This window comes from Netta rufina (genome assembly GCF_964035555.1).
Source record: "Netta rufina genome assembly, chromosome: 9".
Taxonomy (NCBI): Eukaryota; Metazoa; Chordata; class Aves; order Anseriformes; family Anatidae; genus Netta; species Netta rufina.
In genome coordinates, this window is record NC_140132.1 from 14,747,718 (window position 1) to 14,869,613 (window position 121,896).

General features: G+C 44.7%; 1 protein-coding gene across 1 annotated transcript; it reads left to right on the forward strand.

Moving 5' to 3' along the window:
* Positions 1-44,101: 44,101 nt before the first annotated feature.
* Positions 44,102-97,769, forward strand: MB21D2 (Mab-21 domain containing 2; the record flags this gene model as incomplete). Its single annotated transcript, XM_084291760.1, has 2 exons — positions 44,102-44,312; positions 96,505-97,769. The coding sequence occupies 2 exons, from the start codon at positions 44,102-44,104 to the stop codon at positions 97,767-97,769; spliced, it is 1,476 nt and encodes a 491-aa protein (XP_084147886.1).
* Between the last annotated feature and the right edge of the window lie 24,127 nt (positions 97,770-121,896).

The window sequence follows — 121,896 nt, forward strand, 5'->3', positions numbered from 1 at the left end:
AACTAGGGAGCTTAGGACTAAATATCACACAAACAATAGCTAGTTCATCAATGAAATCCACCAAGCAATTAGAAAACAGATTGAGATAAAGCTCAATAAGGAAAGAAGTGTGAAAAGAGATAAAGTAGGATTTTTTTCTCTGTTTTCCTTCTTGGATTTCCTCCTCCATAAGAAAGGGAAAGCTGTGACAAGTTGCCATTTAGTCTCCATCCAGTTCTATTTAAACTGTTACACATCAGGCAAGTCCTAAGGCAAAGGCTACTGTAGATAAACTTTTAGAGTCAAACATTTGATAACTACTGCAGATATTTTGTCAAGATCTCTCCTCTTCAGATGTGCCATTAGAAATTTGTGTTACAAATTTCTCTCAGATAGCAGCCAGTGCAGAATTAGGAAAAAAAAATATCAATTATTTCCTCTTTTTAAAAATTATACAGTTTAAAATTGTACATTCCATGTTTAAAAGGTGAAGAAAGGATATTTATCATTAACAGTAGCTAGATATTTATCATTAACAGTAGCTAAGCTTCCTGAGCTAAGGTGCATTCAGCATTGTGCTACTTACCCTGTGGTATTCAGCACTGAAAGACAAAATAAAATTAGAGTGCATTGTAAGTGCCAGAGGGTCCCCATACTAGAAGACAGAGTTAAGTCTTCTGTGTGGTACAGTCTACATAATAATCCACCAGCTGTCCTCAGAAAGAGGGAAATGAGGACGACCAACCGTGAAACGGAAGAATATATTGACCACAGGGCGGAGGTGACTGTAAAATTCTGACCAATCCTGTATCATCTGGGCTCCCCAGGTTATCTTCCTCAAGGAAAGCACATATTAATGGAAAGCTCCTATTCTGTGTGAGTTGTTTTGACACCCTTCGTTGCCTATTGGAGAAACTGATTTGATTCTGGAATATTTTATTGCTGCTTTTGTATATTTAAAACTTTAAAATTAACTTTAAAGGTTGTATTTTTATACTTTTGTTTATATATATATATATATATTGATAGCAAGACAACTTTCTTAATTTTAAAACTTCTGCCCAGCTTTTATTGCTAGTGTAAGCAGGGTTTCTTGTATTCACTGTATTTTCTCCCTCTCTGAAGCTAACATACAGCGCAGCAGACCACAAGCTTTTAATTTACTCAGAACAGTCAGATTGTCATTGGCAAAATTCATGAAATTGCTGAAATATTATTGCCAGCATATTGCCCTGCTGAAAAATGAAAGATAATTTTCTGAGCTTTGTGAATAAAATCTCTGTTAGTTGGAGGCAGAGAAAAAGCAGTTTGATCATTCCCTCTGCCACTTGGGCCTTCACTGCTCTTCATCCCGTGCATTCAAGTCTGTAAAGAAATAGCTTGAAGGAAGCTACATTTTCTATGTCACCTAGATTTTATTAGTGATGAGAATCAAAGGAAAATCAGATCATATACAATGTTACTTTGCATTGCCTGGAAAACCCAGACCACAGCTTTTTGTTGTTAGTATTATTATTTTTATCTAAAGGTAGGTGGCTCTGGCAGTAGGGATTTCTGGAAGAGTGGCTTCTTAGCTATAACCACTTTTCATTTGTGATTGTAAATCTTGGGATTGAAGTCATTAAGGTTTCACTATTTAAATGTCTGGGATTTCTTCAACTCCCTTTCCCCTTACTCAGCACAAAATATTTTCACTTGTCATTAAGGAATAACTGAGGAGGCTGTTTACAGAAACAGGAGAAAAAGGAAGAAACAGAGGAGGCTGAGCAGGAACATAAATATATTTGAAGTTAATTTCCCTTTCCTGGGGCTGTATTCTGGCACAAGCTCATGCCCCACACAAGCTCCTCAAAAACTCAGCTGATAGGTGCAGCTGATGTTTGCTTAACTGGTAAGCCTCCCTTTCCAATGAAAATCATTTCCTTAGAAAATATGTGCATTTTCGCCAATCAGTACATAAGGAACTGCACTTCTGTCATTTAGAGACAGAGGAGACTTATTCCCTGCATAAAACCATTGGCCACAATTTTCCAGTTCAGTTGAGAAGACCTCAGTGCAAGGAGTGAAATATAAGTGACCTTCAGATAAAATTTGCATTGAACACACTGCATTAGCAGCAGGGCTGCTGAGATGTTTGTCCAGCAAGTGGTAACTGGGCAATGGGTGTCCATAGCATATAATGAGTAGCAGGGACCCTCCATGTATGCTGATGCTTTCCTTCTGCAGATGGTTTACAAATTCCTCATTCATGAATCTGATGCTGCTGTGCATGATTCCAACATGATGTGAGTCCATCTGCAAGCAGACACACAAGTCTTCCATGGACAGGAGATACTGCCCACTTTGGAAAGAAATCATCATCTTGTAAATCCTTACACCTCAATGATACAATGTTTTTGAGCCCTCCTCACCCACTGCAAATGTGGGGCACTGCAGTACCATGAACACTGCTGTCAAAACAGGCTGCTCCCAGCCATGGTGCGTGGCCTTTTCCATCACCTTGCCACTTCCGTCTGATGCCAGCTTAGGTACTCTGTGAATGACAAACTGGAGTACTGATGGCTTTTCAGGGAGGGACAAATATTAATATCCACTTTTACACATGGAGAATATGAAAAGGAAAGGACTTGCCATTTGATTCCATTGGGCTGTGATAGTATTTTGCAGTCCTGAGAGCTAAGCTGATCACCTTGTAGGCCTGATGTCTCTCTTCTCCATCGGCATGCTTTGTATCCCTGAAAAGAATCTGGGAGATGCAACCATTTATACAAAAAATACTGGTCTGGACTGCACAGCAACCTGAAGAAGAACAGCAGTTCTTTGTTTCTAATACAGTGAAGCTAAAATTCTTTCCAAGGCATGGCATTTGCAGAAAATCTTACAAAGAAGTTGTATTTTAATTCTGCCTTAAATCAAGGATGCAATTGACACATACCTAGCAGCTAATCCCTATGACTGGCTTCCTAATGCTCTATACTGCTATATTTCTTTTTGAAACCAAACACCAAATTTCTCCCAAATTTCCAGCCCACATTAAAAATTTCCCTCCATTCTGTCTGTTGACAGGCACATCTTTAGGTGACACAAACAGATTTCCAACACAAAATCTGCAGAAGATGCAAGTAGTAGGGCTTTTCAATGAACAGTATGAGCTGCAATATCCCCAAAAAGACAAAAATATACTGAAATATAACGCATAAAACTTTATTTCTAGCTGGTGGTCAGAAAGGGACTCTTTAAGAGTGTGTCTTTTAATGTTTGCAGAACGAAGCTACATTCCAGAGGAGACAGAAACAGCTTGATACTCCAGCAAAGTAACAGCACAATAAAGACAAAAAAATATATATATATGTCCCAAGCAAGAAAAATCAAACAGTAAAAATGTTAAAAAAAACTCAACAGTTGATTAATTCTAAGGCTGTCTAGTTCAGCTTTTGCTGCATATTTATTCCAGCATACCTACTGTCCACAGATATCTAAACCTGGTTATTCCATTTTATTTTTCTTGAGTCCTGATGTTCTCTGATGAATAGCAATTGCATTTTACTGTGTTGTTTATGTTCAGCCTGGGATGTTGAACACTAAAGTGTTCATCCTCATTCGAAAATTACACAAAATCTCTTTCCCCTAAGCTAACAAGTTTAGGCTAGTTGACCCTCATAGTGACAAGGAGACTGCTACATAGTACAAAGCAGAGATGTTACTTTCTGATATGAAGTCCTAGTTATCCCATTGAAATGCACTTGCAGTACAGGCATATTCTAGGGTCTACTCTTTCTGAGGCTATAGTTAGAAGAAATTTTAATTAGATTAACAAAATTGTGGGTTTCAAATAGCAGAACCCTGCACAGATTCTCTTAATTTGGAATATATATGGCTCAGTAAACTTGTGCATATAAATTAAACATCTTTATCTGATTTTCAGGCAATAGAAATGTATCTCATTGGGCTTTGTACAAATTTAACTGCATTGGGTCTCTGCATCAATTTTAGTTAAATCAATATAATTTGTGTGAGTAAAAGGATGTTCCTATAACTTCATGTTTTATTTCTATTCAGGCAATAAGTAAGTTCCTCCTCTCTCCTAACAAAAGAGTGAATCAGTTTCTGCAGCATGCAAGACCTCTGTCACAGTTTCTGGAACTCCCAGTGCCCTCTGGGCTCTGCTTTGCTTTTATTGACGTTGTGTCTGAGAAGGCATTGACAGACCTCTGGTTTTCTGTCTTGGACTCTGGTTGGAGCTACCCCCAAGTCAGCACTTTGGTAAACCCCCACTAGGGAGTTACGAAACAAACAATCAAGACCCATAAAGCCATAATCAGGGAAACTTAGATTACACATCAGTGCAATTAATCCCACCTTTGCTCTATTGAGCAACAACTTTTGATAGGCTGAGAAGGAAGTACATACAAAAAAAAATCTGTTGCTAGAAAATAAATGGATGTTTCTTCGATGACTAAAGTGTACTTCTGTTCTGTAGAGAAAAAAATGAAGTTGTTTTTCTAATTGCTGGCTTTCCAGTCAGAAGCTTAGTTTAGAAATTTAAACTCACTTCTTGATCTGATAGTTGCTATGACACTGAAATTGAATATCATTATGCCCATTATTAGAGCATAGATGCACTTTTAATAATTAAAATTTCATTCTCTTTTTTACATTTTTGAACAGTGTAGAGCTACCAGAAATAAAAGGTAACAGCTTTTTGTCAATATTCTCAGCTGTCAATTGCCTCTGAACAGAACTCCTGTGTGCAAACAGTACTCATACACTGTAACCTAACAGAAATACATTTTTAAGGTAATAATCATGAGCTTAGTAGGTACTTACAAATGTGTACCATATGGAAAATGTATTACGTAAGTTATAACTTTTAAGGCCTTTCTTATATTTGAATTGAAATACACTCACAATGTATTTAATTTCCAGCATACCAAGGAGGAGAATTTAACGTTTTTCCTCTTAACATGAGACAGTGTTTTTGCTGGCATTCCAATGGGTATTTGTCTAAAGTAAAGACCATCATATGCAAAACTAGTTTATTTCTAATTTTAGGGTGCTACACTTGCAATTATGAGATTAGTAAATCAGTTTATAAAAATCCAGAAGTTTTCCCAAGTCTGTTGATTAATATATATTGAAGAGATATAAAGGATACCTTTGAACATACGTTTTCGGAGCAGATCTCTAGCAAAAGGAAACTGTTCTCTTAACACTGCCTTCTTTGTGTAGGGATTTTTTTTTAATGTTTTATTATTCAGTGATAATCCAATCTGCTCTCCCCGGCTTGCTGAAGTTAAGTGACCTCACAACTATATATCATTTGATGTATTGTATATTTATTGATTTGGATCTAATAATATGTAACAAACGTGGAGAGTTCAAAGACCAGTCTCTAACAGTAGTTTCTTTCAGAGGTAGAGGAGTGCATTCTATTTGAATCATATCATTTGTGAAATTAACTTACCTACGGAGAAAAAGAGTTTAGAGTACTGCAAAGGTCTGATTCTGCTTTTGCACTGTTCCACTTCCAATGTTCTACTATAAGTTGGTGATGGGCCTAATTCATTCTAGTGTAAATTAAAGGGACTCCTGTCTCCTTTTCTATAAGGAAATTGGTACTACAGATGCAGCTGTGTCTAAATTCAGAAATCTCAGGTTGCCTTAATGAATGCTGAAGTTTGTTTGAATTTTCTGCTCACTGTAGTGAGCTCCTCTGAAGCTGACAAAGCCTGCATTGTTCCTCCAATTCTCAGAACTCCAGTGTTAGCAAGCCTTACTTGAACTCAATTTTAAGCAGCTGTTTGTCCTTGGTTGATTTTTCATATATATCACAAAAAGGAATTGGTGCAGCTCTGTGCTTTCCATCTCCTTCCTTGTGTCCTGAGTAATCCTGCAAACCTCTTACCTCTTCCTAGTCAGTTTGAGAAAGGTGACTTCTTCCATCTGTTATTCCTGGATAGGGCTTTTCTTCTTCTGAAGGTATAGTCCTAAGGTAGGGGCACTTCTTACAGTATGAGAGCTCTCTGAATATCCAATGGCTCCTGCAATTAAGCTATTAAAACTAGTTACTGCAGTTGCTTCACAAAAAATCCAAGTACAATTTCCTTTTTATTTAAATAAAGAGAGACATGCAGTTATAAATTATGTAAAAATGAAGAAATTTGTCAATATTTTTTCATATAGCCTTTTCTGATCTAAATCTTACTTTTCCCACGACTACTGGAACCACTACTGCTTACCACTAACTAGATCACATCCCTACAGGAAAACCAAACAAGAGGTGATTGAATTGATCTAAAAAATAAATAAATAAATAAAACCCCAGATTGGCAATTCCTACTGCTTTTATAAGTGGAGAGAGAGACGGAAGTTAACCTGTTGCTCAGTCCATTCCCAGATCACAAAGTAAGACTCTAGCAAGACATGAAGCTTGTGAAATGCACTGCTATTTGTATTTTGTTCTGCAAGCTCTACATCTGAAATGAACTAAACTGAAAGGAGATCACCTGTGTCATCAACAGAGTGGAGCGAGAGATCAGCATTCTACTGTTTGCTTTAGAGTTGACTGTACTTATAAAAGAGTATTTGAGTTTGGAGCTATACAGGAAAACAAGGCTTGTCTCAGCAAGTAAGCAAAGCATTTCAGATTCTAGCTCACATACAAGTGTGTTTGCATATGTATATATGCAATATATATGTATATATATACACACATAGTTTTGTGAAAAAAGTTTAGCAAGTAAAGCTAACCACATATGATGATGATGATTTTATCTTATGCATTGTATTTCCTTCTCCAGAGACTAAAGACAGTTGGATAGCATTTTCTACCAGACTGAGTAAGCTCAAAATGTGACAATGTAGAAAACATAATTGTATTTTGAACATGCTAAAATAATTTGGTTTGGGTTCTTCTGATCAAAATTTAAACAACATATTTCAGACCTCCAAGCTTCCATCTTTGCCACTGAGTCTGAAAATAATTGGATAATTAAAGTCAAACAAATACAGAAAAAAGATAAAGAATACCAATTACCATACTGCTATGAAGTAAATGTTGGTTATCAAACAGAACATATGCATATATATTGCTTTTATGATCAGAGAGAGAGACAAACAGAGAGTTCTTTTAACTTTTAAACATGATATAATCTGTTGAGAAAGAGTACTGACAACTGGCTATGTTACTTTAGAGTTCAGCAGGTAGAGGGAGGGGGAGAGGGCAATGTTGCTTCTCGGTGTTGAAAGACAGATTACGAGTGAAGTATGCAGCCTGGGAATGAAGCAAATAGCAAAGACATCTGGTTCTTGCTGAGCATCATTGATTTGTATTATCTCTATAAGAGTTACAAGATGAATGGCTATTGACATGATCAGAAGGATATATTGCCATTATACTAAAAACTTGCATGAACCCAGAAATTTAGATGTTTCTGTAGAAATTATCAACCTTTCTGTAGTCAAAAATACAAAGCTGGAAAATACTTTCGTTGTACCCCTGCAGTTATTCCTTGTGCAAAATAAATATATCTGCCACATACAATCTTAATTCTTCCTTCTTTTCTTGTGCATAGAGAATATAAACAATACTACTATAGTTTCCAAAGCAAATCAATAATATCACAATATACTACCTTTATTTCAGGATAGTATGCCCATGTGTGTAATGGTATGTGTAAAAATGTGGCAATGTTTTGATTCAGCTAGAATTACATCAGCCAACATTCTCCAGCTGAATAATCCCATGCCAATGCATGGAAATTGCAGAATCATACAATCATAATTTAAGAAGGAAGGGAACTCTGAAAGTCACCAGGTTTACTCCCTGCTTAAAGACCAGGCAACTTCAAAATTATGTCAAGTGAGACTGGGCCTTGTCCAATCATGATGGAAATACGATGGGGCCTTTCTGAGCCCCTCTCTGATTTCCGTGTTTGACCATACCCATTCTGAAAACTGTTTTATATATAGTTGGTAATGTATATCCATCACACAATGAGGAGCATGAGAAAAGATTTACAAAAATATATATACTAACTAGTTTCAAATTTATTATGGAAAAGAGCTTTCATTTTATCCCATAGCCTTTTTATTCCCTTGCGTTAACATGTAAATACAGAAAAGAAATAAAGTGAAGAAAATAATACAAGAATACTTAGAAAAATCTTCTAAGCAACTAGAGGCACTAACGCATTCCTCTGGGCTCTCTTTGCATTAAGACAGCAAGGAGCAGAAGTTTCTAGATTGCTGACCCTAAAAGGCCAAGTATAATAAATTACTCTAGTTACATTCACCACATGGGCTTGCTCCTTATTTCTTAAAAAGCTTTGCACAGACCAATTTTCAGAGCTATTGATTTATTCCCATTTGCCAGGACGGAACAGCATGAGATTACAGGATTTGGCAGAGGTCACAGTGGAAAGGAAGCCAGGTTTTCATATCAAACATCTGCTCAGTGGAGTGAGCTCATCTACCTTGGTTTCCCACAGAAGTCGGTCTGTCTTTCTGGCCCAAAAGGTATTTTATTTTTCACGGAAGATGAGCAGGCCCACAGAAGAAAAATGTCAGTGAAATTACCAGGCTAGTTCACAGCACTCACATGAGTTTTAAGACACCAAAATGAAACAGCAGCAGTGATACCAGCTGTGAGTACCTCAGCAAAGAAGCAATGTTTGAGATTTGAAGGTAATCTAATTTAATTGCTCCAACTGTCTAGGTAAGAAAACTCCAAGAACTGCAAAGTGCAGAGAATGGTGAGGCTTCTTTCTGGAAGGCTGGTAGTTGAGACACTACCAGACAGCTTGGCTTTTCTAAGCATAAAATTGTTGAGGTGAGGATAAATCACTTCTGGGATTCACGGTGGTAAACCGTTAGGAGAGCCAGCCTAGCTAAGGATATGCTCCCCTGTGCCCATCAGGGGGCTGAGAGGTGTCACAGAGATGGGGATAACAAAAGTGGGTGGTAAGAGAGGTTTTGGTACTTAAAGTCTGAAATAAAACAAGATGATCAGTATTGGGGATGACAAGAGCACTTACGCACCCTGACTAGCCTCACCTGAGGTCTCCACCCAAAAGCCCTGCCCGCAGCCCCCTGCCAGCCCAGCCTGTGGCCATACTCTGGGTTTATCACATCCCTACTCTGCCCAGCCATGTGCCCTGTGGGCTGTCAGCCACCCCATCCTACTCCATCCCATGTCGTAGCTGTGTCTGACCCTGCTTCCCCTCACTGGGCCTCATCCTGCCCTGTTTCTGCTGTTTCCCCAACTCAGCTGGGGGTGTCAGGAACTGTGATGGGCCCATTAGAAACAGCTCAGGGGTGGGAACGTGACTGGCCCCAGCTGCAGCGGGTGGTGCAGTGCCCTCGCTGACAAGAGTTGCTCGGTGTGGGCTGTGCCACAGTCCAGGCAAGCGGATAGGAAGGGAAGATAAGAGCGGTACGTCAGGGTGGAGAAAAGAAACCATAGCACGCAGCACCCCACCTTCCTCATGGCAGGAGATGGCCAGGTAGAGCATAACATGCAGTGGGAGCCAGGGATGCTGAGATGGTGGAGGTAGAAGAAGATGTTTGTGAACTGAGCATGCGGAAGGGAGAGGAAAGGTGCCTGCTTAAGCATTTGATTATTTATGTTCTCTTTTTTGCAGTTCCTGAATTGGTGATTAGAAGTTTGTTATTTGGCAATGAATTAAATGAAGCAAAAAATCTTCCGGATTGAGGTTGTTTTACCTATTACATAATTCCCTCTGGGGCTTGCGTGTTTAGTAGATCTTACTGTAATGCGATAGCAATTTTCTGTTCGTGCTGGAGTAGCTATGTAGTTTTGTTTTCAGCGTCTGGTCTGACTTTGATCTATTGTGTTAGTTCAGCTTGTTGGGGGATCAGTTCCTGAGCGAGCACTGTGGCAGGAATTTCTTCCTCAAGTCCAAGTTCCATTGTCACCACACCTGGCATTTGAGGTGGTGAGGTGTGATACATGTCATTAGAACAGCAGGGCCCAGTGGTTAGCTTGCTGCAATCAGGATCATCTGGTTCCTGTCACTCACCCAGTAAATGATTTCTTTATCACAAGTCACCACATATGATATGTGCAAATCAATTGACTGCTTTGGTACTGCAGATAAAATGAGTAAAACAAGATTTATTGTTTCTGTTATCCTGTTAGATTTTAATGTCTGAACTTTTTTCACATAAGCCTGAAAAGCATGAGCAGTTTTCAAAGACTGAGACAGACAGATGTTATGGCCTTTGCCTTTTGATTTCTTTTCCAGGACATACTGTTTAAGATTGTCTCCAATCGTTTGCCATTCAGACCTGCTTCAGTGAGACATTTAAGAGTGTTTTCTGTTGGGTCTATGTTTAGTCCTGTTGTTCTGAGTGAGCCTATGCAAGGCTTCAAATGGCTTTGAGGTCTCTTGAGCATTTTGTTGATTCTAGTCCTGGAAGGCTATGAAACTGAGAACAATCTTATATTACATTTGGCAAACATTTTTGTTTCCTCATTAATATCTTTAGGCACAGTCCTCTCTTTTCTCTCCAAAATTTAAGACTGAATTTCACAAGTAATTTTCTTTAACAGACTGAAGCCAAATCCATGGAGTCAAGCACTGTCATCAGGACTGCAGCCAGGAGCTGAGGAAAGACACTGGTTTCACTAGTCCACTTGTTTGATGCTATTCCTGCTAATTTTTGTCACCTCTGCTGTCTCCGGACACCACCAGACACTGAACTGAAGAGGCCACCTAAAACAAAGGTAAGAACACAGGGAGGAGGACATCCAGTAGAGCCAGTCTGCACTAATGCCTAGATAATTCCAGCGCTGCAAATGGTAGCCATGCAACCCCAGAAGGTAGCTAAAAACAAGGGATTGTCACAGTGTGGGTGTGTTTCCATTAAGTAGTTTAGACTTAGTTCTTGGGCGTACAGTCCTTAATATTCTCAGCAATGATTTGCAGTACACAATAAAATTGAGACTGATGAGGTGTTGAGGTGACACAGATTTATGGCAATGTTAGATAAGGATGATGATGCACGAATATCTGCAGTGCATATTTACTTAAGTCAAATACACAGTCATACTTCTGTTACCAAAATACAGTCTATACTTACAGGATAATGATAGGGCAAAGGAAGGTTTCTGAAAGACTGGGTATTCACACTGTACAGTCAGCAGAATTCAATACCATAAAGGGAAGGTTTAATATGATTTTGGGGGGAAAGCTGAGGTGCATGGGAGTAGTAGTCTGCTAAGCTGTTTTGCTCAGTTCAAGTATGTTATTTTAGTCTGGAGCCAAAATTTAAAGAAAGCTGCTGAAAATATGGATAGAAGACAACAGGTATAAGTTTAGAGTATTCGAAAACATTATATTGTTGGATAAATAATATGTGATAATGCAATTAAATATCAATGTGCATGGAAAATGAGGCCAAACTACAGTAGAAAAGGTAGTTTTAAATTCCATCATAATCAAAGGACAAACTTTTGGATTCTATAAATTGTATGAGAGCATGAATTTAATTCTTTTGGGGAACTTTTGTTTTTGCTTTTTTAACAAAGTTATGCATATAGTTGAGACTTGCTTGTCATATTTTCCTCTTCTGTTAGAGCACACTAAAAACAGAAGTACTTCCTCAGATTTTCCTGTAATGATACCTTAAAGTTACTGGTGAGGTGGGACTGGTGAGCATTGATGTACTACAGCATTACTGGTGGCATTTGTTAGTCTCTCACCCATGAGCTGGTCTATTTACTCTGCCATTGCTTTTGCTGATGTTTGCTGGGAGCAGACCTTGGGCAGTACAGTGTCCTTTTTTTCACCTATGTGCCTGAGCCATGTTCTGCCCTTCCTCTCACCCTGCCTCAGGTTGCTATTTAATGTCCTTACCTCATGCCAGTCCAAGACTGCTTTCCAAGATCTGTCTCCACTTCTACCCCAATATACATTTTTCATGCTTTTTCCATGGGATGCCCCATGCCTCTGCCCTTGCTATTTCTGTACAATTGTATTTCCAACTCCTGCTGTTAGTTTCGTTTTCTTTCCAGCTGCTGCACTGGTCTCTGTTCCAATACGTCTTCCATGTGGCTCTATGCCCAGATCTGAACTAGACACTCTCTTTCTCCTGGTAAACAGGAGGCAGGATGCCAGCAGTGATTCCTCATAACTTACCTGTTTGTTCCCTAACAGTGTCTTTGGTGCTGGGCAAATGAGACTTTGCCTATATGCAGTTGGGTTGGTGCTTGCTGAATGTACTTAATGTAGCCAAAATAGGGAACTCAGTTACAGGGATCTGGCCAAAATATATTCTGGCTGGAAGCCTGATTCTTCGTGAAATCGGACAGATGTGGTGTCAAAAAGCATAGTTCTGATAAGTACACATCCCTCCCAACCAAATTATAAGCCTCTTTTTGAAAGGTGAAAATAGAATTAGCCTCTAATGAGGAAAGGGTCACTAGAATTTTAAAAATACAGGCCAAACTCCCCGTCTCATTTTCTGGGAGTTTCTTTCAACTAACCATTGTTTTGGCTGGAGTTTGCCAAACCTGAAGAACCAAACCTGGGGCTTGAAATCCTATGGAAAATGTTGGCCCAAACTGTTCAGGTTGGTTATATCATTAGTAACTGAAGACAGCAGCAGAGAGTTTCACTCAAAAGTAAGTAGTTGTTCTAGCTATTTCCTTTTCAAGATGTTCAGGTGCTGAGCTCCTGCTGGTTTCTGAAAAAGTAGCTTCAAGGTAATTTCTAGCTAGTCAGAAAAAGTGAAGTGTTCTGATCACCTGGCACTTCAAAATGGAAGGTTTTCAATTTCTGCCAGGTATCTGTTGGTCTTTTAGTCTGCCTTTGACTAGGAATAAGAAAAGGATGCCATTTAAAATATTTGTCCACGTATAACAGTATTTAACTCTGTAGCTTATTAACATTTTCTCTGATGCTTTCAAAGAACTACAAGACCCAGACTACAGAAGCAGAGGTCTCAGTCTGGAAACTGTTCCTAATTTCTCTCTCTCTCTCTCTCTTTTTTTTTTTTTTTTTCTCTCTCATTGAGGGAACTTCCTGTATGCGGTGAATCAATGGTAGACTGAAAATCTCTGCATTGCATAGATGTGCCCTGAGTCATATTCTCCAATTGCCTCAGATTGCAGCTGAAAGTACAAAGATGAAAGCAGTCTTCTACAGTAGCGTGACTATCTTAAATGCTGCCCTTTGACTTTGCATGACTTAGAGCATAATGTAAAGTGAAAACTCAAAAATAATGGTAACCTTATTGTTAGAGAATGAAAACTTAGCAGTTACCTGGTTGCCAGGTTAATGAAGTAGAGCAGAGGTATAACAGAGGCAGTGTAGTCATTCAATATTGAAAGTGATGGATGGTGCAGGTTAGGCAGCTTAAATATTTTTCATCATTTCCTGGTATGTCATGGTAGGGTTCTTAACATGGCACCATTGCAGCTCAATAGCACTTCCTGAAACCTATGGGTAAAAACTAGTCTCAATATAGAGACATACTACAGACATAATCTGAGATGTATAGAGATGAAATACATTGTATAAAAGATTCTTTAGTAAGCTTTACAGTAATTTATAAAGGATTAGTAATTATAGTAATTTATAAAAGATCATGTTTTACATGCCACATAAAAGATCATCTAAGAAACTTCAACAAATTGCTGAAAGGGTTTTAAACTTCCAGGATAAATAAGCTTTTTTACCCAAGACTGTTTCCTTGTCTCTTTTTATCAAGATTCTTTGAGTGACGTACATGGTGATGGATGATGCTGAGCAATAAAATGTATTCATGTTATCTAATTTTCCTACAGTGGTTGCTAAATAAGCATCACAGTTTTATAGACCAGCTATTGCCAACAGGAAAGTTCAACATCCTTCAGACTAAAATGAGTTGGTGGTGAAATGATTGCAACCGGGTATTCTCCTCCATCAGCTCCTCAACCATGGAACACACTCCTCTTCTCTGGGCCCAACTTGAAAGTTTACCTTCAGGTAGATACTGGACAGAAGACCCAGGGTTAAATCCTAATTCTTGCAACCTACTCACATAGTGATGGGTGGATGTTCTAGTATACATCCAGATGTTGACTTGGTCTTGTTAACTCGGATGCAAAGAAATTAAAAGAAAGAGATCTAGCCATACTGAGATAGGACGGATCTGGTAAGTCAAGATAAGAGGTGTGCTAGTTCAAGAAAATGTTGTAGGGTGCTGTTCTTGCCTGTCCAAATGGCGATTTTAACACTGAGTGTTATCAGCTGGTTTGGGGTCCTGAGCTGCAGTGTACAGTCTGGAGGTACGTCTGCTCCATCATCTGTCCTTAGTATAGAGACAAATCCTTTCATTCTCTCAGCTGTGTATTAGGACCACAAGGTCTTTTGGGTACTGCCTTTCTGCCAAAGTGCTTTTGTACTACACCTTGTCTTATGTGAAGCCTGATCTCAGCAGAGTCACACTGTCTGTGGGTGGCAATAAATCCTTGTCTGATTAACGCAGTTTTGCTGCAGTCTATCATTACTCCATAAAATGCACTGGTTTCCAGTTTGCTAGGCGGTGCAGCTTGTTCACTGCCTTTGACCTAGGAAACCATCAGGACTTGATCTATTCTTCCTTACCAAGCCCATTCCTGCCAATGTATCACCACAGCAGTGGTCAAGCAGAGCGTCTCCACTAAATCTGTACACAGGGGAACCAAAAGAATTACTGAGAGCCCTGCCTTTGCCTATCAAACCCTCCCTCAATCTAACAAAACTGCATAGATTGACAGGACAATAAAAATGAGCTATGTTTTGGGTGAGGCTTCTGCCTGGAGGGGTGGGGAAGAACACAGGTCACTGAGTGTGAAGAACTTATTTTTGTAGTCAAATAAATGTTAATATTTAAGATGGGTTTGTCTTCTTCCATAAATATGAAGGTATACAAGCCACACAACAACTCAACAAACAAGCTGTCACTGTCTATCAATAAATGATGACAACAGGGAAGAAGGAGATAAACTCATCCCCAAAACATGAGGAAAATATTTAGTGCTTGAAGGTGAAGGCGCTGCCAGCTCCTACAAACCTGTGTCTGCCTCGGAGATGACCTAAACCAGAGAGCAGGACTGCACAGCAGAAAAAGAACCAGCTAGAGGCAGGCAGGAACTGGTTGCTACTATGGAGCAGAGAGCTGCAGCTCGTGGGGTTATTTCCATCTGACAGCAGCATGTGTGGTATGGTAGCGCTCAGCCACCTGTCTCTTTGCTGTAAGGATTCTTCATGGATTTCCCATGTGACAACTTCTGAAAAAGAAAAAAAATCTGCTATCTATTCATGAAATACAAATCGTGCCATATGGCTGCTATGCAATAAATCAAGGCACACATAGATTTTTTTTTTCTCTTGTCTGATGCTCACCACCCCACCTAAGTTTTGCTTCATCCACAACATAACAAGAAGATCCAAAAGCTTTACATCTTTAGGCTTCATTACATTGGTCTCTGTTCAGACAGACTGGACAGAAGATGTATGCTAAACAAATCAGGAGGAATGTCTGAGTGCACCCAATTGAAACAGATTTGTTTTCCGAATATATAAAAGCTTTTTTATCACTCCTGGCACATACATTTCAAAAGTGTTATACTGCAGGAACTCTTATTCTAAGACTTCTGTGTAGCAGCGGTTGAAAGATTAAGGGTTGCTTGTTAGAATATATTGTTCTCTCAAGGAAACTTGTAGTCATAAGAAAGGGCTGGCTGTATAAGCCTTTCGAAAAGGATGGACGTAGGTAATCAGAAAATCTATATCTTGGTTCCCTAGTGGGAGGCATCAGCTCTCAAATAACCCCCGCTCTACAGCCTTCCAATTACAGACTCTTGAATAACAATGAGATGGCAAAAGAAAGCTACTAGTTAAATATAGCATGTGATTGTCCCAACCTCAGCAAGGCCTGCTGATGCTGCAGTGCAGGTGTGTGGTGGTGCGCAGTTTCCTCTGTATCACTGTCGATGGTAAAAGGGCAGAGGGATTCATTCACAGCAGAAAATGGACTGAACCAGCCAACTCCTCTGCAACAGTAGGTGAAGTCTCATAGTAACCAACGGGTGAAAGGAATTCATGAACTCAGCACAGAATCGCAAAAGAAAGGAGTCCGAACTGTTGCTAGTCTGTAGCAGACCGGCACATTTTCCAACAGCTCAAGCCTGCATGAATGCTCAGGAACCTTTTGTAGGAGACCATTCACCAGATGAATGGAGCCCTCATTTCTGCTTGCCTCAGAATGCAACAAAATACATTAATTGTTCTGAAAGGTCTCTTGCCATTTCTACTTCTGAACATAAATTAGAGACAAAAACGAGATTTATTCTTCCCATCAGTGCTCATTTAGCCTTGCTGTTTTCACTGTTCTAGTGCAGACTTGTTTGCCTCTGCCATCTAGGATTTTAATTTAAGAAGGACTGGCGAGGTCTTTTCCAACAGATCTTCCACTAGCAACCAAACCACTGCTCTTGCTGGGTTGCACCGTGAGGTGGCAGTGCAAACTGGGCTGACACTAGCCAAATGTCAAGCAGTAGGTGCTGTGGGACTGCCATGAGCCAGCCCTGGTATTCATATACTTTGAAAGGCCACTCCCGAACAGCAACAAAACCTCAAACAATGCTGTTGGGTTTTATCATATCTCATTTCTTTCTGGTCCATAGGATGCGGAGGGCAACAATATTTTTTCTCTAGACACAAGCCTGTGCTGTGTTTCTGGATGTTGCTACTGAAAGTCTAGCAGCGGTATTTGATAGGCAGGCTTTCTGGTTGATTTCTGCTGGGAGAGCTGCATGTTTCTATGCAGGCTAAGATCCCACCTGTAACCATTTCTTCTGGTTTCACACATTTCCACATCTGTGGTTTTAGCAGTCTGATCAGTTCTTAGTTCCTCCACACATTTCCAGATTTATGATTTTACTTGTCTGAATTAGTTCTTGATACTGTAGTCTCATAGTAAAATATACCCTGCTTTGTCTGAAGTACTATCGTTACTACTGCCTGCCACACATCAGCATTTGTGTTGTAAAAGGAACTTATCTTTGATGGAGTTTGTGATCTTTTGGGAGCTAATCTGGAAATGCCAGGAGCAGATCATCAGTTGGAGACAAGGTGAACAGATTCAGTGGAGCAGGCTTTCTGTTTCTCATCCCTCTTCACCAGCCCTTCCCTCTAATGTTTCCCAGTTAGCTGTGAATGTTAGCACTGTCTAATACTTGAGTACTTGACCTGTGACTGAGTACAGTCAAGTCTTATAAGCTTGTAAATCATAGTTCTGTTTACCTAGAAGCAAGGAGTTATTACTAAGCTTCATCTATGTACCTGCAATACTAGACAGTAACATTTCTCCCAGTTATAAAGATGGTCTTTTAAACCACAGCTAAATTTAATTTTAAATGATAAAAAGTGAAAAATCATGAAAAAAAGGACCTGTTATTAGAGCAAAACATATCTGATCCCAGCCCAATGATCAAAAGGTGATCATTGATCATTTTAGAGGTGTTTTCTAAATCATGGGTTCCAAGACACAGCTTCCAGTCCACCACCTTGGGAATTCACACTGACTACTCTGGTGCATTCATGAGAAACAGAGCACAGAAAATCTGAATACAGATCAGACAGAGAGCAAACTGAATGTCGTTGTGGTTCATGCAAGGCAGAGTATTTGTAGAATGCTGTCAGGAATTCAGGAGTAGGTTTTAGACACCTACTGCTACAATGCAGGAAGTCTGGGCTGTCTCCCAAATCTTTTTATTTCTCAGTAACAGAGAACAGGATTGCAGGAAAGGAAGCTGCAAAAATGACAAAACCCACTCCTGCAACCACAGCAACTAGGAGATCATTGAGATATGCATTCTGTGAGTCCTTCTCTATTAGGAAGCAGGAGAGACCTGGAATATCTCTTTCATCATGTGGAAACTTCACTCAGCCAAGTCTTTCTTCTCTGACTTGGGTAATGGCTGGGCTGTTACGGAATGCCATGGCCCTATGTTGCTTACTCTTTTCATTGGTACTGATTAGGCGGGAGGAGACAGAAACAACTGGGGAGGGCTTATTCCTTGGTGGGGGGAAGGCCAAATGCCCACAAGTATTTTCTGTGCCTCATAAAAAAGTACTCTTTTTCTTCATTGGAATTCCATAAGCAAAGCCCAGCATTTTCTTCTTTGGCAATGGCAAGTTTCCCTTGCTTAGGGGTAAGGAGAGAGCTCATCGCAGTTTTTCTGAGGAAAGGAAGAACCTTATTCATGGGAAGTTCTGAAAGGAAGAGAACACTCAATTCACTGATGATGTAGCCCCAAATAGCAGAAATTAAGGATTCAAAAATACATTTGTCAGTATCAGTATAACTAAATAATAGGGAAGAATGCTGTTCTGCATTCTATCTCTCCTTGCTCCAACCCCCTGGCAGGAGGCTGGCCAGGTTAATGGGATTTGAGTATGACCTGCCAGCCAGAGCCTCTGCTGCTGTGTTTGGCTGCACAATGTGAGTGTGTCAGGATGAGTTCACTGCAAGGGAAACTCTGCTGAAGTCGAGAGTTGTACTAAGAACAAATCCAGCCCATCGTTAGCCTTTCTTCAGGGTGAATTAAGAGCTGATGCAAGCAGGCACAGGTCCCACAAGGTTGGCAGGAATCTCCTAAGAGACACAGGCCTGTTTATGTGGCAGTGCACTGCTCTATGACCTGGTGAATAGTCCAGTGCTTCTTGACACACAGCAATCCTCTGCAGGTGGAGATATCACTCAGAACAAATATCACAAGTGCTTATAGCTATGGAAAAAAACTTAAGAAATATAATCAGAAAATATGTCACTGATAAACTACTACTTAACATGAGACTGCAAACAACATGGAAATCTAATTTTGAGAGATCCACATGCAGTCATCACAAGTGAATTACTACTGTTATTACCATAGCAGTGCATTTGTCAGTTCCATTTTGTCACTGATCATATTACAGAAGCATCCAGCTAATTTACTTAGCTCATCATCCCAAATTACCATCTATGCCCGTCTGGCCAGCACTCATTCACTCATTGCCTTCCCTTCCCACTGTTCTCACCGTCTCTGTTTGGGACAGCTTCTGCATACCCGTGCTGAGCTATCAACAGGGAGATCAGAACACATGAAGCTGAATATGTGAGACAGCCTAGTGATTTAAACTTGATTTAAAATAAAAAACTTGTAAGTAGCATAGAGGCTGCTCCAAACATTGCATCATTTGTGGCAACCATTAACAGGGGAGAAAACACCAGTTTTTGAATGTATCTGCCACAAAGTTTTAGGCCTGCTGCATTGATCAGATGTAGAAATGAGAGGGCCTGGCTGCAAAATGGAGGCTCAAAATGTTCCACGAGGTCTTCAGCAGTATCCGAGGGTTTTGAAGTCTGTCTTCCAGGATTCTTTTCTAAGATTTTACCCTCACTTTCTTCTTTTTTGCAAAACACTCTTTGGGGCCAAGTGTTCAAAAGAACCAACTTTGCAACAGGATCTCTGTCACCTAACATACAGTAGCACAACTACTTAATCTCCCCCAAAGGCAACAGAAATTAGCTTCAGACAAAGGTCTGGGCAGGCATGGTAAAAACCGAGACATCAGTGAATTAACATTTTTCCAGATTCCAGCAATAAATCAGGTATTAGTGTTTTTAGTGGTGGTGGCCATTATATTTTGCTGAAGATCTGTAACGCAACAGGGAGCTTCTGTCTTTTAGTAATAACAAGCCTGAAATATGGGTCACAAAACACATTAAAAGGTCCTTCTGTTACCTGCTTTGCAAAACCTTGTGGACTTTTCATGCAAACACTGGCTTGAAACCATGCCCAGGGACTGTACAAGCTTCTTCTTTACTGACAAATTCACCCTTTGCAGGTAGTATTTCTTGGATACAGCTCCTGTAGATGTATTGGGCTGTCACTGCAGTGTCACTACACTAAGGTTTTTTTAGGTTTTGGTTTTACAGGGCAGAAATACATGTAGTATTCATTTGTAAACAGTGTGTCATATTCAGTCATTCAGTGAATGGCTGAGGTTGTACGTGCTGATGTGCAGTCTCTGGCATTTGGGATTTCTGAGAGAATGTTGTAAAAAAAAAAAGGATCTGATTATTCAAACCAACTGTTTCTTCAGAGAGCAGGGCAGGAAAGGGTGGGACTGTTCTCTGAAACACTCTGAAATTGAGATGGCAAGTAACATGCGATGGAGAGACCACCAGTGGAACCCAGCCAGGTTTTGATTATGTTGGTTCAGATCAACACAAAAGAGTCAGTGACCTGCTGGATTTAAACGGTCAGCTTTACTGGCCCGATTCTACCTTTTATGTTAAAATTCATCAATGGTTCTTTTAAGCTATTTTGGAAGCCCTTTGCCTGATGGAGGCTATAGAGAATGAGCTAAGTGCTCACTGTGGTTCAGGAGACAGCAGTGCTGAAGTCAAGGAAGCCCTGTCCATTCCTCCAATTGTAGGATTTGACCCTGGATGCCCTCATCTGTGGGACAATACTGGAAGGTGGCAGCTTTCCAAAATGTACTGAGTCACGTGTAAGCATTTCATACCCATCTGCAGCTGTGCCCAGCTGTTGTGCTGGGAGTCCAAGATATGTTTCAGTGGGAAGCAGAAGAAATAAACAACAGAAATACATTTACTTGTACATGTGAATGCACAGTGACCAGAACAGGTGAAGTGTGTGCAGCTTTATCTGCAGGGACTGCTAGGACAGGCTTAGGAGACACTGAGGTCTGTTCTGCATTGTCACAGATGTGTTTGTCTGTGATCTAATTGTAGGAAATTAGGTCTAGAAGCACACTTGGAATAAACTGAGTACAACTATGTGGTAGACCATGCAGCATCAACTTCACAATGACTCTAACTCAATTTTCAGGTCAGAATACCAGGGTGCTCAGCTGCTGGTAACATAGCCATCACTCCATCCATTTCTCTTGCCATGGGCTGTGCATGAATAGGGGATATGGAGTTTATGTTACACCCTGTCTTCTATTTTATTTTATTGATTTACATGGCACTCTTTGCCATGTTTCTACATATGTTGATGTAAATGAAGGAGAACAAGAAGTCTAGTAGGATAAAACAGTCATTTAAAAGGACTGTGCATTTAAATAGAATGTCTTGGGTTGGAAGAGACCTTAAACATCATCTAGTTCCAGTCCCCTGCCAAATAAAGACAAGACAGCTGATCTCAGTGCCAGAGAAACAAGCCTGAGGCTCAAGAGACTTAGGCTGAGTTCCTAATTCTGCTAGACCCCACAGAGAGGCTGAATTTAAACATTTTTCCTCTTAGCTGTTTGGCTTTGAACAAGACAGCATTTCTGAGTCTGCTTTTATAAAATGAGGTAGATGTATTCATTCATCTGCTTTACTAAGTTTGGGCTGACTAAAGTCTTCTCTAAAACCATGGGCCCAATTCTCCTCTTCCACAAATTGCAATCAGCACTAGCACTGATAAACTTCAGTTCAAGTGAAAATAAAGCAGATCTTTTCTTGGTGTCCATAAAGTAGGATTCGTCTGTCATTTCTCTTGGTGCTCATTCCCTGGTAGCAGGAGGTATTTTACTCTACAGCAATTTTCAAGTTTTGTTACATCATGCTTTGCCAAAAAGCAATTAAACCACAACATTTAATGATGTATACTAAAACCTTTCTAATACTAACACATCTTCTGCAGCATTTAATATGTGCATCCATTTATTTAATTTTAGAGTTGCCAACTGCTTAGCCACCTAGTCTCAAGTATGATTTACATCACAATTCCCAATGAAATAGGGAAAATAAGTTAGGTTTAAGTTGTATTGTCAGCTAAGAAGGCTAGAGTAGTGTGAAGGTATGTGCAGATTTGTACGTATGCATAAATGCAGTCTTATACAACTTCTGCTCGCAGCACAGAAGGGAAGAACGTGGCATATGTGTATTTCCACAAATAAGGATGAAGATATATATTTTTTTTAAGCTTTCCATAAATAAACTACAACTGGGAGCAAAGAAAGAAGCAGAATTTCATTATGAAAGGGATTAATTGTCTAAATCTCTGAGGAGAATAAACAGAGTTGTTCAAGACCTGGAAATGATTTTTTTTTTTTTACTATTATACTTGCTATATTAAATGTAGTTGGATTGATATGATAGGCTGGCACGTAAATACGTGCAGTTCTTGACTATGCTTCTCTACAGTTAGTTATTTTGTGTTGTGTTGTGTTTTGAATGCAAATATGTGGCCAGATTTGTAGCTAATGGTGTTTAGTGATTGGTCTAGAAAGCAATAAGAAACTGTCTCCTGTGTATCTGAGTTATCGCTGAATAGGTGAGCAACATCCCCGGTTTCTGAATGTCCCCTGAGCCCAGCAGGTCTCCCAGCAGCCTTGCTGTTCATGAAATCTATCTTTGTCACAAATAGCAAATCATAGGCTACGGAATATCACAATCTCATTATGGGATGTCATCCTGCAGCACAAATACATTATTCTCAGTGGATTTACAGACAGCCTAGCCAACGTTGCCACCAGGACATGACAGATGTACTGGGTCCAGACTTACACTGAAACATGATTTACACTTGTCAGGACAGTGGCAAGAACAGACTACAGAGAAGACTAGAAATACTGTCGAGAGAGTTTCTCCTTCATGGTTCCTTAGACACCATAATCCCTGTCCTAAAGCATGAGGAGGGGGAGGGAGCAGCTCTCCCTGGCTCTTGTAGTTACAGCAAGATGTAGGGAGTAATATTCTGCTCAGAATTTCTGTCAGTGGGGCATGAACAATACATTGCCTCATGGGAACAAAGCATGTTACCCCCTACCAGTAAATCAGCCTTGTAACATCCTTGTCAGCCCAGTTTGCAGATCCTAGAGATGTATTACAGAGGTGGAGGAATAATGTCCATGTCTGTCCAAGTTATATTATCTTCAGTGCAAATTGAGTAAGGAGTGAGGCTGCACCCTCAGGTGGCTCTGTAGCAGCCCTGGAAGCACTTTTATGTCTCCCATTTGCTCTGCCATTCCTTGTACATGGATCCAGTGAACCGAGGCCATGCACAGGGAGCAGAGAGAGGAGGAGGAGCGGGGCCAGCTGATTGCCTGCCACAAGGCAGTTCCACCTTCACCAGCACATGCCCTTCTCTAACACTTTGCAGCAGTACACAGTTGTTATTCCCAAATGCCACCAGCAGCAGAACGCTTCCAGTGCCACGCAGAGAATGGCAGGCCTTTAGGACAATGGGCTGAAAGCTGAGCTCTCCAACTGATGAACCCTTTTTGCTTCTGCTCCTATGGCCACTAAAGACCAGTCTGGAAATTTACTAAACTAATTGCTATGTTGGGTCATCAGAAGAACAAGGTTAGGCAGGAGACCATGAGTTTTTTTTTCCCCTCGGGAGGCCTCTGGTTGTATTCTGTGTGCAATGTGCTGTAGTCCTGCCCTGCAGTCTCCCAAGAACCCACCGCAGCAGCTCCCCAGGCACTCCCTGCGTGCTGGGGCAAGCATCTCTTGGCCTGTCAGCTCCCTGCTTGAAAGCAGAGCTGTTGGCTTTTGTGTACACTTGAAATCTATCCTTCAGCTCAAGCTCTGTAGGAGCCTACAAGCCTTTTGTAAGCTACAGAGGGAGTTGTGCTCACTGCACATAGGTCAGGGTACCCTGACTGAAGCCAGTCGTCAGTTTACTGGTGGAGGCAGTCTATCCAGCATCCCAGTGAGTGAGGAGTGGGGAAAAGATTACACCACTAATAACAGCTTGGTTTCATTTAATCCAAAAACTGGTCTCCCTAACAAGGGAAAACATGAATTGTCTGGGAATAAAGTTACATCAAAAGGAAACAATGAAATCAGCTTTGTGAAAGACTACAATAAATGGGAGCAGACCTCCAGGCTGCTGTGAGATGAGACAAATGAGAGAGGAAATGATCCACTTAGAGCTAGAAGAGTCCAGTTATCATACTACATTGAGGGGACAGCAGGAAAACCCTTAGGAAATGTTTGCAGAACAAGAGAAAGAAATGTCACCCAGAGAGCCTGCAGGACTGCTGGTACTCAGTATCACTCCACAGGACAGTGTGGAGTTGGTGTTCCTGGGACATGGGGAGGAGACCTGCACTGTGTCTTAATGAGGGAGGCATTCAGAAAATCCTTGCACATGCATGTGGGGCATGAGTGTGGGATGCTGCAGGGGAGAGGACACACTGCTTTCTGGAAGTAGAAGCAATGAAGGGTTCCCTGAGGGAGCAGGGAAGGAAAGGAGGTTGGCTGAGATGTAAGCAGAATTTGGAGAGAGGAATGTGAGTTGTAGAGTTCACCCTGTCATCTCAAATGGGATCTGATTGCCAAAAAAGGGGTATACTTCACCCTTGCCTGAGGTTTGAACTGCTGTGCAAAGCACGGTGCCCTTTCACCTGAAGCAGCAGGCCTTCTGCAGGCAAGTGCTGAAGTGAGCTCTCGATCCAAATTCAAGGCCACCCTGGTTCAATGATCCTCTAGCCCAGCAAAATGGAAGCAAAACAGAAAATAGCTGGCATATCTCCATCCAGCAACTAACAACCTAATTTCCATTTCTCAACTACAGGCATTTAAAGCCCAAAGCCTTTCTGAGTAAAGTGTCTGAAAACCAGGGCTTTTCCAATCCAGAGGGATTGTTTATAGCTCAGGTCTGCATAAGTCTAGTGTTTAAATCTCCCATCTGTGAAATTTTAATGGGCAAGCCTTAGAAATAAGAGAGTTTTACATGGTTTTACAGTCAAATCCAAGACTCACAGATTTATGTTATAAATATGAGATATCCACTGTCACAGTCAAGTGCAAGGTGAGTAAATGAAAAAAAAAAAAAGTAAAAAGCAAATGAAAATTAAATAAAAAAAAATGTATCTGCATGAAAGTGAAAATCTGTTGACAGATTACCCTTGTTCTTGTGGTCACTGGTGCAAATAGTCTGGCTCTTAAGCAAAATGACCAATTGTTTCTGCGTTTCTACTGGGGATACTTTCTTTTTGCAATGTTAATACTAGTATTGATTCACTCTGGGCTTTAAGTATTAAGAAAAATGGAAGGAATTTATGAAATGCTGAAGAAAAAAATCATGCAGAAGAGAAATTGATAGTATTGCCTATGCAATGGCAATATGGTGTCCATTTACAAATGATGCGTATCAGACACTACCTCTCCCTAAAACACAGCAGGCTTGAATTCACTGTATAATCACATTGTTTCCTAACCCAGAGAGATAGAAAACCACATGCCCACCTGGGAAATGAGCATCTCTAATGACAAGGTAGCTGCAGAAGCAGCATGCAAACATTGCTGTATCTCATTAGGTCAGACTTCTGGGAGAAAATCCCCCAAATTAAGCTTCTACAGCCAGCACTGCAGCATGATTGGTATGGGCCCTGGTGAAAGGAACAAAGTGGGGCTCTTGTCCAGGCCATTCCTTGTTCTCACCTCCCCATTTTCCATCTGCTTAGGCCAGCACCCAGTGTTGCTGTGCTAGGGATCTCGTTGCTGTATGCTTCTTGGCTGCATCTTTCCACACATCTTTGAACTTTAGCTCTGAGCCCATTTCTCTTGACAGATGAATAACGTTGCTTCTGGATTCGATGATACAGGAGATCTAACTGTGATTAAGAGCCACCCTCAAACCCAGTATTTTACCTCATTGCCTGGTTGGTTGGAAAGAGAAGCAGGAGCCTTCTTGATGCTTGGAGGACTTAAATATTAATGCTTGTGTGCTGGATCCACACTTCACCATAGATTATCTCTAAGTTTAGGCATTTCTGCTCAGCCAAGACTTCCAAAAAGAGTGTACGGTTATTTACCTTCTTAAATACATTACTCTTTGGCTGTCTGTGGAAGCAGCACCTCTTGAAATTCAGGTGATTTAAGTAGGCTGTAGGAAATGGCTGCTGTGTTGCTCCAGGCCATTGGTTAGAGCCCAGTTCTCAGTTTCCAATTCCAAACAGTCTCACTAAGATCCTGCCTGCAGTGCTTTGCCAGGAGCCTAATGTATCCCCTTTTATTATACTTTCTCCATCGTGCTGACACTTACTTCATCCTGGGTTCTGCCTCATGGGAACTCACCCACAGCAGAGTGAAGTCCTCAGATTTTCCTCAAGGTCTTCAATGATGGTTAGATCAGCTCCAAAATTACTGGTGGGTCTTCCTAAATGATGTGTGTCTTAATTCTTCCAGGAAACCTTTCCAAAGGTGCTTAAATTTAGTCTTCTAAATCCTGCTTTTGGCATCTGGCTGAAGCACCAGAGCCTTCTAAGAGCTTTAACTGGCTGGTGTTAGTGACTCTGCAGCCATATCAGCAAGGTGTCAATAGAGTTTTGCTGTGAAGTTAGTTCCCTGTAGTACAAGGAAAAGTTATATTTTATGTATGGGTGATAGGCCTGTGAACAAATACACTTATTAGTACTGATAATCCCAACACTTACTGCTGCTCTACAATAAACACGAATCATTTCATGGCAGTTAGAAATATGGCAAAGCAAATATTGGCCTTTTGAGACTCTGGAAATCTTCCTAGGTCTGTCATTCTGTATACAAGTCTGTGTTTTTATTGGCCATGTCAGTAAAGCATTGCCAAAGCCTGTCTCTGTTTCTGTAGCTTTCAGTACTTGGCTTTAAGAAAAGAGGAGGAGGAGTCATCCAGGTTGGTCAAAGGTGATCAGACGGTGAGACTGCAGGAGGATGCCTACCTTATGTCCTGAGTCTCACAAAAAATATTTAGATCTGTTGAAAGGTCTGCTAAGACCATTCATCTGCCAGTCAGCCTGTGACAGATGACAGAAACCTGAGATTTCTGAGTCTTCCACATTACTGGAGAAAAATAAAATAAATTTGTGATTTTCACTTCTTTAGAAGTCTTCTTTCCTGCAGCACCAATGGGAAAGTGGTGCTGGGTGAATGTGGGTACAGGACTCTCCATCTGTCATGCTGGCCCATATTGCCTTATTTCTTTGTTTCTTCACAAACTCTTGCCTTATGCTTGTGTTAGAGCTCTCTGAAGCAGAGATCTTCCTTTCAATTTTTTAATTTATTTATTTTTTGTACAGCATTATATACAGTGGGGTTTGAATTTATGCATTTGACTCCTGTGTGGAAGCATGAAACACTTCCAAGAAGCACTGTTTAAGGACTGATCAGGTTTTTAAAACTGCACATCTTCCTTGTGCTAGGCTTTTGTGTATAGGTAAATTCAGTCTTTTGAGATCTTGTCAAGGGTAAGGGTTTTCTGTCCTGAAGATGTGGCAAAGGCAAAAATTTAGGGAATTGCCATGCCTACCTCTCATCCTGCTCTAGGGCACCTACCCGCTTGGTTGCATCAGTGCAACTGTTTGTGAGGCCCATGCTAAGAATAGGGAACTGATCTGGCTGTAGGAAGAAGAAAATGGCTAAAGAGTGAAGCTGTATATTCATAGCTGGGCCACAAAGCAGATTCTCAGGCTGTAGTACAACTCAAGGGCTTCACTGCAGCAAGGAAGTGGGAATCATCAGTAGGGCTGGGGCGAGTGCAGGTTGCTGTTCAACGCTTGCTGTGCTGAAACACAGCTTGGAAGTGATGCTCTGAAGACTTGTCTTCCAGTTTCTCTTTCACCCCAATGTAATAATAAAATTTTCTACCCACTTATTAAGAGCCAGACATCTCTGCTGTAGGGGAAGAAGCTGGCTGGGGGGAGCAGGAGCAGTGTGCTTTAAGCACATGACCTGAACTGATGGAGATGCCAGTCTGGGCCAACAGGGACTGGCCAGGCCAGGCCAGGAGTGTTGTGAGACTGTTTCAGTTAGCTGCTGCGCTCCACAAGCACTGATCTGCTTGCTTTTTCTTTCATCTCATGCAGAACACATAGTGCAAAGGGACAGGCGCTCTGACTCCTGTGATGAGCTGAAGTTGATGACTCCTAGTTTGCTCATCTCTGCAGCAGGGAAATCAGACAATTGAGGTAACACGCTGATGTGCATTTTGCCCCAAAGCCTCTCCAGCTACAGCAGTGAAAAGGGCTTTTGTTCTGCCACAATGGAGAGGAAAATTTTCATGTATTATTTTAAACAGCATGCTGGAAGCAAGGACTGATCTTCCTTGCTAAACCCAGAGAAATTCTGTTGAACTCAATTAAAAATGCATCTGAAACCTTCTGATATCTCTGAGTGATATCAGAATCAGGTCTTGCAAGGTGTATGTTATGCCTACAGGGTTAACTGCCATTAGCAAATTAATTTTCATTTGATTCTGTCTAAATGAGCCACAAGAATCCAGCCATCATTACAAATTAGCATAGTAACACTGGTAGCATTGTCCTTTCCTGTCTGCTGCTTCTCCCCTGTCCTGAGTTGATTTGGACACAAGTGACAGGAGTGAGAGATACTCACTTCTGCAGACAGGGTACGTGGATGAGGCAGAGAAGCAAAATTGCACGAAGACCTTGCATAAGTCTGCTTACCTCATGCTCTTACCTCATATATAACTACAGAACATCTGATGGCCCCAGGGTGTGAATGAAATTCACAGGTTGTCATTGTTTGCCTCATAATTATAACTATTTTTCCATCCTGTCCTTAATTTTGGAAAATGAGCAGGTACAAATTATTGTATATGCATTGATTTGCACACACAAAACTGTATTTTAAATTCAGGGGTGTTTTTCACCCTCTGGTTTCAGTGCAGAGTACGTTGTTGCTGACTGTTCCCCTCTGAACTTAGGGACCCTCATGTAGACTGGTAACAGCTTTGAAACTTTTTTTCCTCTAGCAGGCTCACACAGTTCTGCTGGAGGATGCCAGGCTTTAGTGGGGCATCCCAACACTGCATAGGCTTGTTAGAGAAGGGAAGCTAGTGCTGTTAGAGAAGCATGCCAGCAAGAAAGTGAGGTCTACCTTACCCCTGACATCTTCATTGTATGGGGCTGTATGGGGAGATGGGCAGACAACTGAGGGGCTGATCTATCTTTTGGCTATAACACACAGTTGTCAGTGTCCACTCCCCAACACACTGCAAGGCACAGTTTCTATTACAGCTTTCCTGCTGGAAACTGAGTAAATATACTTAAAACAAAACAAACTAAAAAGTCACACTCCATTAACAATAACTGAGCAGAACTGAGAAAGTAAGAACAAGATAGCTCTAGGAGTCGGGAGCTAAATTACCTGTGGAGAGCATAGATAACAGATCAGCAGTACCACTGTGTGTTATAGCCAAGATGTCGGTCAGCCAGTCTTCTATCCATCTCTGTAACAACCTTGTGTTATGGACCTGCCTGCTTCTGCTTTCCTGTGCAACACAATGCAGCAGTTGTCAATGACTTAATAACTTCCACTTGTAATATCCCTGGGTTGCCCTGTCTGAAGGCATGATTTATTGGAGCTTTATCCATAGCATTCTGCAACCAAGTCCTGTGTCTGCTTTACTCTTCCATGAGCAGCTGATACAGTCTTTCTTCTGTGTGCTCAAAGTCTTCATTTTCTTCTCCTCTAGGAATGTTGGTAGCTTGCCCTGAGCGGAGTCATCAAAGGAAGTTGAGAGATAGTCAGTTCATTCAGTTTGGTTTTCTGAAGAAGGGAAGGCTCTTTCCTTAAACCTTGGGGTAGCATTATACAAGCTCCCTTTGCCCTCAGAATTAAGAAACCAGTTCTGCCCAGCTCAAGACACTGTTTAAAATGAGATTGTATTTGTCTATACATCAGTGGGAAAAGTAAACATCTGCACTGAATTGCTATCACGCTGGGCTCACAGCCACTGTCTAGTTTCATCCACCTGCTGCATCTACTTTAGTTCAGAGCTCTATATATGAGGAAATCCTTTTATTACCTGTTTACATAGGGCCTAGCTGACATACAGATGTCTAATACAAGCCATAAAAAGTAAAATTTACAACTGAACTGCTGAGATTTCTAAAGCTGTTCCAGTGGATTTTCTGATGCCGAAGCTGATGTTTAAGCAGAGCTTTTGTTACTGCGGTCAGGATACTGAAAATACAAAATAACTGTGTAAAAGTATCTTTACGCTACAACAAAGACAGTTCTGAGACTGTTTCCTTGCCGTGCCCTTGCTTCTGGGTATAACCAGTTGAAAAGTACATGGTGGGATGAGAGAATGTGTTGGTGACATCAGGTGACACAATATAGTGCCCACATTAGGACATGCCATGGTGCACATCCAATTAATGGAGACAGGGAAGCTGATCATGCTTAACCAAATATGCATGCTATTGTTTTAGTTACAGGTGGGCCAAGAGGAAATCATGGTGACTTTCCAAGGTCCTTTGTAAGCAGAAGTATTCATCACTAGCAAACAGATTGGGAAGCAGTCCTGTGGACATCTTTCCTTATTACTTATCAGCTTTGTGATGTCCTGTATCTATTTAGTCATGTTTATTTTCTATCACCTAGTCTGTGTGCAGGACATGAACAGCTCAGTGAGCCTGTTTCTCATGGCTTTCTCCTCCTCTGACCATGCAATGCAAAACAAGTCTTCAGAAATGCCTCCTCCATAGGCACTTCTCCCCTCCCCATCTGCAACACAAATGCCTTCCTGAGCTTCTCAGCTCTAGAGCAGAGCACAGCTGGGTAGAAGGGCACACAGAAGTACTGGTAAACATCTCCCTTTCTTCTCACACCCCTATGCAGGCAGGTGCATGGACAAGGTATTAGCTTTGGTATCCTGCATGAATGGCATAGGCAATTTCCTTCTGCTTGCCAGGTATTACTGTGCTTCACTAGTGGACCAGGTTATCCCTTTACTTTCCCTCCAACACACATCAGGAGAGGTGACAGGCTCCCTCTGGGGACTTCCTGATTATCTTCACTGCTTTCACAGGAGCTATGGAAATAAATGAGAACATCAGACACTTGTCAGAGGCGTGGGGGCCTGTCTGGGAGGGAGCTCCTGCTTGTCAGCATTGCCTGCTGGGGCTGGATGTGACCTGAACTGCCCCTGGAGGAGGACAGGCATGGGCTAACCCACTGCAGACCTGCAAAGGAAGGCTTTCCCATGCCCAGTGTCTTCAGCTGATGACTTCATCTAACCAGGGATTCATTTATGTTCTAGTACTTACAAGTAATGTAGGAAAACACAATTAAAAGGACTTCTCTGAGATTCATTGTGCAAGCCAACATGCAGAGGACAACACTGTAATCTTTTTTTGGTGTTATTGTAACGGACTGCCCATAAGGAATAACACATATCAGCTTCAAATTAACTGCAATACATACACTGAAAGCTAAGTGGAGTGAATGGGAAGAGACCGGAGATAAAACAGGCTGCTTTCCAGATATTATTCTGAACATTAAAGTGAGTGGATGGAAGATATACATCACAACAATAATCTATTACACTCCGTGTACTAGAGCAGAACTTTCACCCTTTTAAACTCTCATTAAAATGCAGCCATTTTTGTTTCAAACGATTAATATGTTGGCTCTAAAGAGAGAGGAAAAATGTGATTCATGGTGTGCTTGGAATTAGATATTGTTAATTGAAAATAACTCTAGGCGCTTACACAGTGCTTTTCAGCTCAAAATCTCAAAACTTTTTTTTTTTTTTTTAATGAAATTCATTCATGTAAAGTAACTGCTGAAGGAGCTGCGTGCAGCAAAAGTCACACAAAAAATACTACGAAAGCTCTCGTGTACCTACACAGTGCACTAAGGCAAACATCAGCTCTGGGCAGTAGGTACTGGAAACTGTGGGGTCTCACTGTCACATAGAAACAAAATACCTGCCTATAAAAATAACAGGGAATGATTTGTGAAGGTTTTGCTACAGCTGAATGAATGTTTATAAAGCTAGCTAAAACAAGCCCAATGGAAACTCTGGAAAAAAAAAAAAAAAACAAAACAAAACAAAAAAAAAAAAAAACAAAAACAAAAAAACAACAACAACAACACTGGTGCAGTCTGAATTCTGTCACTCTAAACATGAGAAAAAAAAATCATTGTGAAATGAGGACTTTATAGCCATTTGCAAGCTCCTAATCAAAGTTAATGGAGAGAACAAATGTTCTTGTGACGACAGTGTGCTTAAAGATGCACTGAATCCTTCGGTTTACCAGGGGAAGAGGTAGGGAACAGGAGGCGGGGAGGATTTGGAGCATCATAATGTCTACTGTGGTCAACAGCCACAGAGCAAAGTTCCCAAAAGACTTCAACAAGAGCTCCAAGGTAGGCAGACTGTTAAGGACTTTACTGAATTAGGGTCAGCAGCACTAAATTTGCCTGCAGAGCAAATAATGCCTGTGTTTGGCAGATGGGGAAGCTGAGGCACTCACAGTGTGGTGGCTTGCCTAAGATCACAGAAGAATTTAGTCTGGAGTAAAACAGAAAACCCTTGAGTCCTTTCCCTACCCACTTACTCTCCCAGTGACAAATGAAGAAGGAGCACTGTTCACGAGTTATGGTAATTTCATAAAGCGCAGAGCAAAAGCCTTTAAAATTAATAAAAGCAGAAAGAGCTCATTCAGAAAGTGCTCTGTTCTTCCTTGGTCTCTGGAGTATTACAATGACATTCTGTAGTGGTGCTGCGAGGATTTACGGTTTACTTGCTTATACAGTGCTGCCATTGACATGTTGAAGATTTAGCTTTGTAAGCTATTTGTTTCCCAAGTCATTGTGACCTACTTAAGTTTGTTGTTAAGTGGTTGGGATTTAGAGTGGCTGGGACACTGATGTAATCAAAGCCGCAATTTGGTGCGTGGAGGCAAGACAGGTCACTGATATCAGTGATAGGCCAGGAATTGTGCAGTGCACCACCTGAAACAATAAACGACTGTGGGATAAAGATGAGGAGGGCCCAATGCACTGAGAAGAAGGATTTGCTTGAAGTGGAGAGCATGATGTTTTTCTCGTGGCTAACTGATGCGGTAACTCCAGCAGGAAGTCTTGTGGCTGATGAGTGTATCCAACGCTTCCAAAGCCCTCCTGGAAGCAGAGGTGATGATCATCTCTGATAAGATATTTCTGCAGGCTTCTGTTCTTCATTAAGGCCAGGGATGGCTTCTCACAACCCTTCTAGCTTCTAATGACTTTCTTGTTTTATTAGCCCATCTCCTGGATATAGGAATAACTTCCTTTTACTGTGTGTCTGGGAGGCAGACAATTAGATAGGGAACAATACAGATCCAAGAATCAGAAAAGATGACTAAAGCTAAAGTGATGTATTCTCTACCCAGCTTCATCTCTGGCTTTTCACACGAAGATCTAGCTATAGGCTGCATGTAAAGAAGTGAGTGATGTTAAAACACTTGGCTTTGAAAAAAACACAGGACTGAGAAAAAAAGAAGCCATAATTGTAATTTTACTGTGAGCAGCTTCCTGTTAACCTCAAAGAGTGGTGGGATGGAGAAGGCTGGAGGAAAAACCATAAGGATGTGCAGAGGGCACTACCTGGAGGGGGCTCATGGTAGGTCTGTGGACAAACCCCTCAGACCCAGGGAAGTCAGTGAACAACCTCTTGCTGTTGTCAGAAAGGTCAGGATTTCACAGAGGTCTGACTGTCTTCATGTAGTCCAAAATACAGGTCACAACCTCACAAGGGGAGCTCCCACAAAGCAAGACACACAAGTGATCTTTGTCTTTAAGGTCTTTCATGTGTCACCATGGCTTTTATGACCCTGTCTTCTCTCATATGTGTGACCTTTTCTCAAGGCTCTGCAGCGAGTTCCCTGCAGAGGTCATTAGTGCTTCTTGTGAGGCAGCAAACATAGAGAAAAGGGACAAAGAAAGGTTTGGGTTTCTCAGGAGCTCAACACAATGTTGTAGAGACATCATCTCTGCTTCCTGGACAAGACACAGGTAGGCACAAAGCAAAGTTGCTCCTCAAAAGGTCTTTCAATCACATGATTGGAAAAAACAGTAGCAGTGTTTCAATTAACACTCTGTGGGTGTCCAGACATACCATGGACCTCGGAACTCAGGGTTTCTGCAGTACTGAGCCTGCATGTGTTAATGGAGTGGGACCTGCTGCTGTGTGTAATGTCTCCACAAAGCACACGCTCCCTGCCAGCCCAGAGGAAAGAAGTGGCAAAATCACTGTGGTTGTTTGGGTCAAGCAGGAGGTGGAGTTTGATGTCCAGCTGTAAAAATCACAAAGAGTAGAATTAGTCCTTGGCCCTCACTGCCTCCCAAAATTAAGCAAATTTCCCACGGAAATGAAAGGAAATTTTATCTGAATAAATGTCCAGAATTTACTGGCCTTACATTGCTTAAGTAACCAAGGAGAATTTAAACTGATCACTTATTTTCCCATGGAAAATTCCCATGAACAGTAATAGAGGACACCCTGAAAGGCTTTTATCTCAATTACTACAGAAAATTACAGAGAATTAGATCCTTTCTAATGGTTTTCTGAATCATCCTTTGGGATTTGATAGCAGGAATGTAATTTGCTATTGAATCGTATAGACTAATGGAAAAACAATGCCTATAGAAAAGTGTTCACTATCTATTAATGTCTATAGGGCTTCCCTATAAAAGGTTTCTAAGAGCCTTTTATTTACAAATACTTCCAGGGGGGTCTATTTATGCTGTACACCTCTGTTTATAATGCACACTCATTAGAGTAAGAAAGGCAAAAATAGACAGCAGAGACCAGTGATCTTGTTTCTGAGAAAGAAAGACAGCATGAAATCATAGGAAAGCATCCTCACAACCCCATGAAAATGCATTGCACATAGCAAAAATGGCAGAAAAACTCTGAGATTTTGATCGTGCAGAGTTCCTCCTGGCATACCCTTGACCCTACCTAAACTCTCTAGCTGTAGGGAGGTGCAAAGAGCTTGCTTTACTTATGGTTACATGATTACACAGACTAACAGTGTAAGTTGCTAATGGTGTTTGTACCCTGGAAGCTTGCATGCAAGAAACCATGACTGCATGTGTCGTACAGCAACAACTGATCTATTCCTTGCTTGCTTCCTTTAGCTGAGCAGCCTGGTCCCTTAGCTGCAACTACAGACCCCTCCTGGGTAGACTTTGCTGTCCACAGCTTGTTTCTTTCCCCCCTAGTACTCATCACCCTAACAGAATTGGGCTCCCTGAACCCTGCTCTGCTCCCTCACTCCCACCTCGCATACATCAATGGCACCATGGAACTGTGAAGTTTCCTGGGCCTCCATGGTGTAGTTTGCTGCAAGTTCAGTCAACATCAAGATTATCTCTAATGGTGTCAACTGGAACACTTATGGCTGTCCAGTCTGTGATGGAAACTCTTGTATTCCCTTCTGGCTCTGGGGAGTTTTCTTTATAGCCATCACTTTTCCTACTTGTTGAGGGTGCTTAGGGCACTCAGGCCTCCAGGTCATATCCTACTGCTCCAGCCTCCCTAATGACACTGGTGCTGCAGGGGATGGGGCTTATGATGAGGAGATGTCATTTCTTCAGCAAACAAGTGACAGTGACAGGAATGCTGTACCCAGAACTGAGTCCTGGAGCAAAGCTATCTCCAGTGGCATCTGCCTTGCTTAAGCTGCTGCTTTTTTATCATTTTTTTTTTTCTTTTCTATTTTCTTTCTTCCTTCCTTCCCCCCCCCCCCTTTTTTTTTTTTTCCTGATTCTTGGATTCAGAGCATGGTAGACTGCTATCATGGACTTGGTATATTTTAGGAGTGGTGCTGAGCTCCTCTTCCAAACTCACTAGTCAAGAGAATTAGTGTAGTGGCTACACAATATATGTTTAGAGACTTTTCCATTTCTAATGAGCATTTCTGTTCCCTTTTCTGCTTATGCTAACTGCTTTTGCTCTGTTGTTATTAATACAATCCCTGAAGGAAAACTCCTTGCTGACTGTAGTTATAGGCTTTTCAGCAGATTTGTTATTCTACCACCTGATGGGAGGGAGACATGCTGAACAGCGCCTGACACTAGCACTACGCCGCAGTTCCCCTGAGTTGAAGCAGTGCAGCTGAGGCTGTCAGATGCAAGTGTCTGCTGGGCTGGGAACAACAAAAGTCAGCGCAAATGTCCAGGCATCCATCCTCATTCATCTCTTGTACATTCGTAGCAGGGGATAAGAAAGAAAGGGGACAGCAGCAACATCAGGATTTGCCAGTGTCTGCAAAGTAGCTGGGGAGGGAAAAAGAAACATGGTGATTTACTTGATTTTCTTCTCAGGTGACAACATGCCAGACTGTCAGAACAGGAGCCACAGAAGAATTCTAGAACAAAGGATATGGTTTTGTTTGGTTTTGTTTTATTTTTGTTTGGATAATTCAATTAGGAAAATGTTTCAAAGGTGTCACTGTGGCAGGTATCCCAACACTGCACATCTGTTCATTGAGAGTCCATGGGAAAAAAGATGATTGGTAATCTTGAACCAAAGAATGATTTTCATTTCCAAGGGATCCATGTGTATTTTAGGTATTTGTATGGCCAGCTGCTAGCATGAAACAACAGGAAATGCAGATCATTCCAGCAAGCAGGAAACAGCATGCCCTACTGGGGCATGCTCAAAGTAGAAAAAATATTTTAGTTATTTGATTTATAAGCTGAATTAAAACTAGAAAATCCCATTCATGTCCGGGTCCTGGCTCAATAATAACTTTCTGAAGTAAAAAGCACAATACCCTTGATTTTCCATATCTTTGCTTTTTTCCACCCATTTTTTCTTTATTTTTCATTTTCAAGTGTCTGTCTTGGCAGACAGACAAGTCCTGTGTTCAGGACATGAACGCCTACTCCTTATTAGAGGCCACTAAAATGTTTTATCTGACACATTGGCAGGCTGCAACAACCATTACAGGAGATTTTTTTTTATTATAGGTTTTTGTTGTCTTTTTTTTCTCTTCATCTCAGGTCTTCCCTTCTTCTGTCTGATATGAATCTCTCTATCAGCCAGAGTATTGCTGAATGCTGCTTCTCAGCAACATGGCAAAACAAAACAAAACAAAAAAAAACTCTTAACAATGTGTCTGCAGTGGCCAGGTTTTGTCATCAGATGTGGAAAGGTAGAAGTAGAAGATGTGTGAAGTAGAGCAGTTAAATACACTACAGAGCTCAAGTCTCCTGGATTTCATTTATGTTAATGTATTTTTATTGAGAAATCTCTTAGCTCCTCATGCTAAGGAATGGGAAACTGATAGAGAAATCAGTGGCTTGACAATCAGTTACAGATTAGGATATTCTAACGGGGAGCACAATGTGGGGAAAGGCAGAGGAAAGGGAATATAGGTTTTCAACATGTGACCAAAGGACTGCATTTTCTTGTTGTGTGGATGCTGTTACAGGGAATTGTAGCATTTCCTGCAAGCCTCCTGTTTTCCTACTGCTTTCTGCCAACTTGTAAGTAGTGCATTCTCCAGGGACACAGGAAAGTGGCTGGGAAAACTTGGAAACCTGGAAAAAATGCCCATCTTTTACAGCTACCACCACTATCCCACAGTCTGGGATTGCTCTTAATGAGGCTCCAAAGAAGTAGCAGGTATGTCTATACCACAAAGACAGTTGCTATTTGACAGTCTGCATGCAGGGTGCCATGTTGAAACCTGCTCAAGAGCTGCAGAGTTCGACGTGGGGCTTAAACTGCTGCTGGCAGCCACCCTGTGAGCAGCGGGGTGATGCAGGAGAAATGGTATAATTGTTTTTTCTCACCCTGGATCTATCCATCACTGCAGGCACAGACTCACTGGTATTTTTTCTAAGCTCCAGGAGTAGGAAGAGAGTTGTTGAGATCTCTGAGTATATACAGTGAAATGAAACAGGAGTGCTAATGACCAGTTCTTCATTATGTTTATGTCTCATTTCCAGTACAATGGGACCCTGATTCTCATTTGTGGCTTTTGATATTATTGTAATACAAGTAATTAACGAACATCAGTGAGTGTAGTCAAGCCATACATAATGCACGGAGATGTGTAAGGGAATGTGTCTTTCTGTTTGTATTCTCCAATCTGCCCAACCAGAATTTATTTATTCTATATGGAACAAAAAGCAAACACCAAATCTGTATCCTCTTTGTGTAGGGGCAAATATGCACATGGATTCATGCTCTGGACATATCCCTGTACCAGAGCTTTAGCTCCAGTGCAGCACTACAGCTCCCAACACTGCTCAGATCTGAATCCAAATTTTACTATTTGAGATAATCCCAATTTATAAATAAAACTAATGACAGAAAATTGACATAAACCATGGAAATGAGCAGCAGAAATATTTCCAAACATTGCTTACAGAGGCCCTGAGCCAACCCACTTAGAGTCAATTAAGTTTATCATATCAACTTCAAAGGTGCCATAGTACAATCAAGTTAAGTTAAACAACGAGATAAACAGATGACCAATATATATATAAATATATACATATATCATAATATATATAACACATATATATAATTATATATATTATATATGTATTATATATAACATATATATAATTATATATATTATAATATATATATTTAAAGGACACTAAGAACAGTAAATGATTTGTCTGAGGTCTTTAAATATTTAGTGTCTGAATATAGTTGAGAATCAGGAGTCTGCTTCTCAGAACCCTGCTTCTTTTAAAAGCCTTGGTAGATATATGAGCTGCAATGATAGATTTCTTGCTTTAAGCATCTGCTATTCTTTTAGAAAATGTTATAAGTATCCTGAGTATGGATACTTTGTGGTTGGCTATGACAGATGCAATGCTATTGTTTCAAAATGTTTTAATGAGCACAGCTCCAGTGCCATGTGGATGGCTCGATGCTGTGTTCTGCTGACAGGATGTACATCACAACTCTTCATGGAAGGGACTTTTTTTTTTTTTTTTATTCTGGAGGAAAAGTTTAAGTCTGTCAAGGAGGCGACACATCCCTTTTTAAAACAGTCTCAAGACCGCGGTACGTGCTGGATGCTATTGATCTATTACGATCCTCTGCATACAGCAATTGTACCTGCAATCACCCAGATTTTTACTTACAGACACTGAGAAGTAGTCTCTGGTGTCTGGAGAGAGAACAAGGGCAGGGGAAGCATCTCACGGTCTCTGGGAAATATCTTGGGCACCAGGTGTTTGGAGAGGGACAGAGCTGAGCAGAATCCATGCTGCTTTGGCTGGCAAACTTTCACAGCTGGTACCACACATGTCGCCACAAGGAGACAGTTCCAGGTGGTAAAATGAATGGGGCCCACGGGCCAAAATGACACTGACTTTCCTCTGTAAATTGGAAAAGATGGAGAGGAGCCCTGAGGGTACATGGTGGAAGCCCATTTACTTGACTGATCCAGATCTCCCAAGTCTGAGTGTGCTCTGGTGGGGCTGCATGAATTTATGTTCAGTAAAGTTCCCTCAAGTCTTGCCAGACTTCATCTGAAAATCTCTTTTTGCCCTGAGTCTGCACTAAACCTGGTCTTTTTTGATCCCAGCCTTGGGGAGCCTAAAGCCTGCTAGCTGTGTCTTCCATTTTGAAGACATTTTTAGAGTGTTCTGACACCAGAATGAGGAAGTAAGTCCTGTTGTAGAGAAGCACAGGGAATGCTTTGATGAGGTCCTGCCTCGTAACCCTGAAAGGCCCCACTCCAGAGACAACCTAGGGGCTGCTAGTGGAGGGAAAGATCTAAAGATCAGGAAAGTGGCAGATGTACACGAGGTATTACCAGGGCAGGATAATGGAAGTGAGCTCCCAATAAACCTGAAACCAGCTTTGGTTTCAGCTGCTCTGGCTCCCTACTCCTGGGACTGTCACAGGTCTGGGAATTAAGGCCACGCAGAAGTGAGCAGGGAGGAAAAAAGAGGAGTGTGGGAATGTGCTGGGAAATTAGGGAAAATTCATACTGGGCTCAGCTATCTGTTGGAGGAGCAGAGCCAGTGGAGAGGGAGGGGGATGGCACAGCAGGATCCAGGCTGCCACTGAGCATCTCCCTGCCTGTGCACGGCTCACTTCCCTGCTCTGTGTCACTCTTCTAATCTGTGCAGACAACCTCTTCTACAGGCCAGGACCAGGTTTCTGCAACACAAGGAAAAAAGGGCCCTTGAACAGCTTAGGATGTATCACAACAACATGAGGCACCAATTGCAGCCACCAGGCAGGAAAAATAGAGCATTTCCAGTCAGTAATTTTGTTCCCGGTGAAGCCCCTTGCCACATGAGGCTTTGAGCTACAGCTGTTTCAGTGCTAAGGACAGAAAGGAAAGATGCTCCTCAAGTAGACTTGCAGCCTCAGAAAATCTGTGTACAGTTCCTATGAAGTGAGGGATGAAACTAGCTCATTCTGTGTCATACCATGATTTCAATTGCAGTGAAATAGCCTAAGATGATTTATCTGAGGCTCCATGCTATTTCTGTGTCTTGCTCCAATTAATTTCTTCTACCAGTTTTCAGCACCTCAGTGAGATGCACCAAGGGTCAGGCCCTGGCTGTCTGCTCTTTCTCCCTGGGTATCTTGGGCCAGTTGCTCTTCATAGCTACTGCAGACCTGTTTCCTCAGTCTTAGGATGGTGGTATTAATACTCACTTGCTATCCAGCAGTTTTTTGAGAAAGCCTATTCAAGTGTGAAAAGCATTTCAAGGTCTCAGGTCATGCAACAGAAGTGAGAACAGTTATTTCTTCTCTTTCGATTCATTTCTCTGTGGCCTATTCTGTTGCTAAGTGCTGGAAGTGGCACTGAGCAGAAAAGAGGGTATCTGTTCTGCTGGAGAAAAAGATGGGGAAATCTGTTTTGCAGGAGCAAAAGAGGAAGACACTGAAGGAAAGAGAAAACCTAGGAGAAAGGAGGGGTACATGTGAGAGGGAGGGCACAGCTTCCAGTGGAGGCAAGGAACAGCTTAGTAGTCAGGGTGTTCAATCCCTATCCTAAATAGGTGAGTATCCTCACTGGTAAGTCTTGGACACACTATTGAGAGGCCATAGGTTCTTCCTAGGCCCCAGATAATGCCCACAGAAAGAGCTATGGGGATGCTGCAGTGTTTCCACAAAAAGTTCTGTTTCAGAAAGAAAAAAGATTTGGTAGAAAAACCCCTGGCCAACCGTACTTGCAATCTCATTCTCATTTATTTGCTCAAATAATCCCCAGTGCTTGATTTACGTAAGACTTGAATTAACTGTGTATTTATTCAGAGATCTTAAATTGCACTGATGTGATGAGGGAAAATTGCAAAGTGATGCAGTTTCAAGGGTATTAACAAGCATGTGACAGTGCAGCAGATCCCACTTGCCACTGAGGGACCCAAGCCCATTCAGAGATTTCCAAAGACAGTAAGGAGGCTCCTTGTTTTGCAAGTACAATGCTTTTCTTGAAGGTGAATTTCTGATAGCACTGGGGTGGGGACAGAGAGGTTCAGTACCTGTCAGACTCCCGAAGAAAATGCAAACTGACTGCTCAATGCTCTTGGTGAGCAGTGTTGGTTTGAGCTCAGACACTAAATGAACACATGCTTTGAGTCTGAGAAATGTCTGAATAATGCATGGTACCAGAAACAAAACAAATTCCAGATGAGCAAGAAACATGGAGCAGTTGACAACTTTGTCTAATGGAAACCTTCTGGAAATATGAAAATGACTGTAACTTCAGGCAGGGGTACCATTAAAAAAGACGGTGAAACTGAGATCTCCATTGCTTCTGGCATTTGTTGTCTCTGAAGCACTTTCTGTTTCCCATAGGCATTTAGGGAATTCAGGCAGTCAAAGCTAGCTGTAAAACTTACAGAATGGGCTTTAAACATTTTGAACAGAGGGAAAAAAAGAGAATGGAAGTATGTCTGACACTGATGTGGGTGGAGAGTCGGTCCGGCCATTTGGAAACCCACTGAAAAACAGGATCTGAGACAAGACAAAACACTAATGAAGAAACTACTGGAAGTTCCAGTACAGAGATATAATGCAGCAACCAAGATACAGGTAGAGGAGAAAGCCCCAAAGTCCATGAAGCCTGTGGAGAACATCAGACATAAAGGGATGAAGCAGGAGAGTTGGGGATGAAACGCGTAGCTCCTATCTAAAGGTCCTGCTACTTTGCCAAGTGGTGCCAGCGACGTGTGCATCATAGCAGCTGGCAGTTTGCACTACACAGAAGTGGAACAAGGTCCCCACACAACTAGGAGTGCTTATAGCAGGTGTATGAGACCTAGAGATGTTCAAAGATGGATAGAGCAAAACAGAAGGTCTTGGCATGGTTTGGGGTTCAGGAGTTAATGTGACTTCTGTGGATGCTGATGATGGGGAGCAGTGTTATCACAAGAGGGAGCTGTCTGCCTGCATGAGATTGACACCCCAGACAAAAACACTGCAGAGAAATAGCAACAGGACTCTTAAAACCTGAGGGGCAGGAAGCAAGAGGTCCTAAGCGCTCAGACAGACTTCAGTAGGGTAGCATGGGAGGTCACGGTCTGCACCAGGTTAGCGGCACCACTCTGGGAGGCCACCACCACAGAACACCTCTAATTGCTCCTCTGCAATTCAGGTCCCACAGTGTGTTAACGCCAGCAGTAAGTGGTTTTTATTTGTAGGCTTTGCTGGGGAGGGAGAGGAAAGAAAGGTGTTTGGTCAAAGTCAAACAGGGCTAAGTCAAACTGATCCATGTGACAGTGCAGCTGGTCGCCAAAGGCTCAGACAGAGAATGAAGTCCACGTGTGTCAGAGCTGGCCGAGCGTGGCGTCTGTGCACAGTAAGGCCTGTGCACCCAGCAGAGGGCATGTGGATGCACACACAGGCACTACTACCTTTGCCTTTGGGACATCATTTTGTAGATAATGAGATATCAGTGACCTCAGAATCTGTGTAAGGCAATACAGAACAAAGCCACAGGCCGTGTCTGTTCTCCTTTGAATAGGCTGTGGTTTCTGCCACAGGGGCCAAATCTACCCTTGTAGATTTCTTGTTTCAGATAAGGTCCCACTGCCAGGGGTGCTGAGCTCCCATTTCTGACCAAAGTTAGTGGTCCTGTGAAACCAGGCCACATCCCTGAGCACAGGTCTAAACACTAGTGTCTGCATTTACCATGCATCAGGGAAACCAGCCTGTGAACGCTTAGTTCCACCTTCCTGGTTTTTCTCTGAATGCATCACTCCAAAATTTGGTACAGAGATTTTACCTTTGTCTGGGACTGAGACGAAAGCTTTATTTTCTGCCAAGCTTCAGGGGATAATACTTTTTGATGCAGTTTGCATCAGTGCCATAGCACTGAAGTGCCCCACAGAAGCTAACAACGTACTTGTGTGCTCCCTGGGCAGGAAAATGGACAGATGCAGCCAGGTAGCTCATGCTATATATGCTCCATGATGGGACCAGGCTCAGAATATCAGGCTAAGGGGAGAAAACCACTTCAGGTTGAAAAGTCAGTAGGCATTAAAACATGTACTAAAGGAAAGCATGCTGCCTTGACAATGCGGGAATGGATGGAGATCGGAGGTTTGGATCCTTGGCACAAGCTGCTGGACTTTCAAGTCTTCTGACAACCCACTTCCCCCTACCCTTTGTCTGTGGAGCTCAGGGTGTTGGTGCAGCAGTGAGGATACTTTGTCTTGGTCTTTGCTTCACAAAGATACAATAAAATGACTTCATGTATGCATGTGCATGTATATATACACACAAAACCTACGGGATGCCTTATGGAGCCAGAAAGGAATAAACACAGAATGCCTCTGGGAACATGTGGGAAGAGCAGAGTTCCAAGCCGATTATTAACCCACTTGCAGGACAAAGCTTTTACTGAAGTTTACAATACAATTTAAATTAAAACAAATAAATAAATAACATAAAGAAAGGCATCTCATTCGGAGCCAGAGCTCCGACCCCAGCCTCCGCACCACCCCCCCCCCCCCAAAACCCAACGCCCCCCGGCAGCGGGCGGCCCCCGCGCCGCTCCGGCACGGCTCAGCCCGGCTCGGCACGGCTCGGAACAGCTCAGCCCAGCTCGGCACGGCTCAGCCCAGCCCGGCACGGCTCAGCCCGGCCCCCAGCCCGGCAGCGAGCGGCTCGGCGGGGCCGCGGGCGGGCGGGGGCAGCGCGGCCGCTTGTTGAGCGCCGTGCCCGGCCCCGCTCCGCACCTCCCCGCGCACGCAGCCCCCGCGCCCGGGCTGCCCGCCCGCCTTCTTCCATTGCACCATTGCAAACCCCTCCCGTGTGCGTGTGTGTGTGTTTTTTTTTTTTTTTTTCGTCTCCCCCCCCCTTCCCTTTCTTTCCTTTTTTTTTTTTTTTTTTTTTTTTTGCATGAAGATGGCGGCGCCTCTCGCCAGCAAGGCAGGGTCCGCCGGCACTACCAGCAAGCCTCCCTTCCCGGAGCTGGATTTCCGATCGGGAGCCAGGGTGGAGGAATTGAATAAACTCATCCAGGAATTCACCAAGCACGACCAGAGGGAGTACGACGACCAGAGAGCCCTGGAGATCCACACGGCGAAGGACTTCATCTTCTCCATGCTGGGTAGGGCAGGGACCGGGGGCGGCGGCGGTGCCGCTCGGGGACCTCGGGGACCTTGGGGACCTCGGGGACCTCGGGGCAGGGCTCCCGGCCGTGCAGCACCGGCAGAGCCTTCCCCTGCTGCGGGCTCTCCGGCCGCGGGGCCGCTCTCACCGCCAGCAAACTGTTTTTTTCTGGCCCTTCCACCTCCCCTTCGGCGGTGCTGTGTGTGTACAAGCAGAGAGGAAAAGCAGGGTGGCAGAGCTGGCCGGTGCTGGAGGAGCACGCCGAGCCAGCAGGGCTGCAGGCGAGGCGAGCCCGAGCCTGTATTGTTTCCCCCCCCCCAGCTATCCAAGCTGTAGGAAACACACATTTTTCTTTTTATTTTATTTATTATTTTTTTCCACGCATTTTGGTTATTAGACCGGCTGATGCTCGAGCAGGAGCATCCTCTGAGCTGCGGTTCTTGCGTGGGTTGCAAAACTTGCTGCGAGTGGAGCAAGTCAGATTGTGGCGGGGGAGTCCTCCTTTGCGCGAAACTTTGAGTTGCGGGCAGGGATACTGAAACCGGGGTGAGACGCGTTGGCCCCTGCAGAAATCACCTGGGCTCTGGCATGACTAAGGTTTATTAAGATTAGCAGCAGAATGACGAACAACTCCGGTTCTATAGGCGTTGATTTCCCGATAAATATTTACCTAATTTTGACTAAGAGATAACTCATAAGAATGAGAGCCCTCGAGATACAAAAGGATGCTCTTTACTTGCAGGGTAGAGTTTAAATCAGTCTTTGGATTTAAGTTGATATCCCAGCCATTTCTGTGTGTAAAGAACAGGTGTAATCAGCAGGTGTGGCCAGGGAAGGGCTCTTTGTGGCTCGGAGGTGCACGTAGACCCTTGAAGCATATGTGGCACAAGCCAAATGTGTGGTCTGTGTGTGCACAGTGAATAACCTCCATCACTTTTCTCATTCAGCAGCACAGAGCTATCCCATTGTGATCATAATTGTTTTCTGTATTGCGGGGTATCCTACCCCAGAAATAGACCACTTTCTCTGTAGCCATGAACATACCTACGCTCACCGAATGACCGTTTACCTGTTCAGCTGGGTATCTTATAGAGTAGCCGGATAAGTATAATCATCTGCTTTGGGATTTGCACAGACTATTTTGTGTATTGCTTTTTCACCAAGGGCTGGACAGGATATAACAGACTAAATTTAGCTTGAGAACAAGGACAACAAGTTGAAAAGTCAGTAGCATGTATATTTATAGTTGCTGTTATAAATGTTTTTCCCTTCCTGTTTAAAAAAAAAAAAAAAGTTACATGGTGAAGCTCTGGTTGCAACAAAGTCTGTAGGATTTTTGTTATTGAAAACCTGATCCCATGGAAGTCATCCACTATTATGATGTGAAACATTTTTCAATATGGGCTTTAAATAACTGGCTGAGGAAGCAGGGCTTGACGAGATGAAGCAGAGAGGACAGAAAACAGTGAGAACAGCAGTTCTCTGTGTGTGGCTGCTAGGTAGAGAAAGCTTGTGTTAAAGCATTGCTTTCCTTTGCAGGGGACAGGGATCACGGCATTTTTTCCTGTCTCACTGGCAGGAATAGGCAATAGAAGAAAGAATAGGTTGTGGTGTACCTTGTATTTCTGCGGGTGCACCCTAAGGGCTTGCTGTTAATGAAAACAGCCTTGGGTTGTTTAGAAATAGCATAGATTAACGTGGCTGTCTGTTAATGTAACTGGTGGGAGATAAGCATTCTTCAATTTTCACTGTATAGACTAAAAATGGGTTTAAACAAAAGCTATATTTCTATTGAAGTTACATCTCACAGTTAGCAATGAGACTTGTTTCTGTAAAAAGACAAGACCTCAGGACCAAGCCCAGGACAGAAATAGAGACAGGGTATCTGAGTCGTCTGCCTTAGACCCAGAAGTTACATTTGTAGATCAGACCTTTCTTAGCCAGACAGGCTCTTAAATCTAAAATGATTTAACTTATTAATAAATAGCTCTTTCCCCTGTGCCTGATCCCGCCCATACGTACTGCTCTTATCTCATCGGGTGATGATAGGAAAATTAAACGTAGCTTTTCTGATTTAATTACATTGGTCCGTAATTCATGGATGACTGATAGGCGAGCAGACTTTGCACAGATTCTCAGATGTTTGTGCTCCGTGTGGCTTGCCCTCTCGCTCAGATCTTTGCTTTCTGTTTATATTAACTCATTTTCTTCTGTGTGCTGTCTTGCACTGCTATTTGTGACTGAACTATGGGAGATCTCAAGAGCTGTGCTATGGTATAGGGAGAGGTGCTGCTTGTCATGCCTTTATCCAAAATGTTGTGCCCCAAGCATTAGAATAGGGCTGTAAATGACCTGGCTATTGGTTGGGGGAATTATTTTCTGCATGTAGACAATTCATGGGCATCCCATACTTAATCACCAGGACCAACCATAGGGTCCTGCCAGCACCCTGCCTTGAAACAACAGGTGGCTTTTGGTGCCTGTGCTGGGTAACCTCCCATACTCATGCTGAGCTGTGCCTGATAATTACTTGTCTCCAACACAGGTATAACTGAGCCTCAAGGGAGGGGAGGCTGCATTAATCAAGAAAAGGAGTGGAGGAAAGAGTCTTGTGTTGTAGATGATGGGCTGGCTGGGATTGACTGGGAGACCAAGTCTCTGTCTGCCAGTCGCAAAAAGAAGCGATTACTTATTCTGTCCGTGACTCTGGTGGTTTTTTGTGCTTAAGGAGTGATAAAGGGTTATTTTTATTGAGTGATAATGTTACAGATGATGCTATTTTGATTTTTAAAGCACTTGCTGCAATTGTGATGAGAGCACTGCATTAATATTGCAAAATCTTTTAGGGGTACCTGACCTTGAGAGTATTGTTCCTGCAGTACAAGTACTTCCTGGAAACTTATTTAATAAAGACTACCTGTCTCTTTCTGTTCAGCACTAAATAAAAAAGTGTTGTAAAGCACAGATGTGCTAGGCTTAAAAAAAAAAAAAAAAAAAAAAAAGAGAGAGAGAGAAAACATATATTATGCTCCTGGGAACTAGAACATTGCATATTAAACGGCCTCTTGAAATTTCCAGTGCTGTTGCTGTCTCACAGCAGCTCATGCTCTTAGGGATACTGACTCTCACGTTTTACTTCTTAACAAGAAGAGAAAAAAATAATAGAGCAAGGAGTTATGAACAGATACAGACCATTCCTCCACTCTAGGCACACACTAGCATTGGGTTGTCTAGAGCAGTTCTTGAGCTCTTCAGGCTGGTATTTGGTTTCTCTTCCCTATCATGAGACCTTTTCTGCTCTGTAGAGTCAGAATGGGGATGCTCAGGGCATTTTAAGCCCTTCCCTTTGCTCTCCTTGTGCTCTCCCCCCTAGTTAGGGAAAGGACTGGTTCCAACTGGTGCCAGAGCAGCCTTTCCTTTTGAAGGCCCCTAGTGTATCTTTTGGTGCTCCGGTGGCTGCACCTCACTTGTGTGGGACAGGACGGGAGCTGCACATCCCAGTGCCGACCCTGTGCTGCCAACAGGCTGCACACTGGGGACTGGCAGCCAGCTGCCACTCCGAGCTGCTGACAAGACCTCGAGAGAGCTTGTATCAGCACCTGATACGGGAGAGGTGGGGAGCCTATGCTGGGAGCGTTTCCTGGCACTGAGGTTTGATGATTCCTCTTTTCTAGGGTGTTTTCCTAGTGCTGAGCTGGGTGTGCCAGCAAGTGTTTGAGATGGAGGCAAGTTGTGGCAGAGGCAGAGCTGGTGCCAGCAAAAGCCTTCTGCTGCTAGTACCCGCTTCCCACATGGAGCGAGCTACCCTGCTGGCCCCTGCGTCTGCAGCAGGGCTACCAGCTGCTTCTTGGACCGAGGGGCCTCTAAAACATGTGGTGGAGGTGCAGATTGCTGTGCTAAGGACACAGGTGTCCTGACAACAGCTTGTTTTTATTAGCATCTCCTACAAGAGAGGCATTTTGTGGCCCCCCTTGCAGTGGAGGTCTGTATATTAGGACAGCGTTGGTAGTGTAACTCTGTAGGTTTGTGTGGCGTTTTTTCCTGTTCCCTACCTGGTATAACTTGCTGATGAAACCTTCCATTATAGTCTAGATTTCAGGCATTGTTGGAACTGTTGCCTGTTCGTCTATGATAAATCACAGAAATTCTCTGGTTTCTGTTGTGGCGTCGAGCTGATGAAATAGCAACAGGATTGGTGTGATCTCTGTGGGGTTAAGTCTTTTGTATATGTGCACCTTTCCTCAAGAGAGGCCAATCATGACAGGAGCACACTGTATACTCGGAGGCCTATGTTAATAAAGGCTCCCTGCTGGCATTCCCTGTGCTGCTGAATGCATAATGCACAGCTGCTAAAACCAGCCTTACTGTACTGCAGATTTCATTTCTGGCTTCTGGTGGGTCCCCACTCCCTGCAGACCACAGGTTTCTCTGCTTGCATATGAGGTCATGTTTTCTTTATTATTTTTTGTTTTTTAAGGGGCAGGGTGCTACGCTGTCAGTATAACCGTAGCAAGGCATCGAAAGCTTCCAGTTGGCTGCAGCTATCAGAAGCCAACCAATTTTACCTCCCCTGGGGATTCTGTCTCTGTCACCAGCTAAAAAGGACTGCTAGCCTCCTCCATCTCTTTGTTCAAAGGGGTCCCTCCCCATGTGCAGTGAAAATAGCTTGAACGTTTTCTCTCAATTTATTTTAAGCCACTGGTACTTCACTTGCTCAACTACTGTTTTGAAACATTAGGCTGTGATGCAAAGTATTTAGTGTAATAGCTAGGAACATGTCCTAAGGGCACAAATTCGCATGGCAGGCTTGTCAGGCTGCCCACCGCCTGTTCCTTCAGTCTGGGGAAATATTTGTAAAAGATTTGGGTGAATACTTGCCAAGCCCAATTATGTAATTATGTTTTAAGGGCAATTTTATAATTATAGTGGAGGATGGTAACCAGGATACACGAGTTGTTGGGTTTTTGACTTTTCCTTTTTTCTTCTACATGACTTTGCACAAATGCAGGAACATTTGGAGCAGCTCAAGTCAGAAACCAGTTGTTCAACTTTCTTTTCGGCAGCTGATTGTAGGTGAAGCTAAATAAAGGCACGTACAGCACTGCTCAGGAAGGCTGGAGGGCATGTTTTTCTGTAGCTTTGGTGATTTATAAGACCGATGTGTAGTCAGAGAGGTAGAACAGCTTGCAGGCAGAATCCAGCCTGAAGGAGGCTATGTGGTCATCCTGCCCGGTCTTCTCAAAGGGAGCCCCTAAACCGTGTAAGTTTTTTGGATAGTGCGGATTGTCTTTCTTCATTTTGATTTGTCAAAAGCCACGTTACTGCTGACTTTAACAGTGTCTTGTACAGACAAAACTTTTGCATCTTTTCTCAGGCCTTGTCCTATACAGTCTTGCCCCTGTGCAGGTCCCAATCCTTTTGCTGCAAAGACAGTTTTCCCAGGCACATCTCCAAAACCCATCCCTGTTCTCTTTTCTCTGTCCACATGGACCCTCGATGTCCGTGCTCTGCAAAGTAAGTTAGATGGGAACGGTCTAGAAAGAAATGTGGTTCAAATCAAGAGATTAGCTTCACTTCCAATCAAAGGGGCTTCAGTTGGCGGGGTTACCTCAGCACAGTGCTCTGAACGGTGACTGAGGTGACAGTGGAGCTCCAGGCACGTTTTTGTGAGACCCTGTGGTGGCAGCTGCAAGTAGAGGTCCTGGCATGGACCTATCAGTTCTCTTGGAGTCTAAGAAAAATGGTCTGCCACTGAATCCATTACTTATGTCTAGGTGATGCTAGCGTATGAACCTGATTGTTGGACTATGTAGGTGCTAACTTGGAAAGTAAGAGCTGTAGCTTATTTGCTATGAAAAGTGAGCTTTAAGAATTGAATGCATTATGCAGGGTGACATTCCTCCTGAGCTGGGTTTTCCCTTAGCAGCTGAGAGCTGGGCTGGGTTAAGTTCCATAATCAAAAGTAAAACCATCAATTCTGTCCATTAATATCTCGGTGAGATAGTCTCTGAAAGAGGAGTTAAAACTTCCTGAGACCAGCAGTCCATTCATCGCAGGATATCATACATGTATTACATGCAGAGTTTCTCTAATTTGCCTGTCTGTAGGGCATGACGCAAGCACTAGAGTAGATGGAGCTGTGGTTAAGGAAAGGGTATCTCCCCTGGTTTTCTTAGCAAACGCAGACAACCTACCACAGGACATAAAGCAGAAGGCTGCTTTGGATGCTGCGCTTGCAGAACTTCCCTTACTGAGAAAAGAGAAGTGTTCATGCATGGGAGCAAGGGTGAGAGAGCTGAAAAATGACCTTTAGATAAATATCTCAAGTTCTTTGCCCAAGTCTTGTTCAGATCACTAGTAATGTGGTGTGAGTTCATCAGACTGAAGTGAAACTGTATTGGAAGCTGCAGCTATACTTCATAGGTTCCCCATCCTACCTATGGATTTTATATCTGGCGAAGTTTTATGACTTCTGTTAGCACAATCCTGTCTTCCTGTCTAACTATGAAAAATATGGGATTTGGCTTCTTTCTTTTGTTAATGCAACTGGAAGGCAGATTACGAGGCATTCAGAATAAATCTTTCAGCAGCAGCTGACGTTCCAATTGACAGATGCTGCTATGGATTTTCCTTTCTTTTTATTGCGGAGAACTCTGCTGTCTGCTTTCATTTCTACCATTCTGCTGTATTCCCTTTTATTGCAAATAGGAATTGTCCTGGACTGAGTGGATTAGTAGTACTTCAGCCAACCTGGCAGGTTCCTGAATCATGTAAACCCTCATCAGATAGACTTCCTTTAGTTCTTTCAAAGCACTGTTTCAGTGACTTTCTGGAATTAACATCTGCTGTAGTATTCAGTTTTAGGAAGATTAGTTCCCTCCCCCCCAGCATATTTGACTTTTGAGCTTTTAATAAACACTTGATGCTAAGGAAGTTATTACAATCCTGTTAATGCATTATATTTAATCTGTCAGACAGTGTAATTTTAATCTAATTGAAAGTATTTAATTAGAAGGTGGTTAATGCATCTTGTTGTGAGCATGCTGTTGTAAAAAGTACAATTTGCACAGCACTGAATGGGGGGGAGTTCATTCCTTTAAGGTTCCTAACATCCTTGCCTTTGAAACAGCAGTGGCAGCTACTCACACCCACTCATGGGTAGGGCTCTGGGCAGAAGTTTGCACAGCCCTGGCTGGTTTCATTTCGTAGAACAGGAGGTGGATGGAATCCACTTCATCCAAAGAAAATCACTCTTGAACACTGAGTCTGGACACCCTAGACCTGTGTTCCATCTTTGGCTGTCCCCCAGTTCACACAGCAACTTTCTGAGGCTAATAATGTGGGACCTCAGTGCTACTACAAGGCTTCCCCATCTCTGTGCTTCAGCAGCTGGTGAAAGGCAGGGAACGCTGTGGTGTTGCTGTTCTTCATCTTAGAGTACTTCAACTGTGCAGCCCTCTGAGACTACAGCTGGAAATGAAGCCTGCTTTTGAGAGCTTCAGGAAGTCTTCCAATAGTGACAACAGGTAGTTGCTCTGTCATCAAGTGTTGATCTAGTGGTGGCTTTGAGATCAAGTACAGCTCAGCTTCTGGGAGAAACATTACAACCTGACTGGGTTAGGCAGTTGTAGCAAGTAATCTCGTTTTATACTGAAGGGATCCCAAAGCTGTGAGAAATTAAAGAGTACAACCTGGGTACAAGCTGTATGGTGATGTAATTTGGCAGAGTTTGGCAATGCCAAGCAAGGGGAAAATGCCAGACAGAGCTGAAGCTAAAAATGCAGCTGAGGTAGCTGTAAGAAACTGGGACAGAATCATTTATTTTGTCCTATGACACCTTTCTAAGGTCATGATTTAGATGAAAAGTATAGTTTTATGTGTGGGATGTTGTTGGTCTTCTTAGATCTTCTCTACTGTGGCTTTCAGTCAGACCATGTGGAATTTCCTCCGCCCACTGATGGAGTGAGGGTTCATAAATGATTTGGTCCTGAATTGCTGAGTAGCTAGGGAACACTTCTCAGCAGCTGCATCCAGAAGTAGGTACGTTGGTTTTCGCTCTGTTGCAAAAGCAGTTAGGCCATGTGATTTTTCTGTTCTACAATTACTTATTTCAGCTCTCCTGCTCATGTTGTAGGGTCTTTTGATGCTGTTCCACACCTCTCTCAAGAAAGGATGTTTTTATTCACTGGTGCATATATGACCTGGTTTAGAAAATCAGATGCTGAGGCTGTGAGGAAGGGATTGTATTACAGAACTCTCAAAAATATTAAGGCAAACAATGCAATCAACTTCTGTGTTTTTTCCCTTCAGGCTTCTACATTTACATTTTAATGGCTCTCTTGGTGATGCTTTGGGTGATCCTGGGACCCAATGGAACCTCTTCTTGGAAAGGAATCCTGTGCTAATAGCTCTGGCTGGGCCTGATCCACAGGGCAGGTGCTTGGAGATACTTCATGTTTGTTTTATACCTCACTAATTAATGTATAACTTAGTGGTGTAACAGCAGGAAAGCTACGTCTGCTGACACCTCATGATATAATGATTTAATCCTTTGTGACACAGTCCTGCTGAGTGTCAAAGCTGATGACTCTAATCTCTGTCCCTAGCCCAGTGTGACAGGAACCTGCTCTAGAGGACATTCTGCAGGAGCTTGTGAGCTCTTGTAGGTACTTTGTGACTGATTCGTGTGAACTCTTTTTGTACATTGCCACTCTTGAATGTGATTGTCCAGCACTGCCTGGTGCACTGAGGAATCTGGAGTTGAGTGCAAGCAGAGGAGCTAAGCAATTTCATTCAGATGAAATAAGGCTTGTCTTGGGAGAAGGGAGGAGATAGATATCCTAATCTGCTTCCAAATACGCTTCTTCCTTTGCCAGCATTCAGAGTGGTGTGGTTTTATTGATTCAGAAGTGCCTTAGCTCACTGTTCTCTTCTATATAATTCTGAAGCCTGGGTATGGATGCAGATCCGTACACAGGGATGGCTGTACAGCTATTCTCCGGTGGTCAGTCCCTGCCATACAACCAGCACAGCTTGCTTCTGTTCCAGCATGGACAGTGAATTACTGTTTATTTTAATCTTTGGGTTGAATGGTATTCATAAAACAATTTTCAGCTCTGCAAATAGAGGAGGGAATGTTGCTGTAACAACTCTTCAGGGGCTCTGTTGCTTTCTGCCTCTGCAATTTGCCTTTTGGAAGTTGCATGAAGTGTGGTGAATGGCAGATCAGGTATTGATATTGGCCCCTTGATATTCAGCCGTCCAAGCTTAAGTTGCTGAAATGTCTGTATATCATAGACAGTAGGGCAACCAAGTAAGCAATCACTAGCTTAAGGAAAATGTAACTCTCTGCAAATGCAGCATCTCTGAACAAGCTGCACTGTTAGAATTAAATGTCTGATGTGTGTGTGTGTTGTTTTTTGTTTTTTTTTTCCTGTGTGCAATCTGTAATGCACATCTAAGTGCAGTATTGAGAAAAAGGAGCTGTTAGAATTTGCCTGAGCATCTGTCAGGGAGGTTTGTTTTATGTGCTAACTTGTCTTTAAAAGCTTGACCCTGTACTCTCAGGTTTCCCCAACACCCTCTGAACTTTGTGAATGTGTAAAGCATGCAGGTGAGGCAGACGTGTTATCTGAAAACAGCCACTTTGGCAGAGTTGCGATACCAAAGAATGACAATGTATCTGCAGTTATTTTAATTATCTTGGGGGAAGGGGGGGTCGTATGTGCTATTTAAGCACAGCATTCTTTGAGTCAGAGCTGGAGACATTAAAGCTACAAGTTAGTCTGGAAAATTAAAGAGAAAAAAAGTGATTTTGATCTTCTTAAACATAAATCCTGGCTCTGGAAACATAGAGCAATCCTGAGTTGCTTTAAAAGCCAGACAGTCCCTCTTACTCCCTCACCAAAGCTGCAGACAGGAGGTTTAAAATCATCTTTGTATCTAAGCTGCTTCTTAACAATGCAGGTAAAGAAATTGATGTCTAAAAATTTGCTCTTATGCTGAGACCTGTCTTGTCAGACATCACTTGTGTGTGTGAATCACCTCACTCTAATGTGCCAGTACGTGTCACTCGGAGCTCTCAGCTCTTTGTGACTAACCCTTTCGTTACCCTGGGAATGTGTACGTGTCTTTATGTGTGTATGTATGCACTCCTTACTTTGCCAAATCAAATAATTTAGGTGACAACATTCTGGTAATCAAGGGCATTGATGACAGTGCTTCAGAGCGTAGGAGAGGGTGTTGAGAGGTGGTGTCACTGAGGTTTGCGGGTGGAGGGCTCGTCCCGTCTCGGCAGAGCTGTTCCACTGTGGCACACAGCCCTGCTTGGCGAGGCTTGCAGGAGTCCTATAGAAGAGGCTTCTATAGGAATGGGGAGAGACAAATGAACAAAATCCCCAGACCCACAGCGTGTCCATAGACCTCCTGTTGTTCTTAATTTGCGTCTGTAAATGGCACTGCTTTCCGCTGTTGTGCACCAAGACAATAATAAATAACAATCCTTAGCATTTATATACTACTTCACAATTTTCAGTGTTCAACACACATTAACTAATTCAGCTGAGATGCAAATATTCTCTGAGCAAAGCCACTTTTCTTGCTACCAGGGGGACCTTTCATTACAGCTGGGACAAGGCTTTTCTTTTTCCCCTTAACTGAAGCTGATGACAGGAATGCTCTATACAGGGACTGTGTCTTTCTTCCTGACGTTTCTAAGCATTAGCATATATCCCCGTTTGCCCAGGAATTGGCCTACTCCCAAGTCATATGTGGCACTATTAAGAAAATTATGCAGCAGGCTCGCCTGAAAGTTCTGTGCTACAAATATGCAGGCCCACAGTTAATGGATTTGAGGTTTCAGATGCTATTGAGTTAGCAGAGATGTTGATCCATTAAGTGCATCTCTGTGCTTGCATAAGGCCTTGGGGGAACACCAGCTCTGGTGGACCTCAAGGCTGCCTGTGCCAATGGTCTCGCAGCAGCACAGGAGGGGAATAACCATCCATCAGTTCTGACTATGCTGGATCATCAGAGCATGTGCTAACAGGAATTTAGGATGCTTTGTGGATGGCGTTGGTCCATGTTTCTCTAGATCCAGCAGCTGCTAGCGTACTGATTTCTTTTGGGGGAGGAGAAAGCCCAACAGAAGGCCTATTGCATGGTAAAGCATTTGGGGGGAGATTAGAGACCTCGTGTCCATTGTTCACAATGCTGAATTCCAAACATGGGGCAATATTTGCATTAGCATGAATCTAATCTTGCTGGCTTTCAGCTTACTTTCAGTCTTGACATTTTGTCTCTGTGTCTAGTTCTGGTGATGGGGAGTTTGATGCATCTTTGAGCTGGGCAGGACTGGCTCCACTTTTTATTTGGGAGAAAGGCATCTCTTTTTAGCATCCCATTAAAGGTCTAGGATATAAGCGTCTTTCCTTATCTGGTTACGTAATAACCTGCTTTTAGGGATTTATTTTGGAAACAAATATTTGGAGGTCTGTAAAATGATGCCCAGTGCTGTAGAGCTGCTGCGTGCTTTGTATTAATAAAATCTTCCTAATTCTTGCAGTTTAGCCATAACTAGGTGGCACTTCTGGATTGCCTCTTTGTCTAACCTTGTGGTAACTTTCTTTTTAAGGAGTGATGGCTGCAAGTCTGACCTCTGAAACTGGTTCTGAAAGAACAGCATAGATTGTAATTTTCACCTAAATGGCTATATGTGCAGGAACACCATTAGCCTCCTTGTGACCTAATTACACTGGGAGGTAGCAGCACATTTTGAGATCAAAACTCTCCTCTTGCTGCAGCTTTTCCTTCAGCTAGCAGTGCATGGGAGACGAGCAGCATGTTTCTTTCAGGTGTTGATTTCTCTTTCAGTGGCTTTGATATCCTCATTTTCTCTTTGAAGTTAATGTGCAGATTGCTAGGTAGCATCACTCAAAGTGACTGACTGAGCTTTTGTTGACTGTGAAGATATCTCCAAGACAACCCATTTCCTGGTCAAACAGCACATTGGCTTCTTCCACAAGACGTTTTAAGGGAGTTGGTCAGCTGAATGAGCAAGATATTTTAACAGTTTATTATTAGCACTGTAGCTGCCAAATACAGCTCAGAGTCTATGGCTGAAAATGTTCCTGTTAAACACTGCATATGAATAGCTTAAAAACAAGGATTGTGCAATTTGATTAGCAAGCTGATTTGTCAGGGAACTTCTACCAAATAATAGAAATTAAATCTCTACGTTTGCAGTTCATTTTCTTCACTTGCTGTTTGTGTTCCTCTGCTGGAAGCATGGGGAATTTAAGGACCTTTGTTCACTCATATCTTATTATTTTAAAGCCAGGCTTCCCTGCTACATTTCAGCTCTGTTTTTTCCAGTGTTAGTGTGCCATATTTTTTCTTAAATGTGCCCAGAAATTAAATGTTTATTCCCATTTCTCTTCTCTAAAACTCTGAAGGTTTTAGTGACTCCTTCCTATTCTGAAGTTAGGATAAAATAAGCTTAAAGCACTGGATTTTGTTTTCTGCTTTGTCCCTTTCTCCCACTCCTCTTTCTCTCTAGAGGAGCAGTGTTACCAGACAGGTGTAGAGCACTTTCAAGTATTTTTTGTCTGCGTTTCCAATTTTTGTCTGTGCTTCTTTCCATAAAATACTCCCCTACACATTCCATTTGAAGGGACGAGGTCCAAACCAAAATTTTAAAATGCCCACATGTTTCCTGCCTTCCTTGCAGGCCTTGGCTGTATTGCCTAACTGAACAAACCCCACCTTTGTCTTTGCTTTGGAATGAGAAACAAGCGGGCTTGTTGATTCCTGCTGCATTAACACGATCCTCCTCCCTCATGCTGATGTAGTGGTTGTGGGGGGGGGAGTAGGGTGGAAGCTGCTTGCTGCTGTTTTCATGAGACCTCCCAGGAGGCTGCTGCAATCCGGATCTCCTGCACTTTGGCCCCAGAGACCTTACAGCACTTGCTCAGGCTGTAAGGGCTGGAGGAATGCAAGCAGAAACCGTTTTGTGCAATAGTGGGTGGGGAAAGGACACTGAGGATGCCAGGCCGGGAATACTCCAAGACTTCCAAAAGCAAGCCCTGGAGGGACAATGAGCCTTGACCTCTGTCCCATGGCACATCTGAACCTGAACTCTCAGCTAATAACCCCTGAGCCACTGAGCAGCCTTCTCTGAGCATGCCTGCCCGTGACGGGGAATTTTAGGAATGTGGACTTCAGCACGGTGTGGGGCTGCCGCTGCTCGCCCTCTGTTCAACCAAGAGCTTTAGAAACTGCAGTAGGGTTTGTATCGCCACGAAAAAGCCCCATTGTGGTTGTTTGCAGCCTTCTTTAATTAAAGATTTATTTTCCTGGGTAAGGTTCCATTAGAACAGCAGGAGCCTACATCAAAACACTGCAGAGAGGCCTCTTCTCTTCCCTGGCATAGCACAGCTTCACACCACTCCCTTCGCCAGCCCCCTCCCAATCTCTTTGTTTTTAAGGCATTAAAACTTTAGTGACTGGGATATTAAAGAGGCCGTAGTTAGTGGTGTACTGCCCTAAATTACAGGGGCAATTGACCTGAGGAGGTAAGAGGAGAAAGTACGTGTGTAGGATGGAGGGAGGTGGTATTATTTTTGAAAACCTCTTTTTGATGTCCCCTCCATGCTAAAGCAGTCCCATCTTTAGCATCCAGCCACTTGAATCCTTCCTGCTGAAGGATGTGAAAAGGTCAGGAGCTAAGCTGGTCACACAAACCCCACCGTTTGCTTGTCTGTGTCCACAGCTCTGTGTTGCGTGTGTCTGCTGTGTCGGTGCCTCACACAGCAAGGCAGCATGAACCTGTGGTTTTGTTTTCCAGCTACAGGTATGGCAGGGGGTGAAGGAACATGTCCCTGTCTGCGTATCTGTTGGATAGGTGAGAGGTTCCTCCTCCTCCTGTTAGCTTTGGAAACCTGCTGACACAGGAAGGCAAAACAGTTTGTGTCCTCAGTGCAGAGGATAACCATGTGGCCAGCATCCCCCAGCAGTGAGCTGGGAGTGCCACCCAAACTGTGAGCATGCAGTGCCTGTACACGCAGGCGTTATATACCCTGCTTGGTAACCTGGCAGTGATTCCAGCTGTCTGAGATGCTCAGAACAGTGTGAGAAGTAGACTGGACCCAAATGAGACCCCTGAAGTAAAATGTAAGGTTGTTTTTAGGGTTGTTTCTATTCTGTTCTGCACCAAGGAGGACGGTGCTTCAGTTTTCCATTACGGTTCAGGATTGGTCTGCCTGATTGCTCATTTCTTGTCAGTACCTGATCTAAATGACAAATACTGGCTGCTTGAGTACCTCCTTTCTTCATCTTGTGTCTTAGCATTAAAAGTGCTGGAGAAGGCTGTGGTTTGAGACAATCCAAGGTTTGTGTTCTCTGTAAAATACTTTTGTTCTTGAAGTTACTCTTGATTGCCTTGCAGCAAAGCTATTTCTGTCCTACCGGTGGCCTGGCTTGCAAGCTGAAATTGTAAGGATAGGATTTATTATGCTCTGACCATTAAATTTTAAACTGCTTTTAATGGTAGATGTTAAATCACTGCTGTCCCAGTTCCAGGCTCTGTGCAAAACTCCCGAGTTCCTAGGAAGGCATTTCCCCTGCCAGGAGCCTGTGACAGCTCTTGGTTTCTGAGGACAGCATGGAGTTACAGGGCTGTTTGTGGAACAAGCAGGTTTGGTGGGGGACCTGTGTGCTATCTGGTGGCTAGGCCAGTGTCTGTGTGTGGTGTGGTTTGCTTTCTTTATCCCAAGGCTGGGCATCATACGAAGTCATCATTCAGCATTAGCCTAGTGGGAAATGCTTGAGGACAGCTTCCAAACAAGGCTGCTGAACTTTACTGCATGCTGTGGCAGAGTTCTCCCGAGCCAGTGCTTGACTGAAGCAAGATATCCCCAGTCCTCAACGATCTGTATAAAACCACTAGCAGTGTTTGCAGTGCTGGCAGCTGGAAGTAAAACTCTGGGCCAGAGTAGCCAGAAGCTTAAAGCCATCTTGTATTTGATAATTTTCCTCTTACAGAAGATCAGTGCTCTCTAACTGTAGGGTTATTTTACTTTGCTTGCAGTGGGAGAGGCAGGCGATGATAGAGAATGGTGGTGCTGAACCAGGGGTTAAAGGAAAACCACTTTCAGCAAGAATGCTTTCCCTGAGTGGGTCTGCCCATCTTGAGAGAAATGGAGACTGTCTTTTTCTCTGCTTGTTCTCACACCTGTAAAGTTTGAACAGACCATTTTAACAGTGCTGCCGTATGGCTCCTTCCCCTATTAGAAAGGAAGGTGCTGCACACAGACATCCCGGTGTGCATGCGTCTGTCTGTCTGGACCTGTCCCATCAATTAAACAGGAGCTGACGTCATATTTGAAGGTCAGCTGTTTTATAACCTAATATTACCATTTTGTTTCCTCTGGGCTTATTATCTCCCTCCAACCTGCAGCTCGGCACCATCTGGTGCAGCCACACAAGGGAGAAAGATTAGAGGAAAGTAAAGCAGCTTTGTTCGCTTCCCCCATTGCTTCCGATGTACAGAGGAGTCGGCAGTCTCTGACAGTATTGAATTTTAAGTGGTGGGAAGGGCTGGATCCTGTTAGCTGTCTAAAGGAGGGTGAAATAGTCTGTGCTCACCAGCAATCCGTCAGGAAGTGTCTCGTAATTCCTAAGTGACTTACTGTGGCCACAGAGTGCATTTCATTGCATTTTATTTTATATTTAAATAGTATTGTTTATTTATGAGCTGCTTTTGCCAGCACCCATATTTTCCTCACCTGCAAATTGCAAAAAGCACTCGTAAATGTTGTGTACACACAGGGCTCACCCTGACTACAGTCTGACGATACTGAAGTGCTGTGGACACCTGAAGTGCACTTACATCTGACAGCCACCAGACTGACACAGCACAAGCATGTTCTGCCACACAGGGAGAGCTTCATCTACCCCGGTGGCATCTGTTTGCACAGACCAAGAAAATGTGTGTTCACTTGTCCATCCTCAGCCTCCCGCTGAAAAGGCTGTTTGCAAACAGCACAAGTTATTTCCATCTCATAAACAAGAGGGGTTGTGTCTTCACCCTGTCTCCCACCCTCTTTCTCTCCATCCATCTGGAGGTATGATCGCTGTCTGTCCAAACTACATGCTCACTGTTTCCTGTAAAAGCAAATTTATTTTCTTTCCAATAATAAAAAGATAATAATTCAGGAATTCTGATCTCCTAGGCCAGCAGGATTACTTGCAAACTAGTATCTTATTGTTTAGCCTCAATGCTGCAAATTTTGCATTGGGCTATTTTGAAACAAAATGTCTCTAGCCATAAATAACTATTATGTGTTTAGCTGTTTGGAAAGGAGAGCTAATTGATGTGCTTTGGTTGGATACGAATACACGAGCCAAGTAATGAAGGCATTTGGCGGACTGTGATTCATGGCATGTACATGGCACTGTATCATAAAGCATATAATGTGCAAACAGACTTTTTGTCGTCTGCCATTTCTTTGCTGCTATGTAGCATTCTTCCAAACTGCTGTTTTGGCAGGTCAAGAATACTTTGTACAAATTCCTAATTCCTGGAAAGAGGGTAATTCAGCTTGGAGGCTTTGGGGAGGTTCATTATTTCTCATACATTTAAGAAAAATTAAAATGAATTTCCAGCCCCTCCTGTTATGTAGAGAATCTTGAACTAACAGCAGTAGATCTACAGAAAAGTGAGATCTATCTTGGAACAGATAAGAGTTTTTCAGTGTTTTAGGTTGGCAATTCTAAGTGTGTCCTTCAGATTGGTTGTGCTGTTTAACTGGGAAAGTTACGTAGGAGCAACCATGTCCAGTGCATTATGCAGAGATGGACTGAGAAGGACTTACTGTCCTTAGAACTGGGCTGGGCTTTTCAAGGATTCCTGGTTGTTGCTTCTGTAAGGGAAACAAATCTGTCTTGTAAAGCAATATGGGGAAGCTCCAGTTTGTAACTGAAATGCATTTGTATCCTTTCACAGGTGTTTTGCAGCTTAACTGAAACAAATGGTGGCAACTCCTGTTAGATGCCTAGAAAGGTGTTTGCTCCTTTTTTTTTTTTTTTTTTTCACATATAACTTATAAGGCCATTCTTGAAGTAATTTTGAACGGCATTCATTCCTTGATCACTCTCTCCACTGTAGTTTGAGACACATGCTGCTTGCCGTGCAGACTGGCTCAGCTTTCTCTATACCATAACACTTTATAATAAAAAAATGCCCTTGAAAAAAAAAAAAGAAAACAAACAAAACTTCTAGTGGTCCTTTTTTGCAAGTTTTCTTTGTTTTCAGTGCCAAATACAAGAGGAAAGGAAGATTTGTTAGTATTATTTTTATTAATATTATCCAGTTTATAATGTGTCTTTTCAACCTAAAGTGCTCCTAGACAGATCAATTTCGTACTTCTAGTGATGTCTCTGAAAAGATCTCTCACTTTTTGTTTCAAGGACAGCATAGGACAGCATCTCTTGGCTTAGATCATTGTGAAATCCCCTTATCTGCCTGTTCTTACTTTATTTTTCTTGTGTTTCTATCTCTTGTCTTCATTGGTATTGAAAGCATGCAGCCAAGGTTGATGAGGACGAAACTTAAGCTGTGGTCAGTCCTTGCTTAACTCTTTGCTGCTTTTCTTTAAGGAGGCCTGTGAGTGAGCAAAGCTTTTTAATCTCTCTCTTTTTTTTCTTTGTTTTCTATTCTGTGTTAATGCAATGAGGAATTTTAATCTGCCTTTTGAAGGGTTGAGGAACCTGAAATGGTGTACGGTGCCTGGTGGTACTGAGTGCTCTGCAAGGAGTTCGGGCTCTTCCATCTCTTAGACTTTTCTTCTGGAGGACAGATGCATACACCTTATCTTTACCACAAGTGATGTTGTACGTGCCAGATTTCCAAATGGCAGGCTTCAAAAAAGACACAATAGGATAGCTGGCTTTGCTACCCAAGATTTCTGCCCCAGAAGAATGTTCTGCTGACAGACATCTTCACGTAGCTCCCGGTGCTGCAGTCAGAGTAGCGCCCACACTCTCCAGTAGGGTCTTGGCAGAAAATGAACCAGCAATATGGGTTCACCTGATACACGACCAGTCATGCCATCCCAAAAGTGTCAGGTTAATGGTTGGCAGTAGCACTTGAACTAGCATATCATGTTGAAAATCAGGGCTTTTTGTTTATATTGCCAGTACCAATCAGTAGTCTTGGTTGGGGACAGAGCCCTTTAGTACTCAAGCCTATGTGACAATTAATAGGACAAGTTTTCATTTGCTTTGAAGCATGTCCTCAGGATATAAGTAGCAGTGGCATTTTAAGTAGCCCTGCAACTTGTGATCCTTTGTTAACTTTTGCTTTCATTGGGTTGTTTTAACCATTGACTGAACTGTTGCCTTTGACTATTTCTTTGGTTGCTTTTCTTCATACCTGAGCAAAAATCCCTGCTGATCATCTTTTGGAGGTTGTCCTTCTTGTTCCTGGAAGTTCTGCTGAGGAGCTTGGCAAGGCTGTGCTCACTGTCTGCAGCAATAATTGAGGTGGTTTAGTGAGTTACAGAGAATAAACTAGATTGATTTCCCTTTTGCAGCCTGGACTAGAAAAGCTGATTCCTTCAGTCTGCTGTGTGCTCAAGGCCACGAGCCAAGCTGCTATCAATTTTACCTTTTCTGTGAAATTGTTGAAGAAAAAATGCTTTCCAGATCACGTGTGTGGAACAGATGTGGTTTATATTACTACATGATTCAGCTAAAAGTAGTGCCAAAACATCTTCCAGAACTCTCAGCTGGCTTTCGAGTTTAGAAGGGTAATCACTCGATCAAATGGCTGTAACTGCAGCCACAGCAGGTACAGTTCCTTTTGATTTAGCAAAGGTCCAAGAGAATGGTGGGATGCAAGGTGCACATAGAGGTCTTGCAATAGTCCTGGTTGGTACATGGAGGTACTTACAGACAGTGTGTGCCCAAATTAACACAGCTTCTCCCACTCCAGGTATTTCTTTATTGTCAAATACTGTCAGCATAGAGATCACTGGGGTCTTATTGGCCAACTGTATTTCCTTCCACCTGCTGAGATGGAGGAAATTCTGTTTTCATAAATAGATGTGTCACTTAGCTCACCTATTTTTCTCTTTGCAGTCATATTTGGCAGTCTTCCAGAGAGCTTCTGGAATAGTTTTTTGTTTGTTTGTTTGTTTGTTTGTTTTGGGGGGGTATACATATACACAGACTCATGCCAAAGATGGGACTGGGCAGCTGCCTGGAGTCTTGTGCTGTAACTGCACATTTGTTTAAGACTTGCTTATATAGAGACTGAGAAGTGCAGGAAATGACAAGTGCTTAGTTGAATTTAGTCCATATCTTAGCAGGTAGCTCTTTGGACTTCAGTGTTGATGTTGTAAATTGGGGCATTTCAACTCCAAACCAGTTTAAGCTTTTATGCAGGGGTTAAGTCCAAGGACTTGTGTGCTGCTCTTGGTGCCTGGGGAATCTCAAAGAGCAGAAACTGGCAGTTTGGCAACCCATAATAAGGAAGTGTAAAGTTTGACTGATGAACAACTGAACCAGACGTGTTTTACTGCACAGAGGGAGTTTCTGGTGTATGCAGAGTAGAAAATCTTGGCACTGGGGAGTGGGAATTCTGCATTTTTGATGGTCAGAAGTCCCATTTATGCAAAATGATTGCAGGGTACCACCAGCTGCCTCCATCAGCCAGAGCACTGGGTGCTGGTAGCCTGGTGCGTAGACACAGCGAAGAGAAGACCTGTGTGCAGGTGGCAGTGGTAGGGCATTTCCCCCTCCCCTTCTTGGTCCAAGAAGAGCTCCAGTTCTGTCAAGTCTTCTGCTGAAATCTATACCATATTCTGCCTTTAATAAAGGGAACTGTAGGAAGAGCTGTGATTTCTTTCTGTGACTGCTGAGTCAGGAAGAGATGGAGATGAGAAGTGCAGAGCTGTCATTATGTTCCCGTGGGAAAGCTGTTTGCACCTTGACACAACAGTTCCTCTCCGTGTCTGCCTCTGTTGGAGCTTTCTCTGTGGTTCAGCAGCGCTGTCTGCCTTCACTGCAAATTAAGATTTCTTCCTGTTGTTCCTCGGGTTTGGACTGTAGACTGTAAACCAGATCTGCAGTGCCAGTGAGAAGACTGGGGGAGGTCAAGTGCTGGGCTGCCACAGACCACTGGGTGCAGCCTTGGTGTCATGTGGGAGACAGTGGTCCTTCAAGCAGCATGTGGTGCTCCCTCCCTCTGTGCCTGTAGACCCTGACAGCTCAGGGAGCAGTGTTTGCATGGTCTGGCTTGCCACTTTCTGTGTAATTATTAAATAAGGCTCTTGGGGTCCCAGCTGTGCCTCTCATTTCTTCAGCGTTTGATGTTGTGTCTGATGTTCTTTACCCAGCCACTAAAGACTTTCCTTCTGCTTAAAGTGCAGGGGCTGATGCTTTCAAAGCAGGAAGCTTGCTCTCCTTTCAGGTCAGTAAGGCCAGGCACTGTCAGCAAAATCTTGTGAAGCTGCTCAGTTTATGCCAGGAAGGCTCTTTCCTACCTTCACCTGTGTCTATGCAAAAGGCGGCACCAAGTGGCAAATTGACAGGGCTTTTATGGTGAGCGTTTCACTGGCAAAGCTCTGTTAATCATGAATCACACACATCTCTTGCACCGTTTGGCTGTGCTGGCAAAAGAGCTTACTTCTGTGTTGCTACCAAATTCTCTTAAATGATGGAGTACTTTGTGGTCCCTTTAATGTCATTCAGAAGGGCGCTTTGATGCTAAACAGTGAAATGCTGCATATTGCAGGCTGAGGTGTGAACTGGTAGGTTAGAAACCACCCAGTTAGCACAAAACCCAAGCCTGGGTGGATGCAAAGATGAAGTAAAATGTATTTACCAAGCTTCTGTTTACTTTCACCATCAAGATTTAAAATGGAAGCGTGGGTGCTGTTTGGATAAAGATGCTGTTTGTGTATTCAGCGTGAAAGTTTCCAGTCACTTGTGCTCTGAATAACTTGCAGCAGTACCAGGAGTTTGCAGTTCCCTTCCTTGCTCTGTGACCATTGAACAGTGGAGAGGATGCGGTGGGCTAAGGACGTAATTTGGAGAAAATTCATTTCTCCCTGCCCCACCTCTTCCTGTGAGCAAAAGGAGGGGGAAGGCACAATGAAGACATCTGTTCCTTTGAACCCACTCACAGACTTGCAGGGTAATAAAACTTGGGGAGAGGAGGAGAACCTATTGCTGCTGTTCAAGTGGTTGGTAATTGCTGATTGTTGAGCACTGAGGGGGTGAGCTTTTATCATGTTGACCTTCTTAGGGGATATTGAAAAGAAGCTGGCACTGACCCCTGCCAGGATTTAAATCCAGAAGCCTCAGAATCCCTTTGGGCCCCTTTCAGAGAGGAGGCAAATCTCCCTGGTCCCCACGCTCTTCTTTCTGCCTCGGGGTAGGTTCCTCTGCAGTTCTGACCATGATTCTGCACTTTCCTCTCCTGAACGAGTCTTCTGCTACCTGTATACAGCCACGCTCTGGGCTGCAGCACACTGAACACGACTTCTGCAGGAAAAAAAAAAAAATTACCTTGTCATCTGGACCCAAAGCCTGCCCTACCTCCTATCTGCATTTTGCTTTCCTTACGTGCAGTGCCTGATATCTTGTGGCCATAAGCCCAGGGCTGCAGGGCCCTCCCCTTGGCCCCCACTGCTCCTGTCTAATCTCATTGTGCTGCTTAGTCACAGCGAAGACCCCTCTAATGGGTTTAAGCGGCCCAGCTTCGTGCTCAGCCTGGGCCAGTTGATGCAGGAGATCAGGTTGCACACGGCTATTGCTTCACAGTCCTCCCGTTGTGTCAGCAGGTGCACGCATGAATATTAGGTTTCCCTCTAAGTATCATATCTGGAAACAAAAGCTGTCTGGTAAACAGCATGGCAAAAATGCCAAGGGGAACCATTGATCTCAGACCCTTTCATGAGCTCAGCCTCAGAGTGCAGAGGCAGATGGCACCCCGAGAGTTTTCCCAGGCCCTTAGAAATGTCTTGAGGCATAATCCAATGGTTGTAGTACCCACCTGCACCAGTAAGGTTGATGGGAGGCATTGTTATGTTGTGGATTTGGAGTCTCCTGTGTATTCCTCCTTGATATTTTCCCTTAGCTAGGGAGGAGCTGTCAGAGAAAAGGCTGTCTGGGAGATAGTATGAAGTCTGTAAACCTGGGATGTTTGTTCAGGATGGGAATGGCTCTGCCTTAACCAGAGGTAACAAGCAGGCAGCTGCTGCAGAGAAGAAACATGGCTTTGTGCAGAGATGTGAGCTTGCCAGTGGGTATTTACAGGACTGACCGAGTTGGACAGGAAAAGTCTGCCAGGGTGTAACAGACACAAAGGTATCTCTGTGTGAGTGAATGGGATGGAAACCAAGCTGAGCCAAGCAGAGGCTTTCAAGATGAGAGAGAAATTCCAGAGTGAATTGAATGAAATGGCCAAGGTCTTTGTGCATGCACCCCTTGTGATTGCGGCTCTTAGCACAGCTGGAAGCAGCACATACGCAGGCCCTGAAAAATTTCTCACACAGCCTTACAGAACCAGTCAGGAATCTTGCTGGCCTTTCAGTTTCTCTCCCAAGGTGCAAGTTTGATGAAATCACCCAGTGGAGGAGAAATGGGGACTGTGGGACTAGATAGTGGGACTAGAGCGTGACGGTGTGATGAAAACTGATGGGATTTTCTGAGTCGAGGATAGGCATATTATTACAAGATAGAGGTGAAGAAGGAGTAGAGGAGCCACCAAACACCTCCCTAAATTGTAACAGGTGGCATAACCTGAAGGGAAGAGATGGCTCTACAAAGTAACATTACAAGTAGCCTGGCCTAGGAAGTCAAGCAAGCCAGCAGGGCTAAGCTGTGACAGTGCCTGGAAAAAGTGTGAGCCAAACACTGTTAGAAGAGGGGCAAGCGAGGCTGATGCTGAACTAATCTTATAAGCTAAATAGGAGTTTGTTCCTGAATTAAACACTTGAAATATCGAGTAGGGGAGACCACTAATGAGCTAAACTTAGTTTTCCTGTTAGGCAAAACTGCCCCACACCTCAGGGAGGACCCTCTGAGTGCAGACTGAGAGAAGAAGAAAATAGAAAAAAAAATGTGTTTCTTCACCCTCTGTTTTTATCCCCCTTCTCTCACATGTCATGGAGCATCTTGAGGTGCTTTGAAGGACCTATGGAGACAGGTTCAGCAAGAGCCATGGGAGGGAAAACCCAGCACGCTGATGCATCTCAAAGCTCCAGAGGAGGCAACAAGTGCTTCTAAACAACAGAGAGCTACTTGAAGCCAGCACAAAAGGGTGTAATATCTGCAAGAGCTCATCAAGGGAGAGGAACACAAAGCCAAGGATGTAACTGATGGAGGCAGCCGTAAAAAGCAGCATGAATGTAAAAGTCTGTGGGCGAAGTGAGCAGCTGAATCAGAGAATGATGCTACCAGGAAACTTTCTGAGGTCAGGGATGAAGCTGTTCTGTCATTAAATACGTGATGTTATCACAAGCTGATCTTATTATGCAGATGGCTACTGTAGCACTTATGCACTATGTTTGCTTAGCTTCAGGGCAAAGCTATAAGCAAAGACAAGAAGGAAGGGAATGAAGGTCAAAGTTTCCTTACAGTAAATGAATAAAGGTGGGTACGTGTGAGTGGCAGGTCCCTCAGTGCTAGATTGCAGCACATTCCAGAGGCTGGTTTAGTTTTAGTATTAATGGGAACAGAAAACACAGAAAAAACACTTTAGGTAAAATGGGTAAAGTGGGTAGGAGTCCAGGCTGATAAACCTTAAGGGGCAGTCTGGAAAAGGCTTGATCATGTGTGTTACTGTCAGGAGCTCTCCATTTTCTTGAAAAATATTGCTTATCTGGAGTAAACCTAAACAAGAAAGCTAGATGGGAGCAGACGTTACAGTTGTATTTGGAGGAGGTTATGGCACTTTCTGGTAGAGATGATATTACTGCCTGGTCACCTTTGTGGAAAAGAGAGGTTTTTACACTGCAAAGTAGCTTGAATACTTTTTTTTTCACTAAAGCAGCTTTTCTGGCAACACAAGCATTGTGCAGCATAGTTATACAAAGTACTATGCTCTATCCTAAGGAAAGAGGAAGAGACACCATGGATTTGGTTAGGATCATGTAGTGTCTTCCAAACTGACAGGATCACCAGGAATGCAACCTGTGCCGAGTTTGTTTTGGAGCAAGGCAGGCTTGCTCTTTCTTTTCTCTATCGATCCCCAGCCGGTTCTGAGTCTGTAGTTAAGATTTGTATGCACCACTATTAAGTATGGACTCCACTGCATGCTGGGGACTTAGAGGACACTTGAAAGGGAAGGCTGGAGAAACAAACCCTGTGAAGTAGTGCTCTCCTCTGTCCCTTTCTTGTAGTGCTAGCCTTGGGCCTGAAATGTCCTGGATGGAAAAATCACCTCTAATACCCACAGTGCTGTTGGCTTTATGGAAGTGAAATCTCTGTGCAGCAGTGCTCTCTGTTCACTCTGCCTTTCAAGATAGTTTGGTCCATGCTGCTGTGGTGCTGCTGGGAAGAGCAAAGGGTTGCAATGGTGCCCTGAGAACCGCTGCCTGGCCTTGCTGTAGCCTGACAGGCTGAAGGCTGGATGTGAAACTGCCAGTTATGGCTCGGTGTGCTCTCAGGTGTGAGTTTTGCTGTTCACATTAGCCACTGTGTGATGGGCAGAGGAACATCTCAGCACCCTGCTTGCCATTTGGCTAGCTATTCCTTATTTCAGAGCTGTGTTTAGTCTAGTGCTGTTTCTGGAGTTGCTTCTTTTTGCTTGGCCTGAGCTGTTAAATGAAAGTGCTGCTGTGTGGGTAGACTTGGTCAGGATCTAGGGAGGGAACAAATCACTCTGAGAAATAGGCCTTAGATCTGTGATTCTGCTTCAACAAAAAAGAAAAAAAAAATAATGCTTTTATTAGGGTTGAGATTATTGTCCACAGATTTTTCTTCAGGTGGGAGTAGAGTACACCCGTGGGAGTACAGGACAACAAGCTAGCTTTTGAGACAGCTTACAGTTGGTCAAGCAGGAATTTATTTTTGCTGACATCCAGATTCTTTAAAGCAAGACCAACTGAAGTCCTCACCACGGATGGGCTCTCATTCTCTTCCTCTTCCAGCTCTCTACAGGGTGGGCTGGACAGAGAAACTGTTTTTTGCTAACAAATCCCTGTATCATCCCTTTTGCCATGACAGCATGCTTCTATTACAGCTCTTCTTACAAATCCCTCAAATATCAGCTTCAATTTAGCAGTGCATGGACCAGACAGAGTAAGTTTGTCAGTTCTTTCCCCTAGAGCAGGATCTGATTAGCCAGCAATGCTAGAAGGGATGTGTGCGCCCTGGTGCCTTCCTGCCTTTGCCTCATCCTCTGTTATGCAATGGGATTTGTCTGGGCTGATAATGCTGATATCACTCACAGAAGCACTCTGGCCAGACCTGGCATTGGCTGGGAGAGACGATTCTTTCTGATTGCCAGACCTGGGCCTGAATATAATCTCCCTCTTCCTTCTAAAGCAGCAGTAGAGAGGCCCAAACCATTGAGATAATTCTCTAGAAAAGCAGCAGCTTAAAATAATGAACTCCTGACCTGTGGCATTTGCTCCTCTGTTTTAAGATGAGTCTCTTGTTTGTGCTTGCCTCCTTTGTCCCCTGACCGGAATGGTAGTGAGTGGTGTGGAGAAGGTGATTATGACGGGACTTCTGTCCGTTTTCCGCACCACAGAGGAATGACAGGCACTGATGAACTTACTGGGTGGCCAGCAAAATGCATGCAATTCCCGTGGCCTGTGGTTACAGAATGAAGCTTTTTGTCCCTAACATGTAAAGGACAAAATATAAACAGGTTTAAAAGGAATTGTGCGAATTCAGAGAGGATTTGTCTGCCAGGAGCTATTTAGTATTTAGGAGCCTGCATGCAGAAGCCTTAAAGCCACTTGCTGCCTGAAGCTCAGGAAGATGTATCAGAGGAAGTATTGCTCTAAGCTTACTCTGCTGTTTTATACCTTCCCCTGATGTTTCTCCTCCTTGTCACGGTCAGACAGTCTGCAGTAGATGAACTGACCCAGGATTGTTTTTCCACTGGTGTTGCACACTGACCATTGCTTTGTCACGATCTCTCTGCCACCCCTGTCACTTTTGCCTTTTGCGTGTCGTGCAGGCGTCCCAGTCGGAGCCTGCTTGCGTGAGGCATCGTCCTAATGAGTGCTGGAGCTTACAGGTTTCACACAAGTAGGGCAGCTGCTCCGGTGCAGGTGAGAGAGGAAAGGCAGACGCAAGTGTCATGAGCAATAAGGTGTTTAAAAATAAATGGCCCAGCAGTTCAGTTGTGCAGACAGATCAGCTGGTTTGCTTTTTCTTTTTTTTCTCCTTTTTATACCTGTGTGAGCTTCTGTGATGTTCTCACCATTGTGTTTTGCAGCTTGATACCTCTCACTGTTTTTCCTCCACCGCTATCCCCTCTGCTAATTGCTTTTCATCAAGTTTGTCTGCTGTTTCTTAGTAGACAGGAATGTCACCCACCAGTCAATAGATGCTTTGAATCTCTGGTGAAAGGGCTTCTTCCTAGAGGAGCTTCAGGCTTTGGTGTCCTTGCTGCAAAATTTCATCAAAGGAAGAGACTTTCCTGTTGGGAGCACTGGTCTGTGAAGAGTTAGCTGCTGCCATTGGACAAGTTTTGCCCTGGACTGCTAGGCAAAGGCATCCTGACAGCATTCACTGCTGAGTTTTTTTCTTCCTGCATGAACTGTTCACACAGTACGTCAATGTGACTGTGTTTCTGTTCCAGTTTTCCTCCGATACTTGTGCCTTTCTTTTCCCCAGCACTTGCTCTGCTCCCTGTCAGCTCATCACCCACTGTGGGGCTCTGGGTGAAAGTTTCAAACACGCTGGGTCAGCCTCTCCTCCTCCAACAGCAGGTGAGGCAGATGGCTAGGTTGATTTTTAAGGTCATATCTGTGTGTTAGGTTACGTTACTGTTTTTCTGTACCTTCAGGGAGCCTGTGTACTCGGAGATAATACAATGCTAGTCTATGTACTTCAAAAAATTTGCAACTTAAAGCTCTTTCATGAAGAAAAACTATTGCACTCGTTTAGGACTACTTACTAGTTTCACCTCAACTCCCTTGTCAAAACATCCCATTAAAATTTGACTCCATTCTCAAAAGCTCCATGTATGACCTTTCTGGCCTTTGCAAAAGAGTTGGTTTTACTCTAGCTTCATTCCCTAGTTAATCATGAGTTCCGTTATTTATTCATATTTATTAGTTATTTGCAATGCCCAGCTATGTGACCTTATTGCTGACCCCATTCTCTACTCAGTTTTTCCCATCTAGTAGGAAAGAAAATAAGCACATACTGTTACAAATTGCCAGTGTGCTTCTGTGTCTCAGCATTGACCGTGCAGCTGTTTTGCACCTTCATGTCTTGTGGAAGCTTGCAGATTTTAATGTTTTATAGGATTCAGTCCAATTCCCACATAAGGAGAAAAAAATCATACTGGTTTCAGTGGTCTGTGGATCAGTCTTCTTAGCATGTGAAGGAATGTAGCTGTATTCTTCTGTGGATTTTAGCATGGCTGTATGCAGAATGCCATAATGACTGCTGTGATATTAGCCTGCATATTTTCCATTGGGGTGTGAAATCATCTTGATGTTTAGAACTGCTCACATATTTTTCTAAACCATTGCTTATCTCTGCATGGGAGCACTGTGCTGTAATAGCCTTAGGACTGGTTGAATATTGCATGCTTCTGGATTGTGAGTTCTCCCTTAATCTCGGGGATTCCTACAGTCTTTTTGCAAACTAGAATAGGGAAAGGGGAGGGGAATGTGAAGAAGATTTTAAAAAGAATTTGTAATGAACCTTTGCAGACAAACAGGTATTTATTACAGGCCTGTTAGTGTGGCTTTTTAAATAAACTGATGTCTTACTTTGAAGCCATTCTGTAGATTTGCATCATATTTTTAATCTTTGTAGCATTATTGAAGCATATCTAAGTAATACAGAAGGTTTCCATTGACTTAAAGATATGTGAGGTCTCTGATAGTCTTTCAATGTAATACTTAAATATTTTTGGCAGGTTCTGTGGAGTGCTGGGTATACACAGATTTTAATAAGGAGTTTAAACATCATTTTCGTGAGTTAATAACACCTCCTGTATCAAGACAAAGTAGACAGTGGGTTTTCTTTCTTTATGTTGTCACATTTAACTTGCTGCACTTGAAGAGTTCATCAGAGAGCGGCTACTTTCCCTGCTTCTGCTTTGAGCCTGTTGCTTTCATGCAGTGCCAAAATAGTGGTTATGGGTACTAACGTCACACTCTGCAAAGAACAATCTTCTTAATAAAAGTAAAAACATGCAACTTCCCCTTCCCTTCCCTCAGGGTCTGGCTTTTCTTTTTCTGTCTGTAAAAGCTGGGTAACTTTTAGCCTCATGCAGTTTTCTTTGGAACTGACAGCTCTAGGTACCAATACGCTGTTTCTCTGAAACAGTTTTGCAAATCATTTCCTTCACATTGCGCACTAGGATCATGTCTGTCCAGGGTGGCAGAGGGAACAAGGTAGTGTGCCTTCCGCCTTGTTTTAGTTCCTCTTTCGGAGGGATTCTTTGCTGTGGTGTTGTGTTTCTGCAGACCACTTGACAAGGGTCTTGTATCCTTTTGCATGGCAGTGGGAGAGCCAAATGCCACGAAGCCAGGGGCGTGAAAATGTTCCAAGGTTTGGCTGCAGTGGCCGAACGGGGCAGCTGAAGCCCTTGGCTGAAAACCTGGTACCCCACGGACTTAGTGACCTTGTGCAGCATGATGACAATTGTTTTTCAGAAGGGGACCTACCTTTGAGTTTTTCCTACAGAGAACCAGAGCCCCTTCCTTGGACTGATCAGGAAAACAAGATGTGGCAATACCGTGTACCCAGGCCTTGGTGGCAGATGAGAGCAGACCTTCCTTGTGCAATTCCTGCTTTTTCTGGCTTTTGTTGCTCTGTGAGACCCATCTACCCAGCCATGGCAATGAGCTGCAGAGACCTCCCACCCATCCTGTGTGTGGAAGTGGAAATAGCAGCTTCCAGGGCATCAGTGGTGACAGCTTTGGGAGAATTGTCTTGGCACAAGGGGTACAGAAGTGCTTCGCTTGCATTTGGTGCCAGATGTCTGTTTATTTCTGGCTGCTGCAGTAATGCCAGATCTGGGCTGGATGTGGAAAAATGGTTTTAGGCAGTTAAGAGCTGGATGCAGAAGAAAGGTCAGGCCTGGCTGCTCCTCAGTGCCTTGCAGGATCTTACAGCAGGAGCTTTAAGGGGGTGCGTGGCCTGCTGCAGCACCCATGGGCAGCCCTGTCGTCTGCCCCCAGACCCCACTGCTGGCTGCTCTCCTGTTTTAACATCCATGTGAAATATGTGAGAGCTGGCTTCACACATGCTTGGCATGAGCAGAGCCATCTGGAGCATGCCTCTGAGCATGGGAAACGTTCTCCCTGGGAAATCCAGCCGGGAGCATGACTGCAGTAAGTCAGATATGGATCACAGGGTCAGGATAACGATTAGTCCTACCCTTCCCCCTAGTCGTAATTAACTGCAGTGATGTCACCCTCCGTTCTGACTTCTCACGGGCATTAATTACAGAGCGGCAAATTTCCTGCCTTTCCCTTTTAATCGCTCTCTAGGAAACTCAGAGTGTACGCCCTCTTCTCAAGAACTGCCAGCAAACTTCCTCATCACGTGCTACGGGGCCTAACCTCTGCCTGCAAAAAGGCAACCTGGAAATAGGTTTGGTCAGGGGGAGTTGCTCAGAAGCATAGAAGAATTCAGAAGGATATGAACTTTCCAGGGTTAGGAATGCTCCTTCAGCATCTCTTGAGCTTGTGTCCGTCCATCTCATTTCACTTTGCATTCACCCCTGAGGAGCAAGGTCCAAGATGTTCAAAACCCACAGTGATGTTGCCTCTCCCCTTAAGGAAATTTGTCCCCCCAGGAGATACCGTCGCCCCAGCTAAGCTGAGCTGTAGCCTTAATGCTGGTAGCTGAGGAATTGGTGTAGGAATTGCCTGTTCCTGCTGGAGATACCCCCCGCGCTGGTGGGACGGGGTTCGGGAAGCCTGAACTGGAGCAGTTCTGCATAGTTTGAGTGGTGTTGTCTGTCCTAGTCCTGTGAGGACCCTACAGCCCTCCTCTTGGACTGCCCTGCTGATGGACCCTGCCTGTGTGGCTTATGCCTTGCTTCAGGGGCTGTGGCATATCTCGGGCAGCAGCAGCCTGTGTGACCCTGCGAGCTCTGCACAGCCTCTGGCCTTTGGGGTCGAGAAATCCAGATCCTGCTCTGAGAAAGCTAAATCCAGAGGAATTGTAGTGGCATTTGAAGGATTTACATTGGTATTGCAGGGTGATATTTCACCTTGATGTTCATACTTGCTTCGCAGCCATTTATTTTCCTGGACAACTTCTTGGCCTTGTGCATTTTGCTCAGTACAGACCTCAGCAAGGTGGCCTCGTGCCTCTTCCAGTCAAGCATCTCACAGTCAATCCTCCCTTTGTTTTGGGTGTCTCTCCCCTTTGAAGTGGGGCGCATCTATCACAATGGATCCGCCAGTAACACGAGGGGAACATATTCCATAATCAGGAACGTTCTGTCTGGAGAGAAGTGTTTATTATACACAACTTGTTAGGGACTGTCAATCAGCCGGGCTCCCTTTGTGATTCCATAATGCATCATTAATGATGGCTGCTGCTATGCATTTAATTTCATGGCACACAAGGGCCTTGTCTCTGTCTCCCCATCCCCTTCCCCCTCTTCATAATCACCAGCACAGGAGAAATTAATAAATTGATCCAGGGAAGGAGAGCTACAGGCGTGCTACAGGCTATGTTCAGTGTCCTTGTTCACGCTGACTTGTACCTGACTCTGAGAGAAATCTCTTGGATATCGGTAGAGCTATTTTAGGATTGCTGCTCGCTTCTCATCCCGAGGAAGGGGATTGGTATCTGCCCGCACACATGCATGATTAGGGATAATTGGCCATGTAAAGAAGGGCCAGAGGTATCTCATGAAAGTGATCTGTTGAGTGCTGGGGATGCCAACATCACATGTTTTTCAGCTCTTCATTTCCACTGTCACCCCTCTGGATCTTTGAGCCTTGAGAACATGCTGATGTTTGGCTGATTGTCATTTTGCTTGTTCAGCCCAATGCAATTAACTTTGTTCTTAAAAGGTGAAGAATATTTGATTCCTCTAGGGCTTGTGGCTGGGAGAACCAAGCTTCCTGGAGGCTAAAAATTTTCACTAAAAATGACACAAAAAATATATATAAAAGAATCCCAAGTTAAGACTGAGAAGAGGCTAGTTGTAATGCTCTTTGTTTGTTAAATAAACCTAACTTTGTTGTTTGGAATTGGCTTGTCGGAGGCCCTGAAGCAGATTTTCTCCTACTGTCAAAGTTTGTGGCCTTCATTTGCAGCTGAAACTCAGCACACCAGCAATGGCTAGGATAATTCTGCCTTCTGGCTGGCGTCTGCTGATTACTTTTGGTTGGCCTCCCCGTCTCATTTCTTTCTGAATGATTTTCTTCAGGGCTTATTTTGACCAGAGAAGACCAAGCCCTGGTGTGAGTTATGGATTCCAAACTCTCTCGTTTTGTTGCATTTCCCAGGATTAGAAAGGTGTGGGCCCGTTCCTCTCTGTGGACAATCCAGCTGGCTCTGTGGTTCTGAACCAGCTGTGTGGTGTCTGTCTTGGCACCGAGTCTTGCTTAAGTCCCGTGCTGGTGCTGCCTGCCCACATTCTGTGTTGCCTAGGTGTGCAAGACGCTGGGCTCCTGAGTGTTCACATGGAGACAGGGGTTTGTGGGGCCATTCCAGCAAGAGAGCAAGGAGTGGCTTGTGCTGAGGTTAAGACAACCTCACAAACGTATTTCTGCTCCATTCTCCTTTGTTTCTCCAGTGAAGTGTCCTCCTTGTCCTGATACCTGTTTCACAGGAAGATCCAGAGGTATTTCACGTCAGTCCTGAGGACACTGCGGAGCAGTTGGAAGAGAAGGAAATTCGGTCAACTTCAGATGGACTTCTTTAATTCTCTCTCCCCACATCCTTGGATCCAGGCCATAGTCTTTTGGGATTTCCCCCTGGCAAACAGCTTTGGCAAAGTGCTCCAGGCTGGGTTCCAGCTTGTTCGCCTTTATCCCATGTGTGTTGGGGCAGCCAAGCCTGGTAGCCAAGCCAAGCCTAGGCTTCTGGTATTGCTGGACAGGATCCCAGCCTTGTCCATCCACATGGGCACTACCTCTTGTGTTCAAAAGTGAGGGAAGAGGAAGCTATGCACGCGTCCTTCAGTGCTTTACAAAAGGAAAACACTTGCTTGTGCTGCTCACGGCTGAACGTTTGGCCTTTCAATCACGGGAGCATCCTGCTCTGCTCCCTTGTTTTAAACACCCGATAAGCACAGCTGTTGCAAAAACATTTGACCATTTTCCATCTGAACAGAGTAACTCACAAAACTGCTTTGCCTCAGTTTCCATTGGAAAGGAAAAATAACAAGACTTGACATTTCTTTCCTGGAACAGAGCACTCAAGTTGTTTTAAAAGCATTTTGCATATTTTCTATTTCCTATATCCAGCTATCTGAAATATTTTTAGATTCTCCCCCTTGTGAATAATTTCAGAGGTTTTTTGCCTTTGTTTCAACTCAAAAAGAAGTCAAATTTCAGAATGTTTAATCCTGATCATAATGTATTTGTCATCTGTACAGCTCTGTGGATTTGTTTGATATTTATTTAACACAGAGAAGCACAATTTTTACCTTTGGTTTCCAAATTATTTCTAAGACCCACTGTTTCACTAGAGTCACATTTCTGAAGTTGGTTTCTCCACACTGAGGTTTCTTTATCCCTCCACTGAACGATAATTCTTCTGAGGCCTCCGTTGGCTTACCAATGGAGATAGTAGCTTTGGGGGATGGCTGTGAACCCATTTTCCCAGGATGTCACTTGAGTTTATGTGTCACCACGTTTTCACCATGGTGCTGAGAAGATAGCAGTTCTTAGCATGATGACTAGTTGAGTTTATACAGTTTGGCAGGGATCCTAAATCCACGTTACTGGAGGGAAGTGTGAAGGTGTAGCAACCGATCTTTCCTAAAAGAAAAAAAAAAAAAAATCTTTTACTCCTTGATTTGATCCTGTAGGCTGAATTCAGCCCTTGGACTTCAATAAATATATCCAGTAAAAAGTATTTAACAATTTATCTGCTAATACTTTCTTCTTTAATAGAAGATTCTTCAAAGAAGACCTTGCCATGTGAAGAATTGGTGCTGAATTGCAGCTACCAGACAATGAGAGGCTTATCTGTCTACCTCTGTATGCTGGTGGGAGACTGAGCAAAAAATTGATGTAAGAAAGAAATTCTCAGCTTCACAGACTGAGTTCTTTGATGAATTTTGTTCATCACCATCCACTGAATTTTCAGGCTTGCTTTATCTCAAGGATGGAGCTGTAAACCTTGGTACTTCCCTCCTCATTCATGGCTGGCATAGAGCAAATAATTAATTATGGTGTCTTAAATCACTACTTGAAACTGTAATATCAGATTGTCATTCCCTTGAAATGTCTTTGGCACAGGCCTGCTGTCTCTGATTTTCATGTCTTACCAATTGCTATTTTTACATGTCTTGTACAGAAGAGGCTGCACCAGATAAAGCCATGTGTTGTAGTAAGTGCTTTTGGACTTTAAAATGGCTCCCTCTCTGTCGTGTGCCTTATAACCTGAATTCCCAGCTCAGCTTTTTCCTTATGCCAGGAAATGTCTCCTACCTTTGAAACTCCTCTCAAGAGATAAAAGATTAGCTTTATGCTGTCAGGAGCTGTCATTTCAGGCAATTAGAAATGCATCAGCTGACTCCTGGTGGTTTTGCAGATATCTTGCTTCCCGGTGACTGCTTCGTTTCTGCCTGTTTTTGAAGGTTACATTTGGGTAACTCTCCCCGATTGCCCACTTGTATTCTTTGTTTCTGGCTGCTGTTTTCTGGCTGCTTTTTTGCTGTTAGTGAAGCTTTTGGTAGTTAGTGATGCTGCTGTGAGGTAGCTTTATTTGCAGTTAGAGTACCAGAAGTGGCAAATGGGACTTCCACTGTTCCCTCCTAGCTAACCCAGCCTCCAAAGGTGGGAACAGAGAAGAGGAAAGAGGAAGTGGTATTGCTGAAGGCAGTCAAATGAGAAAGCAGTTTTTATTGCCCTGAAGATCTGTCCTCTGCTAGGACTGGGAGCAAACATGCAGCAGGAGCTAGAGAATTGCATGTTCTTTGCATACCCTTTGGCTATGTCTTTCATTAGGAAGCGCCTGCCAACTGTCTGCTGAGCACTGATCCCTACCTGTCTGGTCCTGTGCTCTCTCCAGATGGGTGCTCCTGTTTAGATCTATTTCTAAGTGAAATATTGCCACCTGTAGGATGCGAGGCCCTAGACGGTTCCCAGAGGGGAGACGGTCTGTGTCAGCTAAAGGATGGGATCTGTTTCTTTGCATTTTGGAGTGTGGGAGCGCGAGAGGGAGGCTGAGCCATGGCAGCCAGGAGGGGCATGGGCCTGTTTGGTGACCTCTGCAGTTGCCTCCAAAGCATCCTGCATGTGTGTGAAATTACGATCTCCAGGGTTTGGCTCAGCTGCCAACTCCTTTTTGTCTTTCTCTTCCATCTCTTCCAACTGCAATTGAGCTAGCAGGCAGTTAACCTCAGTGTTCTACCTCGGAGATGTGCTACCCTTGACAATAACAGAGTTTCTACCAAACTGTTGTTTGGAAGGTGTCTCCTTGACAACTAAGTTTCCTGGCAGGGATCCGTTATCTCTGGATGGAAGCTAAACAGAGAGCCTGGAAGGTAACCAAATGCCAGGAGCTGGCCTGTCTGCTATTTCAGACATCTTCAGTGGCACAGGCAGAGGAGGGTCTGCCTGCATCCAGAAATAGCAAGGCAGGAGCCTCTTGGCTCCCTGCTTGCACCTAGCCACGTGGATAGAAAGATGAGTGATCGCAAGGAGCCTCGTGTCCAAAACATCCTTTTGTCACAGCCTCTCAGACCTTTGTGGAGCCTTTTGTAAGGACATCTGAAGGACGGGAGAGCAGGGACTGGGCTCTGGGGCTGAGTGCCTGTGCCTGCTGCATCAGCTGCATGCTGAAAAAGGCCAGGACTTGGCCAGATGGAGTAACAGAGAGGGGAGGCTGGGGAGCCTGGCCTCGTGCCAGCCCGTGGAGCCGGGTGGGCAGATCAAAGAACGGAGCTGGAGGGGGTCAGAGGAGGATAATCCCCAAGCAGCGCTGAAGGCTGCAGCTGTTGGCGTCAGAGCGTGGCATTACAGAGGTTTGCTGCTCCCATGCTGTGGGTGTCAGCAGGAGTCTGCAGCCCTGAGAGCCGAGTCGAGTCGGGTGCTGATGGTCTTCTCCCCTTCCTTTGGTCAGTGGCTCAGGGGATGTGCTGGGATGTTCAGCTGAAGGTGGAGGAGCCTGGAGGTGGGCAGAGCCCTGCGTGCCCATCACTCCCCCCAAGGGTAGGGAGCCGTGTGTCCTGGGAGGCATCTGCACTGCTCTTGCCATCCCTAGGATGCAGACAGATCCCCTTGTGGTGTGTTTTCCCAGGGCGTTACTGTCCCAGGGAATGAGAAATTGGATCCTTCTGCCCCTCTCCTAGCAGTGCCACCTCTCCGCCCAGTAACTTTTACTTTGCCATTGTTTTACCAAGTAAATGTGTAGAGAGAGCTGATGCCAGCCTTCCAAGGGAAACCTCACAGGGAAGAGCAGTGAGCTGGTTTGCTAAACCTGAGGCACTCAGAAGCTGTAAGTTTGACTCTAAATATAAAAGCTCCTGGTGTATTTTTACTTCTGTTTTCTTCAGCTTTTTTAATCTTTCTGAGCTTCATCTCCTTCAGGGTATTTTTGGTTATTTGCAGCTGTGATGGATGGAAATTGCTCATTTTTTCCATAAATTTAAGCTGAGACTTTTGCACAGTCTTATGACTTCAGAAACTGGGGTCTTCAGCAAAAGGACAGATGCAGAAGGCCAGTAGGAATTGCTAACATGGCCAAATGCTGAGTGTTGAAAACTTGTCCAGCACCTCCAGCATGTCTTTGCTTGGTGCCAGGACCCAAACACAATGCAAACACGTATCTGTGGCTCAGGATTTGAAATCTCTGGGACGCACAGGTCTGTAGGTGTCTGTTAGGTTAGTACACGGAGCTGGTGGATAAGAATGGGTCTTCTGTGTCATAGCCAGAAACGGTTTGAAGCAGAACATACTGATGATTACTGCCCAACTGCCAGGGGCCATTGATAGCTACCGTCATAAAAGTTCAGATATTTCTCTTTTTTCCCCTTTGTTCACTGGAAAGTTTGAGATCTGGCTTGAACTCTGCCAGCGGTTCTGTGTGAACTGACTGGGGATGCGCTGGAGCAGGCAGATCAAATAGTTGTGAAGGGTGTGAATAAGCCCTGGGAAAGAGCAAGCAGGCGGTTTGTTTAATGTTTGCTTCCTTGTGTTTGTGTGAGTCATGGAGCTGGCGGTGGTCCTGCTTTCACCTCGCAGAGAGCAGAAGTAAGGGTGTAAGAGCCCCACGCTAATTTGCTGAAAATAGCTGAAAGCCAGGCTCTCCAGATACTCACAGGAGATTGCAACTCCTCCATCTATCGATTCTTTTTCTTCCCCCCTTCGTCTTAACAGCTTTTAAAGGATGATAAAACAAGGGAAGAAAATGCATGCAGCACACAGCGTGCAGCTTTCTGTCCCAGCCCTTGCCTCGGATGGTTTGAGTGTGTGTGTGTGTGACCATGCAGTGTGTGCACAAGGACTGCAGGGCGTTGAGTGGGACGGGATGGGGAGGCAGGCAGTTGCAGCAACAGAGAGGAGGCAAAAATGCCTTCCCTGTTATCCTGGAGGCTGCTGGCATGCCCTGCTGCTGTCACAGCAGCAGTGGGGCAGGCTCTCCACCATCACACACCAACTCTGCCCAGAGTATTCATGGGCCAAGGTGATTTGTACCTGAGCTGGTGCAATTCTGGTGCAGTTGTGGTGTGCTCCTGTCTTTCTCCAGTTCAGGGGGCAAAATACCAGTTGGGTACCACACAATGTTGCCAGCTCATAATTGCATTTTTTTGTTTCTGTTTTTAATCAACAGTGACGTTAAATTTTATGCTCTCATTAAAGCTTCAGCTTCTGGAGTTGGTAGATGATGATGTGCGAATCCCAGTTTTATTCTCCGAGCAGAGGAAGGAAGTCTGGAAATGCGGTTTGGCAGCTTGTAGCCTGGAGGCAAAGGTAGCAACAAACCCCGAGTTTCTTGCGTGTTTCTGTGGGCCAGGTTCATACTTCAGCTCCTGTTACAGGCTTTGAACACAATAGTTGGCAGAGCTGCCTCTGATCTAGCTGGCTGCACATTGGGAAAAGCAGGATGAGTGCCTCTGCTTGCAGGGAACACGGGGCTTGCGTGATGGCCGTGGATTCAGGTCAGCTCAGCTGAGCAGGGGGGGGATGAGAGCGGCTGCTGTCCCTTAAGCTGCTGACATGGGGAATGCAGCTGTGGTCTGGGGGCTCGCTAAACCAGAGCTGTTTACATGCCAAGCATCTCAAGTGGGCAAGTACAGCCATCACCCAGCATTTGTCCTTCATGCAATCAAGTGATTGCTCTTCAGCAGTGCGGGCTCCCCTGAAGCCTGATTCCTGTATTTCCTCCTTGCCTTAAGCAATCTTTGCTTCACTTGTTTCCACATTCATTTCTCTTGCACAAACCCTGGTCTCAGGCTTGTGGGTTGAAATACTCGTCCAAGCTGCCACAATTTTGCTTTAGACCCAGAGCTCAGCAATTGTTCCTCAGGGAATCTGCAGGTTCTGGGGCTATGTGAGGGCTCAGTTCACTCTGGCCATTTCATTTGCATCTTCTGGTTCCTCTGCTACTTGGCAGTTGTGTGCCTGCCCTCAGGGACCTTTTAATGTCCCTGCCACCCTGACCTCCCAAACGAGAGGATTTGTTCCTGTCAGCTGTGAACTGCTCCTTCTACCCAGCCTCCTAGCAGCGAGTGATCTGCCCCTCCTGCCCTGGAGCATCAGTTGACCCATGGCGAGCTCTCCAGGTGTTATGTTCCAACACCAGTGGTTCTGGACCTTGAAATGGGCTTGTTGTATGGATCACCTCTGGTAATGTTTGCCTTGAGTCAGCAGGAGAGAGATGCCAGCAGCATGAGAGCCTCTGATGTTCTAGGGTGGGGAGCATTCTGGGGTACATGGAGAAACTTGTTGGTGTCACCCACAAAGGTTTCTGCTGCTTCAACCTGATGTGTGGGTGTAACAATAGCTGTTTAAATGCAGCTTCAGAAGGGTTTGTAGGAAACGCCCAGCATCCATTCAGAGCTGCTTGCTGTTGCCTGGCACAGAGCTGTAGCACGTGCGGCCACAGCGTTACAAACACGTTGCTTGCAGTACCTAGTTCGCTGTTCTTGTAAGCTCCAAAGATACCTGGTTTTGTTCTGCTCATGCTCTCTCGTCACAGGTGTGTTATGCATTGCCAGATGTTCACAACTGTTACAGCAGACAAATCCAAGGCTGCAGTAAGGGCACCCACTGACCATTCTGGACTCATTCCTTCGCTTGCCTGTAACTCAGCTGGCACCCGGGCAGGTTGATGTGTCTCAGCACTACCAGCAGAGCCGTGTAACCTCCTTGCCACTTCTACAAAGCATTGCTTACAGCAGGGGTCTCTGTCTTGAAGCCCTGCGGAGTCACACTGACAAACGGCAATAACATTGCTTTAAGCTAGCTTGGGCTTCCAAATGTTTGTACTTTTTAGGTCCAGGTTTATTTAGTTCAGAAATTTTATAGACTGGTTTTAAACATGCAAATGCTGCTTTACAAGGACAGTGCTGTTGGTTTTTCTTAATACTTCCTTCCTTTCCACCATCTCTCAGAGGGCTCTCAATTTACTGTCTTGAATCAGCTCCAAAATCCCAGTGCTGCGCCTGAAATATATAGTGTGGATGTATGCGCATTCGTAGATGACCCTGTCTGCATTTAATTTGGAGTGCTCCTAAATTACTTTTGTTGTATTCGCTCTGCTCTGAGGATGAGAATAAATAAGGGAAACGGACTAGTTAAGTGCTGGTCCCATCTTTTGGTGTTAAGTCAGAATCATCCAAGGGATCTCTTCCTTAAAATGAGGTACCTGCCAGCATCGAAAGTATGAGCTGTGCCTCTGCACATGTGCTCACTGTGAGTTTGCGTGTTTTTCAGTGGAGAAATAGAAAACCTAAATGTTGAACTACATTTACCTGTGATTCATTTGGAGCAGTGCTTTTTCTGTAACTTATTAAAATGCATTAGCAATAAATTGTTAACAGTGCTTCTATAACCAGCAATTGTTCTGCTTTGAAGCCACAGTGCACATTGCCGGCTCTGTTATGCTGCTGCCTAAAGCGGCACAAATACTCAAAGAGAAATGGCACAAAAGGCGCCCTGTACAGATGGCTTGGGAAAAATGCTGGCCTTTCCCTTCAGTCCTCACAGGCTGGAAATCTGGCATTAAATAGGATTTGTGGACAGGTTTGCTGTCTGTCTTCTGGCTTATCCGTGCTTAGACTTGCATCCTGCTCCCACTCCATGCGCTGTGTGCTACTAGAGGACTTCTAACATACAGTGGATGAAAATTATATACTAAGTGTGGTTTGGTAGGAGATAGCCTGGTACTATAGGTCTCATCCCCTCCCTTGTAGTGATAATTGTGTCAGAGCTGGCTTTTTCTTCATTTTAAACCCTAGCAGGTGGCACAGAAAGATGTTTGTGTGGCTGCATGTGGCTTCCTCGCTTGCCCATGCTGCAGTGTGAAAACTATCGCCTTTTGTTTTTCACCGATTCTTTTTCTCTCTGCTCAAATCCCAGAGGCGTGCTGAGCTCTGTAGCCTGGGCACACTGATGCGTTTGTGCCATCTGCTGACGGAAGAGGTGATTGCATGTCCCTGCTTTCCTGGATTTATTTATTTATTTTATTTTTTTTTTTTATTTTTTTTTACAACTCCTGTGGGGATTTCATACATGGAAGAATGAATGTGTCGATACTAAGGGGGAATGTTTCCTGTCTTACTGTTAAGGTGGCTGGGTAACTAGTCTGAAATGGGATTTGAACCTTGATGTTATCTCTCAAAAGCCAGCAGCAAAGCAGGATGTCTCAGTAAAGCAAAGAGATGTTTATTAGCATCGTGATTTCACAAGCCATCTTTTTGCCAGGGGGTAAAATGGTGTTTCTTTCTCAAACCCAAAGCTCTGTGGAATAGTTTTTGCTTACTCAGAATATAATTTTGGGCAGGAAGTTGTGGTTTAGCAGCTAATTCTACATTGCAGGGTCCTTCTAGAAGATGCTTCTGTCTGTAGACAGAGAATGCCAATGCCGTATCTGAGTGCAAGCAATCATTGCCTCTTTGGGAATCGGCACGCTTTTGCCCTCTTGTAGGCTACGCCTGTGGGTAAAAAGGTTGGCTGATGTCTGAGCATAGATTGGAGATGTCCCAAGGTCCATTCAGTACGAGATCTTCTATCCCTGGTGAAGAAGCAAGTCTGAGAGGGTTGTTTTTGTTTTTTTTTTTTGTTTTTGTCTAATGACAGTGCTCCTCCTCGTGGGTTGTTTTGTGAGGCAGGGAGAGCAGAGCAGCATGTGTTTGAGTAGAAGAGATTACATAATTGAGGTCTGGAGGTATCCAGAGGACAGTAGGTATCTGGAGATGTCTACAAAACCCCAGAATGGGAACAGCAATGAAGCAAATCCCCTGTTACTCCTTCCCAGGCAAGACTTTAGCCTCCTTTTCTTTCCTGCACCTGGGCCTGTTTGTGCTCTAGTGCTGTGTTTGTAGCCCCAGTGCTGTGGCAAAGCTCTCCATCTGTCTGTCAGGGTGACATGTTGGGGCTGCACACGCAGAGCAGGACTGGTGATTAGTGAGTGGAGCTGCTGTCGCAGCAGCATCTTTCCCAGCCAGAAAGCCAGTGCAAAATTCAGTATTTTTCTCATTTTTCCTCTCTCAAGCCCTTCCCCAAATGCAGTCAGAAACAAATAATTAGGATTATGCTCAGATGTCTTCAGGGCATGAGCTGTACATCAGCTTTGTCTGACTTCAGGAACGAACATCCTTGTTATAGGGCCATCCCACACGCACATGTTCCTGCTTCAACCATGTGCAATTAATTATATTAACTGTTAGCAAATTTAGGTCTATAATCTTCTTTGTTTGTTCATTAATCATAGGGCGAGGGGCCAACTGTCAGTGGGAAACTAGCGAGGACACTATCAGTTGTTGCTTTCTTTGTAGCAGGGCTGTGTTCTGACAACATCCACTCCTGGTGTGCTGACTGGGAAGTGTTTTCATACAAAGAATAGAAAAGCCCTGCAGGAGCTGAATGTCCATGGGGAAATTTTGCAGAGTGTTTTCACAGCAACATCCATAAAATATAAGTGAGATTTCTGATTACTGATTTCATGTGAAAGTTCTGCATTCTCCATGTGCCTGCCTCTTCTAAGCCTAACTTTTCTTTATCTGCACTTGTCAGCAAAGTTTTTCAGCATTTTTCATTATTGCTACAGAAATATTAGGGAAATTCATAGAGTCATAGAATGGAGTGGGTTGGAAGTCCAGTAAGGATCATCTAATTCCAACCCCCTGCCATGGGCAGGGACACGTCCCACCAGCCCACCTTGCCCAAATCCCATCCAGCCTGGCCTTGAGCACCTCCTACTCCATGAGGTCTTCTGCATAACTTTCTGACAGTTCTCTGGACCCAAATCTTGCTATGTCCACACTCCACTAGATTTTTAGATGAGAAAGGACTTTGGAGAGAATGTCTTTGTTGAGTGTATTGTTTGCATTGTCTATGTGATCAGCAATGATTTTGCTTTCTCTCTGTCCTTTACCTCACAATGTAACTGTCATCCTGATGAAGTGGTTGATCACCGGGCCTGCTCTAATTAAATGCATGTGAGGCTCTGTTTCATGCCAGGTAAGCATGAAGAGGCTTTGTGACAGATGTGGGGCTCGTCTCCTGGAGTTTCTGGAGCAGGCAAAAAAAGGGTGAGATTGCTGTGCAAAGGACCGTGAGTGCCTCATGGCTGAAGTGGCACTAGCATTCCAAATCCCGTTCCTGGTAGCAGATCACTGCTCCAGAACTGCACCCTTTGTCTCACCGCAAATGTCTGTGGGACATCAGGTAGCTGTGAGCGCTGCCAGCCTCTGCCAGAGCTCCCCCTGCTCCCCCTTCCACCAAACACTTCAAGCCTGGCGCAGGAGGGAAGGCAGAGGATCTTGCAGGGCCACCTGGCTACGTGACTTCTCACTGCTGCTTTCTTAAATCACCGTGCTCTGCACCTTTGTAGTCCTGTGCCAGACAGCGGCACTTTCCTGCGTGCCTTCATGCAAGGTGGCCCAGGTTCTGCTGTGCTGTAGCAGAGATTGTTTTGCTCTCTTGCTGAAACTGTCCCAGCTCTCTGCTTCCTGGCCTCTGCCTGTGCTGAGGGGATAAGAGATCCTTGACAGCTGCTCGGGCTGCGGGCTTGGCACTCAATGGAGCTGGAATCCACACAGTGCTTCCTGCTATGCTCTTTAGCAGATGACAGTGCTCAGCCGCACATAAGTGACTCTAAAATCTGAGAATTTAGGGACTGACAGTCGCTGTTAGAAAAAAGACCGTCCATTCCCTTCCTTCTGCTTGCTTTCATGGGCTGTCAAATGCGACCACTGCAAGATGAAGCTGGGGCAGGAGGGTAGGAGCAATGGGACATGTGCAAGCAGGTTTGGAAATCTAAGGTTTTCCTCTGTCTGTCTCCCATGGAAAGGGAGGAGGAATGCCCCTGCATTTTCTGCCAAGTGTTCCCACACACTTCAGGGGAGCTGCTATGTTTTCTGCTAGCAGAAGATCTGGCCTATAACTTCTTCCTCTGGCAATGCGTATGCGTGAATGTCAAAGCCAAGCAGCAATTTTCTTTCGTGCAGCTGATGCCGTACACAGGGCCTTAACAAATAAGTTCTATATAGATATTTCAGTTGATCAGGTTTCACATGGCAATGTTCTCTGTAGTGAGTGGGAAATTGCTTAGTACTGCAGGGAAGCTCACTGTCAGCTCCATGATCTCAGGCACATGGTAGTGTTTAAGCCTTTTTGAGTTCAGCACTTTCTGACCAAGTATTTGCATTCCCTGCCTTGTTTTGCTGGTCTAATCTGTGCTGATCTGCAGGGACAAAGCAGGCTGGTTTGTAGTTCTGACATGAGGCAGCTCATATGTGTTTGGCCTGTCTGGCTTGGCTTGTCCCAGTTTTTGGATATAGGAACTGTCAGAGGGGCCAGGCCAGGAATGTATGCATAGAGTCAAATGAATTCTAGGGGATAGAGAGAGGATTTGCATCATGTATTCTCCACCAGATGCCTCAGAAGAGCTTCTGAAGACACGTGCTTTCCTTTTGCACATAGAGAAAGGAGCTTCCCTGAGTCCAGAGCTCTTTTGAGAGTTGGGTGGTTTCCTGGAATCATCCTTTTTTCCCCCTTTTCTAACCTGTCCCATGGTATAATTTAAAAAAAAAAAAAAAAAAAAGCTAAATAGATTTTAGAATAGATTTTAGTCATAGGAAGATGAAGAGGTTAATAGTGACCGAAGGGGATGCCATTCTGATCATGTTATTGACCCCAGGAGCCAGGTGTGGTGGATTTCAGGAGGCAATCCAGAACAGTAAATTGAATTACAATTTATGGCTTTCTGTAGCCATATACACCCCACAAGGAAGTTTTCCTGTATAATTTAGTGACAAATTTTTCAGTCAAGGACAAATGTGCTGCTCTGCAACATGGCAGAGCTGTTATTAAAGAACAGGCAGGCACTGAGGATGGGCAGTGTGTGTTCAGGCCCAGTTTGTAAGGAATAGTGCTGTGATTTGCTCAGATTGTGACTAGTCTTTGTAGAAAACACCTCGTCCACAGGAACAGAAAAGTGGCTGGTGGTTAGGTGGCTGGGGAGAAAATTTCCTGTGTGTTAGATAACAGCAAGCAGGAAGCCTGCCAGGAACAGCTCGCAGTGCATTTACGATGGAGGCTCTTGCGTTATTTACAGGACGTGAGGATGTGCTGGCATTCCTCTGGGCATAGCCCATGGCCGGCACCGGAACGTGAGGTGTTGTAGCATCTGAGCCTTGTCAGGTCAGGAAGATGGAGACCAGGCAGGAACTAAGAACAGAAAGCCATCCCTGAGGGGTCCAAAGTGCTTTTGCAACCTCGGAGTCGAGTTCTGCCCGTCAGGTACACGTGCCCATCCAACTGACTTGAGGCACGAGGAGCTCCTGGGTTGGGAAGGGAAGGGCTTTGCTCTCCTTTTGCTCACTGCTGGAGCGCTGCCGCATCATCTGCAAGAGGCACCTGGTGCTGAGTAGCCAGGTCTGGGTGAGAGCTTGAAGGAGGCTGAGGGTTTTTTTTCTCCTGTGCGTTCTCCAAAGCCATCCCCTGTCCTGCTTGCAGTTATTTTCCAGTGTCATCGATGCCCTTTGTAAAGTGGTGAGATCAGTGTTGGCTTCTCCAGGTGGAATATCCTGAAGGTGAGATGAAATTCTGGGGAGAACTCCATTACATTGAACAACCTGGCAGTGGAGTGAAGCTGCTCTAGCAGCTAGGGCTGTTGAGGTATTTTCCAGAGGACTGTGAAGACATCCACAGAGAAGTCACTTTTCATGTGACATGCAGGGTTGACCACCTCGATTCACATAGGGCCCAGCAATCCCAGGGCTCACCCAGGTGTGACACAAACAGTCAGGTGTACAAAGCCTAAATAAGCTAGCTTTTCCAGCGTGGAGAAAAGATGACTGGCTGTGCCTTGTAAACTCATGAGTGATCTGTGGAAGGTGCTGTGGTTAGGTGAGTTTCTCCATTTCCTACCATACCAGCAAAAGGAAATGCTTTCTGGCACCATGTACCTTGTGAAACAGTGCTGCAGGGCGCTGACTCTACTGAAAGCATGAATGATTTAGAAAGCAGCGAGACGTTCCCAGCAGATAAACCCATCAGGGCTGTAAAAGACAGAGCTGTAAATACTTCCTCTAGTTTGGGAAAACCCAAATTCTTTCTTTCCCATCTTCCTTCTTCTTGTCAGCTGCTCTCAGTCACTATTGCACATATTCTTCAGACCCTAAAACAATTATTTCACCTGCACTTTATATTCTTTGCTAGGCTTTCAGCTTTCAGACACTGATTACAGTTTGGCTAATGTAACTCTGTTGTAAGTCCATTGGATAAGCCAATTGGCAGGCAGGAAACCCAACATCATTTTCTTCTTTTTTTTTTTTTTTCTTTCTTTTCTCTTTTTTTTTTTTCTTTTTTCTTCCTTTTTCTCTCTCCTCCTTCCTCCCCCCTCTCCCCAGTGCACTATGAAATACCCCTCTGCATTGGCATACAGGATTTCAGCTAGCTGGGTGACTTCCACCAGGGCACATGGGAGCTGGAAAAAAAAAAAAAAGGGACACTATTTTTAAGATTGTTTTTAAAGAAGACTTTGGAAAAAGAAGCTGATTTCTTTTACAAGGGGGTGCTGGGCCCCTGCAGTGTGTTCTGTCACTGTATCACAAGATTTCTAAAAGGAGCAAAATCAGTAGGACACTGGTGTATCAGCCTGCAAAGAGCAGCTTCCCTCGCTCGCCTCCCATGTTTGACTAAATGGTATCACACGGTGCAGTCTCCCCGCTCCCCTCCCACCCCCTGCCTGCTTCCGCCAAGAGCCATCTCACAAAGTGCTTCGTAACTCAAGACACTGCTAAAGAGCTGACTCCTTCAGTTCTGCGTAACAGCAACTCGTGCTGCTCATAAATAGATTTGCAATTAGCAGGAGAAACAGAAGAATGGGTGCAAACCAGCTGCAGCAGAGTTAGCCTCACATCCCTGTCTTAAAGAAGCCCCTCACATTCAGCACGCATCACTTGGGCATATGGCTGGGAGACCTCTGCAGGGAGCATGCCTTTCAACAATGTTCCTTTTCTACAGGATCTGCTGTTTGCAGCAGAATTGTCCAGAAACTGCAGAGTGCCTATCTATAGTGTCTTTACTAAAAACGACAAAAGCTTTTTGTTTTTGACTAGCTTGGGGTTTCATAGGATTTCTTTCGGCAGTCAGGGTTAAGAATTTGCTGGCCGAAGTGAAGGATCCTGAGATTTATCATGAGCTCACAATTTGTTTCTCTGCTGGTAACATCTGCTGTGTGTTCAATGCTGTCTGAACACTTCCAAGAACTTTTTGAGAATGCTGGAGGTCAGACTTCCTTAGTTTTTGGTGCTAAGGAGGGCAGTGGTTTTATACAGAAGAAAAAAGACAGACTTAAGCATCGAACTGGGTACAGCTGGGATGGACTCGAGAGCCATGATTCTGCTGGGTCCTTTGGACAGATTAACCAGAGTAAAGAAGGGAGGCAAAGTGGTGTATGTGGGTGATCCCTAGCCCTCCCTGTAGAAGAGTTCATTTTATAAGGACGATCCCTTGTATGTGGCTGCTTCCTAGGCTGCCAGGGGATGAGGGTGCCAAGCACCCAGCATAGTGTTTTTTGGCCACCCTAGTGGAAGGAATGGGTCCTACCCCTGCCTTTGACAGCTGCTAAGTCAGCTCCTGCCAACAGGTGAGCTCAGGTATTCTTCCCAACAAAGCACGGCAGGTTTCCCTGTTAGATATTTCTGCATATCTCAAAAACACACCTGCAGCTGGGGCATGTGGTTCTACAGACCAAGCTTTCCTACATGGGACTCTTGCTGAAGTGCTGAACAACTGAGGGCAAATAAGATCTATTGAATAAAAACTGCTTCCAGCATTTCTGTCTCCTCAGGGACATGGTTCCTTCCTGGAACCCCTTGGGAGAGCTTCCTGGTGTGGGAGTTTGCTTGTCCCTGGCACCTTGGATGGATCTACCCTGGGCAGGTCTGCAGGAGAATTTAAACAAAGAGCCCTGTTGATGTCAGGGGGGATTTAGATTGATTTCTTCTATGAGGGGGAGGTAGCTATGTTTTGTCCCAGGTTTTGGTGGTGCAGTTGCAGCAGTCTGATACTCTCTTTCTCTTTCAATACGATTGCTGAAAAATGTTGCTCAAAACAATAGGCAGGCCTGCGCAATGCTGGCTGCAAGTAACAGGAGACTTCTGTTAGAGCACAGGCTAATGGTTTGGAGAGGGCAGGCTTTAAATGCAAGGTCAACCAATGATTCGTGCCAGAACATCGCATCATTGCTATTGATTGAGGAAATGAGCATCCGACTCCTTTGCTTTGTGGAAATCAAGTTACCTGCAAAGTAAGACGGAGCTGGGGCAAGAAGATATCGGTGAGAATACCAGCTCGGGTGTTGGATTTCACAAGAGAAAACCTCGGCTTTAATTCTGTAGGCTCTTTCCTGGTGCATGTGAAAGAAAGGAGCTGGGTGAAGGACGTTGCCAGTTTTGTCCAGTCCTCCCTTCCCAGCCTTCAATCAATGTATGCATGTTAAGTATGTAAAGCATTTGGGTATCAAAGTTCCTCTGATCCTTCGCAGGCTGCACCCTGTTCCTGGGCTGAACCCACAGCGCTTTGTGCCTGAGTGTGGTTGGAGAGGGGACCCCCCGGCTTCTTCTCAACTCCAGTGCGGGGCCAAAGGGCAGGAACTGGGCATGTTTGTTCTGTGCTGCAGCTATTTGTAACAGCTGATGTTGTGCAGAACTTCTCAGATCAGATTAGATGGCGAAGTCCAGAGGTGAGCAGAGAAAGCTTGGCAATGAGGAGCAGCAGCTGGCTAACATCACTTTTCCTTGCTCAGTTCCCCTGTGCAGCTGCCTGGGGGCTGCAGCCCCTTCCTGTTAACCTGGGGTCCTTCTTGGTATCTTTCTGGTTTAGTAGCCTCTTGTTGCTTACTGTGCTGTTGATGTATAAAACACATGTGTAGTCCTAAGACTTTAAAGATGATACGGGAGGGACCACATTAGCTTCCAGAGCAAGCTTGCAAACCTTTCCTGGCATAGAAAGTCTGCAGGGACAGGGATGTTATAGTAACTCTGGGTTCCCATAGCTTGCAGGGAGCACCGCAGGCTGTTAAGGAGGAAAGTGGAGGCTGTGCACTGTTTGGGCTGCCTCCTCCACAGCAGGCTGATGTGGAATGTGAGCAAGCTGTTTGCAGCTGCAGGCACTGGGGTGTAAGGTGGAGCGGGGAGCAGTGCAGAGTTAGTGCCTGGGTCAGGCTCAGCTCCCAGAAGCACCCTGTGCTGCATGTGAGGTTCTGAAAGATCCTCCTTTGTGGAGCCTTTCTGAGCACCCCAGTGCTCTTTTGACCTCTCTCTATTTCACATGCAGCAGAAGTGTCCTGTAATTCAGTGACTGCCCTGGACATCTCCACGCTCAGTTTGATGAGACTAGGTAAGACTAACGGAGTGGTACTTTCTGCTTACATTCTCTTTTAATGGTAATGGCTATGTATATAAGGCCTCAGGAAGGAAGGCATCAGGAAGGAACACAAAATAAGGAAATGCATATGTTAGAAATAAGTTTTTGTGTAATTTTCTTGTGGTCAGTTTCTTCTAAGACAGGTCTGTAAGTTCCTCCATATTTACATGAAGTTGCTCATGAAATAGCATCAGATCCCAGCACACACCGTGAAGGCTGTGAAATGAGTTCATCTGAAATTCTGTAGTGGCTGGAGAACATCTTTGCGTTGCTTTTTTTTTTTTTTTTTTTTAATGGACAGAACAGTCTCTGTGTCATGTGCATCAGAGTCCCAGTTCATTCAAGGATGTATCCCAAATCTAGTTGTTATGTAAAAGCAAAATCTCTTTTCCCTGTCCTTTTTTTCTTCTCCTTGTATCTCAGTTCTTGGAGTAAAAATAAATCCTATTTTCCTGCCACTGAAGGAACAGTAAAGGAGTGAAAACCTCTCTGTAGACTTCATTTGCTCACCTGCACCACTGAATCGACTGCTTAGTAAAGTAACCATTGAGCCTGGCCTTCGGTTTCTCTTTCTTGTTTTGTCAGATGCTCTGCTTTCCTCATGCTTGTAAGCCTAGTTACTCAGTTACTTGTTATGATGCTGAGTTTTGTATCTTGGGAAGGTCTTAAACTGGTTATATGACTAAGAAAACAGCTTCTTTAAGGCACTTCAGGTAGAAGTAGTAACTGAACACATAGCGAGATGCCAGCTTTGCCAAACAACCTTTTCAAAAGAACAGTATGCAAGGTATGGCTGCAAATTGTTTTTCCTAGTAGCAGCAAGAGTCTTCTTAAACATTTGTGAGCCTCCTCAGATGCCATGAGAGCTGGTGCTTCTGCTAAGATAAAAATCCTGCGTTTGACCCTACAAGTTCTGGGTTCAATCCTTAACAGACAACTCCACAGGGCTTCTACAACTTCCACAAGGTTATCTGTAACCCCTCCTGGCTGCTCATGGTACGAAGATAGGAAGATGAGAATCCCAATGGCTCTCTGGTGCTCTTATCTTAAGTACTTGGGTCAAGTACCAATCTTGATTACTTTTCTACATACTTGCACTTGCATGCTTGCTGAGCTGGAGTACCTGCTTCTGCTGTGCATACACGTGGTTCTCGCAGCTTGCTTTTGGGTTGTTTGGATGAAAGCTTGGTGCCAGGGTAGTGTATGCCATGCAGTGCTGGCTAACGAGATTCCTTGAAATCCTTTCACATATCAAATAGATCTGTGAGTAAGGGGGTCAGTCTGAACATACCGCAAACCCCCAAAGCCTTACTGTATCCTGATTTTGGCTGTCCCAACTATTTATAGAACATTCTATGCTTATTCTAAATATATTTTCCTCAAAGGGACCTCATCTCAACCCCTTGTTCCACAGCTTTAATTGGATCAGTGATGCTGCTGTGACCTGTTAGCAGAAATTCCTTTTCTAGCACTGTGGCAGAGCTGCACATGTTCCTGGTCAAGGCCTTGAAGGGGAAAATTTGTGACAAGCATGGCTCAAGGGTTTGGATTTAAACTCTGCAGCCATTCAGGTAGAGAGATTTTGATGATGTATCAGATCATTTCCTGTAGCCATTGCCTGATTATTTTTTTCTGTTCCTCCTTTGCTGGTAGATCTAGAGTTCTGGAGGGAGAAAAACAATTGACTTACTGGCAGTGTACTGCACCTTTCCCTTCCAGGAGTCTTTAGCCTTGCAAACTGGACTTAACGAAGAACACAACAAACATCCTCTCTCTAGAGGAAGTGTAAAGAGCATTCTGTGGGCAGAAAGTATTCCCTGTTGCAAGGACATTTGAAATTGGTGTTCTCCTTTTTTTTTTCTCTTATAAGGAAGAGAAGTGTCTCTTCAGTGGGAATGTCTGCATGACAGTGCTTAGACAGCAGTGGCTCTAAGTCTGTGGGATAGTTCTTATCAAAATGCTTTCCACTCACCAGCAGCAAAAGCCTCTTCTCTGCTAGCTGGCATTTTGCAGCCCCTCTGGCAGTAGAGCCAGCTGCCCAAGCTTCATCCAGTACAAGCTCTGCTTTGTGCCAATGAAGTCAGGGGCACTGTTAGCTGGCGTAGAATTAACATTGCAGGAGTGGCTCCTGCTCTCATCTGGCTTTGGAGGTAGATCATATGTGTCCTGGAGGTTGGTTATTGTTTTCCCAGCAGATGAGCTTGGGGTGTTCAAAAAGGCAAGACTTCAGTCTCACTTGCTGTTGACTGAATGAGGTCAGTTCATCAGCCTTATTGCTTCTGCATAAGAACAGAGGATCTCTTCTGGTCACAGAGAGCAACTCATCCTAGAGTAGATTCCCCAGTGGAGAATCTCTCCCTTTCAGAAAATTATATGATCTTTTTCAGTCGAAAGTTCTGACTATAACATAGGATAGAAGTTTTGATGCAAAGAGAACAGTACAGAACTTCACAGGATGTTTTTTATCCCTCGAATTAATATATATATATATATTTAGAAAAATGCATCCTTCATTGAATTTTGTAGGTTTGAACAGTTTATTCTATAGGATGGTTATGTTTTGTCTGTCTTGCTCAGGATCATCTGCGTATCTGCATGGTGGGTGCCACAAATCACAGTCCTGAGTGAAAAATTCTGGATCAGTGTAGAGGCAGGATGGGCCATTGGGACACCACAAATCCTGAATAGCTGTGCTGCCCCACAACAAGGGTTAGCACTGACTTGTATGCTTGGAAAAAAACAACTGCTCCCTGTCCTTGTGATGCGATTGTCCCAGCCTCCACCCTCTGGGTCTCAAACACAACTTGTGACTGGGCTCTACAGCACCAAGGATCGACTAGGGTCTAAAGCAGTGCACTGCTTCCACTGGTTCAATGGCAGGGTTTGGAGGCTGTGTCAGTACTGTATCCAGAAGTCATATTGGTTTAGGTACCCTTTAGATATCCCACTCTTCTGGGTGCAAGGAAGGAGACTGACACTTACTTGACCTTGGCAAGGCTTTGTGCTTCATAGGGTAATGTCATTCACTGTGTATCTTAGCTTCAAAAAATGTCTTTGAGGTTGACAGAAGCTTTTCTTGGTTATTATTCTTTAAGGATGAATGGGGCAGCATGCGGCAGCATGTGGCAAGATTGCAAAATGGGATTAGCTCAGGTCTTAGCAGGAGAAGTTTCTTAGCACTCCTCCAGAGCTATTTCCTTCTCCTGCAACCTCTGGAGCTGCATGAAATGAAAAGGGTTATGCCCTTACCTGCCTGGCTGGAAAATCATCCCAGTTCATGGCAGAAAATGAACTGAATCTGGTGCTCTTGGAAGCAATAAAACAGGTAAAGTATATTTTACAAGGAAGCAATAAAACAGGTAAAGTATATTTTACAAGGAATTTCACATGGAGGATTGGACAGGAACACCAAATATTGCCACAAGATATTTTCCCCTTAAGAATTTAGTACTTGAAACACCGTCGCTGTATTTTTACAGAGACTTTTGCTTTTTTCCATTGTTCCTGATATGATGTTTAGGATGGTCTTCAGCGATTCCCAGGAGTGCAGGGATGGCCCTGCCTTCAGTTGGGTGGACTAAAAGTTGGCCTGATATATGTTTGTGTCGCATTAACAGTGATGGATACCCCAGTGGGGTTATTTTCCTGCTGAGCATGGGATGGGTTTTAGTCCTGTTTAAATCCTGTATCTCAAATCTGTTTGCCTTCTCACGGAAGGATTCCTCTTTCTCTCTTTTGCAGGCATGGTTCAGAAACTTGACCAGAAGCTGCCTGTAGCCAATGAGTACCTGCTGCTCTCAGGCGGTGTGCGGGAAGGTGTGGTGGACATTGACCTTGATGAGCTGAATGTGTATGCCCGAGGCACAGACTATGACATGGACTTCACCCTGCTTGTGCCTGCGCTGAAGCTGCATGACCGCAACCAACCAGTCACGCTGGACATGCGCCACTCAGCGTTGTGCCACTCCTGGCTGAGCCTGCGGCTCTTTGACGAGGGAACCATCAGCAAATGGAAGGACTGCTGCACGATCGTGGACCATATCAACGGAGCTACCAATTACTTCTTCTCCCCAACGAAAGTCGCAGACTGGTTCTATGACTCCATTAGCATTGTCCTCTCTGAGATCCAGAAAAAGCCTCAGCGAGGGATGCCAAAGGTGGAGAAGGTAGAGAAGAATGGGACTATCATATCCATCATTTTGGGAGTGGGCAGCAGCCGCATGCTGTACGACATTGTTCCTGTGGTGTCCTTCAAAGGTTGGCCAGCAGTGGCGCAGAGCTGGCTGATGGAGAACCACTTCTGGGATGGGAAGATCACAGAGGAGGAAGTCATAAGTGGATTTTACTTAGTGCCTGCATGTTCCTACAAGGGGAAGAAGGACAATGAATGGAGGCTGTCATTTGCCAGAAGTGAAGTGCAGCTGAAAAAGTGCATCTCCAGCAGCCTCATGCAAGCCTATCAGGCCTGCAAAGCTATCATCATCAAGTTGCTGTCCCGCCCCAAAGCCATCAGCCCGTACCACTTGCGGAGCATGATGCTGTGGGCATGTGACAGGCTACCTGCCAATTACTTGGCCCAGGAGGATTACGCCGCCCACTTCCTCCTGGGTCTCATCGATGACCTCCAGCACTGCTTGGTCAACAAGATGTGCCCTAACTATTTCATCCCCCAGTGCAACATGCTGGAGCACCTCTCTGAAGAAACCGTCATGCTGCACGCGCGGAAGCTGTCCTCAGTCCGCTCAGACCCTGCCGAACACCTTCGAACTGCCATCGAGCACGTCAAAGCAGCCAACCGGCTCACGCTCGAGCTCCAGCGGCGAGGCAGCACCACCAGCATCCCCTCCCCACAGTCAGACGGAGGGGACCCCAACCAGCCCGATGACCGACTAGCCAAAAAGTTGCAGCAGCTAGTGACTGAGAACCCAGGGAAGTCCATCTCTGTCTTCATTAACCCAGATGATGTCACAAGGCCCCACTTCAGAATCGACGACAAATTTTTCTGAGCTTTCATCAATGTTTCTTGGGATTTTTTCTTTTGTTTCATTTTTTTTAAAAACAAAACAGTGCATTTTTTTTCAGTTGGTTTTCCTTGATGACTTAGTCTCTTGTTTTTTACATATCCAGCGTAGATTGGATCTGTTGAGAACAATCTGAATAAATTATAATTCCTGGTTCTGCAGGACGGTGCAGATTTTGAAACAGTATATTACTATTTCATATGCTGCTTTGATTTTTTTTTCACGCACCCATCCCCGTTGTCTGTGAGTAGTTTCTAAAGGAGGACAGGCACCATAAACACATATACCAGTGTTATATAGAATTTTTTTTTTCAAGCTTCCATAATTAATAAATACTGTTGGGCCCCCGGGAGGGAGCATTCACCTTCCGCTGCTTAGGAAATTTACATTTTTTTTTCCTCGAGCTTCCATGACCCTAAAGAAATGAGAGAGACTCTGGGTTGGAAAGCACTCCTGGTAATTTGATGAGGCCAAATCTACTGGGCTGAAGCCCAGTTCATCTGTTTTCACACTTCTCACACTAGGGGAGGAAGTTGACTTTAGAGATGTTGATGCTTTTGGGGGGAAGAGTTGTTTCTGTTTTGATCTACTTTTTGAATGTAATTGTTCATAATTGGACCCTGTACAGTTCAGAGGGTTGTTTCTGCTGCTTTTCCATGCGGAATAAGGTTATGGAATGTTAGTTTTAGTGTGTGTAATTATTCAAAGCCTTATTTAAATTCTATTAAAGAACATACCATTATAAATGTTAATTGCACTAATGAAATCTCTGCCATTACCTCAGCCCTACTGTTTGTGTTTCTTTCATGAATTAGCATCTGTTATTAGGTACTGGTTGCTTGAGGCCCTTTGGGTCTCATGGTTTCAGGTGATTTCTTGATTGTCTTTTGTAAAAGACTTCCTTGTTAGCCCTGCTATGTTTGAGAAGTCAGAATTTTGCATTGGCATATTTCTTTGGATGCGTATTGTGTGTTGCAGTGCATATTGCATTGATATGTATTGCATGTTGTTGAAACAGGTTTACCATTAGATAAGGACTTAATGCTAAAGCAGTGGTGTGTGCAAAGTGAATCAGCCAGACCTCAAGCAAAGGAGCTACCTTGCTTCTCTGATGCATGCATTAGGCCTGATCCCTTACGGCAGTTACTAGTCCCGTGACTCCTGTGGACTTTTCTGACTTACCCTGGGACATACGAGATCTTACCTTGGTCTCGTGTCTGCAGAAGTTGTTTGCACATAAACTTGTAGTGCAACGCTAACAAGGGTTAGTCTGAGCCAAAAAAAATATTCCAAGGATAATAACCATACCAAGGATAATAATTCCAAGCATAAAAATAATTCCAAGGATTCCAAGTTCAAGGATAGAGTGGCTTTTTTGTGGCTGGCTGGCCAGTGACTGATATTTAGGCCTTAAATCAGCAATTTGGGCTTACTGATTTTCCCAGAGAAGCTGTTCTGATCCAAACTTGATGCATGTTTTAAAATGTGATTATTAGAGCAGGTTGAAGTATTTTTTAAATATGTGGCAGACAAATGAGGAGCGTATCTAGTAAATTCTAACAGATAAAAATTGTGTGTGAAAAATGTGTCACTTCTTTAGCCCAGCCTGTCCAGTAAAGAAACCAGGCTGGTGGAGCAACACACCAGCAGCTTTGGAAACTGCATTCCTTTATTAGATAGCAGGGAGGTTTCAATACCTGATCTAGTGCCCAGGTCACAACCTAAAATTAATTTTTGGCTCCTCCATCTCTTGGGCATGCTTGAAAAGTTTATCTCATTGCTGCAGCCAAGATGTTCACATTTACCTGAATCTACTGGTACACATGAGCATGAAGAAGCTCCCAGGAGCTGTTGGCTGGATGGACATTGGATGAGGATTTAACCTTAAAGCACAATCGGCTGGTGATGGTGAGCCCCAGTGCGGCTGCAGTTATGGCTAGCGAAGGACATGAATTGACTTCAGTGGAAGCAGAACTGGGTCCTACCAGCGTGGCTACTGCCAAAGATGAGTCTCTGTAAACCCGTGTAGCCTGCCAGCAGGGGCAAAAGAACCATCTGGGAATCCTCTCCAGAAGCGCTTTGAAAATGCAGATTCATTGAAACCATCTTTTCCCCTGTCTCCAGCACTTCTTTCTGTCTGTTGGGAAAAGAGGCTGGGCTCCAGGATGCCACTTCCCATCGCCACGTGAGGGATCCTGCTCAGCAGAAAGCCCTCCGGCAGGCAGGGTGCTTTCCTGGGAGTCCCAGCGTCTGTGCCGCTGCTCCTGCATTGTCCAGGAGCACAGCTCTCAGCCTTCCTCATGCCACTTCAACATCCCGACGACCAGCGGTTTGGCTAGCCCACGTCAAGCTCTGGTGTGTGCTCCTTTCTTTTTGGTTTTAATTAAAAAACATTTTGAAAAGTATTCATCTTGGTCTTCATGCATTATGAGGAAAAGGGGTGTGTGTGTGGGTGTGTGTGGGTGTGTGTTTTTGTGGGGGGAGAGTAGACTTGGCCTTTTACCAGACTGGAAAGCAGTTTCCCAGGTAGGTCTGGGGAAGCACTGTATCCTCTGCCTGGGTTGTCTGTCCTCCAAAGAGGCAGAATCCTAATCTCCAGGTGCTTTTGATTCTCAGTCTAGTATTTGCTCCTTTCCGCATAGTTACAGCTCTGCTTAATGAAATGTTGTCTGCCCGGAGAGGTGGTGTGTGCTCTGTCAAACAAAGACTCAGTTTTCTCCCTCTCCTACTGCCTTCCTGCCTCCTAGTACATGTCAGGGAAGACTTGCAAAATGCATAGGTTTTTGCTGTTTACATAGGGCTTCTGGCCAGTAGCACGATGGGAGAAACTGCTCATTTGACTGGTTCCAGTTCTCACTTCTGGGAGACTGTCTGTGCAAGGGTATATACCTGAGCTGCTGGCAGGAGCTCCAGCTTGGCAGGGAGTACTCAGAGCACAGAGAGACAACAGAGGGCCCAAGAGCTTTGTGAAAGGCTGCAACCTCTGTTCCTTCGAGCATGCTATGTGAAGCCTCAGTCACTTCTGGCTGGCTGTGATAAATCAGTTTCTTCATGTTTTCCACTACTCCAGCCTGCAGAAATGTCAGTGCTGTAACTAGAAGGCTACAGCTGGGCATCAGTCACTCATTGCAGGAGGTTCAGCAATATACTGGTAATTTAACCATCCACTAGGTGAAGAAAGAGCTATTCTTTGAAGGTCTGCCTTTCCTATTTTCCTTCTGTCACTGTGAGAAATAGCTCTAATTTTGATTTAAATTCTTGGGCTTTCCCTGACTGCTTTGTTCCAGTGGAAAGCAACCTTGCTCTGGCAGCCACGGCAGTTCCGGGCTTGGCAGGGGCACCTGAGCTCTGCTCCCTTCTGAATTTGGTGTCCTTATGGAGGATGATAGTACATTGTGAGGCAGACTTGTCTGCTACAAAGAGATGGGTCAGTAACTGAAGCCCAAAAGTTGTGACTGGAGGGCTGTGGGACAGGTTTCAAATCTCATTAAAGTACACTGGGACTTGAAAATGTGCTTGAAACTGAGTGTGTATTCTTTGCAGGATCAACTTGATTGTGATCAGGTAAAAAGTAAGTAGATATCTGTCATTTTTTATTAACCCATGCATAATGCAAGCAACCATGTATAATACAAGTAAATGTGGCAGAGGGAAAGGGAAGATAGACTGCTAATGATTTTTTTCTTTTTTTTTTTTCTTTTTTCCTTTTTTGTTAGCGTGTGCATAGTTGTAACCTAGAATTGATTAAATAAAATAAAAAAAAAAATCCATCCCTTTTTGCAGGTTCAGCACGGGATATATTTTGCTGCTCAGTTTTGTATTAAAGTGAGTGCGTTTGAAAGGTCACTGGGCAAGTGAGTGCAGTGATGTTCAGATTCTCCTGGCACTGCTCGGTGATTAGAAATATTCAGCATGCAAATAGCTTGTTCAACTTCAGCAAGTACATCATCTCCCTCCTGCCAGCTTGCTTGGGGTGAGCTAATGGACTTTTAACATTATACAGCATAGAGAGTTACTGTCTTTAATAGCTCCTGATTAAGCTCTCCAGAAAGGAAAATAACCATCAAGGGGCAAAGGCTAAACAAGGAGGGCAGAGTGTGGAGGGGGTAAGGGTGCAAAATATATATATGTATATATATTAAAAAGTTGCTGGTCAATGGGCTCTTGCTGTCATGTTTTGTATTTAGGGAAATTCAGCTTTATATTTAGCACATTTTGAGAACTGTCTGTCAAATGGATTCCAATTTATTTCCTCTGAATGCTTTTAGAATAGTGACAAAATAGTCCTCCATCCCTTCTCCTCCCTTGTTGCCCATTAGTAAGCTGTAATTTTAGGGCTGATGTGAGGAACTATTGTGTCTTCCTATTATCATTGTCCCTGCCTCAGCACTGTGCTTCCAAGCTGAATGTGGGCTTTTGGGGGTTATTTTTATCTTACTGACCTTCTGTGGTAGGGGAACACACACTCATTTGCTCACCAGATAGCCTGGTTTGCCAAGCAGAGATGTGGGTGCATGCAGGGGGCATCAGGCTCTTCAAGTTGACTTGTCTCTCCTCCTCAGATGTTAGGAATAATCAACGTGGAAGACATGGATGAGGTCTTGCTAGGAAGAGAGAAGCCATTTGAAGATATACATGATTCTCAAGTGTTAAGCAAGCTGTAGTGCAAGGTGGAAGTGGCACCCAAGCAGATATTTCTGTCCCTGATACTCATCTCCTCTGACCCCTTTGTTTCAGCTTTCTTTTTGGGACGTGGTGAAGAAAGAGGTGAGCTGAGTTTGCCTACCCCAGTGAGCACAAATCTTAGATTTAGCTTAGGTTATTAGACACTTTAATTAACGTATCTGTTTATCTCCAAAGCTCCTTTCTGCTTTTCATCCCATCATGACATTGGCAGGACAGGGAGAGGATTTTATGATCTGTCCAACCAATTCACAACAGAAGTGTGCGAAGAAAGGAATGGACTTTTTTTTTTCCTTTTTTTTTTTTTTTTCTCCTGAGGGATGAATGACCTTGAGTCCTTCTCCTGCCTCCCGCGTGCCAAGGCTCGTGCGTACAGTATGTTAATAGCCACTGCTAACAGCTTCAGCTGATTAGAGAAGAAAGGCCAAGGTGCTGTTGTGCGAGCCAGCCAGCTCCCCTTCCTGACCTTGTGCCTCCTTTGCAGGGTAAGCCAGCACTCTCAGAGCAGATGCGGCTGTTGTGCTTGCAGGGTGCACTGGGTCTGAATCTGCAGCTGACCACAGACTGGGGGGCAGCATCCTGCACCTCCCACGTCAAGAGATGCTGCAAGAGTTGCTGAAACAGCACAGATGAGAAGATCCTTCCTTGAGGGAGCCCACTGCAAAATCTAACCTTTGCCTCAGCAGTGTGACCTGTGTAGTGACCAGAAGACTCCGCGAGCAGTGCTGCCAGGAGGGCACCCTTGTGTCCAGGAGCTTGTGAGTGTCACACAGCAGCCACTGAGCTAATGCACAAGAGTCAGGGCAATGAGGAACGAGGCCTAGGAACAATGTCTCTGTGAGGGCCATGTTTCCCCTCTGCCTCCCATGCTGTGCCATCCATGTACAAAAACACCCAAACCTGCAACCTCCAGTTAGCTTTCCTCTGAGATTCCCTCTGTTTGCCAATGGTTTTGTCTAGTCTTGATCGATGTGCACAGTGCTACATTCATTATTTTGTTAAGTGCTGGTGGCAAAACTGGCACCTGTAAGTGATGTCTTTAACCCCTGGACAGCTCTGAGTACATTTAGATGTTAAATTGCTAAATACTTCAGCTAGCTCCACAAACGTTGTCTCTTCTACTAACAGAAATGAAAGGAACAATGGTGTGAAGTTGTTACAGAAAGCCTCCAGAAAAAGCACAAGACCATCAGTCAAAGGGAAGTGTAGAAACTGAACCCAGCAGTCCCAAATCCCATCAGCCCATTGTGACTAAAGGATCAGTAAGTCCACCAAGGCAGGTGTTACCAGGTCAGTAGTACGAGGCTAGCTCTTCAGTTGTTCTTTCCCCAAGGCACAGCTCTACTCAGCATCAAAACCCATGCTAAGACAGAGTGTGAAACCCAGCTGCCAAGGAGGGATGAAAAGCAAACGTTGCCCAACTGATCCTTCCCTATTGCACCCAGCCTGCCCCGTGCTCCCCTCCAAAACATCTCTAAATAAACTCTCCAGAGGTGTTCTGCTACACAACAATGAATTAAAAGAGAATAAAATGCTGCTCAAAGGAGCTGGATAAATGCATTGTCATTTTTTGTTATAATCGTCTACAGCAACCTCATCGTCTGTCATCTGGCTCTCCAGCTTATTCATGAAGTGGCGAGCGTCATGGTGACTGTGCAGAAAAGGAGGAGAAGTACAAGTTCATGTGAGTTGGAGTAAATAATTCAGAGGCTCTGGCTTGCTCTTCTGATGCACAGCACTGCGCAGGGCTGCCAGGCATGCTGGTCCAGCACACACAGAAATCACGCTCTCCCAGGTAAAAGCAAGCTACGAGGACAACCCAGTCAATCCTTTTGTTCCTTTTGCAGCCCACCCTGCAGGTGGAAACCCAGCAGTGGACTGGGTGGAGGGAAGACTGTTTTGGTGCTTTCTGGAGAAGAGAGGTGTGATCAAAATAAGCCAGCAGCCTGTTTTTCCTTTTCAGTGCTCTGTGCTTGAAAGGAATCTGCATCTTCCTCTGAAATCACTGGGAAAAGGAGTAGGACAGGGGGTGCTGATGGGAGCTGCTTTATGGATGAATAAAGCCCAGTACTGGGCCATTACAGACATGGGTGTTCTTCCAGGCTGCACTCCCTCCAGGGGGACATGGCTTGTCATTTATGGGCTGTTTCCTAGCCCAGAGAAGTCTATTTGTTAATGAATACAAGAAATCAGTACAGGAAGAGAACAAGCAGAGCTCTGTGGAGCAGACACAGGCTCCTCCACACGTGAAATCCAGCCAGGCTCCTGGCTGATACCTTTACACCCCTCCTGCGTTCCTGGAGCTTTCCTCTTCTGCTTCTTACTGCAGTGGGGACACCACAGCTCTGTCTTGGAGGACCTGAGTGAGTTTGGACCCTATTTCAGGAGACAAAAGACTGTAGGAAGCACAGACCTGTGCGTGCCTGGGCAGTGCTGGAACAGTGCAAACCAGGGTAATGAGGATTATTTTGCCTATCCCTGCAATCAGCCTGAGAGCAGCACAGCACAAATGGGAGCGGCGGGGTTTCTTGGAAAACAGGCTGTGCTTTGAAGGCTGAGAATCAGCTCAGGTTTTGTCACTTAGTCCCTCAAGACACAGTGCAGGTCTCTTGCCTGCAGTCTGATATAAGCACGCACAGCTGTGGATGTTTAAAAAAAATACACTCCCCAAAATACCTCTTTTCCCTTGGAAAAATTTAAACTACCTAAGAGCCAGTGCATTGTGGACAGCCGTTCCATAGAACAAAGCTGAGAGGGAAAATGAATTTTATAAGCTTTTAGTCTTCGCGTTTCTTTCTATGCCAATGCCTTAGAAGTTCTGATTAGAAAAGCTCTGTAGATGTTTCCCACCTCAGTACTTCTGCCCCCCCCCCAAAAAAAAAAAAACAGGAACACAGTGCAGTGCAGCAGTGTAAGGGCAAGACACGTTAGGCAATTCCCATATGATGTGCCAGGGGGTCTTTATGGTGTCTGTAGAGGAGGTCCTGCCTGGTTTGCCCTTCCTGCCCTGCCTTGCCTTCACACACCAGCATGCACAGCAGGGTTTCAGCTATGCTCTGGAGGCACTGGGTGCGGCAGAGCAGAGGGGACATCTATGTGATCGTGTCCGCTTGGAGCCTGGCTGTCCCAGTGGCCCAGTCCTGTCAACTGCTTTTATTTCAGGCATGAAAAACTCCAGTTATACAGCTGCACATGGCTTGAAGAACTCAACATATCTTTGCGTAAAGCTCAGGGGGTTATGAATTGCTGCAGTTCATTTGTGACCGGGGGTGGGATTTATTTATCACAACGCTCTCAGCTAACCACATCCAGCGAGCTGCCTGCCGAAGAACACTGAGTGCATCTTCCCAGCAAGCGCAGTCCCTGCTGAAGAAAGAGCTGGTGTGCCCACACAGCACAGCTCCACGTGGGACCAGCAGCCAGGGTGGCTCTGCTGCTGCTGCTGCTCTCCACACATGCTGATCTGCTCTTCCCTTCGGCTGCACTAATTAGACCCCATGCAGCTTCTGTTTCTGGGAAGAGCTCTTTTAGCGCCAGCTCAGGTATCTCTCGACTACACAACATTCGCCAGCTTGGAAATATCCACTCTGCTTACAAATCTAAATAGGAACAAAGCCTCGCAGCAGTGCTGCAGGCACATGGCTCTTACTGGAAATAGCCTGCTGTTGTCTGCCTGTGGCCTTGTCCTTTCACGTGCCTGGCAATATCAAACGTTTTGATGGCCAGGGTGATGATGGAGATCTCTGCTGTTCTGTTTTACACACAGGACTTCAGCAAACGTCCACGTTTGCCAGTCTGAATTCAAAGAAAGGGGGATGGGAGGAGTGGGTGGGGTAGAATTCATGAATTTGTTTGTAGAATAATCTCTTCTATGCATAACTCACTTTTAGTACCCAATTTTCATTCTCCTCACACATTCTGTTGATTTGTACTACTGCAGCCACTGAAATTCCCTAGCAGTCAGGTAGAGCCAGGAATTTCTGTTAAATATATATAGAATTTCTCCAGGTTCATTTGAAGAGAGTGATAATATATCATTGCTCCCAGTGGGGACATAGCTGCCTGCTAGCTTATGTCTGCTGACATGCATTAGAGCTGGGCTTGAATGGTAGCAATCAATAGCAGGAACTGCAGCGGCTGAAACTGCTAAGTGCAGCTCTAATGTTCCTTATGCAAACGCTAATACTCACCAGAGAGCATGCCTGCTCAAATGAGCAAAGAAATAAGATTGACTGCTCAATTTGCTAAATGATTGCCAGCATTTCCTGTTGTTTGCTCATGGTTTGCATATCTTAAGAAAAAAAAAGAAAAAAAAAAAAAGTTGCAGAAATTTGAGATGGAAGCATCAGCCAAAATTAGCAAAATAACTCCTCTCTTTTTGGGACAAGTGTGGGTTGTGCACACTCCCAAGAGCAGGTGGGCACACTGTGACACAGCCAGTGGGTTGTCACCCCCATCTGCTTAGTGCCTACGGACCCCTACCCTGACATGGACCGGAGCAGGCACATGTGCCCCTGGTTCAGATCATGGGCAGGACTCATGCAGGGGCATTATGTCCTTCTGCAGAGCTCCTGGGCACCCTGTGCCTGACACTGTCATTTGCTGCCCCCATGCTCACCCTGAACCTGGGCCCTGCCTGCCCCAGTAGCTGAGCACCTGCTGCTTGTAGCAGATTAATGGGACCTGTGTGAACTCAGGGTTACCAGTGGCCAGACCTGGAATTTGCTGGTGTTAAAAGCCAATTCATTAGCTCTGAACACACAGCTGAAGCATAGAGAGAGAACGATGTTATGACAGGCCCCGAGGGTCTGGGATCCATTCCTTACTCCATCTGCAAGCTGGAGTAACAACAGTGGTGGCTGAGCTTCACAGCAGTACTGGTTTCCTTCCCCTCCATAAGGCAAAAAGAAGTAGAACAGGAGAAAATCCCCGGTCTTATTTCCTTCTGCCCAGTAACCCTTCATCACACACGCAGCAGCTGTGGACAGTTCATGCCAGGGGCTCAGCCACCTGGTTGCAGCAGCACAGGTGAGGGGGGTCTGTGTTAGCAGCCATTTGGTGGCACAGATTATAAAGGAGGAAGGGAAGGCAGCATGAAGATCACGCTGCTGGGTTTCTGCTCCAAGGGATGGTGGGACCTGCAGAGAGAGGAAAGCCAGCGATGGACTGGGAAGTAAGTGGGCTTTTAAGTAGAATTAGTGTGAATCTGTGTACAAAATAAGGAGCAGGTCCTGAATCCTGGGTCTGGGCTCCTGAGGAGATTTGGGTAGGTGCTGTGGTTGTGATAAGGCTGAACCCTGAACTGTGAAGTGGTGAAAATTGTCATCTTAAAGGATGTGGGTGGTCTTTCTACCCTTTCCCTTCAATTATTTTGCTAACAGGAAATTTTAACAAAGCTGGAAGCAAACTTGTGAGCAAGTATGGGGAAAGGCCAGGGCTTGGCTGTGTGTGCCAGGAGCTGGTGGGCCTGGAGAGCCAGAGCCAGCCTTAAGCATGCTGGAAGTAACAGCTGCCTGGCCTTCCACTGTGAAAGGGCCAAGGTAATAAAACAGCAGCAAGGGAGGTTTGCTTGGTGTTGAAACCTAGGAAATGCTGCTGGGCTTAAGATGTCTGAAGGTGATTGTTCCTTGTGTGGTAATAGTGCCTCAGCCAGCAGCAACTGCACGTCTTCATCTCTGAGGCAGAATGTGGTCAGGCTGTAAAGAAAGGACATATCTTGGACCACTATCAAGTTTACTTGCTATTATTGCTAATAAGCTGACTACCAGCAGGCATTTCTTGGTGGTCTTAAACCCTTGCAAGGCATCATGGAGGGAAGGAGAAATGATTCCTTGGCTTATATGATTAATTGCAAGGAAGAGTGCATTCATTTCCATTGGAAGCTAAGAAGCATGAGCCTGCTGAACCTTGTAGACGATCTACTTTGTATCTGTCTCATGGGGTGCTCACCTGAACCCAGCTTGGGTACAGGGTACATCAGAAGAACCTCAGTGCTGTGTTGCTGGGTGCAGTGGGCTGTAGCACTGGAAGCCTTGCAGGGGTCCTGCTGTGAAGGCAGGCAGTTGCCCTGCTCAGGAGGGCAACTGAACTCTCCTGAGCAAGCAAATGCAGCACCTCAGGAGTGTGTAGTCTGCATGCTGGTTGGTGGTAGCAGGTGAGCTTGGGCTTGTGAGAACAAAGCTGAGCTCTGTGTATGCCTGGGTAAGTGCAGCTGGGGGGACCTGAGTCGGTCTCCTTGTGTGTGATCCTGGAGACATCTGCAGAATTGCAAATAAGACTGAGCAGGAAAAGGTGCTGTAGCAAACAACAAAAAAAGATGAGCACTGAATAATGCCAGGCTTCTTCTTGCTGGGCTGGGAGAGGACTTGCCATTAAATCTCAAAGAACAGCCAAGCACAGACTAGTTAAGCTGATAAGCAGAAGCCCATCCTTCCCCTGTGAAGAGAAATAGCTCTTTTTGGTCCTGGATCTTTAAGTTCACAATTATTCTCCGCAAGCTCTATTGCTGCTCAGCAGCAGCAGAACCATGCTGTAGAGGTATGGTGGGGAATGGTGTGATGTGAGGTGATGGTGGGGTAATACAGCTGGCAGGGAGGGGAGATGTTTATCTCACTAGTTTTCTAATAGGTCACTTGTTGAAATGGTGGGTTAAAAAAAATATATTGTAATTTGTGGTCTGTGATAAAATGTGGAGCTAGATATGAGTGGAAAAATGTCTTCTCACAGTTGTCCATAGGCATCCAAGTAAAGCAGTGCAAGTTAGCAATGACATCTTTGCTTTACCTCCACTAATGTTGTCCCATGGTGGGACAAAGTGGGGGGGGGGGAGAGAGGAGGAGATGCCTTGTGCTGTATGGCAAATGCCAAGTTCCCAGAGCTCTGGTGTGCTGGGCACTGACTGTTCCTTCTGGATTATCCCTGCCTGAAATGCTTGCAGTAATGATTTCACTGACCTGAACAGTGTGAGAGTGCTCAGCAAAGCACAGGTGTGTTGTGTTTTTGTTAATGTTAACACCTGAATGTCCCAGACTCTGTTCTCAAAGTCCTCATTGCCTCCACAAAGTTTCTGGCTTGTTAAAAGCACAAACTGTGCAACAATGTGTTCTCCAGTGTATCAGCACAATCACTGTGCTTACTGCACTTTAATATCTTTCTTCCTTCCTATGCCACACCACCTCATTTCTCCACCTTTCCAAAGGAAGAAAAATAGCCTAGAAAAGCAATTTTTTTCCAGCATGTGTCATTATTTTTAAGCTAATGTCCTGCTCCTGAGAAGGTGTTTAGACCACAATTTCCATCCCATCGTTATGTTTTTCCATCTCTGCTCACCTGTGAACATAGCTGAGGGATATGATTGCACCATCCATCTTCACCGAGCCCAAAGAAGTAAATCCACCAGGGGCTATGGTGGCTGGTTTTGTCAGTCCTGAAATAAGAATTTCAGGCAGGTCTCTGTGCCACAGGTGGCAGATGCATTTTTGTTGCTCTGCACAGCCTGATTAGCAGCATGTCAGTGAAAACAGGCAGAAATCAGAACTCTCAGCTTCAAAGTTTCCATGACTGAGTATGGAAAGAAAAGCTAACACCTTTTTTCCTCCCATCCCCCTTTTCCTATCAGGTTCTAGCAACTGCATCTAGACACTTCTGTGTGAGTTTTTAACTTTCCTTATGGATATGTCTTCCTAGGTTCTGTTCCATGTCAGAGAAAGGGAGCTGCTCTGGATTCCAACTGCTGGATGAATTTGAAAATCTAATGACAAGGGTGCTTTTTGATATGATCGTTTTATACCCACTGTGTATAAATGCACAACGAAGAGTTTCACTACAAAAACAAACACCTCTGTTCTCAGTGTCTGACTCCAGCCAGCTGCTGTTCGTATTTCCTTTTCCCAAAGCTTAGTGAATGAAGTCTGTTGATTTCCACATGGAGATGGGCTAAAACAGCATCGATGCTCTTGATCTGGTGATTTTTCGTCACTGCTGAAGGATTTGGTTCTCTCAGGTAACAATCCATTGTCTCTGGTGGGAGATAAGATTGTTTCATGCGGCCATTTATACCCTTGCAATGATAGTGCCATTTTACCTTTGAGATTTTAACAATGCAGAAAGATAGTATTGCATGACCTTTCTTTTGGCAGTGTGTGTGAACTGATGGCAGCCAGTGATGTTTTGGTCTGTTCTCTGCTCAACTTCTTCCTTCTCAGTCCTCTTCTCCCTGTTTGCCCTTGTAATTGGAGATAAGCTGGACCCACATAGTTATGCAGCATCAGAAATGTAATCTAGACATCTATTCTGTTTGAAGGGCACATTAGAAATGCGGTTCACAGAAGTCAGATGCCTACGGTCTATTTTCTGTGAGCTGCTTGGAAAAATCTGAGCTGCAACTATTGATAGATACATGTTTGAGGGACACCTGGAGGTGTCTGATGTTCTCATGAAAACAGCACAATGCCTCTCTGAAAAGCAGCTTTGCTCAAGGACAGCTTTATCCTCCTCCTAAAAGGAGATCAAACTCTTCATGGGAGGGCAGGCAGGGGCCGCTGGGGACTTTGATAAGGTGATGAAAGCCTCCAAGTGGTTCATTTTTCAAGCAGAGCAGGAGTTCAGTCTGTGCAGGTCTGCAGAGGGGATTTTAAAATACCCTCTCATGCTGACTGAGAACAATGCAGGGCCTGGTGAAAGATCAGGTACATTTTCTGTCTTTGCACCCTATCCAGGCCATTTTGTTATCAAACAAAGCCCCGCTTGCTGTGCAATGCAGCTGCTAGCTGAGGTTCAGGTGCATGAAGCTGGACTTCCTTCTCAGAGCATCACTGAGCTCCTAGCTCTTGTTCCAGGGTGATGAACTTGCAGAAACATGGGAAGGAAGGGTCTCGGCTGAAGAGGGGCAGGGGTGAGCATAGAATTTTGCAAGTCTCCTGCATTTGTCCAAATATTGAAGTTCTCCAAGAGCAGAATAATCCTCACTCTCCAGGATCTTTCTCTTAAGGTGGTCTCATGGTTTCTATAAGTACAAGCTTTGTTTGGCAATACTAAGGCCAAGAAAATGGAAACCTTAGACGGGGGTTATCTTGACCAAAAATGCTGTCTGGAATGGGCAAAGCTGCACCTCTCTGCTCCTGACAGATGCATTGAGATCTCGAGGCTCTATCAAAAACAAAAGGTGGAGATTCTGCCCTGAGTGTGCTGGGTCAGGGAGCTCTCAGAGCCACAGCAGTTAAGTGAGCTATAGCATCCAACTGAATTTGAGAATTCTTTCCTTAGCCTTCCCTTATGCACTAGTCCCATGGATGTCTAAGTCCTTGAAGTGGTGGAAAGGAGATGTGATGCTTTGGGATGCCCTCGCTGGGTGGTCAGTGAAATCCTGTGCAGTGAGACCCAGTCAGGCTGAGTTATCTGGATTAGATGCAGCATCTGATTATCTTGCTGATAATCCTGGCCTCAGTAATTTAATCAGGATGGGGATTGCGAGGCCAGGATCAGGCAGGAATAATGGGTGATTGTCCCCTTTGTGCATCTGTAGCACCTGGGGCTCTGTTTGCAGCAATCTCGGTAATGCATTTAAGTGAACATACCCATGTGGCTACTGAGGTCGCAGCTGGAGCCTCCTGTTGTTTTTTCACCATTCATAGGTGGGAAGCCAGCTGTGGAGTGGCTCGGGTGAGACAGATTCCTGTATGTGATTCCTTTGAATTCTCATCAAGTGTGCGTGAGAGGGGATGGGTATGTGGGTATGTGATGCCAGTTTAAACAAACTGGAACAGCAGAGAATGATCCAGCCCAGCAAGAAGAGCAGATGGTGTTAACCTGCCCGCCAGAGATAGCAGCAGGCAAGGAGACCTGCTCCTGGGGGAGGGCTGTATGGTGTGCTCCCTGTCCTGATCCCAGCTCTGGCAAGGTTCTCCCGGTGGGGACTGGGAATGGAGCTGCTTAGGCATGTGTTTGTAGAAGTGCCTGAAGAGGGGCTATGTTCAGGTTGGTTTTTAATTGTAAAAGACAGATTGGGATGGCTTCACACCTGGTGCACCTGGCACTGGAAGGTCCTGCAGGAAAAAAAAGTATCCAATATACCCAGCTTCCCCAAGTCCAAAATGGATTAAAACCTTGTGACCCACCTGAAAATATGCACGTGGGAATAAGAGCCACTAAAGGGAACGCAGAGGCAATTTTCTCCATGTATGCTCTCATGCTCTGCCTGGCCCTAGCAGTTGAGCACAGTCTTAGTGCAGAATGACCGGTGGTGCCTTGGGATTTGGGATGCTTGCTGTAAAATGCTAGAGAATAACTGGTGCACTTGGAGCTACTCCATGCCTAGCTGGGTGCAAGCTGCTTTCTGTACTCCTTGTGTCGCAATTTACGTCGGGCTCTTACCACGGTGCATATGTGATCTATAGGAAGGCATCTGGGCAATGCTAATATGCCTGGAGGCATAAAATACACACATTGTACAGGCCCACGATTTTGCAGGGATGGTTAAAGTAAGCCTACAGCGTGAACATCGGCTGTCAGGAGTGTTTGCGGTGCAGGGGATGGAGGAAAAACCGAGCTCGCCATTTCTTGGTCCAGCCAGGAGAGGGCAGAGGTACGTGCACAGCCTCGAGTGGCCTCGGGAGGCTGCTGGCACGGAGTGATGGCATTTCGTGGGCACTGCCAGGGGCTGAGCACAGCCCGTTTGTCCCCCCTGTGCCTTGGTGCTGGAGGAAGCAGGGGACACCAGCGAGACAGCGAGTGCTCAGCCTGCTCCAGCACAGGGCTGAGCAGAAAGCCTGAAAACAGGAGCAGTGAAAAACCAAGGGAGGGGATGGGTGCTGCAGGAGGGGAGAGGAGTGCCAGGTGGTGATGGCACGGCTGGGTGCTGGGCAGGGAGAGGAGAGCTGCTCTCCCTGCAATGAGCACGGCTGGTGCCTGCGTGCAGGTGCCAGGATTGTGGTGCCTGTGGGAGGCTGTGGCCGGGAGCTGGGGAGGTGTTTTAGCTGCAGCTCCCAGCCTGCAGGGCTGCCTCGCAGCCTCCTGCACCAGGGCCAGGGGGGTTCAGCTCAATGTGACCCCTGCCCACTGCTGGCCCTGGGAGGTGGCACCCTGGGTGCTGTGTTACTGCACTTTTATGGCTCGGATGGTCATGACATGGTGAATTTTCAGGATCAGGCAGTGGGTGTTTCCAGCAAATGCTTTCATTCTGGAGCTGTTTGCCAGTTTGTGCTTTCTTGGTGTTGGCAGGAAAACATCCCGCTGGAAAACAACCCCATTGCTTTTCCACTTGCTCTATTTATTTTTTTTTTTTTTGCTGCTGCCAGTTTACTACGTGTGCCATCGTTCAGTGTTTATGCTGCTCCCAGCCTTGACGTTGCATCTTTTCTGTTTGCTGTCTGTCCTTTTGGTTGCTCCTGCTGGTCCCCCTTCACCCCAATCCTCTCACTTTCTCATCCCAGTGCCGCGTGGAGCCTGTTGAAGCCCAGTCCTGGTTCATTCCAGCCTTGGCTTCCTCTGCTTCTGTTACTCAGAGGGTTTCAAACTCCACTGCTGTGCTGAATGTGCTGAACTTTTCCAGTTCTGCCACCTTGCTGACTAAATAGTTTTCCTTCTCCAGCTTGCTTGCTGGCATGGGATTCAGCTGCAGCTGGCTTCCTGCCACCTTGAGTCACTCCAAGCCTCCTTCCTCTGCCTTCATTTCTTTTTCTGACCAAAATTTCTTCTGCTTGTAAGACATGTGAGATGATGTGCTCTCCTTTCTCCTCCTTGTCTCCTGGATATGAGCGCAGGCACCCTCTCCTATTTCCCAGACTCCCTGTATCTATTCCTATCCATGCTGTTATTCTTCCCCTTCAGCCCACCCTCTCTTCTGGCAGCTCTTCCTCACCAAACAAGCTTGCTGTTCAAGCCCCCACATGTTTCTCTAAATACAGCCTGTCTCTGCACCTTGACTTGCTAAATGCCTGCATCAAAGGCAGCCCTTCTGTCCCCTGATGTCCTACTCCTGCTGCCTGGGACACTCTCAGCTCTTCTCTTCCCTCCCTACACTGTCTTCCACAAAGTCCCCTGGAAAATGTTGTGCTTTAGCCCTCTTCAATCCAAATCTGTGCGGGTGTCCCACATCAGTCTGTCTCTGGGCCCTTTTTCTCCTTCCTTCACATCTCATCTGACTTCATCCAAGCAGTAAATTGTCTTTAGGTGTTCTGTCATCTCTTCTCAGGCTGAGACAGGAGGGGACAGGTCTAGCCTGAAGAATTCTATGTGGATTTAGCTATCTGCTTGGTCTAGATCAGAACTCTTATGTTTTCCCTCATTTTCAATCCATTCCTGCTTTCCCAGTGGCAATGGCCCTCAAGCTGCCTGTCACTTGCCTTGGAGATGTCAGTGGCTTCCCGAGCTGTGGCTACTTTCATGCATGCTCTGCAGAAGTCCCCCTTCCCACACCAGCCCTCCCTGGCATCTCTTCCATTATTTCCCCACACCTCCTCCCCTGCTGGGGATGACCACGGGCTGCTCCTGTCCATCCAGGATGTTGCTCCCAGAGGGATCCTTTCCCTAGCTCAGGAAAATCTCTTGTAAATCTCTTGTAGTTGGCATTTCTGCATTGCTAGCCAGTACATGCCTTCAACATACCTCTGCAGGATGAGTGCAGGACTTCTTCAAGGCCTTCTTGCTGTGTCCCTAGTGTTCACCTCAATTCAAAGCCAACCACTAATGCAGAATATACTGTAAAAGCTGCCCAAGGAGCTGATTTTTTTTCTTCTCACCATTCATTCTCTGCACAGCTGCTCCTCTGACAAGAATGTCCTCGTGGTGCTGTTTGCTGAAGAAGCTGCTTGGTTCTGGTGTTCTAGCTGTGGAAAATAGTCACTTTGACTAAGGAACAGGAATTCCCTTTTGCCTGAACAAAGAGCTAAGAAAAAGCCTCTAGAAATGCAGAGGAGGGAAGATTAGTTCTATGTGCTGCAGAAAATGAGATCCCAAGAATGGGCTTTGAAGGGGAAGAGCAATGGAGAGCCTGCTCTGACTCTCCTGAAGCACACGGAGGTCAGCTTTGGGCATGGCTGGGGGGGAGAAGGCAGAGGCAAAACTGTGCTCCTTGGCATATCCTCTGACCTGGCTGTTCTGCCAGCTCTGGTTTGTATGCCAGATGTGTATAATACTGTGACACAGCTGAAAATCTGTCTTTCCAGGGCTGCTGGGCCAGAGCAGGATCTTCAAGGGTAAGGTTGGAGGATGGGAAGAACATGAGTCTGCTCCCACGTGGGTATAGGCTGAGTGCTTTCTGGACTTTGTTCTTGAATTGACCTCTGAAACCCCACCTGGACAGCTCTTTGTGATGGGAAAACTAAACAAAAACAACTTTTTATACTTAACATATGTTGGACTCTGTAGAATAAATGAAGAATACATGCAGGTGTGTGCTTCTTCTACCTTAAAGCTCTATGCTTGCTGCAATCCATTTGACTATCCAACCAGCAGCAGGCTACAGACACTGCCCACAATCTCAAAACTTTGTGTTATTCTTTGCTGAAAAGCTTGTAACAAGAGCAGAGGTGGAGAAATGTTGGAGAGTAAACAGGTGACTTGCAGCTGGGTATACCATCAGAGTGAACCTGAGATTTTCTACATTCATGTTTAGCTGTCATCTGGAAGATGACACTGCAATGTTAAGAAAATACTATAGCTAGGTTGCTCTGTCTCATTCTCCTGTGGAAGGGGATGTACTTGGCAGGTAGGGCTGAGTCCCTCCAGTTTTTAAGCAGCTGTATTTTGCAGACCTCGTGGTGAAGGTGCGTTGTTTGGTCGTGTGCGTTGTTTGGTCAGGGAAGTAGCTGAATCCCCCTGCTTCTCCTGGCTATGCCGTGGCCACAGCTGGCAAGGAGGAAGCAAGCAACATCTTCCAAATGCTGCTCATCCTTTCAGGCTCAGGCATGCTGATTTTCATACTGTTTGGGTTGGTTGCAGCCCAAAGCTTCTGGGATGAAAACAGTGAGATCCCATCAATCAATGAAAGCAAGGCTTAAAGAAATTGCTATTTATGTATACAAGCTAAGCAAACAAGCCAACCAAGCTTTTCTGTAGGAAAAACCTCTGCAGAGAAGAGCAGACACATTCAGTGTCCTGGCAGACACTATAGAATAAGCCACTGAAGAGTGTTTATGCCTAGTGTCCAGTGGATTTGGGGACAGGAGGCAGGTGAAGTCTCTTTCTGGATACAGAGCTGATAGAAAACTAGGGTTTGCTACACTTCATGGCCTTTGGGCATGTTCTGTGCATGACTGGTGCTTTCCTGTCGGTGCCAGACCCACCTCCAAAAGAAAAGGATTGTCCTTGCAGCTCAGCCTGGGCTGCCACAAGGTCTAGTGTTCCCACCACACCTTATATCAACCTAAAAGGTGCAGGAGCAGGAAGCAACCTGCTCTTAGGAAAGCAGCGTTGCTTCTTGGTGCTACAGATGGGCTGGGTGCTGGTGTCAGGAGGTTAGAATGGGGTTGGAGTTTGGTGACAACCCCATTTGGAGACAAGCTAGAGCTGGCAATGTTCACTTTAGGATTGAGTATTCCTGCAAACCTTACAACCCTAAATGTCAGGGATGGAGGAACCCTGCATGCTGCCTGTTCTTGTGGGTTTGATTCTGGGGAGGATTGCAGCTTTTTTTTTTCATTTCTATTTTCTCCCCTGGGAGTGTAGGGGCTAATCAAGCCAAATGCATGAGTTTGTACTTCAGGTTGAGCATGTGAACATGTTTCTGCCTTTACCAGGGCTGTTCAAGTGCTTAAAATTTGTGTCACTGCCCTGGCAACTAATGCGGAGATAAGTAACTTCACACCTCAGGTTGGTCTGTCTTCCCATTTTGCAGCTGAGAGTGTATTAGTTTAATTAGCATTACCCTCAGCTTTTGTCATTCTTCCTTCTTCAATCCTTTTCTTTGTTTTGTATTGCATATCTGTCTCCTAATTGAATTTTGCTGCTGTTGTCAATGCTCTTTCTGTGGTATCTGCCAAGAGGAACTCAAGCTCTAGTGGTCAAGTCAAATGGCTGCCAGAGGTGCTGGTATCATGCAGAACTTCTTATTTTTTCACGCCTTTTGTATTTGGATACACCATTTTTTCTGCCTTTTGTATTTGGACAAGCTCTGGGTTTCAGCCCAAGTTATCGCAGTGAGATCTGATTCCCTGAGGCAGGGGAAAGCTGCACTGTGAATACACTAATGCTGCTGCTCTCGGTTCTGCAGGTTTGGTTGCGTTTGTCTGAATGTAACATTCTGGAGAACAGAATTAAAATGAGCAGGGGAAACACAGGCAAGTGGAAAAAGCATTGGAGCTGGATAGAAGGTGACTTGTACCCAAGGCTCTGCCAGTTCCCTAGCACGGTGATTCTGGTGAGGTCTGGCACCTGCCCAGGATTTTGGTGGGTGCCACATAGCCTTGGCGTGCATCTCACAGGACTGCAGGGTCAGAGGGCAGAGTTCAGTGCTCTAGAAATTGTTGTTACATGGTAGGAGTAAGGCAAAGAAATTGCCTGCTGGGAGCTGGACCTCAGCAGAGGTCAGTCTGCTGGGATGTCTTGTAATAGCATATAAAGGGTATGAATGTTGCTCAGCCTTGATGGCTGAAGAGTAGTGATGAGCTAATAGCTTTTTATTGTAGGAGACAGGAGCAGGCAAATAGGTAATAGGATTTTAAGATAAATAGTCCATCCCCTGCCTGCATCCTAGCACTTGGCTCTTAGCAGGGCAGGCTGCCTGCTGCTGCCACAGGTGAGCTGCCAGCAGGAAGCTCCTTCCTGCCTCTGCCCTGAAAAGCCTCCTTTTTCTTGTGCAAAGCATGCTGAATGGATGTAATTACCTTTTTCAATTAAGTCAAAAAGGGGCTAATGCTTAAGTGGCTCCATTGAGCAGCTTATTTTCATATTTACTTTTTTTTTGGCATGAAAGCCTTAAGCTTCTATAATGGTATAATAACCTGCCTTCTGAAAGCTCTCTGCCCACAGCTGGCAGAGGAGGTGACCCAGGTATTTACTAAACTGAATAACCAGAAGTCCGTGGTGGGGCTCAGAGGGCCCAGGAGCTGGCCCTGAAAGCACTTTCTGCAAGGATGGAGAAAAATCACCAGCTTCCCTGGGCTCTGAGGAGCTCAGGACGCACAGTCCCTCCCAGAAAATGGCATTTTGGAGTTGAGGTGTTTGGCTCAGATCCAGCTACCATTAAAATCAACACCAAGACTCTTGTTAATGAGTGCTAGGGTTTCTTCCAGGTGGTTATCTAATGCACTGCCTTTTTCCCAGCCTGGCAAGACAGACAAAGCTGGGGGGAGTTTTCCAGTTACGTTCTGGGGAGCTGCTTGCTGAAGGGGCTGGTGTATTCCGATATACTGGGAGCTTTGCACAAATCCTGGGGCTTCTCATCTGACCTTTCTTGTGACTTTTAATAGCCTGGTGAATCAAACATCTAGTCTTTGACTTCAGTGTTTGAACAAACTGATGCAATTGTCTAAGGATGTTTATGAAGAACAGTAGCAGTAGAAAGCTGGTGGTACTCTCCCAGCCCAGTGCTGGTGCTTGGATGGACCTTCCTGTGAGCCTATAAAAGGTTGGTTACCTTCCTGATTTTCTTCCACAGTGATTTCAGACTTCAGCTGCATGTAACTGCAAAACTGCTCCCTTGTTTTGATACCTCTGTGGCTTTTAGTGCTTTCTCCTTTGCTAATATAATGCTGTCTCTGATCAATCTCAACGTTTGATCAGCAGTTTTATGTAATTAAACTGCACTTGCTGAAAGACTGTGGCATGCTTTGGTCTCTGTTTCACACACCAGCTCCTAAGGCACTTGCGCTCTGTGTGCAGCCATTACTTGGGGGATGTGAGGAAGTGACCTCAGCTGGTGAGGTGGCAGCTTGTGGTGGTGTTTGTTGCTCACAATCAGAAGCCCTGTACATCACAAGGTGATGGATGGCAGCTTGTAGAACAATTTTTTGTACTTTGCAAATACTCACTTTCTTTGATAAAAGCTTCCACTCTGTTTACTCCTCCTCTTCTCCTGCCCCACTCTTCCTTATCTCAGCAACACCAGAGGTCCTGCCGCAGTGTCCCAGCCTATTTTCTTGCAACCTGCTCTTTTGGTTTGTGCTTATCTGAGCACAGCTCATAGGCCCTGGATGTCTTCTGAGACTGGTGTGGTAATGGAGCGGTCTTGTTTTCTGTCCTAAAGGAGTCTTCTGCTGGCTAATGATGGCAGTTAGCTAATGATGCCTATCGCTTTGGGGGAACAGATGCTACAGAAAATGGGATTTCCAGAAGCACATGGCTGAGCCCTGCTCCCCATTCCTCAAGGGGTGCACTGGTTTTGAGGTTAGGCCCATGCTGACCATGGAGGCAAGTAGCTATTCTTCCCCCTTGGTCAGAACTTGGTGCAGCTGCTTTTTGACTGCACTGTTCCTCATCTTCAAGGTTTCTGAGCAGGGCAGGTGCCTTTCTGTGACCAACAGTGGAATCTGTGGCAGGAATTTGTCTGAGCTGGATGCTGAAGCTGGCTTCTGGGCATTTGGGGAACCTGTTGAGTCATTGGCACCTGGATATTCTCCCTGGCAATCAAAGCATAGGACTGAAGCAGGCTGATGGCCAACTGTGTTGTATAGTGCTCAGTACAGAAGCTGTCCCTCAGCCCTTGACTTAGTGCCTCTGTGTGTGGGTTTGCTGCCCTTTCTAGATGGTCATCACCTGAAAACGCAGTGAGCAGATGAAATCCCACCACTGGTGGTCTGCTCCTTCCTGGTGCATCCACCCTCCTGCAGAAGTACCCTGTGCAGACACAAGAGCATGTGCACAGCTTCTGGCACAACCTCGTGGTTTGGCTGGTGCCTCTGCCCTCGCCAACGGAGGCTCCCTCTGGAGAAGGAGGCACAGTGCCAGGGGAGCAGATGGGCAGGAGCAGCAGCAGCTGGGACACCACGTATGATCATCACGTGGGCTTACTGTCCGCAGCAGTGTCAAAAGAGCTGCTTGGTTTGTCAGGTCTCTGCTCAGGGGAGCTCCTGAGCCAGCTGGTGCAGAGAGGGGGCAGGCAGAAGTGCCAGGCTCTGCCCCCATCAGTGGGGAAAGCAGTGGGTTCCTGGGGCCCAGAGGCAATGTTTCCAGCTGTGGAGCACCATGTAGGAGCAGCAAAGCTGAGCCCTTGCTGAGTCCACTCTTGTCTGTCCAGGCTGAGGTTTCCTCTGCCATGTAGAAGCCTCACCTCCACACACCCCTCAAGGGTGAGTAACTCTGCCTTTCCCAACTCCCTTGCCATGACAGGAGCCAAGGACACACCAGGACACTGTGAAGAGGGGGTCTGCATGGGGTGGCCTGTGCTTGGACTGAGCACATTCTTATTTGTACCACAATTCCAGCCTACTCCGAAAGCTGGAGCATGAGAGGAAAACAGGTAACAAGAAAGGGAAATGCTGCTGGCAGTGCTGTGGACTCCGCACAGGAGAGCAGTGCTCCAGAAGCTCTCCTACGTTGGCTCAAAAGGTGTTGGTGAGAAGGGGTCTGGGGTCAGCACCCCTGCCTTTCCTGAGTGGAGCTGCAGTGCTCCATTCTCCTGTGGTTTGGAGAACAACTTGTAGTGTTACTGAGATGCTGTTAGTACATGTATTTTTATTCAGTGCTTGCTTACTTGGAAAGCCACGGTAGAAACAGACCTGACTTTTCTGAGAGGCTAGAGGAGGAGCAGTAATGTGATCTAACATGAGCTAGTCCAGCCTTTTTGAGACTTTAAGGCAGGATGTAGTTGAAATGTAGAGAACAGTATGGGCAGTATTATGTTCATTTCCAGTGGGAAGTAGTTTGAAAGATGATCTGTGAATGGCAGCTGGATAAAGCCACTGGATTTGTTCCCTTGGATTTGCTGCTTCTAAGTGAGGAGAGGAGCCCTCAAGGGGCTGCAACTGTTCTACATAAGAGGACTTCTCCTGTTATGCTGTTATTCAGTTTTAAGAATGTAGATCTTCAGGCTTTGTAATACTTTCATGAACAGGAAGAGAGATTATGACATCCAAGATGTGACCCACAAAGATCTGATAAGCTGTGACTGAGCATGCGCATGGACTGGTGGGGCTGGGTGTTCTGAAACTCTGCTCCTACCTTCCTACCTGTTATGTCAAAGAGAAGGCTTCAGAGTTCAAAAGCAAAATAAAAACTGATAAATGTTTTGGTTTGCATCACTCCCCAAGAATGAGTGCTCCTGAACTCCTAATTCAAGTCTGTTTATATCAAGAAGAGCTTCACGATGAAAAGGAAACCTAAACAAAAGCAACCAGCCTTTGCACATGGGGAGCATTTTACTGCTCTTCTTTTCAGGACACTGGAAAAAGCTCCCCAGCTTTTCCTGCCACGCTGAATTATTGCTGGCTGTTGGCTTTCCAGGGAGCGTACAGCTTTGAGAAGTCTTGCTTCCTTGGTCCAGCACCTGATACTG